The sequence below is a fragment of the Leptodactylus fuscus genome, chromosome 8 (genome assembly GCF_031893055.1).
Source record: "Leptodactylus fuscus isolate aLepFus1 chromosome 8, aLepFus1.hap2, whole genome shotgun sequence".
NCBI lineage: Eukaryota > Metazoa > Chordata > Amphibia > Anura > Leptodactylidae > Leptodactylus > Leptodactylus fuscus.
Genome location: NC_134272.1, coordinates 31,415,544 through 31,531,100, shown reverse-complemented (window position 1 = coordinate 31,531,100; position 115,557 = coordinate 31,415,544). Strand labels below are relative to the sequence as shown.

At 40.9% G+C, this 115,557-nt stretch overlaps 1 protein-coding gene across 28 annotated transcripts; it reads right to left on the bottom strand.

Moving 5' to 3' along the window:
• Positions 1-10,245: 10,245 nt before the first annotated feature.
• On the bottom strand, positions 10,246-88,317 carry ABI2 (abl interactor 2). Of its 28 annotated transcripts, none has more exons than XM_075284299.1 (13): positions 88,005-88,316; positions 64,260-64,427; positions 62,802-62,978; positions 59,710-59,727; positions 50,984-51,081; positions 47,426-47,575; positions 43,831-43,952; positions 41,006-41,188; positions 36,036-36,194; positions 27,728-27,832; positions 15,315-15,401; positions 13,601-13,774; positions 10,246-10,585 (listed from the first exon to the last, which is right to left on the bottom strand). In XM_075284299.1, the coding sequence occupies exons 1-13, from the start codon at positions 88,119-88,121 to the stop codon at positions 10,410-10,412; spliced, it is 1,734 nt and encodes a 577-aa protein (XP_075140400.1). In that variant the 5' UTR covers positions 88,122-88,316; the 3' UTR covers positions 10,246-10,409. The 28 variants fall into 28 exon arrangements, with proteins under 28 accessions (XP_075140400.1, XP_075140399.1, XP_075140408.1 ...); XM_075284298.1 differs by having other exon boundaries at positions 43,831-43,955; positions 88,005-88,314; XM_075284307.1 differs by lacking the exon at positions 47,426-47,575 and having other exon boundaries at positions 88,005-88,317.
• Positions 88,318-115,557: the final 27,240 nt, after the last annotated feature.

Below are 115,557 nucleotides of genomic sequence, written 5' to 3'. Positions count from 1 at the left end.
GTAGTGACCAGCCCAGGTACTGCAGATCAGCTCTTACATTATTGTAAGTTAAGCTTTAGTTACTTGGTTCAGCCACTACATTGCTTCCTGCTGCGTTCCCTGTGTATGAGCTCGTGAGGGTGAGGGGCTAGGCGTTGGGCCACCACTGATCTGATATTGATGACCTATCCTTTTGACAGGTCATTATTTTTAGCCCAGAAAACCAATTTAATGGCCAATCCTAAGGAAAAAAAAAACCCATTATTCTAACCTTACATTCTTGGCACATACCTTACAACATATTTTTCTGTTCTCGACATTTGGCTTGGTGTATTCTGATGGTTATAGAACTTCAATGACATGATTTCCTCTTTGAGTCATTCCAGGTTTTGCAGCTACACATACAGATCACAGGGTGTATTATGTGCTATACAAGGCACTGGCTTTCCATGCTTTATAGACTTGTTTAGGTCCCTTCTGCATATAACATGAGTATATAGTGAGCATGGTGGCTCAGTGGTTTCCTTGGTTGATTTCCAGTGCTGGGCTTCTGGATTGCAATGTGTGTGCTTAGGTTTCCTCCTGATACTAAGGATTCTAGCCACATGACACACAAAAACACATACAGATGGTGAACCCCAATGGTATAAGGTACCAATGCAATGATATTCTGCACTATTGTAACATAATTATGTATGTACTATTATGTAAAATAAGGAATAAAACAGACTTGGGTGCTTTACAATTAACCCCCCCAGATGCACAAAAACTGCAATGACATGCCTTCTGCACTATATTTACATAGGTAACCCACTTATCCATACAAGAAATCTGCATTGCCCTATATGTCACCAGTTATCCCCTACACACCAACCAATATTGTGCCAGTTATCAAAGCATACAGTGGATACATAACTGAGTGTAATGTATACAGCAATGGATGGGCTGTAGTGTATACACATGTGATATTTGCTCTTGAATACAGCACATCTTTTACTGAGCCCAAAGGATCTCTGTAAGAAGACATTACATCCTTAAAGGAGTATTCCCATTTGAAGTCTTTTACCTAATACATTGTGTTATTGATCTTGTTCTGTTTTCCAAATAGAGCTTAAAAAAAAAGTTTTGGTGTTTACAGCCGGTAGCCTAGGTTACAGGCCAATGACTTGCTCCCGGTCTTCTGTTCTCTGCACTTTGCTTTCAGATGCTGAGCCCTCTATGTAAATCCAGAGATAGCTGAGCAATCTCCAAGTAACTGGATTGAGAACCAGGAAGTAGAAGGGAGAGGAGGCCGGAGGATAGGCGAAATCCTGAGAAAGTTTAAGGGCGTTTTCCCATGTTGGAAAGCTATGTGGAGCAAACGTCTTACTATAAAGACCCCATCTGTATGAGGAGATGTACGCGTGTATGTGGTACTTCAGACAAAGTCTTTCAGCTGTTTGCTGAACGGGTGTTGGAAGCTGCTGATAGTGTATGGGAACTAGAGAAAGGAGTTGGTAATTGCACTGGTAATTGGATTTCCATGATAACACCGTACTTAGGTTTCCCTATTTCTGGATGTATATTTGGCATTCAATTCTGCATTTTCATTTTCTGAGACTTATTTTTTCACTACTGAATAAGGAACTCGGTAAGTGTTTTCAATTTACTTCATAACTACTCCATAACCTTTATTTATGTCTGCATTTACTGTAAGAAATTGCACATTTCCCTCCAGACACAGCCAGCAGGGGGCACTAGAGCTGAGTAGTAAGTTTTCTCTCTCTTATGTGCCAAAAAATATAAAAAAAACTTGCGAGTCTTCAGTAGGTGATACCATTTTTAATGGCTAACTCATAATGATGACAGAATATGACGTTTCAAAGCTCTTTTGGCTTCTTCTTCAGATATAACTAAGAACAATTTCTGAAGGCTGCATATTTATGTACAACAGGACACAGAGGGATAGGATTTCAGGAGGGAGGGGGGGGATGAGGAGAAGAGGCTTATTAGTATATACATGTAAACAATTCACAGGTCCCAGGTTCTTATCTTTATGGCTGCCTTAGTTCAGTGATTTCTATAGCATGACATGAACCCATGTGAGACATTCATTCCATTCTCCAGAGTGTTAAATAGGGTCATGCTCTTGTATTCAGCCATTGCCCCCCTAAAATGGTCAACACTCCCCAATTTTCTCTGGGCCCTTTACCGCCCCCTGTAAACCTCCAGCGCCAACAAGAGGGGGCATTATCGCCCACTTTGAGAAGCAGTGCTATAGTAAATGTAAATGCTGACCATGGTCATGTGATGGGCACACATGAGGAATTATATATCATTCTTATTATACAAAGTAACATCTGTGTCAATATTGATCTGAAAGTGGCCAACCCCTTTAGAGACATCCCAGGGAAACCTGGGAAGGGTATTTAAAAGTTACCTACCCCTGTTCCATTCTCATGCCAGGAGTGAAAGCACACAATTTCTGGCTTCAATGGGCACCGGTGGTAGCAGTGACATTACAGGTACCCAACATGTCACTGTTAAGGCTGCAGATGGCACCCAAGCCCCTTTAGTTTTAATTCCCACCCCCTTGCTTCTTTAATGACGCAGCTATTTCAAGCTGTAAAACCCAGGGCTGTGGAGTTGATAGACCAAACCATTGGCGCCTTCATAAATAGACAGAAGCAGTAAAAATCATCAGTGGTTCTCGTGGCACAGTCCGTGTACCTGAGCCACAGTGACAGCCTCGCCCTTGATGGTACTTCATGGGGTTTGTTACTCTCTTCAGACTATAATTAACAGATGCCCAGATGATCAAACTTAAAACTAGTGTTAACACCCCTGCTATATTACATATGGGGAACTGAAGTATAAGGCACATTATATAATTGTTTGCAGTTTTCATTAACAAAGCCTTATTTTATTAACATAAGTGAGTGCTACTATGGGGGTACTTACTTGGGTTGGGATGTTTTCTCACTTGAAATGGTTGAATTTTTTATTTTTTTTTAAATAGTTTTTTTTGTGTGGTTTGACAATATTTTGCACAGTAAATTTGTTATTGTAGGGGATCAAATTCCTGCTACACTGCGGTGTATTGTGCTGATCAGCACAGCGCCGACAAGTATCCTATACTCTGGGAAGAACTTAGATGGCATTTCCTGTGCAAAGATCATGGAAACTTGGGGAGCGGAGAAGGTGAGTGTTGTGTGTAGTGATGTAGTTTGTCGCATATTTACTTCCTTAGCAATTCAATTATACTACAATATAACTTACTGTATAGTTTATTTCGGAGCTGATTGACAACTTTCTTGTCTATGCTGTCCAAGCAGGGCCGCGGAGTCGAAAGAGTTAATTTTCCATCTAAGATCATATTCCTGAATACACACAAAACAGCAAACTGTGCTTTAATACTTGATTTATTTAGGACTTTTAACAGGAGCTCTTAATACACAGCAATATTCATTCAGAGTGAGGGGGAAACAATTCTCCATGTAACATTGGAGGTGATTTATTGGCACATAATAAACAGAAATTGTGGCAAATCAGCTGACCAAATCTTAGTAAGAAACCGCTCTCCTAACTGTTCTGTACATACTAGGAGAAGAAATAGCATGCCAGTCTTGTGAAGGAATATCAGGAAAAAGAAAATAGAATGAGAACCCAAGATCTAGCACCGCTCAGCATCGCATTATCTTGTCATGGCTTAGGCGCTGCAGTGTATTCTATTACAGTTATAAGCCACTTCCACCCTTATTGTTCCTGTGGAGTAATAACTACAATTAATATCCATTTACCTTGCCTTCTATATATAGCCCCTCGCCACCCCCAAAGCTCACAGCTGCCTCACATCATGTAATGCTTCACTACATACAGTAACATATCAGATAAAGAAATAAATAGCTTCTGACGCACAAACCACTTGATATTTATTTGCTTTGTGGTTGTTTTGGGACTTTATTATTACAAATATTTCCTTACAATCTGCACTAATGGTTAATAGAAGTCTGAACCACTAGGTGTCGCTAGCGCTCTGGAAAGCCCATCATAGCACAGATATGACAGCTCTATAGGTTGTGTCTTAGTCCTATCACTCAGGCACTTCGGCTCCATATTAAGGAAATTGGAATTAATATATCATAGTTATGCAGCTGCAATTCACACAAGGCTATAGCACTGACACTTTATCCTATACACCCAGATTATTGGAAACAAAACTGCAATGAGGTTGAATGATCCGTGTTACATACAGGAGTAATACAGATCAGGATGTGCGTAGATAGGAGACATGACTGCTCCGTCCAACTTCAGATATATACACTCACAACACAGTTCCCATAGAGGTCTATCAGCCTATAATATACTCCTATAAGCCTAGAATCTCAGAAAGGGTTGTCTTGTTTTTTATTCCTTTCCATTTTTCTCTAATTAAAATGGAATCCGACAAACTTGTGCTATGTCCATTATTAGCATTGACTCTAAGAATACCTGCTCCATAGGGTCTGCACACAGGACGCCCACAGCTATACGTACTGTCACAGGCTTTGAAGGAAACCTTTTAAGAAGGAACATGATTGAGTGCAAAAACTACAGACTGCATTTTCTAAAATCTCTCCCCCCCAAAAAAAAAAAAAAAAAATCACAATACTTGAATAAACATAAAAGTTATATAGCGTTTGTGTGGGGGGAGGGGGAAACTTGTAGCCACTTTGGTGTAACCAGGATCAGTGCCTAAAAGGAGAAGCATTTATTCCAGGTTTTAACTGGGGGCAAAACAAGGCTAAAAGGATCCTGTATGACCATAACCGAGCCCTGCATGTAGATGGATTATTCTTCATAGGGCTCTAAGGCTATGTTCACACTACTGTCAGTATCAATTGCTCTAAAGTATCATAGGATGGCAGCAACGGACATCCAACTATACAAGAGTACAGAAGTTGTTTTTTTTTTTTAAACTTCTGTCATGCTGAGGTGAATTCAGACACCAGATGTTGGGACTCAGTCTGCGTCTGTCATTTAATGTCCATTGCTGTCATTTGTCAGCAACTGACATTAAAGGAATTTTTTCTGGACACATTTTTGATTTTTTAATAGGTTTGTTGGTGCTTTTAATTGGTTAAAAGTACACTCATATACTTTTAGCAATGCTTTGAGTGATTTTTAGATGTCTGTGGGAGTTCCAGGTATGTTCTGCAATTGTTTCCATGGTGTTCACTTCCTACTATGTACCTTCCTGTGTCACTGTATGAAGGACAGGCTGTATCACTACCTATGACATCACAGGTCTCTTCTTGAGGCCAATCGGTAGCTTTTGCGGAAGGGATTCGTGACATCACAGACAGTGAGCAGTTTCACTTTAAGGGAGCATTCATACTACCGTCAGTGTCCGACAGGTAGTGTCCGCTGCTAATGTCCGTTCAAAATCTTGCATGGACATTAGCTGTGTCCGTAATGTTTTGCATTGATTTAAATGGAGATCGGGTGCGTTCTTTTACACTTCGTGCCTGTCCTTAACTGTCCGTTCACAAAGATGTCCGAATTTTCAAGTGGACAGCAAAACCCGACATGTAGGTTTTTTCCTGTCTGCTTGAAAAGTCAGACATCTTTGGGAACGGACAGTTAAGGACAGACACGGAGTGAAAAAGAACGCATCCGATGTCCATTTAAATCAATGCAAAACGTCACGGACACAGCTAGAACTAGTGTCCGCTGATAATGTCCGCACAAGATTTTGAATGGACATTAGCAGCGGACACTAGCTGTCAGACACAGACGGTAGTGTGAACGCTCCCTAAGAATAAACCGGAGCAGAAAGACCAGCTCCTGTGAGCTTTTTCTTGTTTAACCTCCCCTTAGTCTATTAAATAATTCTCTAGGCAACCTTTTTTTTTTTTTTCAGTCACTTATACAAGTTATTCTGTAGGAAATCCAAGGAAACCGCATGTTAATATTTCTCATAAATGTGCCCAAGCAATGACTGATCTATAGCAAAATGATTTAAGTTGCACTCTATAATGAAAGCATACGGGGGGGGAGGAACAGGAATCGTTCATGTAAAGACAAGCTAAGGAAACCTTTCCTATATAAAACCTTTCAGGAGGGGTCTTCCTGCTTTCTCTGGATTGTATTTGATCTTTAGCACTTAAACCGTTCCTGTACGGAGGAGCAGTATCGCAACTATGATCGCAGCGCTGTCATAAGCTAGGAGTTCTGTTAGGCACCTTTGGGATCCGCTGTAGCTTTCTTTATGAACATACCCTTACTCTTCATATAGTGTAGTGTTTGATTCAGTCCAGCAATCTAGCTATAAAGGCACCTACAGACTCATAGGAAATAAGCAAAACATGGAGGCCTCGGAAAAAAAGATTCAGGCACAATGGTTGGATGTGTCAAGACCTACAATTTGGAGAAAATCCATTATTTTAATATTCTGTAAACCTTTACCAAAAAATTACAGGTCACTTAAAAGATGAACTTAAGCCAGAAATGAAAGACACCATGACATAGGGTAATGACTTAGTTTACTGTATCCACTGTCACAGTAAGGTTTCTACACTGTAGCAGCTAGTGACTTCTCTATATAGAGAGTAATAAATAAAAACACCTTCCTACAAAGTCCTATTATACAGAGTAACCGTCCACTCACACGGAGGAAAATGGCGCTTTATTTTCCACGCTCAAAAAAAGGCCTCCCATTGACTTCAATGGGTGCGGCTAGCTTTTCTTTTTTTTTCCAATAGTGGAATTTTCTGCTAGTGGAAAAAAATCTAGCAGAATCCATTGATATCAATGGGAGGCCTTTTTTTGAGCTTGGAAAATTTTCTTCCGTGTGAATGGACTCTAAGAATTGCATACACGCAGCCATATAGAATCCCTAGAGCTGCTTACACTTTTCATAATCATCTGAATCCAGCAATGAAATGTGAAGAGTATACTCCCGATCATCCCCATGAAAGCAAATAATAGATAATGTTTTGGTGTTTTTCATTAGAATACGAGCCTGTATATAATGTAATATATCTATGAGTAACTCATTCAATAATAACTTCACAGTAAATGTTCCTCCTCTCTGGAGTACTGGCCTCCTCTCTGCTCCTCTGATGCTATAGAAGGTCAAACTGAAAATACAAGTCTATTAGAGCCTTGATCTGACTCTCATAGACCTGCATTGTGAGCTTGAGCAGGAAAGCACAAGAAACGCAGAAAGAAAGTCAGCGCAACAGAGGGGAGCACATAATTTTTTTTTATTATTTATTTGACTGGAGCGCTTCTTTCCTGCATACTTTCCCACCTGTGAGAGGAAAGCCGCTTACTCCACTCTCCCCATTGCATTAATGATGTATGCTTCAGTGTGCACAGGCCTACAGTATATCCAACAGCTATTGCACGTGTATTGCCATCTCTACTATCATCACTTTTAGCCAACCCTAGCTCATTAATAAAGAGACTAGCAATGGTCCTGCAGCTGGGACCCCCACTGAGGAGATCCCATGCCATTTGATTCATAGCAGTTTTGCAATATAATTGCAGCCCATCCCATTCATTTCTATGGGACAAGGCTGTAATTACATTGAAGGTTCACTTTGAACCAGAGGTAACAACGTTCCACAAGTGCTGCAGTTTTAATACAGCGAATTGTGAGTCCCATATGTCAGATCCTCACTGATCTCTTTTTTTATTGATCAGCTGTGAGGATAAATCATAAATGAGTTGGATAATCCCATTAAAGTGATCACCTTTTATCATGATTAAAGAGTTTTGCTATCCACAGGAGCGCTTGTACTTTAGCCATCTCCAGCAGCCTAATTGAAATGAATAGCTATATACCTAGAACATCGGTGGCTGCACAGTGTCACATCTTAAAGGGAGTATGTCCCCAAAACCCAGGCACTGCAGATAGGTTAGGATCACCTGAAGCTAAATACAATTTCCCTTTGTGAATCCAATGCTTCACTTGCCAAGATGGAAGCTTTTGTCAATATGCAATATGAGCTTGTTGGAGCAATTGAAGGTGATGCCACTTACCTCTTTGGAGCAATGCCAATGCTCTCATTGCTCCAAAGCGCTTATTTACATATTGAAAAACTCAGCAACAGAGGTACAGATTCACAAGAAGAAATCACAGTCGATTCAGGTGACTCTAACCTATCAGTGGGGCTGGGATGGTACGCAGGGATCTGGAGACCCATCTGTCATACAAGTCCTATGGCAGTCCTATCCTCCTGCAATACAAGGAGCAGAAAGAGCCTAAAACAGTACATTGTGGTGTAAAGCATGTCCAAAAAAAAAATTGGGGGGGACAGATTGCTCCAGAATACCGGCACATTATCAATAGCAAATCTGGTATTTTAGTATACATAGTTAACAACGTCCCCAATGGGTTTCTGCGGTCTATGTGATAATTTACTGTATTTTGTATTAGTCATAATCACCATTTCTACCTATGCATGCAAAATGTAATTCCCAGGCCTGTGCAAATGAGCAAATAAATATTGCTATAGCTGTAGGGTAACACTGCGGGCTATCCCCATAATGCATGTAAATATACATCTGTAATTGTAAATATTAGCAGTCAAGTGGCTCTCGTAGACCTGTTAGTGCTGCTAGGACTCACCCACGTCAGCATCTACATAGCCCTGGGAGTATTCGTCACGCTGCAGGGATGGCTGGCCTCTTTGCACTGCGCAGCAGACAATTTGTGCTCCTTTCTGTCTATCCAGTCACGGCTCAGCTGGATGACTCGAGTCTGTCGCCCTATGTCACCAGCATAACCTAGCTAAGCTGGAAGCAAAAGTGTCTGGATAGAAATACTGCAAGGGTATTAAAATCACACAAGCTTGATAACCTAGAAAGCAATTCTGAACATTACATATTATCTGCAGTTTACTAGCTTCTAGAATGGCTGATTCATTAATACTCCACAACATAGATCGGCGTCCACAGTCACCAACATCTGCAAATAATTCAGTCTGAAGAGAGAAAGACGAATGATTCCTGAGATCACTGCTAGACCGCAAACAACTGGCAAGATGGACAAGTGTAAAACCACTAGAAAGTACTGCCAGGGCCTTTGTTTGTTTTTCTTTTTTTTGCAAATCTTTACGATTGTCTCTAACACAATACCATGAGCGCCACAACAAAGGGCCAGAGGCACAATGAAAGAAGGCGGAACTAAGCTGGCCATACACATTAGATTGTGCCAGGGCTAGCTGACCCTGCAATGAGTATGGGGCCTCCTATCTGGTATTTGTTGAAGGGGAGAGAAGGGTTGGACTTCAATATGCCCATTCCTTTAGTTCTCTGAGACATAAGCTGCCGCCTGACGTCCAGCAGTCGTTTACCCCACACTAGCCATTTGGTACACATACATGTTTGGAAGAGATAGGATTGTTTGTCTGACACGTACCCAATATGTATGGCCAGCTTTATGTTCAAGCTCCCACACCGTCCAGTAAAATGTCTTTAATAGTTGTTACCTGAATTTGTAACCCTGCAAGAACGCAAGCAAAAAGCTGTAGAAATGGCCAACTGGAAAGCTCAACAGATTAAATCGCAAGGTAACAAGTCCGAGCTCCTCGGCTTCTGATCTTGATACTTTATAACCCAGCACAATAGCACGCTGGAGTACAAGAATATCACTGTTACTGTAGTTTTTGTTGCACTTTTAGACATGATAAAATATCAAAAGCTAAAAAGGTTTTGCTCAGGTTTGGCAGGTCATTGGTATACATGGCTATCACGAGACATCTTTGGGTTGCTCTCTCAAACAGCTACCAGTTTAAGGCTGGGGCTACATGGTGATCTTGTGTAGCAGCCAAAACCACTGTGTAGCCCCAGCCTCAAGATCGTGGTTTCCATAAACCAAGTCTACAATGTAACAAGACTGTTTTTCATTGTAAGATTCCTCAGAGGCAGAGCTCTGGGCCCTTGTCCTGGGCTTCCTGTTCTAAGAAGTTCTCTTTGGTGTTTCAAGGTAAACACAACTGACCTAAGGATCCAGCCCTGACAACTGAACGGATAGAATAGTCATAATCTTTTAAGGTAGTTTAGCTCCCATCTCTTTGTACAACCCTAAACATTTTAAGACTTCGTACACTATATACTTGACACTGGCAGAAATCAAATCTCTTTTCCCTAGATACATATACATGACCATAATATTGTGTAGAATAAGGGTGAAATTGAGCTCATAAATGTCATAGACCCATTCCTTCCTTTATAAAGACATCCTGAGGCCAACAAACCGCCCTGGAGCAGCAGGAAGATCACATCTGATCAAACAACTTGTATCACTATTTCTTTTAATGGTCAGAAACAAAATGTCAAACAAAATGAAGTGGCTCAAATGACAATGATCCTCTTCAGTTTATTAAGTGGCCCCCCAGGGGCTCATGGAAGTCTGGGAAGCCTCAATGGTTCTGTTCAGGGATGTGTTGGTTGTTGGCTCATCATTCAGAATAGTGCATGATTGACTCCACGTAGTTGCCTGGGAAAAGCCCCGTCACCCCATTCATGACTCCCTCATACCACCCATCGTCGTTCTTCTTAATGACATAGATGATGGCTCCTTCCTGAAATGAGAGCTCGTCTTCTTTATCTTTTGTATAATCGTAAATTGCCACAACTAGGAAAAAAGAAAAAAAAATTGAAAAGAATATTCTGTCAGTTACGGCTTTTAACCGAGACAATTTGATTTATGGATCACTAGAGATACTGTGAAGTATTTCATACATTAAATGGAACAAAACAAAAAGGAAGAGATGTGATCAGATTTAGATTTGCTGCCGTTTTCCAGGTATGGATACAGAACCACAAACCCAGGGCAGACTTACAATGTAATATATGTGGCTGGAGCCACCAAATCCTCAACCACACAATAGAAAAACAGAAGGTGAAAAGGATTGTGTGTTTGGAGTCAAATCTACATTTAAACACACACAAATTTTTTATTTCAATTCTGGATTTTGTGTCTATTCACACAAGCGTGCTGTGTACTTGACCATGAACGAAAGAGAGTCTACTTTTATAATAGACATATATCCGAGTGTAACCCATGTGAATGTGTCACATGGGACAAACCTGTGAAAACTGAACAGAATACACCAGGCTTTGCTTTTACTGGATCGGACACACGGACAGTTGCAAAATGGCTGTTTGCGTAGATCCATTGATATCAATGCCATCATGTGCTATCCGTGGGGGGGGGGGGGAAATGGATGGCATACAACTGTTAGCCTCAAGGTGTATTCACACAACAGGGCATAAGGTCTCATGCAATGAAGCACAGCAAAAAGTTTTTTTCATTGTGTTTTTACAGAGTTTCTCTGCAGACTTTCTACCCAGTTGTTCCTATAGGAAAAATGCAAGTGATTCACAGGTAGAAGTGACATGCAGGCATTTTTGGAAACACAGCTTTTCAGATGGAGATTTTTTTTCTGCATTGTGTGGATGGGATTAGCCAAAATCCCATTCACTTTGCAAGTACTTTGTGCAACATGGGACTTCAGCCTTAGATTTACATTTGCTCAAAAGTTAATCTTGTGGAGCGTGTGATCTACTGGGGATTAAAACTAGTGGATACCAAGAGAATTAAACTAGTGTACGCATGTGTATATTTAATGCAGGCTCAGAGAAAGATCCCACTGTCCATGTTAAATAGAAACATAAAATGGATGCCAATCAGTGCCACCCATGCCCTGTGGTTTGCTGCAGTATTATGTGCTGCAAAAGAAGAGGAACCACCATCAATACAACCTGAACAGCGACTCTTCTTAGCCTCCTATAAGGTGTGTACCAGGAATTTGTGTACATTCTACAGTGTGAACAATCTGACATCCACAAACATGCCATACCTCCGGGATCTAAAGACTTGTGACTTTAGAGAACCAGGATATGGGTCCTTATCAGACACCATTTGTGTTTGGCACTGGACACTGACTCTCTACTTTATACCTCCATAGCTGCTGTGCCTTAATGCCCAAATTCTATAATGTGATCACAGACACAGCAACTGTTATAAATGGTTAATTAAATAATAACTAAGCTACAATAACTTGAAGCACAAACTTCATAAAGCTATTGTTAGCTAAAGAATAGAACAATGATAACTGTTAGAAGGCAGTGAAGCAAGAAGACAGTTTGCCATTGCTTCCTCATTATTGGGGGTCAGACAGTACAACCCTCAGAATGAAGGCTTAGAGTATACCTCCAGGTATAAACAACTTTTCATAAATTAATAGTACAGGTGGATATATTACACTTTGTAATATATCTTATTCATGAAAGTTTTCTTCTCCACTTTTCAGGCAATGATACTTTTTACACATCAGTCTATTAAGAGGGGAGGGGAGATAGAAATGACAATCACATAATTGCTGTTTGTTCAATCTGCTATTCTGAACACTTGATACTGCTAGGTTTGTACATAAGAGGCTGATAGTACCCAGAATGAAGCAATAAATCAATTGACTGGTCATAGGAGAATACCCCCACTTTTCTCAAAGAGATGTGTTCAAGGCTGTAAACAAGCAGTAAGACTGAAGATAAGAAAAAGCAGGAGAACAGCTTCAGTGGAGAAGGAAACCGATCTCCTTAAGATAAATTTTTAAAATTCTTATATTTAAATGCACTATTCATATATGAAAAGTTGTGTATCAATGGAGTTACACTTTAACCACTATCGAAGCTTTTTGACTAAGGCTCACACTAGGGTTGAGCGATCGTGTTCGGAAAAGATCGGATTCCGATCGGCGATCGAGAAAATTTCACGATTGCGATCAGAATTCCGAACACGATCTTTTTAGGTGGGATTGAGATCAGTACTATTTCCCACAATCCTTTGCTTAGCCTTCACACTGAGTATACACTCCGCTCATTCTGAGCAGAGTGTATACTCAGTGTGAAGGCTCCGCTGCGGTTCCATAGGAATGAATGGAAGCAGCCGGCACACAGCCTTAACCCCCTGCGTGCCAGCTGCCTCCATTCATTCTAAAGGGAGACTAAACTAACATCTCTAGTAGCTACTTACCTGCAGAGATGGCTGGTCCGGTGCCCGGTGTTCTTTTTCGCCTCACTGCCGTTCCACGCTGCTCTTCTCGCCTCGCTGCCCCCACCGCCCAGGTTAGTGTTTAAAGAGCTAGGAAGGCAGGGCTTGCGGCTTAGGAGAGTGTGGGCGGGTACAGGGCGGGGAGATGTGACGTCTCCCCTCCCAGTAGCCGCCCACACTCTCCTAACCTGGGAGGCAGGGGGCAGCGGGGCGAGAAGAGCAGCAGCGAGGTGAAGAAGGGCACCGGAGCAGCCATCTCTGCAGGTAAGTGAACACCAGGGGGAACTAAGTAGCCAGAGGATAAAAAAAAAAAAAAAAATCCTCTGGCTACTTAGTGATTCACTACACAGCGTGGATTCTAACAATTAAAGCGTTCAATTGTTAGATTCCATGCTGTATAGTGAATAGGATTTCTTTTAAAATCCGATCTCCAATTAATAAAAAAAAAATCCCATTGACTTGCATTGGGATCAAGATCGGGTTTGAATGAAAAATGATCGGAAATCGGATTTTAAAAGCGATCCTGAAAAGTCAAGATCGGCTCAACCCTAGCTCACACTAAACTAAGTACTGGACATTAATCTTTTCACATACCCTTTTCTAAATAGGTCCTTGGTGCCCACGGTGGGTCTTCTTCAGCATATGGGTCACTGTACTCTACTACCGCTGCTTCCTCCTCTTCATAGTCTTCTGGAGGTGGAGGTGGTGGTGGAGATTCATCAAAAACAGGCTCTTCTGCAGGAGGTGGTGGAGGTGGAGTTTCAGAAACTTTAAAAAAAAATTAAATATCTTATGTATTATGCAAAAAATAAAGTATAAAAAGTACTCCCCACTGGGTGACACTTCTACAGGTTGCATTTATTTCAGAAAATTGAACTCAGGTAATAAATATAGCCAAATAGCATTTATTACTGTAAAATAAGTTGGGCAAAATATATTGGTAACAGTGGGTACAAAGTAGGTTGGGAAAAGAAAAGAAAAACACACACAAACACCTCACTACTCCATTGCCAAGTGGTCTCTATTTGGTCCCATCTAAACATATAGAAAATTCCTTTCACATTTCTTGGCATTTCCCTGTGTCAAGATGAGACTAATAGAGACCTGCAGGGATCCAGAAGTGATCAGGTATCATTTTTTTTTTCCTGTTGGGTTTTTTTTTTTTTGCAGTGGTAGGAGAGGGGATATTACACTTTGTGCCTATTATCACAGGCCTCTTGTTGTTGAAATGCAGCTTTTTTTTTCTTACAGATTTTGTAGTGTTTTTTTTGAGCCAAATCCAAGGCAGGCCATGGAAAGAAGGAATGAGAAATCTATAAAAAGTAATTGTACTTCTGCTCGAGCCACTCCTGGCTTTGGCTTTCACAAAAAAAAAGAAAAAACGCAACAAAATCTGTGTTTCCGCACCGTGGGGCCTCAGTTGAACAACATAACTAATAGTATAATACTTCAGCACACCAAAATTCAATGTATGAAAAACTTTATTCCATAATCTTCAAATAAAAAAAATTAAAGACAGCCAATCAAAAACAGAGCATCTGATATTTGGTGTCAAAGTCCAAATGTTTTGGTCTCAAGGACCTGCATGGCATCGGATGTGGCATCATATACAGAGCAAAAATGCTCTATTTTTGATTGGCTGGGTGGGGTTTTTTTTGTTTTTGTTTTTTTATATAAAGATTACAGAATAAAGTTTTGAATTTTGGTGTCCTGAAGTATTATACTACAATTTGTGACGGGCCTTCCCAAATACTTTCTGTCACCCATTTATGGGAATAATTTGTTCCCCTGTAAGAAGTGCATGTCTTTTGTATATATGAAAACCACAAGTAAGGCTAGGCTCACATCTGCTACTGATGACCATTCAGGGATTGCATTTCCCATTGCGCTTGAAAAATGCAAAGAGAAAAGTGGTAACCGCTTTTTAAGCGGATTGGGTTTCTGTTTTTCAGGTTACTAAGAGGACCCAAAGAACAGAAACCCCAACGCAGGTGTGAACCTGGCAAAGGTAAGAGATACGTTTGTTATTTAGTAAAAGGAAATCATTACATAGACAAAAGAAACAAACATTGGCTACTGTGCTAACTTTTTACTTACTGATATGGTCAATATTTAAGTTTTGGGTATAATTCTCTATAGAAGTCCAAAAACACAAAAAGCTCAAGTCTCAATATATAAGGTGATGGAATAACAGTTGTGTTTCAGTAGAGATCATTGTGTATAACAAAATAGAGAATTTTATCGGATGTAACGTAATACAAATACATAAAGAAAACAGGAGTTACTACTGAATGAACGGCTAACTTACTGTTTTCTTGAACTCTAGCCACAAATCCCATCAGAGGTAACTGTGGAGTTACCTGAAGTATAGAAGGGGGTGGAGGAGCATGCGATACTGTGAGGAAAGGAAATGCACTTAGTCAATACTATTCACAAACCAAGTCTTAATGCATACAGTATATAATGCAGATATGACTTGAGGCAGATGTATAAAAACTACCAAGGTTGTACTACAGAGGTTGTAAAAGAAGAGAAGAGATCTGTACTGCAATACCAGACAAAGCAAAGTGGAACAAAAGCAGGCAACTTTTTGTAATCCTTGACAATTCCTTCCACACGTGTATATAGTACTTTGCTGCTATTATATATTATTGAAATACATTACACATGCATTATCCTGGGGGGGGGGGGGGGGGGTGAAGGACTTTATTTTTTCTTAAGTTACCCTTACAGAATACATGAACAGTTGCACAATCTCATATCAGTCAGCATACTCCATTGTAATAAAAACATAAAAAGGACAAAAACACAAGTACAAATTACTACAATTGAGTTGATTGTAACATTTGTAAAGTGGATCATGAGGACAACAGAACACGTAATAATAAAATGAAGCAGTCATGATGACAGTGACACTGCTGCAATGGACTAGGACTACTATTTTGGTGAGCATAGGTCAGGGAAGTTGGTCTATATGGTGCAGTGTGCACTGAAATGTCCGCTCCAGGCTTTAGTACCAAAAGGACCTTTTACATTTCCAGAATCGTATGAGCACCAGTCAATGAAAATCAAAAAATGACTGTAGTGTGTAAACCACTTTGGAAAGATTACTTGACAGGCAACTCCTTTATAGGAGCAACAGAGGGTTTCTTAAAGGCCAACTAACACAAATTTCAATATTTCAATACAAGCTATAAGACTGATCTGACTGATCAGATTTCTGTATACAGTCCCGCATTTTGCCTAATATTCAGGATTTTCTCTCTGTATAATTATCTGGTCTTTGCTGTGCATTGGCCCTCCATGCACCGACCTTATGGTGAGCCTGTTACAGACTCATGTCTATACAAAAGGAGCCAACCTAAGGAGGCAGAGCCTGTGACACAAGATGAGTGTCCCAGACCACCTCAGACTCCCTGTAGGTCCTGTAGATAAACTGAAGTCACAGATCATAAGTCTAATAGAGGTAAGCTAGAAATGGAAATCTGCATTCTAAAGTACAACGTCCATATAGGTCAATGCAAAACTCTGCTTGATAAAAAGGAGAAATACGCGTCTTAGAAAAGATTTAGGAAATTTCTTATATTCACCTTTACTATTCATTTATGAACAGTTGCTGTATAATTGGAGGTATACTTTAACCACTTCCAGACCGCTCATTGGGTTTTTACATCCAGATAGTGGCTTCCATGTTCTGCAAGGATATACCGGTACGTCCTTGCAGTTTTCAGCAGCTGCACGATTTCCTAACTAGAGCCAGACCTCCAATGGAGAAGGCAGGGAAGGTTTATTACAATTACTCAATGAGCACTGTATACACAGCTATGGGCACTGCCATAATGTGGCTCCTCTTTGATCTGGCGGTCTCGTGATCTGCTGGGATCAGAGTGTTAGGCCAGGTTCACACAGGTTTTTGAGGCAGATTTTGACGCAGAATCCATGTCAGAAACAGGCTAAAAAAAACGCCTACCATTGAAATCATTGGGAGCTGGTCATTTTCACTCGCGGAAAAAAGAAGCGACTTACCCTTTCTTCAGGCTGATTCAGCCACAGACGTCCACCTCATGACACCTCCCTCCCAACTAAGCCCATTCACTAGGGCCTAATCCAGAGCAGAAGCTAGCCGTTTTTTGGACCGAAATCTGAGGCGGCCTCCGTGTCAAATTCTGGTCCAAAAATCTCATGTGTGCTGCTGGGTCCTAAAGGTAGTCTGTAGTTATGGGCAGGAGGCTGTATTCTTCCTGCACCTGTGGTTAAATATACCAGCCCCATTTACAGGGGAAATCAGCATCCCCTGTAAATGGGGACACTATGTAAAAATAAATAAATAAAATAACACACCGCTATTACACGTGCTAGCCCCATCCCTGACCATATAAAATAACAAATTACTGTAACAGAGAGAAAAAAAATAAACTTTTAAAAGAGGTTTGTTTTTTTTTGGTAGCACTTTGGGAAAGCGTCTGGTTTTCACTTTTCATTTTGGTTTTATTTAGTAGCACAGATAGAAAAAAAAAATTTAAAAAAAACATGCAAAAATAAAAAACGGAAAAATAAAGCCCTATGTGTTACCAAACAGATGCAGAAATTAGTTGAATAGTTACCCAAATAATAAAAAAAGATTATAGCCCTCAAAACAGAACATACAAAAACCCAAAAAGTGTCTAGTCCTGAACTAGACACTGACCTGGTACTGAAGTGGTTAAGTTATGATGAAATGATATTTGGAGTGTGTGTGTGTGTCTGTGTCAATAGTACCTACTATAACAGTAGGTCAAAAAGTGGTGTTGGTGCCCTTTTTAAATGTGCATTGCCTAGACTAGGGAAATCGAGTATTCAGTCCTACAACAAGGAAAGTGTAAAGAGACAGATTTCTAATGATATGATGAGAATTGGCTACCAAATCACATGAAAACACATTTCCCTAAACAAAATTGATATCTATGTTGTGCATTAGTTATATGCTATAAGCCAACCAGAATTTCTACAATCTAAAAAAAAAAACACCTCAGAACGCAGAAGGAAATAAATAATTCCCAAATTTCAACTGTATTTACAGCCTGTCATTTTTCTAACATTACATATGCAAGTATGAAAAAGGTTTACATATAACAAAAACGTACAATAAAGGTCAACTAAATGAGTTAGAGGCTGGTACATCAGGAAAGAGATGTTCCAGCAAGGATAAACCATATCACTATAGGCAGTGGTGTAACTAGGAATGGCGGGGCCCTGTGGCAAACTTTCAACATGCCTCCCACCCTCAGAGAACACAGTGTTACCCTAATGTCTCAGGTCCTATGGCAGCCGCTACCTCGGTAGCTACGCCCCTGATTATAGGGGGTCCTAATTCCAGCACCCCTACTGACTAGCTAATATTGTGAGCTCTGACCCCCAGAACTAAGCACAGGGTATCGAGCTGGAAATAAACATACATCGTGTAGTGGTCCAGTCTATTAACACAGCTCAATCTGAGTGAGTGACAAAGCTGCAGTAACCAGTAGGAGCCACTACAGTGTGTATGGAGCACTGTACCTCCAAGCTTAGTATACTGTGCTAGCTCCTATCAGCTGATCGGTAGTGGTGCCAGGTCATCAATATCTTAAAGAGGACCTGTCACCAGCTCTGAAAAGCCCAATGATGTACATTATCTAATAGGCGCCATCACCCTGAGCATTCTTGTGTTTTATTCAGATCCATTCAGCCATTTCAAAGATATAGGCCCTTTTAGTGTCGATGTAAATTAGGGTATAAAGACCAAGTGGGAGGTAACACTGTGTTCTCTGAGGGTGGCAGGTCTGTGTGCTGTATGTCACACAATGTTATTTCCTATTTTGCTAGTATACTCTGAGTTGGGTATCAAAGACTATGATATTGAGCTCCTCTTCTCAGACAGTGATATCACATATTTTGGTCACATGAATGAAGCTGAGCTGCAATACCAAGCACAGCCACTATACAATGTACAGCGCTGTGCTTAGCTAGTAGTGAAGAAGCCACAGAAATCAATATCAGTCTCTGGTAACTCCTTTGAGTGCGAACAAGTGCGTTCCAGTTTATAAGTGTAATGTGTCGGCATGAGAATCCTGACCAACCTCCTGTTCTTTGATTGACATCTCCATTTAGACTGCTGCGAGATCTCAGACACTAATAACTGGTTATATAATAAGCAATTGCTACATTCCTTAGAAGATACCAGAGCTTAATAAATCAAAGCAATGAGGGCATCTTAGCAGATTTCTAAACAAAAAAACTCAACAAAACTTCCTTGTGCCACTGCACTAACAACATAGAGACAGGGCCAGTTCATACAAAACAATGTACTTTCTATATAGATTTCCTAATGACTTTCGTGAGCGTTCACTAGACGTCACTACGGGTTAATCGTATTCAGGGCCCTGAATCGGCCATTACTACAAACACTGTACATTTCAGAATTCTGCTGTAATGTATGCCTAAGATTATACAAGGCATTTACCCCAGTTTTATATGTGGTTTGGAAAAAAAAAAAAAGGCATGACAAATTTTGGGCATAACATTTTGGCACAAACTAAGGCAACCAATGGGTGCTATAAAGTTAGGTCTTCCCAACATGTCCACACTTGTGCAAATCACTGACTGCATGTGGACACATTTAGTTGAATGGGCATATACAGACCTGTGGAAAAGGAGCGTAGATATGATGTATTTTTGGGTCTGTGAAAAACACAACCACCACCTGTGCGCTGTCCGATTTTCAGGCATCCTTGCATTCAAAAATGCCTGAACTATTAAAACGGAAAAATATTTAACCTATGTGGTGAACACCATAGAAAAAAAAAATGGCCAAATTACCATTATTTCAACACTTTACCTCCTAAAACAATTTTTTTGAAAAAAAAAAAAAAAAAAAAGCCAGATGGTCAGATTAATGAAAAGTACATCTTGTTCCACATAGAGATGCCCTGTCCATCATCATACGTGGAGATACAAAACAATATTTTATGTTTGCAAAAGGCATTAAAATGGAAAATACTATATAAATTTGCACTGACCAGCACAACACGTAACCACGTATCTATATATCCTCCCAGGGTGACACTTCTGTAACCGAGGACGTATCTAATATGCCCTTACTACTAATGCCGAGATCTCAGGATTGGTTGAGGCTATGAAAAGGATTTGGGATTTGTTATTTGGCATTGAGATCCCACTGCAGATCTCAGTTCCCATCAGCGATTTGCTCCGAGTCTGTAAGAGCTATCATAAAGATCTTGGTATCATTTTCAAATGAGCGCACCAATGTTTAACCACTTTCTTCATCTAAAGAGTTAAATCCTGCTCTCATTGTGTAGAGATTTCAGCTACATGGTCCAGCTTGCACAGTCTGCTTTTGTCTCTACTAAACAACTATAGCAGATGCTAAGACTCACAGAAAGATAAGTCTCTGAGAAGATGAATAAAAGTATGCTAGGGTTTTTTTTCGTACATCTCGTTAAATAGATCTTTTTAGTAGACAAAATACAATAAAAAAAGGACAGAAATTTATGAAAATGTGATGTGATAAATGTTCCAGTCTACTGTTTCTGTGGCAATGCATGAATGATCGAGCATTATACTCTATGTGGCAGAACAGATTTGCGTTAAGAGTTACTTAGCTTAGTAAAATTTAACATTTCATAAAATATCCCCTTAGGATTTCTTATGCAGAAAAGAGAACAACATTTCACAATAAACACGATGAAGAGCTGTGACCGGGACCACTTATGACTTACTGGTTGCTGTTTTTACTGCAGGAAAAAAAAAGCAGAACTATAACTTGTGACTTCTGCCATAGATGTGCAGTACACAGCAGAATAATTCATGTGGAACATGGAGGTGCACGGTCCGAACTCCCCCTCGCAGCAGCAAGTTGCCCAGACTTTCCAGGTATAAGATCTACATTTACATACATCTGATTTAGGCGATCTAGCAGTTATAGGGATTCTCCAAGACAACACATTCATAGCAATACCAGATTGTGTGGGATGGGGGAGGGGGGGCAGACACCCAGCACTCCCACTGATACTTGCACAGGGACAAAAGCCAGGATAGGTCATCAATATGTAGTTTTGGACAACCCCTGAAACGTGTTAGCATTATGAGAACATTTAGGATATTCCAGACATGCATATAAATGAGAAGACAAGAAACAGGAATAGGGACATATTATGTGAAGAGAAAGCCTTTGGACGTTTTTCTTATGCCATCCCCTTGCCCCTTTTGATTTCTCTAGATGCCCCTTGTGCTTCCATCATAAGTGCCAGAGTTTTTAAGCACCTGCTAAACATCCACACCTTCCACATACACAGCCACTCTGTTGCAAAGGTTTTCTAACATTTATACCTTTTGACCCAATTCAGAGATCACAATCCATTTGGCCACAGTTGAAATAAATTTAAAAAAAAACAAAAAAAAAAAAAACATTTCTTTCAAGAAACACTGTGAAATGAAAAATAACTACCAAAGAATGACATTGATGGCAATAGCCACAGGATAGGCAAGAAGGGCCCATGTATCTGTGAAAAACGCAAGAGAAAGTGGCAGGAGGGGGGGGGGGGGGACTTGACACCAGAAGAGCCAGTCAAATTTCTGTTTCAGTGTAATTCCTATTCTACTACAAAAATAAAAAAGAACACCGTGCAGGTACCTGCGTTATGACTGAAGTGGCTTAATAAAAGGATGGTCTACAAGCTAACCTCTGGTAAGTGCAGATATGGTCTTATTGAGATGGAAAAGCGTTCGGTCCATTATTGATCTTTTAATTCCTATTCTACTAGGAAGAGAGAAAAGGGCCCATTCACACATCAGAATTGGACACTGATTTAGAGGCGGTTTATGTCCTGTAAAAAAGGTGCATATTCCTCCCTAATTCTGAAAACAATGGGAGGCAGAGATAGTAGCAGAACACAAACAATAAGCCTTGTGGTCTGTGGATCTCAGGACTGATGCAGCCACAGATTTCTGGCACAAGAGTCCCCACTGATATGGCCCATTCATCCTGACCTAACCAGTGGCAGTCACAGGGAGCCAGAGGGCGGATAATGAAGAATTGAGGCAGATGTTAGCCAAAAATTAAGAGGATTTTGAGGTGATGTGAATGAGCCCTTAGAGTATAATAACTTTGTATGAAATAAACAGCCTAGTAGAAATCTGGCAAAAAAAACTAGAATGAAGGAGCACAGTGACCACAAGATTCCCCATATCAGTACAAGAAATGTACCTTCCTAGTTGTATGGAGTTTCCCGCACCGTTCTGAGTAACTGTATACTTTATTAAAGGGGCTCTATCACTAGGAAAAGTCATTTTTAACTAATCACACCTTTGCATAGCCTTTAGAAAGTCTATTTCAAACCTACCTTTAGTATGTAGATTGCCTCAGTGGTTTCTGAATAAGTCCGTTTTTATTCATATGCTAATTAGACTGGTGCACGATACATCATGCACACCTCTCCTATTGTTTTCTATGGGAGACTGATGATGACTCAGCTTCCTGTTTGCTTCACACACAGAAGATAATAGGAGAGAGGAGGCTGCTGGGAACTTCCTGAGCTGGCTGAAAGCTCATTAGCATATGAATAAAAACGGACTTATTCGGAGACCACTGAGGCAATCTACATACAAAAGGTAAGTGTGAAATAGACTTTCTAAAGCCTATGCAAGCATGTGTTTAGATAAAAATGACTTTTCCCAGTGATAGAGCCCCTTTAAATAATGAGACTGGTGCACGTGCTCTGAAAATCCATGTCAGGATGGCAGACTAATCCTTTTAGTTATCGAGTTTGATATTAAAAGGAGCATTTTATGCATTCGGAGACAAACGTCATGAGTCCAGTGTATTCACAAGCTAAACTGAGCAGCTCCTCCTCCACTAGTGCTGCTACCATCACACACTAGGCACGCTAGGCTGATGAAGATTAAGTCGCGCTCTTGAAAACGCTACTCATGAGTTTTCTCAATCTCCAGAAGGACTCATAAGAGGCTCATTTGTTAATATTCATTTTTTTAGTTCTATAGTTCTGAATTATTTTTCAGGGCAACAAAGATGTTTTCTCACTGTTTATATTGTGTAACGTCCCCTAAATTCTCCATGAAGCAATGGTGTGCATGTGTGGTTCACCTGAAAGGAAAAATGTGCAGGACACAACACAATCCCATCCCCTGACTACACTGCTAATCCCAAAGGAGTTCCACCACATGTATTCGAATACTTAGCAACCATTGCTAGCCTCCAAAATCTGCCCACGTACCCAGACAAAAGGTAAGATCAAAGACTGGAAAATACATTAAATGGACAAATGTATTGCAAAATCAATCACTGAATTCAGTTATTTAATTCAGTCCCAGTTGCCCATGTATATAAAATCCGGCACCTAGCGATGCGGTCTGCCTTTACAGACATCTGGGGAAGAATAAACTATTCTAAAGAGGTCACTGAATTCCAGCCTGGTCCTGTAGTACGAGGTCACAGCTGAAATTTCTTTCTACTAGATATTCCACTATCATCTATCTAGTATTACTGAAAAGTGGAGGTGTTTAGAAACCTAGCACCTCAGTCCAGTCACAAAGTGGCAGATCACATTAAGTGACAGACGTGGTCGCCAAGTGCCGGTGTGCACAATGACTCAAAGTCACCAATTCGCTGATGAGTCAATAAACTCACACTTTTAAGATTTCTCCATACCTTTTGCCCTAACATTTTTCCTCCTGCACCTGAATGATATTCCATTCAAAATATACAGACTCAATGGTTTAGATGAATTTGGTCAATTTCCACCACAATGGAGATGTCCTGATTCACCTTTGCCTAAATTATGGATCCAGAAAGTGGAAGGCATTTGTTATATGGAAGCCCTGACCTCCCAGCTGAACGGCAGAGGTTTTTTATAGAGCCTTGTTCCATTAGTTTAATTACCAAATCTCTTTACCATTATGTCCAATGAATGCTCTTATCCTTCCAAACTGATGATATTTCTGGGAACAACAGAGATATAAACATCAATCTTTGTGTCATATGAAAGCACTTTTCTATGTTTTATAATGGCGGAGATCTAGAGCCTGTGCACCTGTACTCCAGTGAGAGAGACAAGGAAACGAAAAGAATACTGAAGTGGTTTTCTGCACAGGATTGCACAACAAGAGCCCAAATCTATTAAAATAGATTACAATATTTAATGTTGCCATCACTGCCAGAAGATCAAACGTTTAGTTATGCTATTGTTACCTTGATACTTTTGCAGAGGTGTCCACATGTTTTATCTGATTTGATACTGTGGGGGAAATGTACCAATCCATCTACACCAATTTTTGGTTAGGTGTAATTGTGGTAATGGCCTTTTTTTTTTGCTTTCTTTTTTTGCACCAAAGACGAGCCCACGTCATTCATCCTGTGCCTTGTTCACCACTTTTTGCAAAAGTGGATAGAGTGGGAAGGAGAGCATGGCAGACTGGGTTGGGGGACACCTAATAGTTTGGCACAGGGGAGTGTGTCTGATTTATTAAGAGACCAAAGGTTAACCCATAGCCGTCGGCCATTTATGAGTCAGAGAAGGCGGTGAAAAAAAAAATAGAAGTGAGTTGGTGGTCTGGTCTAGCAACTTTAAGCCCTGGACAAGAGTAGTCTCTGAGCCAAAACAAAAATCCAATGAGGCTACCAGAGCTGGTCTATATACAACATGCAAGTTAGGGAAGCCGTACCAGTGATGATCTGCAGACTTCTATTTAAGAACTGGTTGTGTTCATGAGACATCCTCATAAGTAACATATACTTGCAATTTATAACAAGTATACCAAATGTGAATAGATTAACTATTAGCACTTAAAGGGGTTTTCCAGGCAAAATGTTTTTTTTTTGTTTTTATAAAGTGTATTGTCTAGTGTTATTAATGGGTTAATAAATGTAACCATATATTTTTTAGCGTGTTTTGAGTGATTTTTGGGTGTCGGGGGGTCTCCAGTGTTTCCTGCTGTTGCTTAGAGCCTTCTGCTTTCTGCTAAGTAACTTCCTTACTAACCCCTCTCACTTCTCTCCCCCCCATACACCCCGTTTTCTGATTCTCTAGCTACCCTGTCCTTCACTACCTACTCAGCCCAACTCTCAACCCATGTTACATACTTACCCTCCTCCTCCTGTACTGTTTCTGTGCACTCTTCTTCTCCAGCCATGAGTCACCTCTACTGCGCATGCGTGGACGCACAGTAGAGATGATTTACCGGCAGCAGTACGGTAAGTATGATGGAGTGGATTTTTTTTTTTTTTTTTGGGGGGGGGGGGGTATTGGAGCAGTAGTGACGACACACTTCCAGAAATGGGGAAACTGATAGTCACAGAATAATGAAAAAATGTGTGTGTGTGTATATATATATTTATTTATTAGTTATATTATATAGTTATTAGTTTTTTTTGCTAATTACTAATGTTATTTAGAAAGTAGGAGGGGGGAAGGAGTTTCAAATTATCCCAGACAAAATTATGCTGATAGAGCCCCACATATGCGTGAATAGCCTTTAAAAAGGCTATTCAGGCACCACTAATGTTATTCTAACCACTACATCCCCCCACCCCGTTTTAAAATAAAACCATAAAAACATATACTGTATGCAAATTATACTTGTGCACGGTGGGCAGTGATGCATGGTCCGACGTCGTCTTCTGGCACGCCTTCCTCTTCTTTCTTTCTTCTTTCGGCGACACCCTCCATTCCTGGCTCTTCCCCGGCTTCATCTTCCTCTTCTTCCTGCGAGATTGGTTCAAATCCGGCGCGTGCGCAGTATAGCTTACCTCTACGAGGCGAGCTTACTGCCTTTGAGAAAAATGGTGCTGGAGCATGCACAGTAGCGCTCCGGAAGGAGCGCTACTGTGCACGCACCCGATTTGAACCAATCCCGCCGTTAGAAGAGGACGATGAAGCAGGGGAAGAGTCAGGATCGGAGGGCGTCTCTGAAAGAAGAAAGAAAGAAGAGGAAGGTGTGCCAGAAGATGACGTCGGACCATGCATCACCACCCACGATAAGTATAGTTTGCATATATGTTTTTATGGATTAATTTTAAAACGGGGGAGGGGGGGGGGGGAGGGGGTAGAACAACATTAGCGGTGTCTTAATAGACTTTTTAAAGGCTGTTCACGCATATGTGGGGCTCATACAGCATGATTTTGCTGATAGAGCCCCTTTAAGCCAGAAAACACCCATCCCTCACGATGGACACAGAACAGAAACTTGGTCTAGAGCAGGGATAGGGAACCTTCGGCTCTCCAGCTGTTGCAAAACTACAACTCCCAGCATGCATACTTGCTCTGCTGTTCTTGGAACTCCCATGGAAGTGAATGGAGCATGTTGGGAGTTGTAGTTTCACAGCAGCTGTAGAGCCGAAGGTTCCCTACCCCTGGTCTAGAGGATCCATTTGCACATTGGTTGCTACTTCAAATTAGTATTTGAGGTAATTCATACATTCTTAAAAGGTCATTTCCACGTCAGCAAACTTTGCATTAATCAATAGAAGAAACTTTGTAATACATTGTGAGAGAAAAATACTTCTTTCTCCACTTATCAGGCTTGTTCACTGACACTGAATTTTCTGTTACATCAATGTTGATTGACAGATTAACAGCTCATGGAGGTATCAGATTATATTATATGCTGCACATAGAAATAAAAAGGATGAAAACAGGGAGGTGGAAGAGACAAGTAAGAGAAGCAGATACACACACACACACTTCTGGAGCTAAGTGTTTTGTTTCTTTTATATCTCACCAATTGCTTTATTTACATCAGTACTCTATAACGTCATCCATGCTGCTTCTAAGTGAGTGAGAAAAAAAACTTAGTCCATAAACAGTCTGCTCCCTGTCTATGGGAAACATCAGCATATAATGGCTAAAACTTCTATCTATCTATATGCCCAAGACCACTTACTCTGAACAATCACCTCAGAATTATGGCAGGTATAGATGAAGGTTAGGCTGTGTGTGTTTTAAGGTTCCAAACCTGCAGTGACTTGGGGGCCAGGTATCTAGCTAGGGTGAACAATTCGAGCATATTTAGGGCTGGGGGGGGGGGGGGGAGGGATCCAACAAGCCTCTTATGTATTTAGATACAGAGTTAGGCCATTAAAATGAACCTTTGCTCGGTTAAAGGAAATCCTGGTTACAACTCTGTAGGGTCCTTGCTCAATATATGGTCTAAGTGCTATGCAGACAGTAAAAAAAAAAATTCCTAAACTTGATTTTTAACATTTTTTTTTTTAGTATCGTGGCTTTACTCTATGTTAATTCCACTCATGCACGTATCATTTTCTTCAGGTACCCCAACATAATACTATTATGCTAGAATAAAAGCATACTCAATAGGTATTCTGAACCTTGACCAAAGTTAATAGAACAATCTCCAGGGCTGACGTCAACCGGTTTTATAGTATTGTTAGTTGTGGACTGAAGGCTCTTGAAAGCTGCATTTCCCGCATTCAGAGGCAGCTTTCTCTTCTTGCTTGGTTCAGCTTGTGTAGTGGAATCTCTACACAGGCTGATATAGTCACACACATCCAGCATCATGTGCTCATTTTGCCGCATAAGCATTTGGTCATTATTTTGTTTTTAGGGTTATGTTTTCACCAGCAAAGAAATCAGTGACATAAAACTTATCAAGCTTTAACTTAGTTTAGATCACACTGGTATTTCATATGACTGGTCAATAAATCGTACTGACCTAGCACTTTTTTCACCCTCACATTTCTTGCAATTGCTGGCTGCTTCATGTCCCTTTTGTTTACCAGTCTGACAAGCATTCCACAGAAAAGAACAGGTGGTCTATCTGTGAGCCAGAAAGTTAGAGTAATATTAGAGAATTCGGAGATCTAAAGAGGGGTTAACAATGGTGGAGCAAAGACTTAGAAGCCAGACAGAAAATGTAGAATGTAGTGGATGGATACCCTAAAATGAAGGAAAACAAGAAAGGGAATTGTTAAAAAGTGTACAGATCTATATATCAATGTGAGATTGATTCACTGACAAGTAGTACATGAAGGTGTCTGATGTCTTTACAATACACAAAGTAAGTTACTGAGATCAAAATAGCAACTTAACCAGTAATAGCTGCGTTGCTTCTAAATGTTATCCTGAACCCGGGGCTCTATACAGCGCATCAGTGAATCAAGCCCATCGTAACATTTAGTAGCAAAGTCTAGGAGAACATCAGCCACAATGAGATTAAGAGTGTAAGTGTGGACATACAGTTTTATTAAACCGCTCATGGAATAGGATTGTACAGATAAAAGGAAAGTTAAATATAGTATAAAGAAAAACAATAACATGAAAGCCTATGTAAGAGACTGTCCTAGACACTCTACATTTATCTATCTATATAAGTGGGGAGGACTTAATACTGAATCATATTATTACACTATGCTCATACACGTCAGATTTGTCTATGGAAAATCCAACACGTATTTACAAGCAGTTGCAGTGGATCGGTGCAAGGATTAGCCCCATTCTCATTCAATGTACATATTCATTCTTAGCAGTGATGACTTGATTCCTTGGGCACAGACAAAAATCAATGCAGAATTTTTTTTCCCCAGTGCACCAGGGTGTAGGTGCAGGATCAGCTCCTCTAAATCCTCATCAGCTCTTGAATGTGTGACCATCCCAGAGACACATTAGCCATTCCAATATGGTAAAGGCTAGGTTATAAATTAAGCTGTCAGTCCACTTATATATAGTGACAGACTGACAGGCGACTCGTATCATGATCACATGTCTGTGTGTGAATATATTCCCGTTTACTATACAGGTTACTCATTGCAGTTTGCTGTGAGACGATTGTAATGTAGTCATAAATGTAGCAGCCCTCGAATGCTTATCTGCCACTGATTGACAGACTTCTCCCCATGTAAAGTTATATGGGCGAAGCTGTCAATCAGCAGAAGGTATCAGACTTCTGTCTCACATCGCTGGGACTGCATTACTATAAGCAACATGCAAGTTATATAGAATAAAAAGATTATTACACGCAAGTGTCATTGCAGAAATCAGCCTGTCTTATTGTTTAAGCTTTCCCTGATGAGGGCAACACAAAGTAAGTAGCCATTTATGGGTCAAGAAACAATACTATGAGCCAGTGAGTTTATCATATATAAGACCATTTCTACTTTATTACTCTGAAAAAAAGAAAGGAGGCGGCAGAACAGCAAGAGAGCAAGGGGAGGTATGGGAAGATAAGGGAATAGAATAATACATTGTGCACTCTGCATGCAGGATTGTGTCAGAACATTCCTAAGGATTGGGGTTTGCAAGGGAAAATGTTCACATGGCACAGTGACATCAGAGACAGTGGTAAAATGGTGCTTTAGTCAAGGAGATCTAGTGAGGACACTTGAGGTTCTGACACTATACATAGGACATCATGATGGATTTAGGCAGTCTGTCAGCACTACATGGCTTATAAACCTAATCCCAGTACCTTGCAGAGGGGCTTCTACAATTTCCAAACATACCTGTGTTATTCAGCTTTGTTGCCCCATTTGAATGGGAAACGTTTTTTTGCCTTGAAATCTGAGAGCAGACCCAGCACTGTTCTCCTTATCTGTATATGAATAAATCCATTTATGTAAAAGCTAAATAACCGAGGCATATTTGGAAACTAGAATCCCCTTTACAAAGGTACTGGGGTTGGGTTTACAATAAACTTACTGCTGATACACTCCCTTTAATGTAATATGTACACAAAGGTAATATGTCTTACGGTCTATAAAAATGGATGGATTAAGATTGTATTATCGTAATGTCACAGATCACGTATGATATAAAGCACTTCGGATTCTCAAAAGTTCTCATTTATAACTTATATCCTAAATTGGGGCCTTTAATGGTCAGGTCTGGCAAAAGAAGTCAAAAGCAGCAAATAACCTAAATGCAGCTCCCAAAAAAGTATTCAGTCACAATACACTCCGTAAAGAAACTGCTGAGGTGCAGATAGCTACAATGGCGGAAGCCGAAAGAAACTCGGCTTATAGTCTAGAGCGGACATCTTCAGCTCTTCCATGTAAAACCAGAAAAATCTAACAGGTCACTGGAGAATGTGTGATGATATGTTTGATCCAGCAGTAGTATGGGATCACTTGCAGATTTTGTTGTCATTTTGTACATCAAATTGACCTCATGGAAATTCTGATGTGCCGTTTTTTATGCTACCCATGTACTGGAGAGTGTAGTTGTCCATTTTTTTTTATTTTTTTATTAAAATAAAATAAAGGGGGGAGGGGGGGATTTATAAACCATTTCCATTAGAAAAATATAGGCACGAGTGACTTTATATACGCCACCTAGTGTTTCTGTGGACAAAGACTCAACATTCGCAGAGGACCGTCTTGGAACCTTTAGTTTGTACCTTGTGCATAAATATTCATACTACATTCAGGCCTCCATGTAAGACACATCTGTAAGGTGTGTGTGTTTTATAAAAAGTTTGCTAGAAAAACTCAAAAGATTTATAGCACCGTAATTCATACCAAAGTACAGAGATCTAACAATACGAACTAATGAATCATACACAGAATACAGGAAGAGGTTCAACATAAGGGTTAAGAGGGTAGATTGTGTATTGAAAATTCAGTATAATCTACTGGCAGCATATTACAGACATGAGGGTATACGGAATGATATATAGTCTTGTTAGTGATGGACAACTATATCTATATTCACAGTCAAAGCAAAGGCTGTCAAACCACGAGTTAGGCTCCATGCACACAAATATGTGCTTTGTCCGTGTGCTAGCCATTGGCAACCGACCCATTATTTTTTGATACAGGTAGTCCTTGACTTATGACGTTGATCTGTTCTTACGCGGCGTCGCAAACCGAATTTTGACGTAAGTCTGAAACATACCATACAACGCGTAGGAACGGATCAACGTGATTTAGTGTGCAGTGGCTTGAAACCGAGGAAGACTGTACCATATACAATACAGTACAGTGTTCCTCGGTTCCAAGCCGCTGCACACTAAATCACGTACTGTACAGGGAGCGCTGGCAGCTTGCGTTTATGCGGGAGCTGACTTTTTCTCATAGGAATGAATTGACCAGCGTTGATGGGCCAGTGTACAGCATTCGGCCAGTCTAATATCGGACCACAATGGAGACTGCTGTGGTCCGATCTTAGACTCCGCCTCCTCACAGACGAGCCTCCGGCAGAACCAGCGTTGATTGGCCGAATGCTGTACACTGGCCAATCAACGCTGGTCAATTTATTCCTATGAGAAAAAGTCAGCTCCCTCGTAACAGCAAGCTGCCAGCTCTCCTGACTAGCAAGGACGAGCCTGCTGCAGAACCAGAACTCCTTACTAGTCAGGAGTTCTGGCAGCTTTCTGTTACGAGGGAGCTTTACTTTTTAGCTCATCTCTAGTCGTAACCACGAAACGTCGTAACTCGAGGACTACGTGTAGCCCCATACACACACCTGTGAAAAGTGATCCTGGGGTGAAATTCAGGATAGGTCTTATTGGTTTCAGTTTTGCGGTCCCTGGCTTATTAATGGGTTCGTGAGAGAGCATGGACAACACATAGATTATCATCCATATAACCTCTGCAGTTCTCACTGACCCATCGGCACACATTTGTGCACATATTACCCAATGCGGACCACCAGACTCCTAAACTCAGAATAACCAGAGATTTTAATGAATAAATGATAACTTACTCTGGAACTTTTTCTAACAAAACTATCAATCTACAACACGCTGCCTGCAGAGCGGACTGCATTTTCCACGGAACGGATTCACTTTTAGCCATGTCTAGAAATAGTATCCAATTTCTAGCCGCCTTAGGAGTGACGAAAATTGATTCTGACATGAGTGTGTGAGCATACGGTAGAATATATACTTTACACATATTCATACATACATATCCCAGTGCACATGCAGAACAAGCAAGGTGAGAAAAAAAAAATATAGCATTCATTAATGAGATAGCAAGCCCTCAAGAGCTTAACTCACTGTTGTCACCTGTGCACAGAGAGCATGCTACCTCTGTAGAGTTACACAAACACTTTAAGGAGCAGACTATTTCCCCTAAGACTGGTACATGTAGAAACATAATGGCAAAACTAAGTCAGAAAAGAGATAGGGTGATGCATATAGAATACATTTTACTAGAATATCTAATTTATCACATCTATAATTAAAACCCTCATGAATATATATATATATATATATATATATATATATATATATATACACACGCTAAATGAGGGAGATGTAAATGTAGAGAAACTCTGATACAGTCTGTCAGACAATAAAACAGTGACAAATAAGATAGCAGTACATGACATATCAGTGAACTATGGCACAACTGTACAAAGCTATTCTTATTGTTCTATACAGTCAGGTGTGGAGGACAGCTCCTGAACTGGTTAACTCAAGACAATGGAAAACACTAGATCAGTTCATGGCTGCCTGTAAAGAGCAATATCCAAGTATGGAGTTTACTGCTTAAGCAATTTAAGGCTTAAAGGGAGCCTGAACTACAAGCAGTATGAAGTAGAGACAGGTTTCTGCATTACAGACAGATGTGTTTTACTCGGAACAATGTGGTATTTTAGGGAGCGTTCACACTACCGTCAGTGTCCGACAGGTAGTGTCCGCTCCTAGTGTCCGTTCAAAATCTTGCACGGACATTAGCAGCGGACACTAGCTGTGTCCGTGACATTTTTCATTCATTTAAATGGCGATCGGGTGCGTTGTTTTACACTTCGTGCCTGTCCTTAAGTGTCCGTTCCTAAAGATGTCTGACTTTTCAAGCGGACAGAAAAAACCTACGTCGGGTTTTGCTGTCCGCTTGAAAAGTCGGACATTTTTAGAATGGACACTTAAGAACAGGCACGAAGTGTAAAACAACGCACCCGATCGCCATTTAAATGAATGAAAAATGTCACGGACACAGCTAGTGTCCGCTGCTAATGTCCGTGCAAGATTTTGAACGGACACTAGGAGCGGACACTACCTGTCGGACAATGACGGTAGTGTGAACGCTCCCTTAGAGAGAAATTAGCTCAGGGAGAAGTGTCCACTTTGAGGCTCCCCACCTGGATTGACAAGGTTCTCCCCATCTATGTACCATTCACATGAAAGAAAATGGTGAGGAATTTGGTGAGGAATGTCAGTGCTGAAAAAAAGCCTCCCATTGACTTCAATGGCTTTCTTTTCCTGCTAGCAATTGAACTCAATGGGAGGCTTTTTTTTTTCAGCGCTGAAATTCCACACCAAATTCCTCACCATTTTCCTCCGTGTGAATGGGCCCTTGAATCAAACAGTCAGGTAGGGAGACGCTCTTGTTGTCCAGAAGACACTCCTGCCCACTCCAGACTCATTTTTAACCTATACTTTCTCTGAAATGCCACAGTAGCATTACCTATAGAAAGATAGTTCTTTGCAATGAGGGAGCTTGTCCTTATTTCATGCTGCCCGCAGTTTGGTCAAAAAGAGTCTCCTGGCAGGCTCCCTTTAAAAGGAAATAAAGAGGAGAGAGGAAAACATACAAACCCACTGAAATGCAACATGCCATCACACCATGCTGCTTGAGGAAGTATATAGTCATGTTATCTGTTCGGACTTCACACTCCAACCTAAAGAGGTATTCCAGAACTTTTATACTGATGACCTATCCCATCAATGTCATATCAGTGCAGGTATCAGTGCTGGCATCCCCATCGATCAGCTGTGGCATTTAGATGAAATCTGCAGCCTTTACGGTTTTGTACATAACAGAGGAGCTGCCTGCTATTACAGTTCAGTTCCATTCACATGAATAGGGCAGAGTCGCAGAAGGAGCATGCAACTCGCCCGAGGGCTATGTCCCCTCCAAATCAGTTGATTGGAAGTTGGACCCCCACTGATCTGATATTAAAGACCTATTTTAAGGAAAGGTCATCAGTTTAGAAGTCATAGAAAACAATTTAAGGCTGAGGCCCCACGTTGCTGAAATGCAGGGGGTTTTTTTATTGCAGATTTTGTTGCTTTTTTTTTTTTTTAGAAAAAGCCAAAAATGGCTAAAAAAAAAAAAAAAAAAAAGAATGGAAAACGCATAAGAAGTTAGCAAAAATAAATAAATAAATAAATAAAATATACATAAAAGGAACAAAATGTACAACAACTAAAAAAACATTTCCGCTACATGGGGCCTCATCCTAGGAAGGCATTACCTGGGTAATTTAATCACCTGTTCACATATCTGGGTATTTTAATAATTTTTTTTTTTTTTTTTTAATTAATTAATCCTGCCTAGAGTGTCACCTTCAGCAAGTCAGGATTGGTAAAGTCTACGACATAAAAAATAAGTATATTACCCAGTATACACCGAACATAAGTCAAAACTACATATATTTAGAACCATTTTGAATAAGAACATCCAAAGATTAAAAATGGTAAAACTTTCAGAGAGCCAGAAATATAAGTAAAATGGTTCCTACAGTGGTCTACCCATCTGTTAGCTATATCGAAAGGGCATCAATGTGTGTTTTCAGCCTGTTTTTTCAGGGTTAACTACTGCGGCCACATGATGCCATTTTACTGTAGGAGTCTCCAGGTATGGTGGTTATTCCTAGAATGCTGCTCTATAGGTCGGTCAAATGCCAGGATGCATGTGCATAATTACACCAAATGAGAAATACCGCCTAAAACTAACTTTACAAGTATATATATTTATATAAAAAGTGTGTAACATGACTTTATCTAGTTCCTTCTGAAGGCAAAAAACTGGATTCTTAAATATAATTTCTTCCACTAATAAAGTGCTGCCCTATTATCCAATCTCCTTCAAGAGGTAGAAATGGGGACAACAATCCTGCAGGTTGTGTTGAAAGTTGGGATACCTAAGAGAGTACAGGTTGACTCCATGGTGGGTTACAATAATAATAGCTCACGAGTAGTAATACCACAAGGGAATGCAACTTTATACCCAATCTATTCCTTATCATTAAAAGGCTATGACTAATGTAAGGTGTCAACATAGATATTGCTCTATATCACCAATTACTATAATGTTAAAATGTTAAAATGTGAAAGCCATCAGAAGTGTCATATTTAACAAAGTGTTTTCTCCTAGTTCTTTACCACATCTGCCTCCCATGCACATCTGAAATAGTGACAATATGACAAAAATACCCTGCTATTAAAAATATTACTTACAGCCGACTTCTTTCCTGGTTTATACAGTATGTAGAATATTTTCTTGAGGAGAAAGTGAAGTATGCTGGCCAAACACATTAGACAGCTGTCGGCCAAACACACCTTCGGTGTTCAATGTGCATGTATTCTCTATAGAGAGTAGAGGCGGCTACTACCAGACTCCTCTCCACCCACAAGAATAAAAAGATCCAGCATGCTACAATTCACCATGCATGACTCTTCTCTCTTCTGACATTTGCGTTGCGAGGAGAATCTGAAGGACCTTACACACATTAGATGATAGGTCACCTTCCCTGATATAAAATCTACTGTGTATGGCCAGCTTTAGTTGCTATTGTGTGTGTTTTTATAATAATGGTAATACATTACCGAAGTCACCCATGTGTAAAATGGCTAATCCTGAGGGTAACCGGTAAAATTTACCATTAACTGCTATGTAGGATAATGTGAACATCTACCAGCATTGCAAAGCTGTACAGAATAATCAAACCTTAAAATATCCTTAGTCTCCCCTCTACTTACAGAATATATATATAGCTATAGGCACAAAACATCAAACTCAGACCACAGCAGAGGAACCAATAAAATGATAACAGAAAAGCTCAGCTGCTATAAATACTCTGCTCCAGTCACACTAGCTTCCATGACTACATATTGATAGAAAAGGCCTCAATGTATAGTATATAAAAAACAAAAAACGGACAACTATAAGTAATGTTCCATAAAAATATACACAGGCGACATATAAAATACATTAGCCTATAAACTTCGTATATTTATACAAATAAAATAAAAATATATCAGAATTAATTCAGGCGTTTAAGAAAAACCTTCGTACCTGGATTTTGGCTATAAAAAGGCCCTCCGTTAATCTGGTTCTGAAGGCTTGGCTGTGAGGTCATTGATGGAGGACGCCGATATGGAAGAGAACCTCCTATGGTTGGCGGAGTGTGCCGAGACACTGGTCTATTCATACTGTAGAATTGAGCAGGATGAGCTGAGGACAGAACAAAAACAATATAAAATTCACCACAAACAATAAAACTCTCTCATTGTCTCTTATGAGCTACTTCTGTATTGGTCTTTTTTTTTTAAATATGTACTAGGACTAGATTTTGACATATATTATTTTTCTCCCTAACATGTAGGAATAGCCTTAAGAAGGGCTATTCTTCTCCTAACTTTAGAAGTCTTCTCCGCGCCGCCGTTCCATAGATATCTTGATTTTCTTCGGTATGTAAATGAGTTTTCTCGTAGCACTGGGGGTGGTCCCCAATGCTCAAACAACACTGCGGGCGCCCCAATGCTGTGAGAAAACTCTCCAGCGCCGGCCTCTGACTTCTTCCGACACACCTCCCCGCAATGTCTTCTTCCATCGGCTTCTACTTTGTAAGCGGCCACAAGAAAACGATGGCAAAGCTGACTGCACACGCGTGAATTATAAATCCAAAAGAATCCGACAGAAGACGACATCGTGGGGAGCCGTGCCAGAAGAAGACAGAGGCCGGCGCTGGAGAGTTCTCTCGCAGCACTGGGGACGCCCTCAGTGCTGCGAGAAAGCTCATTTACATACCAAAGAAAACTAGGATATCAATGTAACAGCGGCACGGAGACGACTTCAAAATGTAGGAGAAAAATAGCCTCTCTTAATGCTATTCCTACGTGTTAGGGACAAAAAAATTGGATTCAAATGATAGAATCCCTTTAATTTTTCCTTTCCATTTTTATTTCTTTGATTGTATTTATTTTTTATTCTGTTCTATTCTCTGTACATGATTACGGAGGCTGCCATCTTGCCTGAACTCTTCATATACTCTATTAACAGCATTTAGTGAAATGCTTTACAGCATAGTTATGGCGATAGGCATAGTCTAGCACTGAAGTCTATGAGAGAGTTCTCTAGACATGCTCTGTGAAGGAGAAGGACAAGATAAGTTACAACATCTATTGTCAGTAGGGCAATAATGGGTGTTATGTGGTGCTAACATGAAAAATGATCTAAAAAATTTTAAAATATGTTCAACTTAAAGTGAGTTCTTTAAATTAAGCATTTAAACCTGAACCTGCAAAACCTTGTTGTTATGGATGAATTTCAAGTGAATCTGAATATTCTAAATAATTAACGGGAACCCATTACGGTTTCATGTCCAATCCTATCAGTAGGCAGCATATTATAACGCAGGAGGAGATGAGCAGATTGATATATAGTTTTGCGGGAGAAGATTCAGTATAAGGGAGCCTTCACACGGAGTTACGCTGCGCTCATTCTGATCGTAAAAACATGTTCAGAATGAGCGCGTAAAAAGCAGCTCCCATTGACTTGAATGGGTGCCGGCATACGTGCGCTCCCCATTCAAATCAATGGGAGGCTTTTTTCCCTATTGCTTTCAATGTATTACGCGCGTATCACATTGAAAGCAATAGGAAAAAAAAGCCTCCCATTGATTTCAATGGGTAGCACATGTATGCCGGCACCCATTCAAGTCAATGGGAGCTGCGTTTTACCGCTTATTCTGAATGAGTGGAGCGTATACTCCGTGTGAAGGCTCCCTTATTGTGGACAGGGTTATCAGGCAGGGTCACATGTAGCCTAGCCACAATAAGGACATCATGACTGGATCTCTAACAAGTTCCAGTCCATAGAGAGTTTCTGCATTGATGGTCATATCCTTTGTTGCCTTGACTGGTTACCAGACTGTCACCTCTAAAATAGAAAGAGAAAAATCTACAAGATTTGATATAACGTATAAAATAAAATATGTATATTTGCAAAATTGTTTACTACGAACTTAAACATGGTTATGTTCATGAGGAAACCCTTTAAATTCTTCAGATCCAACACCAAGGCGAAGTGTTCGAGAATAAATGAACAAAGTTCAGCTTGCCATAGCTCACAGCTCTATTTACAAGATTGAAAACACAACAAACTAAGCAAGTATCCTACGAAGGATTGATCACATAACCAATATATAAAAGATATGTCAAATTCCAATCCACAGAAATGGCATGATGTGAATAAGAAACATTTATCCACTCTACGTGACATACCCCATCTATACATGATGCTTGTGTGAGAACACAGTACTAACAAATAACATATGGTCTCATGTTAAGACATAAGTGCAAAGTGCTGGACTTCACACACTTCATTCATGGTTTAATAGTGGACAGGCCACAATATTGTAGGAAAAAAGAACTAAGAGCTAAAGACTATTACACTCAAAGCATATTGAATTATCTTTCCATAGACTTCACTAGAGTTTATAAAGGGGATTATTAAACTCGAAACATCAATGACTGCTAGCAAAGTGTAAGTAAGAGACACCGGGAGAGGGAACTAAAAAAAAAACTAAGAAAAAAAAAAAAAAAAACTGACAACAGAGTTCCTTAGGAATACTCTTATGAAGACTTAGGTCATCTAAATAACACTCTCAAAACATCAAAGTATGGGAACTAAGGTTAAGTTACATTGTGACCAAAGTATCTAATGGTGGAGAACTTTCCAAAATAGACTTACAGTATATACTCGAGTATAAGCCGACCCGAATATAAGCCGAGGCCCCTAATTTTAACACAGAAAACTGGGAAAACTTATTGACTGGAGTATACGCCGAGGGGGGAAATGCAGCAGCTACTGGAAAATTTCAAAAATTAAAACGGTCGGAGTTTTTGGGTGCAGTAGTTGCTGGGGAAGAGGAGGGGGTGTTTTGGTTGTCTGTCTGCCCCTTCCCTGAGCTTGAGGACTGGGTTTTTTCCCCCCACTTGAAATTCAGTCTGGCAGAATATAGTGCTCCTATTAACCCCTTCCCGACGGGACAGGAGCACTGCAGATCCCCTGTATTCAGTAGACCGGGCACTTTCAAACACAGGGATAGATAATGTGTTTGTGTTTCACAGTAATTTTCTACTTTTATATGTATTCTAGGGAAAGGAGGGATTTAGAACTTTTAATTTTTTTTTTAAAGATTCTTTTTTTTTCCCCACTATTTTATGGGAGATTCTATACATTAATATTGCAGCTGGTCATAGACCCCCCCCCCTTTTTTTTTTTTTTTTTTGCTGACTCGAGTATAAGCCGAGGGGGGCTGAAAAATTCGGCTTATGCTCAAGTATATACGGTAATAAGGATGGGGATATAGTGGCAGCCTATGACATACCATACAAGTGGAAAAGCAATACAACTTTTGTTCTCTGTCATGTTATATAGGTCTATGGGTATGTTTGACAGGCGATCACATACATTAAATGGGGACAACAAAACACAGAGTTAAGCGAGTCAAAAGGGCCTGTACAGCAAATTCTGATTCATATCAGCCCATATTGCAGAAACACAGCTTTTTTTGTTGGCTACGAAAGGAATGGAAAACATATAGGATTTTCTTATACTTCTACATTTTGCTTAATCCACTTCTGGTTTTGACTCAAAAAACCGCAACAAAATCTGCAACAAAAAAAAGCTGCATTTCCGCAATGTAAGGCCTCAGCCTTAGTCTGCCTCTCATTGGGAAGCAGGACGCTACAAATTAATTTATAGGGTAGTCCCTAGATGATCATTGACCCCAACACTAAAATTGTTGGGAATTAAGGTCTAATGAGTAAATACAGGAAAACTGATGATGAAAAGTAACTAAAAGACAGAAATACATAGATTGCCATGTTCTACTGCAAAATTTCCCCTATCTTTTCAGATTCAGGGCACCGTTGGTAAAACGTATTCGATAGGGGTGCCATGAGGAGATATTTGTCAAAAACAAAAAAAGTCCCAAACACACATTTGATGTTGCATGAAGGCATGCATTCATCCTTCCATCCAGAGTGCTGTGGGCCCTTGACAGGTTTCCAAGGCACCCTGAGGAGCCATGACACTGCTGTTAGGAATTACTGTACTGCTGTATGTGTAATATAGAACTTAATACTACTTACGGCTCGTTCACATCTGCGTTGTGCTCTCCGTACTGCAGGTTTCCGTTTCCTGCATAAAACAGAGCAGGAGACGGAAACCTGCAGGAGTCTCTCTCACCCATTCATTTGAATGGGTGAGAAAGATGTCCGGCCGTGAGCGGTGGTGAGCGTTTTATGCTCTCCGCCGCAAAACCGGGTTTTATAATCCGGACACAGAGTCAGACATGCAGTACTCTGAGTCCGGATTTAAAAAACCGGTTTCGCAACGGTTTCACCGCTGCTCACGGCCGGACCCGGTCTGTGCTTTCCGTCTTCTGGCATGCAGAAGATGGAAATCACAGAACGGAGACCCTGAACGCAGGTGTGAACCTAGCGTTAGGCACCTCGCCTCCTGTTGAAGTAATGTGGCTGCTTGCAAAGCACAGCTCAATATTACTCTCAAGGAGTATAGCTTCCAACCAGCTACACTACCTGTGTAATGTCTGTACCATAACTAAGCCATCTGTGATGACAGCCAGTAAAGCACATTCACAAAGAGTTTTTTTTGCGCTGATTGATGCTGAATCTGCGTCAGAATCCATGCGGAAAAAAAGCCTCCCATTGATTTTAATGGGTTCCTTTTTCCGCTAGCAATTAAGGATTGTTGCTATAGTTTTGTTCTATTGGTTTTCATTCTCATTGCATTAGATGCATCATCCTTCATTCTTCACTATTGGGAACCTATTTCTACAAAAAGAAAAGTTTAAGAGACAGAATAGTCGTGTATTCCTGAAGCTCAGGAAAGAGGTTACTGTGTAAAGACAGTCAGGCATGCAAATGTGCATTCTCGAAATGCTACAGCAAAGTGGACAGATTAGATGTGTGCTCCACTTCACGCCATACTGCTTAAGACATTCACACACTCACCTGTAGGAGGAGCAGAGGAAACAGCAGGGGGAGTTGGAGAGGTGAAACCATCAGCAGGGGGTTGGGCTCCTGCAGCAGCATCTGGGGTAGTTGAGGAGGGAGGGGCAGCAGCAGGAGTATGAGGGATAGGGGCAGGAGTGGGGGTAACAGGGATGGGAGGAGTGCCAGCTGAGCCAGCAGGGGCTACGTGGAGAAAGGAAGATGTGGAGTTAATACAGAAAGCATGTTAGGTGGGATTAGAAATGCTTTCATGAAGCTCAGTGTTAGGAATTTAGTAAAGAGAAATAGGTATTGCCATCATTCACAGCCAGTCGCAGATGAAGGTCATGCAGGGGGAGAAAAGTACACATTTTAAGGTTTGGCTTGCCATTTTGGTACTGGTTTCCTATTTAACCCAAGAATACATTTTATTAGGGGTAAATCTATACATTAGATGGCACATCATCTGTGTTACTGCAATCTACCTATCAGTTTTGGCAGAATGAATTTATTTACATTTTCTCATTTATTAATTCATCGCTTAAACACGTATAGGGAACGCTAAGAAGATGTACAAAGACATGGCCCAAACAATACCAGGACTAGAAATTAGAATATTAATAGAAAATGTATAAAGAGGGAACAGATTGTAAATGGTGACTATTGTGCACTAAAGAAGGGTAAAACACGCACTACAAAAATAGATTCTCTCAAACTAAAGAAAAATTAGCTGTTTTTTTTATTTTTTATTTTTAATGTTTTGGTTTTTTTTAAAATTCAATGACTAAAGCCACAACAGAGCTTACGCTGGGTTCACACCAGCATTCGGTCTCCGTTCTCAGGTAGACTGTGTCCAGCCGTGAGCGCCAATGAGCATTTTATGCACTCCGCAGCAAAACCGGTTTTTGTTGTTTTGGGGTTTTTTGGTTTTTTTTTTAAAATCGGACACACAGTCCTGCATGTCTGACTTTGTGTCCAGTTAAAAAAAAAAATGGTTTCGCCGCGGAGAGCACAAAACGCTCACTGCCAGACACTTTTCAAACCTATTCATTTGAATGGGATTGAAAAATGCCTGCAGGTTTCTGTCTCCTGTCCAGTTTTGGGCCAACTGGTAATTAAAACATTTTTTTTCTTTTTAAATCAGTGACATTTGAAGGCTAAAACTTTACAAAAAAATTTATTAATACACGGACATTTGAAGGGCAAAAGTTTACAACAGAACCTTATATATTTCCTTAATCGCCCGTTATTTTCCAGTCTAGAGCATTTTAAAAGGACACAACCCCTGCTCATAGATTCCATTAGGACCAGTGACTCCCACTCCATTAGACCAGTCCTACAGATACATTATACGATCAGCCATTTTTTTTTTTATTAGTTGCCATGTAATGTTAGACTTCCTCTACCAAATCCTACATATGATGCAAGGCTATAACCAACCAATAATCTTTACCCCTCTCTGAGTGCAATTTGCTTATACCCATGGGGCCATGACATGCACATTGTTGCAAGGCACAATCTTTAGCTTCTCCTGTGTCTCTTCTGCTGTTCCTTTATGCATCTGCTTCTTAGAATGTCAAGTGACGGATATAGCTGAAAGGCTAGAGATCTGAACACACTTAAAGGGGTATTCTCATAACTCTTGTTCTGCAGCCTGCAAGGCTCTGTTCACTTCCTGGATTTCTCGGCACATTGGTGGGTGAGGTTTCACTTGCTCTGCTATGTTTGCAGTTAGTAATGAGGGATTGGTTGTAAACGCATTACCACAGTATGAAGCTGATGTAGAGGCTGATGTAGCAGAGCTGGATTTGAGTCAGCTTGCATTACATACAGAGGTATCGGACTCCTTATCTCAGCCCTTATCAGCCAAATTCAGTTACGGTAAATCGGCTGATAAGTGGAAGAGCTGAAGATAGACAACACAGTAATCCCGGAGCTCTCACCTCCCCCCTCCCCTATCTGAGGAGTTCTGTTGCTTGTCAGCCCCTCCCTCTCCCCCTGAAAGCAGGAAGCTATGTCACTTGGAAACTGAGCAGATAAGCCCAGTGGCCATAGAAACTAAGTGTAAACAATGAAGTAAATAAATTAAGATAGCGGCCAGACAAAGCAGTTTTGATAAAGCAATGTATTTAGGAAAAATCTTAAATCCACATAAACTAGTAGTATAGATAGGATCCTTGTTATAGGACAACCCCTTTAAGTGATGCCTGGATATGGCACCGTGGGACATGTAGTTGCCAGAGCTACTGAAAGCAAAGAAACATGGTGGACATGGGGAAAAGTAAAATAAAAATTTCACGTCTGCTAGAGTCTTCAATGGCAAACCATACCTCAATGTTACGTATAGACTAGTTAAGTTGAAGCAAAACCATATATGATTAAAAATAAAACACGCACTTATAAAATTATGCAGTTGTAAAAATGGTAAAGCAGATAGCAAAAGCTGACAAGAAAGAAAGCAGCAATACTATTGCTTCTTCAGCATGTAGAACTGGAAAGGATAATTCCATTAAAAGATGAAAATTCCTTTTGGGCTGGTATAATAGGACACAAACCTGGTTTTAAAAGGTTTTCAACCATTAAAGCTGACCAAAGCACTATGTTGTGTCCAGTAGCATTCTACCTTACCTACGGGGTAAGCAATAGCAAAAAGAGGGCAACAAACATTGATACACAAGAGGAGACCCATTGGATAGTATGCACTGGAAACAAGTTAATAGGACGTCACTATCAGGCTGTGTTTAGCATACCCGACCAAGAGAGAAGAATTTTCACTTTTGGAATCCCATAAGATATCCAAAGCTGCAGAATAAAGCACAATATATTACACTTCACTGAAGACTTACCTGGAAAGACACTTGGAGGAGACGGAGTAGGGACAGCAATTGGAACACCCACACTACCACTTCCACTGTTCTCTCGACTACTGCTTCGACTACTAGGGTGGCTGCCACCACTACTGCCACTGCTGCTACAAGACGTAAAGGCAAGGTTAACACATGCATACTTTTCTAATAAGTTAGCATTATTCTATGAGAAAATCAGGTTTTGTTCTCTAGCTCCCACCATATTTAAGGTCTGTAATTTCAGAAGGGTGATGTCAGACAGGGAGGTGCGATTGTCAGGACTCAGAATCAGCCCCCTTGTCTGCTCCTGCCAGTACAGAGCCTAAATAGTATATCAGACACCAAAACAGCTTATTGCTCAGGAAAGGTGGGAGCTAGAGAAAAAACAACTGCACTGGAATTAGTAGAACGGAGCCTATCATGAATCAGTTAGCATTAAATAGCCTGGTGAAAAAAAAGAAAAAATGGAATGTGGACATACTTCCTAACAGTGGAGTCAGTCAGCAGCATTATAAGGGCTAGTTCACACTTAAAAGCCGCCTGGCTTATTTTGGTCACGAAAAAAACCGCTTCCTAATTAGCAAGCAGTTTTTTGACCTTGAGGTATTTCTTGGAGCAGTTTTTCTCCTCCCCTAAAGTGAATGAACTGTAGAGAAAAAAAAAAAAAAAAAAAAAAAAAGGCATTTTCGGTCACGTTTTTTTTTTTTTTTTGCAAAAAACACTCGGCGTTTTTTGCCTCCCATTCACTCCTATTGCTTTCCTCAGGCGGAATCCGCCTGAAGAAAGGTCATGTCGCTTCTTTTTTCTGCTAGCAGCAAAAAAAACTGCTAGCAGAAAAACGAAAGCTAGCGGTCTCCATAGACCACCGTTGTATGGAGGCAGATTTTGCGGAGAAATCCACTGTCAAAATCTGCCTCATTGCCCCCGTGTGAACTAGCCCTAAAAGAGCTCAGCTCATTTCAGCAGCACTGCCATAGGATGCCACCCTCTTAAGTGAGTTGTAAATTTCTACCCTCCAAGTAATAACATATGTAATGCATGCAAAAATGACCATTACTTTACTTGGTAGCTATGGATACCTAGAACTAAAAAAAAAAAAAAAATCTATAGGATAAATGACAGCACACAAGCAGTTTACCGGGAGCTTTTAAAAATACTGGCTTTGTTCAAGTAGCCAGAAAGTCAGATCACTAGCCAGAATGCCAAGAACACCAACCAGGGTGAAAACATGAATGAGAATGGCAAGCTTCTAAATTTGGATGGAACTTTTATTTTAACATATTTCGAGATTTGTATGGCATTATTTCTTTGGGAACGAGGTGTTTTACAGCCAAATACCTGTAGGTGCCCTCATACTCTTGACCATTTAATCTATAACAGTAAGTGTCTTTACAAGTATTGGCATTGATTGGCGGATATCTTCCTAAGAGGCTATGGACACAAATTCTTCAATTTTGTTATTAAATTGCATGTATTTTGTGTTAAAAATAAATAAGAATACATAAAGATATAATTGCAACTTTTGCTTTGGTTTCTGCAGCTGGCATCTTATACACTCTACATTGCAAGCTGATGAATGCCATCCTTTTTTTTTTTTTTTTTTTTTTTTTAAATGTAGATTGTGAGCCCCACATAGAGCTCACAACGTACATTTTTCCCTATCAGTATGTCTTTTTTGGAATATGGGATGGAAATCCATGCAAACACGGGGAGAACATACAGACTCCTTGCAGATGGTTTTTTGCCCTTGGCGGGATTTGAACACCAGGACTTCAGCGCTGCAAGGCTGCAGTGCTAACCACTGAGCCACCGTGTGGCCCCCTGATGAATGCCATCCTGTGCTAAAAATCAGTTATATGAGCTCCCTCTGCTCTCCTAAAGCTAAAAGGAATGAATAATTATTAAGTTTTCAGCTTCGTTTTAGCTCCAGAAGAGGTCAGGAAGGGGCTGCACTTATCGATTACAGAGCTTGTCTTGCTGATTTAGCACAGAATGAATCTGCAGCTTGCTATGTAGTGTACATACAGTACCAGTTAAATGTTTGGACACACCTTTTCATTCCTGTTTTACCTCCAGGCTATATAAGGACTATTTGACCAATAAGAGTGATGAACTGCATCGGCAGATGGCATGATCTCCGCAATCACCCGTCCTAAAACCAACTGAGATGGTTTGCGAAGAGTTAGACAACACAGTGAAGGAAAAGCAGCCAACAAGTGCTCAGCACCTCTGGGAACTCCTTCAAGACTGGTGAAAAACCATGCAAAGCTGTCAACGCTAATGCAGCTACTTCAAAGAGTCTAAAAAAAAATATTTATTTATTTAATTTTAACTACTACTTAATTCCATATTTTTTCCTTCAACGTTTTCAGGTCTTCAATCTACAATGCAAAAAAAAAAATAAAATAAATAAAAACACATGGAATGAAACTGTGTGTTCAAACTTTTGACTGGTACTGCACCGAAGACGCCAAATCAAGCAAAATGTTTCATTATACTCAGAAAAAAAAAAGGTTTTACAGCACAAAATACATTTAATTCAATAAATAAATTTTGAAAAAAATGTCTAAAACCTTTACAGGATTTATTCCACTGGTCAACAAGTAAGACTAGGTACACACTACCGTTATTTAATGCCCATTATTATTATTTGTCACAGGATGACAGCAATAGACATTAAATGACAGATGCAGATGGATACTCCTCCATTGGGACTCCATCTGAATTCACCCCAATGTAAAAAAAAACTGACAGAAGCTTTCTACTATGCATAAAAAACAAGCAAACATAAAGACTGTGTCTGTCACATTGCTTACATTAGAGTCAGCGGGATCGAACACACGACTTGTATCCGATACTCTTTTGCAGTTAACGTCCGTAGCTGTCATCTTATGACAGCAAAGGGCATTAACAACGGTAGTGTGAATATAGCCTGAGAGAGGATGAGTCCCAAAGCGGTTTTCAGATTTCGCCTTTACCTTTAGGGTTATTAAGTTACATCTAATCATTCTGACGCGCACAAGTATCTGTACAGAAGAATAAGCAAAACAATACACTGAAAAGGGCTGGAATTACATGCTTTAGGAACAAGACACAAAATGACCCCAAGGGAACAGACCTGCATGGCATTAGGTACTGAAAGTCCAACATAAAAACACACAAAAAAAATATGTGATAAAACATTAGCCACAAAACATTTTTTGAAGCACAGGCAGTGGCCAGAAAACTTCCTGATGCTCTGTAGTAGTGAAGGAGTTTATGATAAGGTGCAGATTTCATATTTGCATTTTTGCTCAAGTGAACTAGTAATATATAATAAGGCCATGATAGTGGGGCACAAATAAAAATGGATGGACCCAAGTATTTGAAACTTATTTCCCACTTTGTATTGAAGTGTGACTACTCTCAGAAACGGATTATGAAAATCTAGATCAAAGAAAAAAAGTTTAGCCCACCCAAAGTCTGCCATCTACATTGATATTCTATTTTAATTTACATTTTCCTACTATTTTAACTGAAAATCTCTCCAGTAACCTGTTAAATCTAATGAGTAGCTTTTATGAATAGGCCACCATCTAATATGGCTTACATATACCTGTACGTGCGGGTCCTCTGGTTGACTGAAGCTGTTCTAACAGGGCTCTGTTGCTGTGAGGGAGCCATGTTACGTGTGGGGCTGGGTACATAGTCATTTGGTACGACAGGGGGCCGCACAGGCTCCAATGTGCGATAGGGTGAGTGTCGCCTTCAAGAAAAACAAAAAAAATAAATAAAAAATAAACCTCCAAACCTCATCCCAAAGTGTTGGGACATTCGGATTAAAATCTTCTTTACCAGGAACCCCGCTCTTCTCCATGTGAGGGGTTAGTGTGTACTCCCAGTTATATACAATTTTGAAAAACCAATAAATCTCAAAGTGAAAAATATAGGCCCAATCTGAAGCTCACAATTGTTTTAACCCCTTCACTGCTACACAACTTGCAGAGCATTGGTTGAGACGGCAGGCAACATTCAGAATTGAGATTCCACATTAAGAAGGGAGGAAGGGGAAGCACTCCAAAGAAAGGACCTGCCACAGAAAGTAGTGGTGGGTAATGGTGACAATGATCTGATGAACTGACTGTCCACAAAGACTGCTGAAACTGTGCAAACACAATCCACAAATTAGATTTTAGGGTCTGCTGATGTCAAAAGGAAACAATGTAAAGAAACGTATTCAGCATTTATGTATATCACAGACGTGCACGGTTTATGCTCTGTTCACATTGGTATCATGGTTGCATTCTATCGGCTTTCCTTTCACTAATATAGTAGACTTATTTTAACTTTAAAATAATATAGACTACTATTCCATTATACAAAGTTAAAAGATGGAAACCTCAAGAAACTATTGCTTTTATTTGTTACACTTACTCCACTATAGAAAGCTAGACAGGCTAACCACTTCACTTTTGGGATTTGGAGGTAAAGTATTAAATGTTGCAAAACTTTGGGTAACTAACCTCAAAAAGTTGCAAAACTCTAGTCAGACGGTTTTATTCTGGGAACATTCAGGATCCATAACACAACAAATAATACTGATCTATCATGGCTGTTATGGCTCCTTTTAAAAGAGAACAGTGTAAACAGAGCCTTATGATTGTAAAGGAAAATCCTTCAAATACCAAAGAACTTGTATTAGTTAAAGAGGACCTTTCACCATTTGTGGCACATGCAGTTTAATACACCACTAGAAAGCAGACCTTGAATTCAGCGCATCAGCTTTCCCTTTCTGTGCCCCCAGTGAAGAGCTATCGGTACCAGTACCGTAGATCTTCACTGTCAGAAGGACATTCCTGATAGTGTGTCAGGAACGCCCTTCCTCACAGCAGCGTCTATAGCGCTGTACTGTGAGCAGTGAGGAACACCCCCCCCCCCCGTACTTTATTTTTTTATTTTTTTTTTTAAATGCAGATTATGAGCCCCACATAGGGATCACAATGTACTTTTTTTTCCCCCCTATCTGTAGGTCTTTGTAGAATCGGAGGAAATCCATACAAACAAGGGGAGGACATACAAACTCCTTGCAGATGATGTTCCTGCAAGGCTGCAGTGCTAACCACTGAGCCACCATGATGCCCCCAGGAATGCTCCCCCCAGTACTTGTCTATGGACGAGCACTGTTAGGAGAGGGAGGGAGATTCCTCACCGCTCTCACAGTACAGCGCAATAGACACTGCTGTGAGGAAGGGCGTTCCTGACTGACTGTCAGAAACGCCCTTCTAACTGTGAAGAGCTACGGTACCGGGACTGATATATAGCTCTTCACCTGGGGCCCAGAAAAGGAAAGCCGATAGTGCGTTGAATTCAGTGCACTGTCTACTTTCTAGCAGTGTATTAAATCACATGTACCCCAATCAGTGAAAGGTCCTCTTTCAGTAAAACCAGTGTCACAGTAGAGTGAGGGTATGTTCACACAGCGGAAATCTTTTCCGCTGTGTGGTTTTTTCGTGCGGCTAGCCGCAACGTAATGCCGATACAATGCAGCGGCATCCAACCCCTGATAAGGCCCGGATGAATGGGGCTAAGCAGGAGGGTGTCTCGAGCTGCGAAAACCATGGAAAGATAGGGCATGTCGAATTTTTTTTCCTCGAAATCTGGGGGGGGGGGGGGTCGCTACAGGAAACAAAAATGCGAGTGACTCCCCTTGAAATTAAGGGGAGGCATTTTTGACACAAAATCTGATGCCATTGTATCTCTACCTTTTTCAGGTATATTTCTAGAATTTCTGCCTAGTTTTCCACTAGTGCAGAGTTAAGGTGCCAAAATGTACAAGACATATATGCATCAGATATATTTAGTCTGCACAGGTACCAGAGACACAAGGCTACAAAGATTAAGCACATCACTCATTTGACATTAAAAAGCAGACAGAACAGAATTTAGGGAATACAGACAGGGCTTTTTTATAGTGTTGCTATATTCTGTTTATATAATATCTGGCACAGAGTAGTCTCTGGTCTCGGGGAAGGAAAGTGATGGACGCCGTACAGCTGCCATTCAGCACTTTTTCCATCACACAGCTGGAGTGATGACAAACTACATGCAGTCCTGGTCAGAAGAGGCTAGGTGTACAATGGGAAGCTATACACGGCATAGTTGGTCAGCACTTTGACTTTAAGACTTGGAATTCTCCTCAGTGAGTGACACCATACGTGAATATCTCTGTCGGCCAAGTCGAGAACCTGTTGCTTTGGAAGCCTCAGTGTTTTTGCTGTGTGCACAACAGAGACTAAAATTAAATTTCAAAGCAGAGAAAGGGCAGGAAATATCTTATTTTACTGCATAAGAGAAGCGATTCTATTTAAAGGGGCTCTACCATTGGGAAAAGTCATTTTTAACTAATCACATCATTGCATAGCCCTTAGAACGTCTATTCCACACATACCTTTAGTATGTAAATTGCCTCAGTGGTTTCTGAATAAGTCTTTTTTTATTCATATGCTAATTAGACCGGTGCACGATGCATCGTGCACCCCCTTTGCTATTGTTTCCGCTGCACAGGCTGCTGTTGACTTCCTGCTTCCTGCTTGCACACACACATAGGAGATAATAGCAGGGACGAGTGCTGCTGGGAACTTCCTGTACTGGCTGGAAGCTAATTAGCATATGAATAAAAACAGACTTATTCAGAAACCACTGAGGCAATCTACATACTAAAGGTAGGTGTGGAATAGCCTTTCTAAAGGCTATTCAAGGATGTGATTAGTTTAAAGTGAATTTTCCCAGTGATAGAGCCCCTTTAACTACATGTGGCAGAGAACCACCCCTACAACATTCATGTGTGCGCCATACCACTTAACTATCAAGCAGGTACTTCCTTTGTACTTGGGTTGGGATCGTGACTTGCAATAAAACGATGCCATGCATTTGCATTGTAACATTAGCAAGAGAAAAAGAATTAGTCATGAGAACAATTTCTGTAAAAGTAAAAATCAAAATGTTCAGGATGTAGAATAACAGAAAACCAAAACCAAAAAAACCAAAACAAAATAAGATTTGGCAATTATTTTGGTCAAATAAAAGTTAAAGTTAACTACCTTGGAACATGCTGGGCAAGGTTTAGCGCTGTGGACTTACTGCATCCCTCATTCTACAATAAGAAAATAATTACCCAAGAGTTCCTTTGCCAGTCATTGGTGGGCTAGGTGGTTTCTGAGTTGGTGGAGTAGTGCGCGGCAAACCTCCCATCTTCATGTTCTGTGTACTGACCTGTACAAAGCAAAAAGCAATTGGCAAAGGGAACATAATATTACAACAACATAAAGGTGAAAAATGAAAATGAAGTGAAGACGTTTGCTCTTAGACAGCAAGCCACAGGACAATTTAGAAACCAGCTGGGATGGGATCAATGAAATATGATGTTTTTTTTTCATGCACTTCACAGAGTTTCAAATAATAGTAAAAAAAAAAAAAAAAAAAAAAGAAAAAATAGAAGTCTACACTAAAAACACGCACTAAAATCACACCATAATAGTAAATCATTATTTTAGCATTGTCTTTCCTGAAAAGGAACTTTAAAAGCAATAAAAAATTAAAAGTATAAAAAATATTAAAAATTAAATAAAAAACTTATGCAAACACTTTCACTGGTGTACAGTAGTCCATGCAGGTCTCAAAATCTCATACAAATCAGTTAATCATTTATTCCCAACTTTCTAAATACCATTGTGTTCTGTGTACCAATCAGCTCTCCTCTAGAGGGAAGAAAACTGACTTCCGTCCATAGATGGTGTCGTTTCAGAGTATAAACTTCTCATCTCTAGTTTACTACAATGACCAGAGACTTGCATCCTCTGTTATCAGAGCATCGCCCTCCCGTCTCCAAGACTTTTCCCGAGCTGCACCAGTGCTCTGGAACACTTTCCCCCGGACAATCCAAATAGTCCCAACTACAGCAGCTTGAGAACGGTCCTAAAACAATATCTGTTTGGTCAGATTTGTCACATGACCTGATCCCCATGAAGTGTGTGGAGGGGTAGAATAATAACTTTTTATCCTTCCTCATCTGTTCCGTAGATCCTATCCTGCTTCCTTGCACTTAGTATCTGTTTATTCAGATACCGGCTGGTGACTGGTTCATACAGCTTCAATTACAAAACCTTTCCAATTAAGGGATGGCAGGACCATTGTAGCAAATAAGCCCTCTGACCTTAGAATGTAAGCTCTTGTGAGCAGGGCCCTCACTCCTATGGTTTGATATGTTTATTTCTTTGTCACATTGTAACGTCACATATCGTCTGTTCATGTGTCCTCTGGTTTGTAAAGTGCTGCGGAATACGTTGACGCTAAATAAAGATGATGATGATGATGATTGCTCAGGGTCCCAGGTGGCTAGGTAAGAGTTTAATTTTAAGCTTTCTGCAGCAGAGCTAGCTTGCATGGCGTTTATAAGCCCGCACTACTTGTGAGACTCCCTACACAAGAAGAAACCGTACCTTCCAAGAGTTACTAGCAGTTATATATTGTTGACCCATTCTTAGGAGAGATCATCAATATCAGACCTGAGTGTGCTGCATTTTGGGTATTTCCAGAACCCCATTGAAGCAAAATTTGGTGCATCTCTGCTCACCAAGAAACTTTGCACCCACTGTGAATGCAGCAGCAGTCAAACCCCCTGCTTTCAGGGTTGGTGGGAGTCTCAGCAGTCTGACGCCCACTGACCACAAATTCATCCTCTAGCCTATAGATAACCACTTTAATCTGACATGGCCACTGACAGAGCTGTATTGTTCCATATATAAATCCTGGGAAACACCTTAGACACAGATGTCCTAAACATTAAAACTAATGTGGAATATCTGACGACTTGCATAGGATACCCTATAAATAGCAGCTGGAACAAAATGTATAAAAAGTAGATTTGATTCCAGAATCTGAACTAGTATGTACATAAATATGGAACATTTGTTAAATTGTTTTTTTCATCATTTTAGCAAAATGTAACAGTGAATTTCCAGATAAGAGTGTTATCTGAGAGATTACTGCCCGTATAATCCAATAATGGTGATAATGGTGAATGTACTTTGGTCAGATCCAGTTAAAATGTAAAGAAGAATGTAACTGGAGGCTAAAGTATGCTTACATGAACCCATTCTACAAGAGTCTTTTAATATCCGCCCACTACTGTAAGACACTGGCATCTTTTCAATGTGTTATACTAGGCGGGTTTATATTTACAAGTGAAAAGAAGCTTTAGCCTCTTAGGGACCAGGCCTATTTTGGATTTGAGGAACAGAAAAATTTCTTAGAATTATTCTTAAGAAAGGCTACTCTTCTCCTACCTTTAGAAGTCTTCTCCACACCGTCATTCGGTAGAAATCCTGGTTTTCTTCAGTATGCAAAGGAGTTCTCTTGCAGCACTGGTGGCAGGCCCCAGCGCTCAAACAGCACTGGGGATGTCTCCAATGTTGCGAGAGAACTCTCCAGCACCACCTCCATCTTCTTCTGCAACGCCCTCTCCCTGTGTCGTCTTCTGTCCTGGGTTTCAATCTTCTAGGCATGAGCAGTCAGTTTTGCCATCGAACCTTGGGAAGAGCCGACTGCGCATGCCCATAGCCACAAAAAAATGGCCATTTTCTTGTGGCCGCTTTACACAGTAAGCTGGTGTAAGCAGCAATTTTATTGTGGCCGTGAGCATGCGCAGTCGGCTCTGCTTGAAGCTCGATGACAGAGCTGACTGCGCATGCCCGGTAGGAGAAAGACAGAGGGAGGGGGCGTTCCAGAAGACGACGGAGGCGTCGCTGGAGAGTTCTCTTGCAGTATTGGGGCCTGCCCCCAGTGCTGCGAGAGAACTGATTTGCATACCGAAGAAAACCCGTATTTCTACCAAACGATGGTGGGAAGAAGACATCTAAAAAGGTAGTAGAATAGCCCTTCTTAAGGCTATTCCTACGTGTTAGCCAGAAAAAAAGGGTATCCAATGATTGGATCCCTTTAAGGTCTTCCACCCTAAAAACAATTTTGGGTCATTCCATATCAAGTGATCCAAATAGGAATATTTTTTTTACCCGACGTCTTTGGATTTTTTTTATTTTTATTTTTTATGAAGTACAACTTAAGTTAATTACAAATAAAAAGTTTCAAATTTTTTTCTTCATCAGTTAATTTTTTATAGACTTCTAAAGTTTTGAAAAAGTGTGAATTTTGGCCTGGTATGGCTTTACATTTTTTAACATATCTTGGGCTAGAATTAAGATAAATAGGTGGGAGTGGCATCAGTTTTCTCAGAGCGATACAGGCTTTCATTTGATATGTCACAAGATGATGTTTCTTTATATTTTGTTTTGGAGAAATCAAATTCAAAATTTTGATGCGCAATTGTGAAAAAGACGTATGTTTTAAAATTGTGAAAAAATGCATTTGTGTTACTTGTGTTCTTTGTTATATTTGTACAGGTTTTCAACTTGGGACCAAATTGGGATCAATTTTTTTTTTTTTTAAGCCTTGAATCATCTGATTTTATGTTTTTGTGAGCTTCTTCCTTTTTTCTTTTCAAATTACAACTTGCTGAATTCAACATTTATATGCAACAATAAAAAAAACATAAAAAACAAATACTGTAAGTGCAAAGAACAAATACATCTTATCAGAACACAGCTTGTCCAGCATTTTCAACCTGAATGCATTGAACAAGCCGAAAGAAAAAAGCTGCTGTGATATCTAAAAATCATGGATTATTTGGTAATTATATGTTGCACACCTAATGAGTTGACACTGGTGTGGTTGGGGGGGGGTATATTCTTTATTAACATTCATCTGTAATAATAAGGCACATGCATCAAACATGGAGATTAGGACCTCCCTTCTCCTTGTTATCTGAGGTGCACTACAATAAGTGTCCTTCCATACTACCTAGTAATTGTACATTAGCATCAAGTCCTCAGTCATTCCTTACATCAGTGACTGCATCAACATATACTGAGCAATGCAATATGAGAACATAACATGACTTCTGTATGAATTACTCTACTCTACCTTTAATAATAAGGGACATGCATCAAACATGAAGAGTAGGACCTCCCTTCTTGTGGTTATCTGAGGTGAACTACAATAATTGTCCTACCAGAAACACACCTCTGAGAGAGATGAGATACAGGACCTGTATACTGCTAGTCTGACACTAGTTATCATTAAAATTTTGTGAGGTGGATCATTCTCTGTACATATCTCACATATAGACCCCACACTTTTAGACCACAGGCTGAACAGATCTGAATTCAAGATTTTCAGAATGACACTGTAATAGTTATATTTTAAAATATTATCCCATCGCGATCCCAACTTGAATTTTGCTACAGATGTGGCTCGGAGCATAGCAGGCCCATGTGCATTTTTTAAAAATTTTTAAATAAAACGTTTTTTTCGGAAATGCGTTTTAAAATTTTGTGTTTGCGTTCACATGGGTAAAATATTAATAAAGATACTCTTGTGACATATTTGGTGAAAGCCTGTATAGTTCTGAGTAGAATGGCGTTTATTTTGTTTCTCTATCTTTTTTCTAGCCTAAGTTATGAGGAGAAATGTAAAGGCAGGCAACACAGAAATTCGCACTTTCTGAACTTTGAAAATCAATTAAAAATCCAAAAAAATCCCTAGAATTTTTTTTTCTTCACATTTTGCATTCTCTGACACACTATTACCAAATAACAAAATCTCAAAAGAATTAAAAATATAGAGGGAAAAATCATTGGTTCACTTGACACGGAATGACCCTTTTGAAAGTCCTGCTGCTAGGAGGCTCCTATCTTTTAAGTCAGTCCACTATCTGTTATTTGAAAAAAATGCATCTACTCGCCGGTGTCTCTTCACTGGCTATAGTGAGGTTTGTTTTAGCAGTGCAGATATTTGTGTCTGTGATAGCCGATGAGCAGGGAAAACACATGCAAATACTTCTGCCTCAGCATGGGAATGAGAGGAGAGGGGTGCTTGTGAAAAGATCAGTTTGTGTAGGACCAGGAACTATTTAGTATATATACGTTCCATATACAAAACCTGTCCAGATAGTTATGGCACCAGCATGAAAATATACAATACATAGACAATTGGCTGAGGCTTTGTGTACATCATGTATGGCATGTTCTTGTAAACCTTCATTGTAAAGCGATATTGCCATAAAAAAAAAAAAAAATAAGAGAAAAGGAAATGAAGTGCAAAACAGATTGTCATACAGTTTACTTTACAGGCAATGTTCTCCTGTTACACCTAAGAGACAGCACTGCCATCTTTGCAGCCATATCTTTCTACTTTCTTACTGTCTAAGGCTGAATTCAGACTGGGTTTTTTGGTCCGGAATTTGACACGGAGGCCGCCTCAGATTCCGGACAAAAAAAAGGCTAGCCACGCCTGGATGCCGATGCAGTGCACCGGCATCCAGTTGCGACATTCCGCTCCAGATTAGGCCCAAATGAATGGACCTAGTTAGGAGGGAGGTGTCATAAGGTGGATATCTACAGTTGAAACGGCAGCGGAATCCACCTGAAGATAGGGCATGTCCCTTCTTTATTCCACAAGCGGGAACAAACCGCTCGCGGAAAAAAAGAAATGACTAGCTCCCATTGATTTCAATGGGAGGCGTTTTTTTTTTTTTTGGTCAGGATTTTGATGCGGATTCAGTGTCAAAATCCTGACCGAAGAACCATGTCTAAACTCAGCCTAAGGCTTAGACTGTAAGAAAGATATGGATTAAAAGACGTATACATTTTTTTAAAAAAGTGGTTTTCGGGAACTTAAAATTATAGACCATATATAGGATTAGAGATTTGACTTTAAAATAGCAACAGATCAGCTAATGGAAGGAGCTATTGTGGCTCTGCCTGGTACAGCAGCTCTGCTCCATTATATGAGTTGGACAGTGGGACCAGGTACAATGACTAGAAGCACAGAGCTGTGTATGGATAACTAAAGCACCTTTGTTCAGCCGATCTTAAGCTTGGCCCCCCGACTCTTAAAAAGAGGCCACCAATTCAATGTCACAGACACACTACTGCAAAATTCAAGGCACCACATAAGCCATTGCCTGAAGAAGGGCCTGTTACAGCTGGAAACACTGTTGTGATTAATCAATAACCTTTAAAACATGAGCTATAATAAATGCTCAAAATTTACAAAGGTCATGCAACCATAACTTAAAGGGGTATTCCCATTAATATAATCATATTTATATTTGTAGAGAATTAAAAATTTTAGTAAAAAATTCTGCAGCGTTTTAAAGATTTCTATAAATAAATTAGTGGTGACAGACTGTTGTCTTACTCTGTTGCCAATGTTTACAACCACGAATGCAGAAACTTTCTATGGTCTGGGACTTGTCAGGACCCCTAGCCATGATTTTCTTATAGTAGCTGGGTTATTAGGCAGAGACACTACCTGTATCAGAAGATATCCCGGCCACAACAAGGAAATCATAGCTGAGTTTCTGAGGCAAGGAAAGTACTGCATTGATGGTCATATCCACTGGCAACGGATCAAGACAACAACTTGTGACCACAGAATATTTAGAGAAAATTTTTTAATTACTTATATTGCAAAAATGTTTAACTTTTAATTATCTACAGACGGTTATGTACCCCTTTAAGGCTGTGGTCCACCCCCAGGTGTAACATATCAGTTCAATGTCTCCCAACAACCACTTGAAGCACAGCAGAAACCTTGAAGTGCATGAATACCAGGAGTTATTTTGGGCAGAGAAAAAGATTAAATAAAAAAAAGTCTTAAAGCATGAGGTCATACTAAGCTGTGTTAGGATAAAACCGAATACGATACCAACCACAACATAGTAAGTGATCCAGGAAGGAAATAAGCAGCTCCGTAACATTGAAAATCTAAACACCCCCTTCCCATTGTTAACACTTTTACAGGACAAAAAGAACTGACAAGCTTATTAGCATCCTGAATGATGTCAACACATCGCCTAATGCTTCCTTTTTAGCGTATTCATAAATGGACTCAGACGTAATCACATTGAGGGAGATTTTCTGCTAGTGAATGAAATACGACCAATAAAACCACAGCTGTGCAAATGAAGCCTAACTCTGGAGGAAAGTCATGCTGTCGTGTTCTAAGCAATACATCAGATCTTCTGAGCCTTGTAATAGTGTCAAAAAATTTTGTGCGCAATGTAAAACAGAATCTCATTGACTTCAATGGGTTTGATCTTACGCGCGCTACCCATTGAACTCAATGTGAGGCTTTTCATTAACTATTGCTTTCAATGTGATACGCGCGTGTTTACGTGTCAGAATGATCGGAGTGTTACTCCATGTGAAAGCAGCCTAAGGGTGAATTCACACTACGTAAACGGCAGCTTATTCTGAACGTAAAACAAGTTCAGAAACAGCGGCGTATAAAGCACATCCCAATCATTTCTATGGGAGCCGGCATACGAGCACTCCCCATAGAAATGAATGGGCTGCTTTTTTCAAAAAAGCAGCCCATTCATTTCTATGGTGAGCGCTCGTATGCCGGCTCCCATAGAAATGAATGGGAACTGCCTTATACACCGCTGATTCTGAATGTGTTTTACGTTCAGAATAAGCTGCCGTTTACGTAGTGTGAATTCACCCTTAGGGGGCGTTCACACTACCGTCGGTGTCCAACATGTAGTGTCCGCTCAAAATCTGTCACGGACACTAGGAGCGGACACTAGATGTGTCCGTGACACCTGTCATTCAAATGAATGGGCATCGGGTGCGTTCTTTTGCACTCCGTGCCCGTCCTTTCCTGTCCGCAAGAGAAGATGTCCGACTTCTCAAGCGGACAGAAAAGCCCTGCATGCAGGGTTCCTCTGTCCGCTTGAGAAGTCGGACATCTTCTCTTGCGGACAGGGAAGGATGGGCACGGAGTGCAAAAGAACGCACCCGATGCCCATTAAAGTGAATGACAGGTGTCACGGACACATCTAGTGTCCGCTCCTAGTGTCCGTGACAGATTTTGAGCGGACACTAGGAGCGGACACTACATGTCGGACACCGACGGTAGTGTGAACGCTCCCTAAGGCTTCCAAGCATTATTCAGGCAGAATTTCAGAATAAGAGTAAAATCCATCTACAGAGGATCATTGGTGAAGACGTATTAAACATCTACACCACTTTTGTGGGTTAAAAAAAAAATAAAAAAGTTGCAAGTCTTGGGTTTGCAACTTCTGAAATGCAAATTGAGAAAAAAAAAATGTTACAAATGCTGTTACACTGTCCTCAGCAACAGATTTATCATCATTATGCCAGAAAACTGACATAAATGAAGTAGGAAATCTACACCAGTTATGAGCTGATGCAGATTTCAGTGAAGACACATTGTCTGGTGGAGGTCGGACAACTCCTCAGATTGCTGGCAACCTCCACTAGCACAGGAGATATGAAAATCAGTGGCAAAAAGGTTTTTTTCTCAAATCTCTCGATGTCTTCCTATTTTAAGATTTGTTGTTCAAGGAATCGTCGGTCCTTCAGAAAATACTGAGGAATTTGAGCTGGACATCTGCTTCAGATTCCTCTTTACTTTCCATATCCCAGGTCCCTTCAGCAGAATGCCAAAGCATAGCGTGTTTTTTTTCCTATGTCCTGCACTGAAAACAATGGGAGGTATAATCGAAGCATAAATCTGATGCGGATATTGGGGTGAAAATCCAATCTAAATTCGGTGGACTATTCTGCCATGTGAGCAAGTCATAAGGGTTTTATGTACAGAGTAAATAAACGCTATATATTCAGCTAGTATGGCCACAAAGGAAGATATATTACTTTTTAAAAAGGTTTGTTAAGACATTTAAAAGCCATCCACACCCTTTCATTCACACTATACTAGCTGACCATGGAGTATACAAATTCACCTTAAAAGTCTTACCTTAAATCTGAGCAACCACTTAATGTACAAAGGAAGCAAACAAGAAAAGTAAAGGAAAAAAAGGCAACTGAGGTTTAATGTTGTCATAAAACATGAATAAAACAAAGCAAAACAAGCTATACCAACTGTTAATAAATATGCATTAAAACGTATAAAGCACAAAAATAAAATATTCTTTGGTCTAGGTTCGCTGGTTGAAACATACGTGGTTTAACCCACAAGATATCTAAAGCAAAAAAAAATTAAACATAAAATCTGTATACAACCTGTATGATAAATATATGTGTTCATTCACAGTATGTGTTCAAAGCAGATTTCAGATAAAAAACACAATTCCAGTGCAATGTATGAATAATCTATTAGCTGCAGATCTCCACCATTCTTAATGGATTGCCGTATATACCATACTTTAATATACTTTGTGTGGTAGAAAAAGCAACCTGTGAGATTACTTCTTGCCAGTAAATTGAAGTGTTCCTCCTTACAGCCAGGCTCTATCAACCAGCACAGATCCTAAAGAGGACGTCAGAGCAGGGCACTGGATGAGGGAGTGGATGAAACTGGCACAACATCCCTCAGTCTCATAGTGTATATATTGGTAATTCTTTCCCTGGTATATGTTGATTTCTAATCTGATCTTCTCATTTCTTTTGATTTGTTATCTATATTGTTAAGTGCAAACATAAAAACTTAATAAATAAAGAGGATGTCCGCTCTCCCCATGGGGCGTCCTGCAGCAAAAATGCATTGCAAGAAAAAATTGCGCCGGGACGCATAACGTTTCTTCCCGCAGCGCTTTAGACAAAGTTTGCAGAGGTTTCCTTTGCGGACTGTTACAATTATACCTATGGGGAAACCGCTGGTGTTTCTGTAGGTATAAATTACACGCTGCAATTTCCAAAACCGCACTGGTTTTGGAAATCGCCGCATGTCCACACAGCGGTTTTTACCACAAAGTGGGCATGGAAATCGCTAGAATCCCATTCACTTTACCCTGACTGTAAAATGCCTTGATTTTATGTCCCGTGGGGCCCCATCGCACGTTGTGGAAAAGCAGTCTTTTGTTGTTGCAGAGTTCTCAGGTTGTAGCACGTTATCAGGGACAGGAACAAACTGATGCTCAGAGGATTGCATAGGTTGGATAGAAATGTAGAAAAACTATCAGCTGTGAAGTGTTAGGCCTATAATGGTTTCTATTTAGACTCAGCTGTCTGTGAAAAGAAAGATTTTACATTCAGAGATCAGGCAGTATCCTGCCGACATGAAAGGACCATAAGCCTAATGTTTCTCACCCTGCATAACGTAATCTCAAAACATAATCCTACAAAGATATAATGCCTGTTTAGATTTAATATTCTGTGTACTTATCGTACACAACAAAAATAGTAAAACTGTAGATATATAGATAGATTATATATAGCACTTTGCAGTTCCTATTTACTGAGAACATTATCTGATTTTGAAAAAAGCCAACTCATCATGTTCAAGACGACTTTACCTGGACATTGAAAATTTTCTAAACTCCACAATAAATCCATTGTTCAGGTACATATAAAGTACATATAAAAGTACCAAAGTCCATCACTGACTGGGATTGGATATAAAAGGTAAACCTGTTCTCTCTTTTAAGTGTACCTCTAGTTATCAACAACTTCTCAGAAATTACTAATATAAGTGAAAAGTAAGAAACTTTGTAATATATATCATTGATCGCTTTCTTTCACCCCTTAAAATCTTTTCTTGCTCCTTATCTTCTATCTACAACATTAGATTCCACTGGCTACTTAATTGATTTGTTGCCTCTTATCTGCAAACCTAGTGGTGTTAAAAGAGCACAGAGCAGTAGAGTCTACCAGTAGCAATTATTTGAGTGTCTTTTCTAGCAACTTAACCCAACCGCCCTCCTCTCTTCATAGACCAATATGTAGAAACTAACTGAAAATAAAACTTTAATAAAATACTACAAACATTCCTTATATGAACGCATACTAGTCATTAATGTAAAGTTGTTTATAACGGCAGGTACACTTATAATAAGGCATGTGGTCACTATTAGGGATCTTTCACCCATGTTATCTAATTAAGGTGAATTTCACACAAGTGTAATAAGGGCGTATTTATGCCCCAGTATAAAGGCCCCAAACCTCAGTCTGACTGAGTCTTTATTACCCCACAACTAACAGTACAGTATCACAGATCCATAGAAGGCTGTTAGTTTGCGTGATAAGACTAAGTCAGGCCAGGGATAGCAGCCATAATATTATATACCTGCACAAATGTGCCTGGATTACATTCATGTGAAACTGACCTAATTATTATACACACTGGCTAAGATGTATTACTGTAGTTACAACTAGTCACTGGCATAATGTAGTGCATCTTTGGCAAAATGTGATATCTAGTCTGAGCTTTAAAAAAAAAAAAAAAATTTTGGCCTGTTACACACTTGGGTGTGGATTCTCAGAGAAAAAAAAAAAAAGTATAAAAGTATACTAAAGTGTCACTGTGATAAACTTAGCACATTCTCAAACTACTTGTCTAAGTTTACACTTTCTAACTATTAGCAAATCAGGGGCATTGTGTCATCATATTCTCACTAATGGAAAAACACAAAAATCAGTCAAGAAAAGAATCATTAATATTAAAAAAAAAAAAAAAATCACGTATTCTATTGTATACTGGTGGGGCAATCAATGTTAATAATACATAATATGAGCTCAGAAAATATCAAGAGAGGGGAGATTGAAGTAAATTGTAAGAAAAACTATAATTGTAAGCCACAAAGTCCATACACATCAACAGAAACATCTGTGAAATACAATGGTGCTCATATGTACAGTCATAGATCAGTTATTACTAAACATCTACATTCAGCTAAGGACTTCTGGAGAATGTATCGAAGTCTAACAATAAGGCATCACATCCCATGACAACTAAATTCTTGCAAAGTGTTAAAACCATTGGGCAAAAAGGAAAAATGCAAGTCATATTGAATAAGGAAGGAAGAAAAAAAAAAAAAAAAACATTTCATATTTAATAAAAAGCATATTTAATCACAATTAACTATAGTCTAGGCCAAATGTTGTACATACCTTCACTCCATGTCCAGTGTCATCCAGAATAGTATAGTCAATAGGCTTCCTGATGTAGCGAACAGGTCTCTCCAAATTTGCTGGAGCAATAATTTTGTGCGTTCTGGAAGTGTTTTTGTTAGTTGTTAAGATTCCAATCTCTCTTCTGGCAACTTTTTCCTTGTGGATATCCACTGTCTACAAATTGCAGCAAATTATTGAAACTTTGCATAAGTTTCTTTACGTTCAGAGAACAAAAATGTATCACACGGAAATTAATCCTTAGGATAGATCAAGTAAAGATCTGCAGGGATCCGACACCTGGATTTCCACATTCCCCCTTTAGATCCGCTGTCTGAAGCAGCAGCGCTCACTGACTGTGCAAGTCACATGACGTCACATTCATCTGTTGATTGGCCTGCTCACAGTTCTCATTCAAGGTAATGGGCTAAACTACAATACCAAATACGGGTACTTTGGTTGGTTTTATGTTAAGAGGCCATAGTCTCTTCAAACAGCTGATCATTGGGGGTCCAGGGTGTCAGACAGGAAGGCAGGGTGTAATTCTGTGCTCTCTGACACGGTCTACCGCTGACTGGAGAGCTCTGAATTATGACCCTCCAGCCAGATACCACCTACTTAACAATAGATTGTTTCTGATATGCTACTAGGTAAACAAACTGCACTGATTTCTCGTGAATGGCGGGGGCTACAAAACATATAATCCAACTGCACCAGAATCAGTGGATTGGTACTTAATAGTTACCACCATGTTACAGAGCACATTGCAGTGATGAACATCATCTCTCTTATGTATGCCACTTTTTTAGATTTGAAGAAAAACAATTTTGAAGTATTATGCAAATGAAGCAACTGGTGCACTGGGGGCGGGTCTCCATCTCTGGGAGCCAGGTGAAATTCCCATTCACTTCAAAAATCACCTAGAGGAAAATAAAATTGCGTCTGACTCCCATTGAAATCAATGAATACTGTTTTTAGGCAGAACCTGGAGCCAATTTTGAGGTTGAATTTATACACAGCTTAGCAGGAGAGGGTAGAACCCTGAGTGGCTGAAGGCCCACCCCCATTGCACCAAATGTTACATTTACATTACACTGTAAGGGCGGGTTCACACCTGTGCCCGGTCTCTGCTTTGTGGGTTTCCGTCTTCTGCCGACAGGAGACGGAAACCTGGCAGACAGTGTCCGTCCATGAGTGTTTTGTGGTCTCCGTGGCGAAACTGTTTTTTTTTTTTTAAACCGGACACAAAGTCCTGCATGTCTGAGACTTTGTACCCAGTTCAAAAAAAAAAAAAAAAAATGGTTTCGCCACAGAGACCAGAAAGCGCTCACGGATGGACACTTTGCAAATCCTTTCAAATGACTGGGTTTGAAAACGGATTACCTTGTTGATCAACATTATAATGAAAATTTCTCATTTATCATTTTAGGGGTAAAAAAAAAAAAAAAATGGTCTCACCTGTGATATATGATTGATCGAGGACTCCATCCTCCTGAGTTGAGAAGCCTGAATATCCAGCATCTGGAGGACATTGTTGGCTAAGGTGTTGATGAGATAAGCCACACTAGCTAAGGACTGTGTTGTATAGGCTTTGGTTTCTTCTAGAGCTCTTTGCTTATCTGCAGACTAAACATATACAAACAATAGAAAAGTTACTTGTCAGTTTAGGAAGCTGTTGAGTAACCGTAAATGTTATTGGGCCATATTCACACAAGGTGGTATTTGTATGTTAAACTATTATTCTAAAGAAAAGGTTTAACCCTTTCACACGACTGACATTTCTGGATTTTAGTTTTTGACTCCAGAAATTATTTTTCTCGCTACGGCATTCACTGTATAGAAAAAATATTTTTAGAGCAGGCGTTTTTGGACACAGGGATACTTCATGTGCTTATGTTCCACAGTAATTTTTTAATGTATTCTAGGGAAAGAGGGGTCTAATTTTAGCTTTTTTATTTTTTTATATTTCTTTAACTTTTTTAAAGGGATTCTACCACTAAAACACTTTTTTTTTCTAGTTACCACGTCGGAATAGCCTTTAAAAAGGCCATTCGTCTCTTACCTGTGGAAGTGCTCTCCGCCGCGCCGTTCGTTCAAAATACCGGTTTGTACCGGTATGCTAATGAGTTCTCTCGCAGCGATGGGGGCGTCCCCATCGCAGGAGCAGCGATGGGGGCGTCCCCATTGCAGCTCGAAAACTCACCGCAGCGCCGCCTCTCCGGTCTTCGGTGTCCTCCCCTTGCCTCTTCAGCGTCTGTCGGACGCCTGCGCAGTATGCTCTCTGTTCGGCAAAGATTGCCGAACGTACTGCGCATGCGCGAAAGTGCGGTGCCCGCACTATGGCTGGGACCGCTATTTCGCGCATGCGCAGTTCCTTCGGCAATCTTCGTCGAACAGAGCGTACTGCGCAGGCGTCCGACAGTACGCTGAAGAAGCAAGGGGAGGACACCGAAGACCGGAGAGGCGGCGCTGCGGTGAGTTTTCGAGCTGCAATGGGGACGCCCCCATCGCTGCTCCTACGAAGGGGGCGCCCCCATCGCTGCGAGAGAACTCATTAGCATACCGGTACAAACCGGTATTTTGAACGAACGGCGCGGCGGAGAGCACTTCCACAGGTAAGAGACGAATAGCCTTTTTAAAGGCTATTCCGACGTGGTAACTAGAAAAAAAAGTGTTTTAGTGGTAGAATCCCTTTAAATTAATTTTATTAGCCTCCCCCTAGTGGGCTTGAACCTACAATAGTTTGATTTCAAGTCCCATAGACTGCAATACAACTGTAGTGCATGGACTAATGCAAACAAAACAAAAGATGCCATCTTCATCGTTTGTTTACCTTTGTAAAGGAAGATAAATCGTGAATATCGCTTCCATCATGCGGTTTACATTCGTGTCAATGCAACAGTTTAATGTCCGTTGCTGTCATATTATGACGGAAGACAGCAACAGACATTAACAACGGTAGTGTGAACCCATCCTTAGTCTGATATCTATTGGATCCTTTCAATAACTGGTACTGGTGAAGAACAGAAGTTTCATAAAAGGTCAAAAATGTGATTATACTAGGACATTCAAGCAACAACAACAACAGCCTATACAAATTGCTCTAGTCTCAAAAATGCAGGATTTCCAAAAGCTAAATAAATCATAAAACATTATTAAGTTAAATTAAAAAAAAAAAAAAAAAAAAAAAAACTGAAAACCATACTTTTAATGTAGAGCACAATAAAGGATGTTAAATGAGGGCTTGATACTTTCTATCAAACATGGCGGAGTAAATGTAATGAGGAGCTGCTTCAATAAATTGGAAGATTTACGTAGAATGCAAGGAATAATGGAGCAGATTTATCTACATCAGCTTTCTAGGTGTAAAAACCCATAAAAACATGTTTAGACAAAACCATATTTATTAAGCCTGTATATAAATGTGTTCCCAAGTCCTTTATAACCCACCCAGGCATTGTTTGTAGCCTATGCCACTGCTGCGCATTGCAGTACTTTCTTTCCTCGTCCGTCTAGCAGCGTCACCACATATAAACTGTACTGAAAGATCAGACATATTCCCTAGAAGCCAGTCACACATCCCGAACAACTACAGAAGTTGGAGGATACTATTTCAACTGAATATCTTCAAAAACTGTCAAAAATTGTAACTTCTGCAAAAGGAGCAGGGTTTAGTTATGAATATAAAAATTATTATTATTATTATTATTATTAGAGAAGAGCAAGTAGTATTCGATCGAGTAGGTATGATATTCGAAATACTCGAACTCGGTTGAATACCATGCGATGAGCGCAGTAAAAATTGGATTCCCCTGCCACCTTCCCTGGCGCTTTTTTTTTACAACAATAACTATGCAGGGGAGGTGGGACAGGAACTAGGACAACGTAGGCATTTGAAAAAAAACGTATACAGTCATTGGCTGGCTAAATCAGCAATAGTAATAGTAATAATAATAATAAAAAATAATAATAATAATAATCACAATAATACAGGGATTCGGGCTTGTTAGATGCCCCCAGACATGCTTCCCCTGCTGTCCCAGTTGCATTCCAGAGGTGTCATTGTGGACTTGGTGACTACAATTCGTCAAATGTTGGTTTCTCTGAAACGAGCATGTTTTTCCCACAGACTATAATGGGATTTGATATTCGAATGAATAGTTGAATATTGAGGTCTACTCAAATTGAATTTTCAAATATTTCACTACTCGCTGATCTCTAATTAATTATTATTATTATTATGTTGGTACATTTCCAATATACTGACTGATTTTTGAAAGACTACGTTTTATGGTTCTTACAATCTTTTATGCAGGACTACTTGTAAGAGTTAGCAGGCCAAATTTTCAACTCTGACTCCACTATTTTGTCACATTTTAGTTCTAGCATAAATGGTTGATGTATAATAGTCATAGAAAATTTCCATAGTAAAACATCAACCTCGTGTAAAGAATCAGGATATTTAGAACATAAGATATATTTATTGGAGCACACGGTTTTGTTTTTAAAAATTTAGGTTGTGTTCTACTTTTGGATGTTTTGATGGATCCCTCCATACATTGCAATATATGAGGAATCATTTACATCTGTGTTTGGTAATCCGTTCGAGGAGTCCGCATGGAGACCCCCACCCAAACGGAATACCAAACGCATTGGCAAGCGGTGTGCAATGAAAGCACACGGACCCCATAGACTATAATGGGGTTCATGTGCTGCCCGCACGAATCATGCGGACATGAAAGTAGATCGCAAAGTACTTTCTCGTCTACATGTTCTGTGCAGACACCACATGGAGAGCACACGGACCTCATTATAGTCTATGGGGTCCGTGTGATTTCATTGCACACGGCTTGTCATGCGGACTCCCCAAACAGATTAACAAAACACAGTGAACGAGAGGGAACTCTGACTAGATTTTACCATTCTAAAGCCAGCCCTTCTAAACTGAATTGACATGTTAAGTCCAGTTCAGCTGTGCTGCAATCCATCCATCTGAAACACGGACAGATTTTACCTGCTCAATCTTGACCACTGAGAGAAGGTGACAGGCAGAATGCTGGAATCCAGATATATCAGCCCAAGGTTTCTGACCTATGTGTGGTCCAAGGTGGGTCTGGAGTAGGCCTCAGCCCAGTTGTGGGTCATAGGCTCATTACTGGCCCATAAAAGGCTGATGAGCCTGCACTTTAGGGCAGATCCAGGGCATCTGGGTCTGTCCTGATTCTCTGAATCCAGTGAGACTACATCGTGCTAATTTGTTTGGTCGTGTGGCTGATAGTAAGCCACACATATAGTTAGCTTATTATTACTGTTTAGATAGGGGACGTTCACACTACCGTTTGATTCCGATTGCAGTGTCTATGGCTATTGTGTATTACAAGATTTTAGCAACGGACACTAGCTGGTGCGTCTGAAATGTCCACTAATTTCAACAAGATGTGGGGAGACACTATTTCAGTCCATATATTGGAGGGCACAGACTTTGAAACAATCATCCATAAGTTGGCCAGTTCGTCTCCTCTGCAAACAAATGGACTAACTACATGGATGAAAAATCTTTCATTAGTTGCAGATTCAACATGTAAGATTTTTTATTAGTTCACATGATCATCGCCAAAGGACTCATTCACACGACAGGGTTCATAGGTCATATGCTATAAATCTAGCATTACCCGTGACTTCATCTGCAGCACCACCACCCCCTCCCTGCAGCGTGGCCTTGGGGCCCCCCATTGCCCTGCGGCAGCTGTGACCCCGTCTTCCCCTTTCCCTCCCACCCAGGACGGCCCCCGTTTCGGCGTGATTGTGGAACAAGCATCCAAACTTAAAGGATATCTTGCTATTTTGTGGGCAGAGTTCATGTATCCCTCAATAGACAAGTCTATGAGGGATCTGTGAAATCGGATTAGTCTTGGGTGTGTACTAGACCGTGAAAACAGTGAATGTAGCCTAAAGGAAAGAATTGAGGGATAACCATTTTCTTATTGTCATTCTTAATTTTAAGGGGTGTTCCATCAATACAAACAGAAATAAGTAAACTTTGCAAATAATTTTTTCTTTTATCATATATTTCTTTGCAGATTAAGTGGGTGTAATAGCATGCATGGTATTGAAAATGAATTTTAGTATGACCAAGTTGATCATACAGAAACGCAGATGCCCATGCTGGACTACCTCTAAGGGCTGGTTCACATCTGCGCCCGGTCTCCGTTCATGCAGGTTTCCGTTTCCTGCACAAAACAGAGCAGGAGACGGAAAGCTGCAGGACTCTTTCAAACCCATTCATTTGAATGGGTTTGAAAGGTGTCCAGCCGTGAGCGCCGGTGAGCGTTTTATGCGCTCCGCGGTGAAACAGGTTTTTTTTTTTTTAAAAAAACTGACACAGAGTCGGACATGCAGTACTCTGTGACCGGTTTTTTTTAAAAAAAAAACGGTTTTGCAGCGGAGAGCATAAAACGTTTACCGGCGCTCACAGCCGGACCCGGTCTGACAGCTTTCCGTCTTCTGCATGCAGAAGACTGAAAGCTCAGAACGGAGTCCGGGCGCTAGTGTGAACCGAGCGTAAGGGAAAGTTTATGTTGAGTTTTTTGGACCGGATTTTGATGCGGATTTTAACTTGAAAATGTATATTCAGTTTACTTTTTTTGCCATTTGTATTGATAGCACAACCAACTCCTTTAACATTTTAGGTATTTAGTACAAGAAAGAAAAAAAAAAATGAAGAGGGAGTGTAACTGGGTAGAGTGCCTGAAAAACTACCGTATATACTCGAGCATAAGCCGAGTTTTTCAGCACAATTTATGTGCTGAAAAAGCCCCCCTCGGCTTATACTCGAGTCAATAAGTTTTCCCAGTTTTTTGTGGTATAGTTAGGGGCCTCAGCTTATATTCAGGTTGGCTTATACTCGAGTATATATGGTAATACTACCAGGCTTTGATAATCCTCCCTATGATTAATAATATTTAAGATTTTATATGTTTACTTACTGTAATGAATACATTCCTATAAAGTTCTTACCTGCATTTCTCCAGGTCTGACATTTGAGCCCAGTTAGACACACTAATGAGTTTTTCTAAGTTATTTATGGGCAGCAGAAAGCTGACTGACTTCTAACCTACTATAATAACTGACTTTCACTTTTAGAAACCTGCTACCAATAACATCAAAATAACTCAAAATTAGATAAATCGTATAGAAAAGCTACAAAAGATACGGCGTTGGCGATTTGTCTCTCCAGGTCCTTTTGCCATCCCCATCTTTCATTATTGAAGCAGGTTAAACATCTGTTCCCTGTTGCTCAACCTTATACTGTACGGTTTAGTTGCAGAAAATATGAGATTGCTAAATCTCCAGAAAATGGACTGTATGATACAGGATGCACGAGTGACAGTGATCCTATTGATTCCAATCTATTGTCAGGAATAGCTTTCATTGAGCCACACACACTCATGAAGGCGATAGCAAGCAAGACAAGGTCAGTGATTCCCTTAGGGAGTGAAGAGACATTCACAGAACAATACTGTGAAACATTCATGTTTCCAATACCCTTTCAAATCATAGAAGCCCTAAATTCAGAGGCTAAAATCCTTAAAAGCTTTTCACCAAAATGGAATCATGGCACAAACATTGGCTCTCATTACTGCAGGTACTACTCCAGAGACCCAGATAAAGCCTGAACTGGCATCTGGTATTGCACCATCACTTTTCTGCATAGAATATAATGAAGTATACCAGCTGGAGTGTGACCACTACTTTTCTGAGCCAAGAGTCCAACTTGCCCAGGATCAGTAGGTCCACTCTGCTCCCCTTATCAGCAAACACTTACAGCCCCACAACCAGGGTATGCCAAACTGTATTCTGACTATTTTTTGATGGACCAACTCTGACTCGCTCACAAATTGTTGACCGCCGTGGTCATGGAGAAGTAGAAAGCCTCTCTAATTCATTAAATAAAAACTAGGATAGAATTCTGATTAAAATATATAAAACTATGAATTACATTATACAATATCAGTTATTGCATAGTAATTAAAAATCCTCATTTAATATTAAAGTCTCTTTACAGAGATCAGCAGTGATCGCACGGGTCACTGATATTAGGATATGTGAAAAACTGAATACCATACGATATGACAGTAGAGCAAGTCAGTAAGTTTTGGAATGGCTGACCATCTTCCTCTTATACAGCTAATGTGGGGTTAAGTGTTATCCATTTCGATATAGGAACAGGCTTAACTTCAGCCCTGTGGATTATACTTATTATGTCACATTTACTCTGGGAACGATTGCCATGTACCTTCCTGGATCTTATAATTATTGTCTCAGCAATTTCTGTTGGAATTACATGTATTACCATGCTCTGGTTAGCTTGGAGTTCTCAATAGATTTATACCTTTGATGCTAAATATAAGGTCATTGTTTTGCATCAGTGTTTGTAAGCTCAAACCAGGAGTGGACACCACACAGAAAACATCAAAGCAGTTATGTGTGAATAAGGCTTTATTCACAAGTAAGATGTTCCATCCATACTTTTTACGGACAGAATACAGACACAGTGATTCCAATGTAATCATTCACGAGTCCGTAAAAATAAAAAAACAGATGTGTTCTATGTTAGTCTCGTGTACTGATCAGGTATGGCCATTAAGGCCTCCTGCACACGACTGTGTACAGGTTAGTAAAAATGTCACGGGTGACACCCCGACCTGCGCATTATCTGTAGTTTTCACTGACCCACACATTTAAATGAATGGGCAGAGCCGCAAACACAGACAGATTTAGGACCTGCTCCATATTTTGTGGATCTTTACTATAGCCTGGAGACACAGCTGCAAAAACTACAGCTGTGTGTATGGGCCCAAAGAAGTTATTGGGTTCTGTACTTTATATGCAATTGTGAATAAAAACTACAGATGCGTGCATGTAGCCTTAAGTCTATGGGTCAATGGAAGAACAAAAAAATAATAATTACTTTTTTTTCTAAAATTGGTTGAACCACTGAAACAAGTCCAGAAAACCATTATGTCTGTGTGCTCCCATAGAAAAAGGATGCATTAATGGGGCTTTAGTTTTGGTGAACATGTTCAATGAAAAACTGTAAAAAATTGTAGAAAATTGTAAATTAAATCTTAATAACATGAATCTATAATGACTATAAACATTCGATCCCATGAGCTTGTAATATAAGTAACAGGTTGGTTATATTATGATAATATGGTCAGCTTTAAGAACTAAAAGCAGTGACTGGTGCACTCATGTAGCAGCTCATAGAGGCGGTGGTGTGACCGTCATCCGTGAGTCACTGCACTGCAGAGTTATAAGGCTTAGGTAAATTGGTAGTTTGGTTGATTCACAAAAGGTTTTAATAATTAAGACTCCAATTACAAAAAACACTTCTGTAATCTACTAACAGTAAAGACCTCGCCGCACGCTGCCGTGCATTTTTCACTCAAGCGCCCTCTTATTGGTCTGGAGCCTATTTCTCCATAGCCAGCCATGGGTTTATTTTATTGGAGAACACAGATTATGTACGTATCAGACACATTCACAGGTACCAAAAACACCAGCAGACTTCCCACCTGATATAGATACATTGTCTTCTCCAACTAGCACCTTCAAGCAGTCAGTATGATCCCAGTAGCAATTTCTGGTATTAGTTCCTAAATGATCACGGGTGGAGGGTGGCTCAGCATCATGTGAATAGAAGTCAGGGCACAATAGGGCTGCACAGGCAGACTGCTTCCTAACTCTGGGTATCAGACCCCCGGCCAGTCTCCTATTGAGGACCCATCTAAGATTAGGCCATCATTATGAAGCACTTCGCAACCCTTTAAGTTAGGTTCATCTCCTGCCCTCCATGTGCCAGAATGTCTTTTAGTTCTGCAGCATAGATGCTAGAAAGCTGCAAAAAAAATCTACCGTATTTTTCGGACTATAAGACGCACCTAGGTTTTAGAGGAGGAAAATAGGGGGAAAAAAATTTGAAGCAAAAACTGGTAAAATATTTAATATATGGGAGTTGTAGTTTTGCAACAGCTGCAAGGCCACATTGACAGGTGACCCTGCAGCTGTACGGGGATGCATAGAGTGTTTTTTTTTGCGGGTCCAGAAGTACTTTTTAGTTATACCATTTTGGGGAATATCTATTTCTTAGATCACCTTTTATTGAAAAAAAAACCGGTGGTTTATGATATATGATTTTCTACTTTTATATATATATATTCTAGGGACAGGAGGTGATTTAGAACTTTTATTTATTTCATATTTTTATTATATATTTTTTTTACTATTTTATTCCCCCCCCCCCCCCCCCCGGGGCTTGAACATGCGGTCACTTGATTGCAAGTCCCATAGACGGCAATACAACTGTATTGCCGTCTATGGGACATTCTGTCTATTAGTATTACGGCTGGTCATAGACCCAGCCGCAATACTAATATAGCAGTGACAGGCCTGGGAGCCTCATTAGGCTCCCGGCTGTCACCCGAACAGGTCGGCTCCTGCGATATCGTCGCGCAGGAGCCGGCCTGCAACTTTACAGGTACGGGGCCGGTGGGGACCGGCCCTGGGGGAGAAGGCCACCGATACTGACCCGGCATCCGCTGTACTAGAGAGGTGGATGCCGGGGAGGGATAGACGCCGGGGCCTGAGACATCGCTGCCCTGCCCTGCATGAAGCCAGCGGCGGGGGGACGGAGGAGTGGAATAGCAGCATCACTCCTCCCGCTGCTGGCTTCATGCAGGGCAGAGGAGCGCAGCGATGTCGCAGGCCCCGGGACCTGTAATGGCGTCTATCCCTTGCCGGCTTCCGCCTCTCTATTACAGCGGATGCCAGGCGCCACATTCAGACTATAAGACGCACCCTTCTTTTCCCCCCAAATTTGGGGGAAAAAAAGTGCGTCTTATAGTCTGAAAAATACGGTAAATTTTTTTTGGCACAGAAATGGGTTGGGACAAAAGTTTGGTTTGTGCAAGAAAACTGTCATGAAGTAGATAAATTCCCCTAAAAGGTATGAGAACGTTGCTCAACTTTCCATCATATAAAAAATAAATAAATTAAAAAAAAAAAAAAAAAGTTTATATGGAAGCCGTAATACCCCTTTAAATTATATTACATTTATGTATAAAAAAGAATTTCTGTTAAAACCTTACACTAACTATTCCCATTTGGCAACAATAAAGTCAGTGCAAACCAGCGTTTTGATTTCTATTGCTAAAGAATATTCCAGACAGGTAGCCCAAAATCAATGTTCAGCAAGTTCTATTACTAGAGAGACAAGAAGGCTTTTCTTTCTGTATTGCTCGCTGAAAGCCCCGCACAATAGACCTTTTCAGTGGCAGATTATTCACCAGCTGTCATTGGTACCATCCCTAAACTGTTTCCAACATCAGTGAGGCCTAAAATACAGAAAAAAAAGCAAGGTAGAAAGAAAAGGTAGGTTTGTTATCCCAATGTTTGTGCTGGTTCTACCAGGAACGTCCCCATACAACAATACAAACCGGATCATTAGAAGCGCAGATACATATCAGTCCTGCAAAGTGATAAAAGGACCCGGCACTTCTCCAGACATACCAATTTTAGTAGAAATCACATTTCCTATAAAATAGCAATTCTGAAGTTTTTTGTTTTTGTGTTTTTTTTTATTACTATTCTGTGTTTTGCTATTCCTTTGTTATTCGTAATAATAAATTGACATGTGGGTGTTACCAGGTTTAACCTGTGAACAACAGAAGATTACGGTACATCTATACCGCTGCCTATAAGGGCAACACTTCAATCTGACAAGTATATAGGGGTCATATGCAACCACTTAACACAGAGGAATATCTTCTGGATGGCTGCTGGGGAGAATATTTAGATAAAAAAGGTTAGATTTGCAGACCTGGGTGTATATGACTGCACACAGCTCCATTTACAAAACCCACGATGTACCAGATATCGCACCACTAGCCTTACTAGACCCTCAACTTAACCCCCTGAGGTTTCCAATCTAATAGGTCATTGCTGGCAGAGATAGCTGAAAGGTCCACCAGGATTCCTCAGTCTAAAAAGTAGTCACATCCATAATTGGAATTTACCACCAAATAGGTTAATGGCTAGAGCAAAATTTGTAGGTATCCACCAAATGGAAGGCGAATGATCCTCACTACTGTGCACCTGGTCCTTATTCACATTAGAAAGCAGGTCAATAATGTGGTCCCAGCAACTGGACCTCCAGACTGGACTAGCCTGCTATTGTAGTCGAGGGGAGAGCTTTAGGAAATGTGGATGGAAAAGTGAAGAACCTGTCTTTAACCAACAATGAGATCCCACCCTATATTTTGTTGATATTTACTCATATTTTATATAGGATCTTTACAAGATGAAAGGTATAATCTTACTAACTGACTTCAATAGTCTATCGCCCCAAATATATCAAAAGTCTTTGGTAGGAAACATCAAATAGGATTTCATGAGAATCAACGAAAAATTGGGGCCGGCCTGATACAATGATCGGCCTGAAGAACAGCGCTCACCCAGAAGATGGCAGAAATTTCTTTAATAACAAATGGAACAGCACAACGCGTTTCGGACATATGGTAGTCCTTCCTCAAGTGCAGTGTTACTGGCCTGGATGGCTCCAAACATGGGCAGCTGCTGCCCTCCACCTTATTCTACATACCCTGGACTTGCTTGCTCACAAGGTTATTTGGGTTGTTGTGACCTCCTCACAACCCACCCAGGTGAGCAAGCACTTGTCTTTACATTTAAACCACATTTTCTTCCAGTTGTAATACACGAGGATCGGCTCGGTGTTTGTTTTTTGCCTTCATGAGAATCAGACTGCTTAATAGTTGCATGTCAAAAAAAAAAAAAAAGGTCACGCAGCCCTGCACTTCCAGCCTGCTGCCTGTGTCTCTGCCGAGCTGTTCCATTACATTACATTAAGGCTCCGATATACATGGTAAGGTGTATAACAGCTCTGCTAGTGAATAGCTGTAAAACTCAGAAGATAATTTTTATGTGCTATTGGGGGCACCAGGACACTGAATTCAGCCCATGGCCAAGAGCAATGAGGATCATACATGGGATAATTGACCTTTCTTTATGTTAACATGCCCCCAAACAGACATTTCTAGATCTTGTTTCCTGGGGATGGAAACCCCTTAAAAAGTAAATAAATTAAAAAAAAAAAAAAAAAAATCACAGGGACCGTAGACTTCACCATTACCTATCCTTCCCTTGTATTGAATTTGCAGTACATTTCCCAGCTGATATACAGTGTACAGAGTTGTGCAATACAGGAGGTCAGACTCCTGCTAATATTTATGACCAGTACATGAGATGGCGTTATAACAGAAAATAAGCAGCGAGCCTCAACTACCAGATGAGATTAGGTATATGCCAGTCAGAAGACAGGTGAGGAGGGTGGCAGATCGCAATAGTAGGCTGACCTTCATTTGCCTATTGACAAAAGCAGAGATATCTTGGCAATGGAGACAGCAACTCACAAGGAGAAAACATTGTGATTCAGGTGTATGGGCAAATGCAATAGGACACCATTTTATTCTTAGTAGGACCCCTTTAAAGTGCTGTTTGATGTGAACTAATAAGGGTAAACAGCAGACAAACTAAAAGTTCTATAACTTTGGTAACATTGTAAGTCTGCATCTAGCTGGGTCCCATAGAGGAGTGATCCCCAACTTTTTATGCACCGAGGACAACTTTCATGTAAGCTAATTTTCCAGTGGCCCGGCAATTGGGTTTCGGTGCTTGGACAGCTCATAAGAAAACCCATTAAAGTGTATATTAATGACTACATTTATACATGTCCCCTTAGTAGCATGCAGAGGTCCCCAAGTAATCCATAGACTGCAACGGGTCCACGGCCCGGTCTCTTTCATAGAGGGAAGCACCAAACAACTGTTTACAGACTTCTCAGGTGGGCAGTACCAAAACAACAGGTTTATGCTTCAGGCGACAGACCTAGTCTTCTCAGTTCACTACAATGACTGCAATGGTTAATCTTTCAAGACACAGTTACACATCGACTACATGGGCAAGTTGAAAGTTCCCTCTTCCATATTTCCTCCTCATGAAAAATCTGTTTATAATCTCTTTCAAAGTGAAATGTTTCACCAACTTTTCTCCCCATCAGGGAAATGAAACTTTTGAAGGAAAAAAAAAAAACCTTGTAATTCTGCTTTAGCGGCAGTTTTCAGACAGATTCTGCGATGATGGATCCACTTTCAACTCTCTGTTCTAATTATAAATTCACTGATCTCGGCAATATTTCACAGTCAGATACACAGGCTTCTAAAAGCCAAAAGTGAGAAGAAACTGAGCATTTCTTACCTTCTCACAATTTATACCGGCAAGGGACTAAATCTTTAATAGAATCTCTTATATAGGAACATCTGACAAATACTTAAGTGGTTATCTCTGAAAATATCAGTAGTGTAACCTTTATTTATGTAAGGTCAATGTACAGATATGTATGGAAAGGACAGTAATAAAAATAAAATGTAATTCACAATTTACATTCTTGCATAATTATTGACAGCAGACAATAAAAGGGGTATTCCATTGTCTAACTGCTAGGACCCCCACAGAGCACGTGAACTGGAGTCCTGAGTGTTCCCATATAAATGGGGAGGTAGGTTAAGCATCTATGTAACCCCTCCATTCAAGTTTACACGATTGCAAGGGGCAGTCTATAACAGGGCATTCATATGCGACAAAACAGGTCACCCATTTTTGTCATTGTGGGGACCCCAGCTGTCACCCCTCAGATCAGGAAATAACCTGTATCTACAGAATTTACAAAACACTACTTTCTGTAGTCATTCTGATGATACACATACAGTGAAGGAAATTATTATTTGATCCCTTGCTGATTTTGTAGGTTTGCCCACTGACAAAGTCATGAACAGCCTATAAATTTAAGGGTAGGTTAATTTTAACAGTGAGAGATAGAATATCAAAAATAAAATACAGAAAAATCACATTATATAAACTTTGTAAATTTATTTACATTTTGCTTAGAGAAATAAGTATTTGATCCCTTTCTAACCAGTAATAGTTGTGGCTCCTACAGACTGGTTAGACGCTCCTGTCTTATATTGTCACCTGTATAAAAGACCCCTGTCCACAGACTCAATGAATCAGTCAGACTCTAACGCTGGGTTCACACCTGCGTCTGGGGTCTCCGTTCTGTGGTTTCTGTCTTCTGCATGCCAGAAGACGGAAACCACAGACCGGGTCCGGCCGTGCGCGGCGGTGAGCGTTTTGCGCTCTCCGCCGCGAAACCGGATTTTTTTATCCGGACACAGAGTACTGAATGTCCGACTCTGTGTCCGGATTATAAAACCCGGTTTCGCGGCGGAGAGCGCAAAACGCTCACTGCCGCGCACGGCCGGACAGCTTTCTCACCCATTCAAATGAATGGGTGAGAAAGTCTCCGGCAGGCTTCCGTCTCCTGCATCTGTTTTATGCAGGAAACGGAAACCTGCAATAAGGACCGACGACGCAGATGTGAACGAGCCCTAACCTCTACAACATGGGCAAGACCAAAGAGCTTTCTAAGGATGTCAGGGACAAGATCATAGACCTGCACAAAACCATAAGAAAGACACTGGGTGAGAAGGAGACAAGTGTTGATGCAATAGTAAGAATATGGGAGAAATACAAAAAGACTGCCAATCGACATCGATCTGCAGCTCCATGCTAAATCTCACCTCGTGGGGTATCCTTGATCATGAGGAAGGTGAAAGATCAGCCTAAAACTACACGGGGGAAACTTGTTAATGATCTCAAGGACGCTGGGACGACAGTCACCAAGAGAACCATTGGTAACACGTTACGCCATAATGGATTAAAATCCTGCAGTGCCCGCAATGTCCCCCTGCTCAAGAAGACACATGTGCAGGCCCGTCAGCGACTGGGAGAAGGTGCTGTGGTCAGATGAGACAAAAATTTAGCTCTTTGGCATTAACTCAACTCTCGATGTGTTTTGGGGGGGGGGGGGGCGGAAAGAGAAATGCTGCCTATGATCCAAAGAACACCATCCCTCTGTCAAGCTTAGGGGTGGAAATATTATGTTTTGGGGGAGTTTCTCTGCTAAGGGCACAGGATTACTTCACTGAATCCATGGGAGAATGGATGGAGCCATGTACCATGAAATCCTGAGTGATAACCTCCTTCCCTCCGCCAGGACATTAAAAATGGGTCGTGGGTCTTCCAGCAGAACAATGACCAAAAACATACAGCCAAGGCAACAAAGGAGCAGCTCAAAAACAAGCACATTAAGGTCATGCAGTGGCCTAACCAGTCTCCAGACCTTAATCCCATAGAAAAGTTATGGAGGGAGCTGAAGCTCCAGTTGTCAAGTGACAGCCTCAAAATCTTTATGATTTAGAGATGATCTGCAAAGAGGAGTGGACCAAAATTCCTCCTGACATGTGCGAAAACCTCATCATCAAGTACAAAACCGTCTGACTGCTGTGCGCGCCAACAAGGGTTTTGCCACCAAGTATTAAGTCTTGTTTGCCAGAGGGATCAAATACTTTATTTCTCTCTGCAAAATGCAAATACATTTATACAATGTGATTTTTCTGGATTTTATTTTTGATATTCTCTCACTGTTAAAATTAACCTACCCTTAAAATTATAGACTGTTCATGTCTTTGTCAGTGGGCAAACTTACAAAATCAGCAAGGGATCAAATACTTATTTCCTTCACTGTAGCAGAAGGTCACAAAATCTGAAACATCACTCATATCCAGAATACACAGGCCAGTGACAACCTTAATAGCACTGGTTAAGACTAGAGATGAGCGAACACTAAAATGTTCGAGGTTCGAAATTCGATTCGAACAGCCGCTCACTGTTCGAGTGTTCGAATGGGTTTCGAACCCCATTATAGTCTATGGGGAACATAAACTCGTTAAGGGGGAAACCCAAATTCGTGTCTGGAGGGTCACCAAGTCCACTATGACACCCCAGGAAATGATACCAACACCCTGGAATGACACTGGGACAGCAGCGGAAGCATGTCTGGGGGCATAAAAGTCACTTTATTTCATGGAAATCCCTGTCAGTTTGCGATTTTCGCAAGCTAACTTTTCCCCATAGAAATGCATTGGCCAGTGCTGATTGGCCAGAGTACGGAACTCGACCAATCAGCGCTGGCTCTGCTGGAGGAGGCGGAGTCTAAGATAGCTCCACACCAGTCTCCATTCAGGTCCGACCTTAGACTCCGCCTCCTCCGGCAGAGCCAGCGCTGATTGGCCGAAGGCTGGCCAATGCATTCCTATGCGAATGCAGACTTAGCAGTGCTGAGTCAGTTTTGCTCAACTACACATCTGATGCACACTCGGCACTGCTACATCAGATGTAGCAATCTGATGTAGCAGAGCCGAGGGTGCACTAGAACCCCTGTGCAAACTCAGTTCACGCTAATAGAATGCATTGGCCAGCGCTGATTGGCCAATGCATTCTATTAGCCCGATGAAGTAGAGCTGAATGTGTGTGCTAAGCACACACATTCAGCACTGCTTCATCAAGCCAATACAATGCATTAGCCAGTGCTGATTGGCCAGAGTACGGAATTCGGCCAATCAGCGCTGGCTCTGCTGGAGGAGGCGGAGTCTAAGATCGCTCCACACCAGTCTCCATTCAGGTCCGACCTTAGACTCCGCCTCCTCCGGCAGAGCCAGCGCTGATTGGCCGAAGGCTGGCCAATGCATTCCTATGCGAATGCAGACTTAGCAGTGCTGAGTCAGTTTTGCTCAACTACACATCTGATGCACACTCGGCACTGCTACATCAGATGTAGCAATCTGATGTAGCAGAGCCGAGGGTGCACTAGAACCCCTGTGCAAACTCAGTTCACGCTAATAGAATGCATTGGCCAGCGCTGATTGGCCAATGCATTCTATTAGCCCGATGAAGTAGAGCTGAATGTGTGTGCTAAGCACACACATTCAGCACTGCTTCATCAAGCCAATACAATGCATTAGCCAGTGCTGATTGGCCAGAGTACGGAATTCGGCCAATCAGCGCTGGCCAATGCATTCTATTAGCCCGATGAAGTAGAGCTGAATGTGTGTGCTAAGCACACACATTCAGCACTGCTTCATCAAGCCAATACAATGCATTAGCCAGTGCTGATTGGCCAGAGTACGGAATTCGGCCAATCAGCGCTGGCTCTGCCGGAGGAGGCGGAGTCTAAGGTCGGACCTGAATGGAGACTGGTGTGGAGCGATCTTAGACTCCGCCTCCTCCAGCAGAGCCAGCGCTGATTGGTCGAGTTCCGTACTCTGGCCAATCAGCGCTGGCCAATGCATTCTATTAGCCCGATGAAGTAGAGCTGAATGTGTGTGCTTAGCACACACATTCAGCTCTACTTCATCAGGCTAATAGAATACATTGGCCAATCAGCGCTGGCCAATGCATTCTATTAGCTTGATGAAGCAGAGTGTGCACAAGGGTTCAAGCGCACCCTCGGCTCTGATGTAGCAGAGCTGAGGGTGCACAAGGGTTCAAGTGCACCCTCGGCTCTCCTACATCAGAGCCGAGGGTGCGCTTGAACCCTTGTGCAGCCTCGGCTCTGCTACATCAGAGCCGAGGGTGCGCTTGAACCCTTGTGCACACTCTGCTTCATCAAGCTAATAGAATGCATTGGCCAGCACTGATTGGCCAGAGTACGGAATTCGGCCAATCAGCGCTGGCCAATGCATCCCTATGGGAAAAAGTTTATCTCACAAAAATCACAATTACACACCCGATAGAGCCCCAAAAAGTTATTTTTAATAACATTCCCCCCTAAATAAAGGTTATCCCTAGCTATCCCTGCCTGTACAGCTATCCCTGTCTCATAGTCACAAAGTTCACATTCTCATATGACCCGGATTTGAAATCCACTATTCGTCTAAAATGGAGGTCACCTGATTTCGGCAGCCAATGACTTTTTCCAATTTTTTTCAATGCCCCCAGTGTCGTAGTTCCTGTCCCACCTCCCCTGCGCTGTTATTGGTGCAAAAAAGGCGCCAGGGAAGGTGGGAGGGGAATCGAATTTTGGCGCACTTTACCACGTGGTGTTCGATTCGATTCGAACATGGCGAACACCCTGATATCCGATCGAACATGTGTTCGATAGAACACTGTTCGCTCATCTCTAGTTAAGACCCCAGGCTCAAAATATCAACCATCGAGAATTTTCTAATATTAGCTAGCTGAACTAATACGAATTTGCAAAAGTCAGGCTAACAAGCCAGAAAGACCAACATCAGTTTCAACAAGTACCATGAACATACAGGAAGGGGGTCCTCTGATGGTGAACCCCCTATAAGCCATAAGAGATGTCCTTACTGTAGGAATCTTGGCTGCTCACACATTACATGGTTACAGAGTCTCTTGGATAAAAGCCATGTAATGCTACATTAACATCAGCAGCCTATGTAACTTAGATATATGTCGGCCACAAGTTTACCTAACAGCAGGAAATGTGATAAAATAAAAAAAAACTATTCCATTACTATTGAAGCCACTCACTCGTTGGTTGATCAGTCAATCACTGTATTGCCAGTCAAAAAATATTACTTTTCTCCGTTGGCTTTGCTTTGAAAAAAGGAGCCATGAGAGTAATATTTCTATATAAAGAATCATAAATGCACATAAAACAATTCCACAATATAGTCAACAGGCGGGAAAAGTAGGGTTAATTTAATTTTTCCTTTATTTTTAATATAAACTGTGGATAACCATTTTTTATCCAGATTTTAAACTCTATAAAGCAATAATACTTGATAATTTGGCTTTGCACGCGTGTTTACTGATGCACCTGTATAATGTAATGTTATAAAGGAAGGGACGGGTTACCTGCATGAACGTGTTACCTAAGAACAGCGGCTGTCATTATCATGGCATATAAACCTCGCAGCATAAGACATAAGAGGCTCCTATTACTTTTATTTATGGATGACGTAACCAGGTTTTATGGAGCTCAGACTATATAATCACACAAAGTTGCTGAATGAAGAATAAGCTTTTGTAGCCCTGGTAAACAGGCGTCTAATAATATCCTTCAGTTCAAAGGCTTGACTACAAGACAATACCTGTAGGCTGAGAGTAAACTTTATTCATTCATCACAATTACATAGAATTTCCTGACTAAAGTAACAGGGCGGGCATTGAGCACAAAACATCCCGACCAACAGCACAATCTGAATGTCTCAGCAGGTCTCAGTGCATCAGTTTACATACAAGCTATGAATACATCACCAATAAACATCTTATGGTGAATACTTAAGGCCTATGTAAGGTTGAGGCTGACACAATATCCTAAACTGTGTTGCAGTAACTTAAAGGGGTTTTCTAAGAGTAAAATATAGATGATTTATCCTGAATATTGGTCATTAATATCGGACTGGGTGGGGGACTAACAACCAAGATTCCCATCTGTCTACTGTTTGAAGAGACTGCAGTATTCATGAGAGCGCCGCAGCCTCTTCACCGAATTACAAGCACAATGCTGTCCATTGCATAGCAGCTGTGCTTGGCATTGAGGCTCAGTCCCAATTGCTATGTATAACCAGTAAAGATTGTCATATAATATTATAGTATTCAGGGATCTCTGCTTACTTGTTGTACGCAGTTTCATTTTGCAGCTTGTATATGGCCTCAGTGATACCTGTATGCTCTTTATGCATATTCTAGCTGCGTCAATATAGCCCAGCCCACTTTATACACATTGGGAGAGAAGGGGTAAAAAAAAAAAAAAAAAAAAAAAAAAAAAGAACCCTGTCAACCAGTCAGGGAAAGGGACACAAAATACGCAAACATTTATTTTGAAAATACAATAAATAATCCTTATGCCAGGTATGATAGGAGCAAAATAAAATACAGCCTTAACTTAATGAGAATCCCTGCTCGTCTGAGCACTAACTAGACAATAAAATACTAACTGTACATGTGGCTTACTACCAGCCACATTAATTAATAAAGAGAGTGCAATACAGTCTCAGTGTTAGGACAGACCCAGGTACTTCCTTTCCTCCCAGGATCTGCCCTGAAGTGCAGGCTTTTGCGGGCCAGTAACAAGCCCAGGATCAATACCTGGGTTGACGCCTACTCAAGGCCTGCAATGGACCACACATAAGTCAGGAATCTGAGTGAGATATACCGTGATTTCAGCACCCTGCCTGTCTCCTTTGCACAACATATAAAATTTATAGAGAGTTAAAAGTTTTGGAATAATTTAAGTATAGCAAGATGTTAAATTGTCAGGCATATAAAGATTACTGTAGACTTTGTAACAGAGCCACTACTACAACTAGCTTTCTGTGGCAGCATGCTACACCACAAAACGATAGAAACCTTAAAGGAAACCCAACGGACCTCATTTTAGTCAACTAGGTTGTCATGCGACTTGATCTTTCAATGCATTTTAAGTTTTCTAGGGGTTTTTTGCTTTTCCATTCCTATAATGAATTAGGAAAGCAAAAAAGCATCAGTAATAAGAAAATGAACAGATGACTTCCTGACTGCCACATCCTTACTATGGACTGGTCTTGTGACCACACTTACAATATCTTTAATAAAACTGCCATATGTGGGACAAAAGACAAATTGGAACTATAAAAAGTTGACTATGGTCATTGATATAGGAGCGCTAGGAACATACACAAAACTGCTTATAAAACTATAATAAGACTTATCATTAACAACACATAAAACAAACTAAAGAAGCCTTAGTGAACACTGCACTGATGCTTCATACACATTACAGGTTTCATGTTTTTGTCTCAATATTACACTGATCCAGCACTACGCCATTGTGTTATTACAACGAACTGAAAACCAGCTCACTGCGCCCTCACTGAGAGGTCAATGACAGTAAATATGTGACAAGATTTCTATCTAATTATACAATCTTAATTGCAAAGTATAATTAAAATTAATTATTTTATTTTGAAGCCGCTAACTCTTTTCTGACTCTGGACCAAAATGTTACCCTGGCCTCCAATGACATGACATCCCCACACAGATACAGTATGTAGTGAGACCTTCACTTATATACAGTCCACCACTACGCCAGTCACATGTCCACATTAGGATGTCATCACTGGACGTTTAGACATAGCAACCAATGTGGGACTGGAAAGAGGTGGAAAAGAAGTGGCGGGCGGGGTTTATAAAAATATATATATTTCTCCTATTATTTTCTGAAATTAAATCATTTTAAGTTTGTTTTTTGTTTTTGTTTTGTTTTTTTCAGGGAAACAGAGCTACTTTAAGGCAAAAAAAGTGAATCTGTCCAGATCAGGCAATAAAGGTCACTGTATTGTAAGCAGCCATTTTCTTGTGGCCAGCGGGCATACGAAGTCGGCTTTTCCCCAGGCCTAGAAGTTTGAAACCAACCCCCAGAAGAAGACGCGTGAAGAGGATGTTCCTGAAGAAGATGGAGGCAGCGCTGGATAGTTCTCTGGCAGCATTGGGGACGCCCCCAGTGCTGTTTGAGCACTGGGGCCCACCCCCAGTGCTGTGAGAGAACTCATTTGCATACTGGTGAAAAACGGGATTTTAACCGAACGGCGGCATGGAGAAGACATCTAAAGGTAGGAGAATAGATTTCTTAAGGCTATTCCTATGCGTTAGGGACAAAAAATTGTGTTTCAATGATAGGATCCCTTTAAGAAGAAAGTCATGAGATCAGCATTCACATGCCAGTGACTTATATGGGGCTCATTGCAAGATACATGCAATTACAGCCCTCATAATTACACTTAAAAAAAAAAAAAAAAAAAAAAAAAAAAAAAGCCAATTTTAACGTACACTAACTGATGCTAATGTGTCCTCTTTTTCAACTGATACATTCAATAATGGGTCTCTGTTTTTACATCAGCCAGTTTTGTGTTTTTTATTTTTGTTCTGTGTTATGAGCATGCCCAAAAAAAAAAAAAGTGAACAGTAATAACGGACAGTATAACAGACAACTATCCATACCCATAGACAATCTTGAAAAAGTACCAGAAACTTAACATCCATCATAAATTCATTATTTTCAACAGACCGAAAAGTGTATTATGAGCTGTGACAGATTTGGTAAAAAAGCAAAACAGATCAAATCCCATTGAAACCAATGGAATTTTGAACAGATTTTTGACAAATCTGCTCGTGTCTGTTAACATTTTCTGATGGCTGATAGCAACGGACACCAACAAAAGTAATGTGACGCCCCCTTATCTGACAGATGTCACTGCATGCACTAGAATAGCTTCTGGGATTTGTCCAAATCAGATAATCTTATTATATTTACGATAGTTATTCATTTACTACTATAAAAGATATTAAGATGCTGGGATGCCACGTTATAATAGATGCTACCGCTGTGCTGCATCCAGAGCAGCCATACATTACATAGTTGCCAATAAATATCATTAATGCTACATTTACCTTGTAGTACCCGAAAAAAGCTCCCCCCTCAATAAAATCTGACTGGAGTTAGAGCACCTAGCTACCAAACCTGCATTAATACGTTGCCCTGTTTTACTATGATGCACAGATGTACATATTTCATTGGGATTCAATGCAGATTTTTACTCGCAACTTGTCAATGTACCTTTCAGCAGCCTTGTGAGGTGTCAAACATGGCAGAGCAATAACGGATGGTGTCAAATTTAACCCTAATGGCGCAAGAAGAACTTTAATTATTCAAAACAAATGGCACCTCATGATAGAGAGCCTGATAACGCAAAAATGCATAAGTGTGGGGTCAGATTGTTTTACAAGTAAGGCTGTGTTCACATGACACTTCTATCATTCACTTTGTGGATGCAAATGAGCCCTTTGGAGCAGTGGGGGTGTTGCCATTGCTCCAAAGAGGTCTGTGTGGATACCCTTGTTGCTCCAAAGGGGCTTATTTGCATATTGACAAAAAATGTCACTCTCTCCGTAATAGAGGCAGCAGCTGCAGGAGGAAACACTTTGATTCAATTAACCCTAACCTATCTGTGCGGTTGGGTTCTGATGATAGAATCTCTGTAATACTCAATTTAAAAAGGTATACAGCCAGATCAGCATTTGTTTTACATACATTTTATCAACAAAAAAATTAATTATACATAAATTTGTTGCCATTTATTTCTTTTTGCCAAACACAAAAATGTAGTTTACTATGCTTGTACGTGCGGCAAAGAAAAAGACAATAAAATAGATAGTGATACTTTTTTCTTAGGTTTTAATTTTTCAATATTGAAGTCTATGGATACCAGTCTGTGCATTTCTACATGAGTTTCGTACCTCTTCTAAACAGATGACAGAAGCGTGATGTGAACATAGCCCAACACTGCCGTTTACCTACAAAACCCCGAAGCCAACAACATAATTTTACAATTGAAACACTTTTAAGGAGAATCCACCTGGTTCTTGCCAACACCTCGGGCATTGGGCGTGAAACTACCCTAAAATTAGGATTTGGGAAAATCAGTGAAATAATTAAATAATGCAATACAAGTAAAATGATATATAAAGCCCATACAACATGAAGGAACACGGGCTGAGCATGACTGGGGTGAGAACTGGAGACCATGGCACAGGCACATGAATAATGGCATTCAGCTTACTGTGCCGTACAACAGGCAAGGCATGGGTCATGCCAAGTTTATAGCCACAGGTGAATGGACCGGAGATGGATTTACAGTATTCGGGTGTGCAGCGCCCACCCCTGCCTAATATAAGGGTGGCAAGAAAAAGCCCTGGCATAGAAGCTGATAAAACAGGTGGTGGCAATAAGTCAATGGACACCCTACACAGATTTATTAGTATATCCCATGCTGTATGTGTGTGTATTATATATATATATATATATATATATATATATATATATATATATATATATATATATATATATATATATACACACACACACACACACACACTATATCACCCCCCTCATTACCTATTCCTAGTACTAGAGGAATGATGAGGGTTGTAGTCACCTCCCCAATTGGGTGACAATGGGGTCAGCAGTGCAGGTATCACATGTGTAGTCGGAGCCTCAGCCTCCTCATCCCCCCGGACACCACCGCAATGACCATGTAATAACCGTGGGTATTGGCAGTCCCCTGGGTCGTCGTGTGTATTCCTCACACACCCCCACAGCGCTCTCCCTTCTCCATCCCTCCACCCCCTCCGCATCCATCCATCTTCCTTCATACAGACCTGGATGTAGTTGTTCTCGCAGTAGTCGGCCACCCGTTCCAAATTGGTATAGCTGTCCAAAAGGGCCCTCCGGCCGCCGGGTATCTCCTCCTCTAGCAGCATCTGCAGCTCCGCCATGTTTTTCCTCAGCACATTCTTCTCCTAGCAGCCCCGCTACACTGCGGAGGGATCAGCTAGGAAAGGCAAGAGCGGGCTCGCGCACAGTCCAAGCGAATGCAGGAGAGGCGCGCCCCCGCCACACACATACATACACACACACTCACTCACTCAGCAAGGGGGCGTGGCCAGAATCTGCGCAGCTCCGACCTCACGGGTGAGTAACCAGAGAGTGCGCCTGCGCAGACAAGCTGGGCAGGACTTGGAAACGCGCGCTCCCCGGGTTCTTGGTTCATCTTCCGTCGCTTCGTATACGGTCGCCTGGCAACAGAGGCACTGAGAAAGCTAGGCTAAGGGGGAGGCATCCAGTCATGTGACCAGCGCCTTCTCGCTGGTGGTGACGTCATTTCTATGATGATTTGGGGCTTGCAAAAAAATTAAAAAATTGCTAGCCGTGTCATAGTTCATGAGATGCTGCAGGAGGAATATTCACAAACCCCAGAGAACACAAGGAGGGCTGTAGACATGTGCTCATGGGTTTTGTTGTGGCCCCCCCCCCACCCCTAAATAAATAAATTGGCCCCCTTGTGTGAATTAGGGTCCGTTCACACATGGTGCGTTATCTGTGACTGCCAGTTCTATTCATATTAATGGAGATGTTTTGGCGGCAAGTACTTGGGTTTTCTACAGGTCCATTTCCAAACAGGGCCCCATTCACACAGAGTTTACGCTCCGCTCATTCAGACACGTATACACGAGTGCTTCAAAACACATCCCATTCACTTCAATGATTTTTTTTGTTGTTGTTTAAATAAGCATCTCCTACAAAAACAATGTTTAGATTTTTAATATGAGTGACTCTGACTCTGTCGTCTTGCTCATTGTAGTCTCTTACTGGTAAACTGACAGAAGCTCTAGCTCTTTAGACACTATGGCAGGGGTAGGCAACCTTTTTTGTTCGGCGTGCCGATTTAAATAAAAAAATCAAAGATGAGGTCCTCGGAGTGCCGGGCAATAATTGTAAAGCTGATGACACCTACACTAAAGTCATATAGCACAAACCACAACATAGGGGTGCTGTCATACTGTGCTCCCAGCCACATGCGCTTACTACTATTTGCCTGGATACACATGTTCTTTTCCATTAGAAGCAATGTAAGTACATGTGTAACCCACAATTAGTGGTAATGTATGTGACTGGGAGCAGAGTAAGGTCATACCTGTAAAGCGCTGACACACAATGTACCTGTATGCTCCATCCAGTCCCTTGGCCCTTCAGTTTTCTGTAAGTGAAACACAGATTAATTTCAGTCACTTTTAGTTCCTGGCGGTGCAGTAACCGCAAAACCCTAGCCAGGAATTAGTGGGTGTCACACTTACACCAAAGTGGCCGCACTGGTGCCCAAGAACTGGCTATAATTGCATCTAGTTACAGTGTCACCACCCAATAGAATCACACCAAGGCTGAGGCCCCACATTACAAAAATGCAGCTTTTTTTGTTGCAGATTTAGCTGCGTTTTTTTTCCGTCAAAGCCAAGAATGGCTAGAAAAGGAACGGGAAATATATAGAAAGCTTCTTATATGTCTCCCTCCTTCTCAATCTACTCCAGGCTTCGGCTCAAAAAACACAGCAAAATCTGCAACAACAAAAAAAAATGTTTCTGCAATGTGGGGCTTTAGCCTAAGGCTGAGGCCCCCACGTTGTGAGAAAACAGCTTTTTTGTTGAATATTTTGCTGCGTTTTTCTGAGCCTAAGGGCTCGTTCACATCTGCGCCCGGTCTCCGTTCTGCAGGTTTCCGTTTCCTGCACAAAACAGAGGCAGGAGACGGAAACCTGCAGGTCGTGAGCGTTTTATGCTCTCCGCCGCAAAACCGTTTTCTTTAAATCGGACACAGAGTCGGACATGCAGTACTCTGTGTCCGATTTTAAAAACCGGACATTTTGGCCCAGATACACAGCCACAAAAAATTGCTGTATATATGGGTCAATTGAAATGTATAGGTCTGTACTCTTATCCAAAGTTGTGGATAAAAAGTCTGGTCATGTATATTACAGCTTAGTAACTCATATTAATAGCAGTTAACCCCATCATGTCCCTCACATTAACCCCCTGTGTGCTTTACATAAGGGATACTGATATGTGAGACATATGGAGGTAATAAGTGAATATCTTCATTATATAGGTCCTTTATTAGTACCCCTATATGTCTCACACATCAGTAACCCTTATGTGAGCCACACAGGGATTAATATGAGGGATATGATGGGGTTAACTGTTATTAATGTGAGGCACATGGAGTTACTAACACTAAATTAATAACCCCAAATGCCTGACAGTAATAAGAATAGTCAGTAACACACATGTACCTGGTGTTTTTACTTTCACTTTGCTCCTCTCCTCCTCAGGCTGCAGACGGCAGGAGCTCCTCACATGTAGCAGCAGGTCCAGGGAGCCCTTATCCTGTGCAGTGAGAGGCTGAGAGGCTCATCTCTGATTGGTGGCAGGGAGGGAAGGGGGCGTGTCCTACACCTCGGCTTTAGCCGAGCTTCTGAAAGGACTCTCTCTCTCTCTCAATCTAGTGCATGAAGGTTGCAGGCTGGCTGCCGTGCCAGCAAAATATGCCTCGCGTGCCACTCTTGGCACGCGTGCCAGGGGTTGCCGACCCCTGCACTATGGCATATAGCCATGATAGATATTCCAATCTCACCAATTTAATGTCAATAATAAAACTTCACATCCAAATAGAATAGCGGTAATATCAATAAATCACTTTCAATTCATTTTATGGTGATGTACTGATATAATTGGTATTATGGATGTGAAGATTTATTATTGCCATTAAATTGCCATTAAATTGGTGTGATTGGCATATTTATTTATATTCCATGATGTCTAAAGAGCCAGAGTTCTTGTTAAACGGGTTGAAGTGGTTTTCCAGTACAAAAAAAAAAAAATTGGATGCAGTAACATAATAAAGCCGGGGCCCCACGTTGCCGGTTTTGCAAATCGCAGCATGTCAATTATAGCTACGGAAACACTGGTGGCTTTCCCGTAGATATAATGTTAAGAGAAAGTCCGCAGAGGAAAACTCTGTGAAGTTTCTCTTAAAAGCGCTGCGGAAAGAACCGCAGCAGTTCTTCCCGCAATGCTTTAGTGCTGCAGATACGGCCCGTGGGGCCTTAGCCGTAGAGAGTTAACTTATTTGGGTCAGTGTAATAGCTTAGCCTCCTTTTCTGTCTGTACATAAGGCATGATTAAAAGGGGGCTAGTTAAACTTATTAAGTTATTACACTACAAAATGGCATGGGCAGAAATAACAGAAATCAGTTAGTGCTTTCACCTAAATCTTATCTCCAGTTATATAAAATTAAAAAAAAAAGAAAGCAAATATCAGAAATTGTAGGAACTGACTGAAAACAGAGAGCAGTAGAACTAGCTGTTTAAACCTCACACAGTGCTGAAAGATATATCCTTCACACCCAAACACCTTCAATAGCATCAGCCGCAATGCCAGTTATACTTGTGCTGACTTTGGAGTCCAAGTTGTCACCACAGAACCAGGTAGGAGAAATAAACGCTCCACAATCTCAAGTCAAACCAGAATTCCTAATAAACTTACAAGGAAGGCAAAACCAGGAGGATGAATTAGAAGAGTGAATGTGTCCAAGCCAAAAATCAGTCCAAAAGGAAACATCAGAGCCAAAGCCAGAAAACAAGTGGATTACCAGTTACAAATCAAAGATCAATATAGAGCAGTCCAGCACAAATGATCAGTATATGGAAGCCATACTAGGTACAACCTAATAGCAGGTAGCTGGAAGTTCAGGAACTTGGTTTTAATATCCCTAATATATAACGGATTGGGATGAAAATTGGCAGATAGATGGTTTGTAACCCCGATTAAAACTAATTTTTATCCCAGTAAATGACATGGCTTCACGACTGTTATGAATTTATGTTCATATACTATATTAAACTACTCTTGCCAGCAGCAGTATCTCAGCTAATTGGAGTTTGCTGATAAAGCCTGGTCTGTTATATCTTGATGTAAACACACAGATAACACTGAGTCCATTGTGTGTGATCATTTGCATGTTACTTGATCTGGTCCAGTGCTGAGACACTGACATGGGGAAACCCCTTTAATCCAAATTACAGTTTGCCAATTTTAAACATGCCGGGAAAAAGAAAATCTAATTTGTTGCAAAATTATAAAACAACGAGAGCTATGAAGGTAGCCAGAAGGCAACAGAGCTCTCATCAAACGGAGCTGAGGAGGATTGAGCAAGCTAGGCATCAAGCTGCTCTTATAGCTGCCGAAATGCCGGAGCAGGCGGATCATCAATGCCAAAAACACGCTCATTATATGACGTCCCACCCAGCTGCTGAGAGGCCTGAACAATCACAGGCATGGTACAAGGAAAAAGTTCAGAAGCAGGACAGCTTGAGAGCTACTGGAAAGCCGGAGCAGGTGGATCATCGACGGCAACAATTTGCTGAATATAGGTGGATCATCGACATCAACAACACGCAGATGAAGTCACGGCAGAGGCTAGTGTGAATATAAGAAACTTTGTAATATATTTTATTTAAGAAATCTGTTTCTTTCTCCATTTATCAAGATGAGTTACCTTTTATTTATTAGTTTATGGATAAGGGGGAGGGGAGAGAAGGAGCCTCTGGAAATCACAATACACTCTGTTATTCTTTAAGCCAGATAGCTCTTTGATTACTGCTATGCTAGAGATAAGAGGCTACTAGTGCACAGAGGGAGGCATGAAATCAATTACCAGCCTCCTTATTCTCCATCCTCTCTCCATAGACTTCTGTGTGTCACCTGGATAAACATGCTGATAAGGAGATAAGGAAAAGAATAGCTGCTTAATAAGTACAGAAGGAAACAGATCTCATTAAGAATATATATTACAAAATTTCTTATATTCACATGCTTTATTCATTTATGAAAATTGTAGGTACTCAATAAGTGAAAGCATTAGTGGCCACAGCATTGACAGTGGGTGTACTATAGCTAATACACACTGAGTGCAGATATGACTGCATCTAGACCGCTATGCGGAAACACTCTTAGATTATGTGAGGACTTCTCAACTAGTAACACTCAGTAGTCAACTTGTTTATATATTCCTAGAACTAACAGGGGAACGGCTCAATGAACAAAGTAAAAAGTATTTACTAAAACAGTCATTTCAGAAGTGGTGACAGGTTCTTTTGAACATCTAATGTTTTTAATTCCTTGGTTAAAGGGGGTTCCCATGAACATAACCATATTTCAATTGTAGACAATTAAACATAAACATAATTTAAAAAATCACTTGAAAAGAACTGCCCCAAATGGTTTGATTCTTAAAGGGATCCCATCATTTAAACACATTTTTTTCTGGTTGACACGTAGGAATAGCCTTAAGAAAGGCTATTCTTCTCCTACCTTTGGATGTCTTCTCTGGGCCGCCGTTCGCTTGAAATCCCAGTTTTCGCCGGTATGCAAATGAGTTCTCTCGCAGCACTGGGGGTGGGCTCCAGCACTCAAACAGCACTGGGGCATCCCCAATGCTGCGAGAGAACTCTCCAGTGCCTCCTCCATCTTCTTCAGGAACTGGGTCTTGCCGCATCTTCTTCCGGGGTTGGCTTCAAATGGGCAAAGTCAACTGCGCATGCCCGCCGGCCACAAGAAAATGGCCGTTTACTGTGTAAATCCCTTTAAAAGGTACATATATGTACACATGTTTTACAATCAGATATCTCCTTTTTGCTATTATCCACATGATTATGTTATTACTACATTGATCTCTGCAATATTCAGTTCACATCTGTATTAATTCTGTTTCGTTTCCCCCTATCTTTATTTTTTCATTTCACAAACAAATGTCATTACACAAGTAGAAAGTTTAGCTTTGTATAGATTTCTTAGTTTTGATATTTTGGAGGCTGACAACTCATATTAAATATTAAGATGGTGACAAGCATATTTTTTCAACAATGGCTTCTATGATGTCCAATTACAGAGATTTACTGTACATTTTCGCAAATCAAGAAAGAATTATCTGCACCGTAAATAATCCCATAATTCTATGTGACCTAGTAAAGCTTTATAGAACTCGCAGAGATCAACATCATTTTTCTTTTTGTTCACTTTATTGTAGGCAAAATATTTTTATAATTTCCCAGGTAAGTCTCTGTCCAGACTGTGCATTAAAAAAGAGATATTAAGCAACCACCACCACCATGCTGCTGACATTGGTCTCGGATAGCTGAGTGCTGTACTTTAGCTATCTCCCATTGAATGGATTGGTGTGCTGACTGACTGTTCATCGCTCCATCCCAAACAATAGACAATAGTCCCCATTTCTCCTGATCAGTAAATGGAAAGGGGATAACTTGCTTTGATGGGAAATCCCTAAATAATCAGAAACCCGAATGCAGGTGTGAACCTAGCCTAAGTCTCTAAGATGATACCTTTGAATTTCTACATTTCATGTTTTAGTGGACATGCACAAATCATTTACAATGGCCACTCAACCATTCATTCACTGCAGTGGTGACCCACTTCAGCCAGTGATTGACTTTGTATTTTCTGTATACTGCGAGGGACAAGGTAGTAGAGACCAGCAGGGGGACCAGGGCAGGGTCAGTACTTTTCTCTCATGTGGACACGGCGCGGAAAACACATGGACCCCATTACAGTCTATGGGGTCTGTGTGGTTTCATTGCTCACCACTTTTTAATGCGTTCGGTATTCCATTCAGGGTGTCCCCAAGCAGCCTCCCCCAATGGAATTCCAAACGCAGATGTGAACCAGGCCTTAGATGGCAAATAGTTTTTTGTCTTATTAATTACTATCTTTACTTTACTAAATGGAAAGTCACTTTGCATGAATTTGGTCATGTATAATTAGATAGCAAAATGGTATTCACTTCTCCGTCTTTGATCCTCTGATCTGAAATTTTCTTTTAACCTTGAAAAGACTCAGCAGCTGTATGGACGGAGTTTTCATTTAATGATACTTAACCGATGGCTCTCAATCATTCCCGCAAAATAGTAAGTGGTTGGTATAATGTAGTGGGTGAGCGTGTAACATTAGTAAATCACATCAGCTCTTGTCACCATTTCAGATATCCATACTTATGAACGAAGTAAGGAAAATTATATTCATCAGTTTTTATCTCTGTGATAACCAGTTATTGCAAACGTGCACAAAATTACTACTCAGAAGTGCGAGACTATAGCGCAAATTCTCTGTCTGACAATGCCCACTAAAAGGTTAAAGGGGTATTCACATCTCAGTCATTTATGGCATGTACATAGGATGAGCCATAAGTTTCTGCTAGATGAAAGTCCTACCTCGACACCCATGTCAGGAACAGGTAAAGAATTCATTCTTTACTATCTATTCACTACTCATCTATTTCTGTTATCTATACTTTAAAGAATGAATAAAAGAATGAGAAGAGCTACACGCAAGTATATCTATGGATATACTCAGACCCCAGAGTATAATGGTCGTAGGCCCAGGGTAGGTGAGTGTACATAAAAACCATTATTACTCACATCTCCGTCCGCGACGCCATTGCAGAGGGCTGAGAACAGCAAGGAGTCAAGGCTGAGTTCAGGAGAGGTGATTACCACTATTTTTTATGTTTCTCACCTCCCCTGAGCCCTCAGTCAATATATAGTATAATAGTTATGATAATAGTTCATGGGTGGTTTACCCCAAAAATTTCAGGTTCTTCTAAACTCAAAATGTTTGCTATATTTGCAACGAACTCCGTTGGGGCCACGAGGGGACATAATACTGCATGGAGGGGCAACTATGAAACATAATACTGTGTGGAGGGGCCACTGTGGAACATTATACTGTTTGAAGGGGCCACTATGGGACATTATACTGTATGGAGGATCCAGTATGTGACATTATACTGTGCGCAGGGGCGGCTATGGAACATTATACTGTGTGCAGGGGCCGCAATGGGACATTATACAGTGTGGAGGCCTTTTTGGGACATTATAGTGTATGTAAATGCGGCATTATACTGTATAGGGGCCAGGAAAGGTGCTATGCCGTGGGGGGACCCAAGTGAAAAGTTTGCTATGAGGCCCAGTGTTTGCTAGTTACGCCCTGGTTAGGTTCACATTTGCGCTGGAGTCTCTGTCACCTAAACTGCCAAAAATCAGCAAAGAGAAAAGTCCTGCACGGAGGACTCTTCTCTCCACTGCCTTCAGTTTTGAAATAGCGCACAACCAGCAAACCTCATTATGGTCAATGGGGTCCACCAGTGTCCATGTGCAACAGCAGTTTTAGCGGTCGGCTCTCCATTGTTTGGGTCCCCTGACGGATCTGAATGACGAAGGCCATGACGCAGATCTGAATTTATACATAATACTACAGGTAAAGTACATTTATGAGGAAGAAAATCCCTGAAAGATTGTCTATTTGTATAATCTCTATAGAGTTATATGAAGCAGTATGATATATACTCATCCGCCAGCCCACACAACTCTTCCTCACTGCATGTATAAGACCTGCAATGCAATTCTATTTGTTAAAGCAGGAGATTGACCCCAGATACATTTATTTAATATGTATATTCTGTGCTGCTCTTGCGGATTATATTCTTGTTATCTATAGATTGCAACCTGCTTTTAAGCAGAACTAGAAAGGCGATGCATTAGAAAATGAATTTACTGCTCAAACTCTGAAATATCCTTTTTTTGAAGCCAGCTTAAAGGTATTATCGTGAGCTATATTATCTGCCTACAAGGATTGTCAGGTACAACATGCAGATACTGCCAAGCTGCTGCAATGGGGAGACTGATAAGCGAGTCATTCCTAGAGCATATGGAAAACGTATAGGAAATAGTGATCAAGATTGTAGGAGGTTGTAATACAGTCATATAGATGCCGTCAGCAATAATGGATAAAGTAATATCACTGTCAAGTATAGTATTTGGTGAAAGAAAGTGCACAGTTTGCAAAGAAATACACAGAAACTTATTTCGTGGCCGTACTTGAATGACACTCAATATATAGTAGGGAGGGACTTGTGAAAACTGACAAAAATAGTCACACGGCCATTGTATGTAAATATTTTTCACACTATTTTCAATACTACTTTTAATTTTTCTTTTTTCAAGGCAGTCATTTGTTTGATAACTAGTGGAATAGATACGAGATTATTGAGTTTTTGAAATTTAGGAAAACATGTGACTTCTTATTTTTATTTGAGTCCTATTTCTTGTGTGTCGTTGGTAGAAAATGCAGCTTAAGGCTAAGGCCACAAAGAGCGAAACGCAGCTGAAAAATGTAGATGGAGAAAAAAACAAACAGGGAAAATGTAGTGGAAAATGCAGTCTGAAAAAAATGTTCTCACTGCTTTGCCCTCCATTTGCATCGTCCAATGCAGGATTCCATTCCAATGTTTATAGAGCAGGTCCTATCCTGGAATCAGAGCAGGACCCCCCATTCAAGTCAATGGAAACAGATGGCACTTGGATGACCAATGGAGACAAATGGCACTCGGATGACCAATGGAGACAAATGGCACTTGGATGACCAATGGAGACAAATGGCACTCAGATGACCAATGGAGACAAATGGCTCTCGGATGACCAATGGAGACAGATGGCACTTGGATGACACTTGGATGTCATCCTGATGCTTTCCGGTACCAAATTGGTCACCGCCTTGGCGTGTACATTCAGTTATTGGCATGTAGCCTCATAGGTTGGCTTGAAAGTATACATTTTAGTACCAAATTAGGTTTTTATTTCAATTGTTGCCTACAATCTGTAACGTTATTGTGTCGTGACGGTGATTGTATTATTTATTTAGTTGTATCTTTATACATAGTAAAAGATGGAGATTTGGTAGCACAATATTTATTAGCTGTGTGCAGGATAAATTTTTAACACGTTTAAGTATTTTTACGAGGAAATTCTCTCACTGATATAGGCTCTTGTCATATATATATGAACTTTACACACCTGGATCTATTCTTTGTCAACTTCTCATCTAACTGGTCTATGATGAAGTCACTACACATCTCTACAGTATAAGAAGTGATAAGAGTGTAGAGACTACTTTACCCATGACTTTTGTAGCATGTGTCAAGTGCATATCCTGGAGGCATACTATATGAGGTCTATGGGCCCATCTTTGTTCTGCAAGAATAATCTCAGTTCTGACATGATGCAGATGGCACGCGATAAGTATAAGGATTTATTTTGCAGGAACTTTAAGTAACTCAAAGGCATGAAGCCAAAGTTCAGTCATTAGCCCTGTACAAATCCGTGACCAAGACATTAAAAGATAAACAACATTTGAGAACAGGTAACAAATGTCATGCTCTTCTATCATGAATGGAAGGCTAGAGTGGAGAAAACCTATTGAGTGATGCATACAAGATGTAAGTTATTGCCCAGTTGAATTGTAGTTGATCTTGCTGTAACTACTGTTGGCTCTTTGTGGATGAACAACTTCAGTGAAAGCGTTTAGTAAATTGTGACATTGAATCCTGAAGAAATTAACTATATTTCTATTTCTTTATCTCTACATAAAAAAAAAACCAAAAAATTTGTAAGTCTTCAGTAGGTGATACCTTTTTTAATGGCTAACTCATAATGATGACAGAATATGACGTTTCGAAGCTTCCTCTGGCTTCTTCTTCAGATATATCTAAAAACTCTTTCTGCAGGCTGCATATTTATGTATAACTGGACACAGGGATAGGATTTCAGGAGGGAGGGGGGAAGAGGCTTATTACTATATACATATAAAAACAAACAATCAATTCCTAGTTCCCAGGTTCTTTATCTTTATGGCTGTCTTAGTTCAGTGATTTGTATAGAAAGACATGAACCCATGTGAAAAGTTCATTCCACTATCCAGAGTTTTGAATAGGGTCATGCACAAGGACTGAAGTAGTAAAGATCTTACTTCACTGTCTTTGGGTAGGTCAAAGAGAGGGGCATATTTGGCCTCGTCCTATCTGGTGGCATAGTGGTTGCTTCCACATTTAACAGTGCCATGTGTGGTACATCGTGTTGCCACTCACACCCTATATGGTATACTGTCACACCATGTATAGATAACCATATTATACCATGGCTTATCTTAAGAAGTGTACAGTATGGTGCCCAAATAACAGTGCTATGCATTGGGCAGATATTGCCTCCATATAGTTACCATAATAAATGAAAACCTGCAAAAACTTCTCATTTTTCTTTTTGAGGTTTAAGCATCTATAAGTAGAACTTAACATTTACAAACTTACTTTTAGGTGTCTGTCCTTGTTTGATAAGGTAAAAACAGGCTCATCATAAGCAATCTTAAGGTTCATGAGCAGATGGAAATTAAAGGGAGAAAATGAATAATTAATGTCATGTTATTTTTAGAAAAAGCGAGACAAGCCAGCATGCTTCATGTAAAAATATCCCCACCCATTAGGTCTGATATAAACCTTTCATGAAGTTGTATGTGCGGAGTTGTAAGCGCTTGCTTGCTGGAGGGATGGAATTGAAGCACATTTGACAGTGTGTTGCTTTTCTTCACTTAAACATCTTTTTTAGAACGGCTTTCAGATTCCTGTGCAACAGACTCCCACATTGCATAAAGAGCATTTGGTATCACAGATTTTGATGTACACAGCCCAGCTGTCAGTCTCATGCAGAGTGATTCATCATTCTTAAAACCTCCAAAGCCAACAGCAAGGAAAAAAGCTTGACTTGGACACTGATAACATCACTGCTGGTGAATATACATGGAGAAAACAGCGTTACTTGTCAGTACCTACCAGTGTGAGGGTGTATGGTGAAGATGTTATATGTCATATCGGAATGGCAGCCTTCTGTTTATTATTCATATTTATACATGTATAACTATAAATGACACAAACCAGTCAAACAAAATACATAGCTGTCTCATCCTATATGCTCCCCATAAATATGCACCATGGGCAAAGGAATAAGACACTGATAGTTGCCTCTGGCAGCAGCATATCTCCCAAGGGAGTGACAAAATTTGTAATGGAAAAGCCAAATATTAGATGTTAATCTATAACCATCTTAGAGCACCATGTATACTGTTATCAATATTCATGATCATAAACCGTGGGAGATATTAGGTATTAACTGGTAAACCACTTTAGACCTCAACAAGTATCTAAACAGAAACTAAAAATATGTTTGTATAATTGGTGGAATTTGAGCCATCTTGGTCACTTGAAAACTCAATTTTTAGAGACATGCATTTAATCCCGGTTTATATTTTTGCATATTTGTCACACATACTTATGTGACACCACAGATATAAGGGATCTATGGTCACTTGTGATATGTCACCTTGTACAAAATGGTAGTTAGGTATGGTGCAGATTTACCTCTCTAAGGAAATGGAATGAGAACGCCCTAAAAATGGACACTTAAAGGGGTATTCCCACGTCGCATACTCACCACTCTTCCCTGCAGTAAATTCTTCTGTCTTCCGGCTTTGTTTTGTCATTGGTGGGCGGGGTTACATATGCAAAGCCAGCGGTGAGAAGTCATCGCTTCTATGCCGCTGGCCCTGCGTGTGCGCTGCCGATGCACTAGGCATCGGACTACAGCCTTCACAATGTAATACAGACCCGGCATCCGCTGTAGTAGAGAGGCGAATGCCAGGGAGTGTAGACGCCGGCACAGGTGAAGCCAGCAGCGGCAGGAGTGATGCTGCTATTCCGCTCCTCCGCCCTTCCCTCACCTCCGGAATATCAGCATCACTCCTGCCGCTGCTGGCTTCACCTGGCCGGCGTCTACACTCTCCGGCATCCGCCTCTCTATTACAGCGGATGCCAGGTCTGTATTGGTGGCCCCTTCCCCCCCCCCCAAAGTGTAAACTACCCCCCTCCAGGCTTGCTCCCGTGCACTTAGCCCCTCCTCCCCCCCCCCCTCAGAGCAGGCAGATACATCACTTGACTTATGACCAGATAAGTCAAGGGATGTGTAAAAAAAAAAATGAATAAAGTGATATAGTGGACAAATAAAGCAGTTTTGCTGAAGCAGTGTATTTAGGAAAAGTCTTACATTCACATTAACAAGCAGTATAGATAGGATCCTTGTGATGGGACAACCCCTTTAAGCATCTTTGTGTTTCACTAGCAAACATTAGTAAATGGCACTTCACTTAACCCCTTCCCGACATGCGCCGTAATAGTATGGCGCATGTCGGGTCTGTAACTATGGCGACCGCCCGGGAGCCGGGCGGCCGTCATAGCCGCCGGGTGTCTACTGCTTTAAGCAGTAGACAACCGGCTCTAATGCCTTGTACAGGCTCCCAGGCTTGTCTGCAAATCCTCTCTTTTGCAGGCTGGTCTATGCAGCCTGCAAAAGAAAGGATGCTTTTTTGCAATGCATTGCAATGCATTAGCATTGTAATGCATTGCATTAGTGATCAGACCCCCTGGGGTTCAACACCCCTAGGGGGTCTAATAAATGCAAAAAAAAAATAAAAAAAAAAAGTTAAAAAAAATATAAAAAAATATAAAAAGAATTAAAAGTTCAAATCACCCCCCTTTCCCTAGAACACATATAAAAGTAGTTAAAAACTGTGAAACATATACATGTTAGGTATCCCCGCGTCTGAAATCGCCCGCTCTACAAATCTATGAAAATATTTTTCCTGTTCGGTAAACGCCGTAGCAGGAAAAATAGTCGAAAGTGCCAAACCGCCGTTTTTTCACTGTTTTGATTCTGATAAAAATTTGAATAAAAAGTGATCAAAGCAATAACATTTCCTGAAAATGGTAGAACTAAAAAGTACACCCGACCCCGCAAAAAAAGACGCCCTATGCATCCCCGTACACTTACGTATAAAAAAGTTACGGCCGTCGGAATATGGCGACTTTTAGAAAAAAAATTTTTTAACACAGTTTTGGAATTTTTTTTAGGGGTTAAAATGTAAATAAAACCATATAAATTTGGTATCCCTGGAACCGTACCGAAACACAGAATATAGGGGACATGTCATTTTGACTGCACAGTGAACACCGTATAACCAAAGCCCGTAAGAAAGTCGCAGAAATGCATTTTTTCTTCAAATCCACCCCATTCTTAATTTTTTTCCTGATTCCCAGTACATTATATAGAATAATTAATGGTAGCATCATGAAGAAAAATTTGTCCCGCAAAAATTAAGACCTCATATGGCTCTGGGAGCGGAGAAATAAAAAAGTTATGGGGTTTAGAAGGAGGGGAGTCAAAAACGAAAAACGAAAATCAAAAAATGCCATCGGCGGGAAGGGGTTAAACTATACACAGTGCCTCTTGTATACAATTGTGTCAAAGAAGTACAGCCCATATATGAGCAGCCTCTGACCATACTATCTCTCTGGTGGCTTATCTACCTCAGGTGACATTATGCACTCAATGCAACTTTTCCTCTTTACGACATCTAACTCTAGCCATATCCTCTGCTCCCACTTCTAACTCCAGCCATACTCTCTGCTCACACTTCTAACTCCAGCCATATCCTCTGCTCCCACTTCTAACTCCAGCCATACGCTCTGCTCCAACTTCTAACTCCAGCCATATGCTCTGCTCACACTTCTAACTCCAGCCATACGCTCTACTCACACTTCTAACTCCAGCCATACGCTGTGCTCACACTTCTAACTTCAGCCATACCCTCTGCTCACACTTCTATCTCCAGCCATACACTTTGCTCCCACTTCTAACTCCAGCCATACACTCTGCTCCCACTTCTAACTCCAGCCATACCCTCTGCTCCCACTTCTAACTCCAGCCATATGCTCTGCTCACACTTCTAACTCCAGCCATACGCTCTACTCACACTTCTAACTCCAGCCATACACTCTGCTCCCACTTCTAACTCCAGCCATACCCTCTTCTCACACTTCTATCTCCAGCCATACACTCTGCTCCCACTTCTAACTCCAGCCATACCCTCTGCTCCCACTTCTAACTCCAGCCATACCCTCTGCTCCCACTTCTAACTCCAGCCATACACTCTGCTCCAAATTCTAACTCCAGCCATACACTCTGCTCCAAATTCTAACTCCAGCCATATCCTCTGCTCCCAATTCTAACTTCAGTAATACTCTCTGTTCCTACTCTAACTCGAGCTATACTCTCTGCTCCCACTGTTCACCACTACAAGGGACACAGAGCAGCTCTTACCCTTCTGACTTATTGCTATTAACTGTCCAGTTTTACTGTTGCTCCCTTCTGCATGAGAACTTTTTCAACTCCACACCAATATACACATAGATATACATTACCATTATGCTCCTGGACCCTTTCCTCTAATAGTCCCACAGTGGGGAAATTTGAGGTACCCGCCAGAGATTTGTCTTCACTCAGTTCTCAGGCTTGCCACTTTTCTATACCACACTAGTCACCTTGGGGCTTCACTTGTCCTTGATAAGGGGATAGTTCTTCACTCTTGTACACCCACAATAACTTATAATAGTCAAGTTTTTAATAAATAAACCATATCTATCTTACAAAAACAGTATAGACTAAGAGTGACCTACTTTTCTACCCATAAATTGAAAGCAGGGGAGGAAGTTAAGTTTACGAGAAGAACTGTACACCTTATAAGTGTTAAACTTTTAATGTGTAATGTATTGATACACGGCTTGAAAAGCATTGTTGATTTACAAGTAATAGAGAGAGAGAGCTTTTGAGCAATGCAGCAGTTCCAGATGGATGGCATTGTACTCTGCCTGCTGGTCCTCAGGAGAGGAATTAGAGAATTAATCTATTACCTTCAGGGTTTCTGGATTCTTTAGCTCTTCAATCTTCTAGTAATGATTTCCAGTCTGTAACTGCCTTAGTGATTTATACTTTGTAGTTTTCAGGTCCAATATTACACTATATGTTACAGTTTTTCATGAATAAAAGGGTTTCCCTGGAATACACATTCATGGCTTATCTTTGGTGGGTCTTAGCGACGTGGATCTTTTTGATTCCACATTGATAGGCTATACTATGTATTTTCAGAAAGCCCATGTAACATGCATGTTCTTGTAATAAATACATTAAATTAAAATGCTTGTTTTCAAACATGTCTAATAACTGTACACATTATATTTCTGTTACATTATGGCCCTGTCCATAATACGTTCATCGTTTTCTGAATTTAAAGGCTTCATTCTGTTATATTATAGGATTATTTGTACACATTGAGCACCAACTATGTGTGAATTGATACCTACATTATTTGCATCTGTTAACCAAATAAAGAACCCCATCATCATATTGACAATTTCTATTATTTTTATCAAGTCTATTGCACAAAAAAAGTCTGAGAACATAAACTTCAGCGAGCTAACAAAATCTCCACGTTGTAACCTTCCAATATACTCTTTTATAATAGGATTATTAACAGATGACTGCATGGGGGGCATTGTTGCAAGTCCTGAGCAATGGTCGACTATAATATGGGTGCGTTGGGCAGTTCCCAGGTAAACCATCCCATGTGGGCACCCAAACAACCCATCATCCTAAACCAGTGATAAACTGATGACAGTTAGTGTGTGCCATGACTGGCTGGTATATGACATGTATAAATAAAGAGGGGGGCATGTGTTTCTGGCAGCTCGGCATTGTTTTCATTCCACTGACACTTCTATCAGCTCTGCAGCCATCACAGTCCATAATTGGTTGCTAATAGGTGCAAACCTGGCCTCTTGTTGCTGTGGGAGATAGCTTATAGTTGCTGTCATGTCCTTCTCCTAGCTTGGCTATCAGATGGCGCAGATAGTCTTGTCTCTCTCTTGCCACTGGAGCTATATTTATTAGGTAGGTCCGTTCTCCTGTATGGCCTTAACCACTTGGCTGTACAAAATTAAATGCTATAGAAAGTATAATGTTTATATCAGAAATAAGGAATTATATCATGGGTCTGGTATAATAAGCAAAATAGTTCACAGATACTCACAAATGCTTTTTTTTTTTTTTTTTTTTTTTTTTTGGGGGGGGGTGATAGATATATTCAAACAGATACATTATTTTGTTTAAATACATTTGGTTTTAGTATGAGGAATTTATTTATATTTTTTTGCATGTAAGTAGAGAAAAATTTGTCATTGTTAGTTTACCTGGCAGTTGCCAGTAGAGGGCAGCATTGTTCTCCTGCGCAGTGGAAACATTTTCTCCCTGCACATGAAGGGAGGGGGGGGGGGGAGGTTAGTGGTGCAAGTATTGTGTAATTGGGGACTGTAGACACTATTTATTTGGGAAAAATATAACACTCTATGGACACTAGCAACACACTATGTGGGAACTTCATGATTGTGAGCAAAGTAAATATTGTGTTTAGGCAGCATATGGCTCTATGTATCGCATCAATGAAGGGAATTCATCAAGAATAGCGTTACACCAGGTTGATTATGGCTTCACTGAAGAACTGCGAGGAGAGAATAAAAATCGGGTGAATATTAATGTTGTTATTGTGGGCACAGATAATATTAAAATAGGGTTATTGCGGATCAGTGGCGTAACTAGGAATGGCGGGGCCCCGTGGTGTGCTTTTGACATGGGCCCCTACCGACACTGACGCCGAAGACCTCGACCGACCCCCTCCTCCGAATTCCTGTGCGCTCTATTATGTCCCTTAGTGGCCCTGCACACACTATTATGTCCCTTAGTGGCCCCTGCACACAGTATTATGTCCCTTAGTGGCCCCTGCACACACTATTATGTCCCTTAGTGGCCCCTGCACACAGTATTATGTCCCTTAGTGGCCCCTGCACATAGTATTATGTCCCTTAGTGGCCTCTGCACACAGTATTATGTCCTTTAGAGGCCCCTGCACACAGTATTATACCCTCTAGTGGCCCCTGCACACAGTATTATCTCCCATAGTGTCCCCTGCACACAGTATTATGCCCCATAGTGGTCCCTGCACACAGTATTATGCCCCATAGTGGCCCCTGCACACAGTATTATCTCCCATAGTGTCCCCTGCACACAGTATTATGCCCCATAGTGGTCCCTGCACACAGTATTATGTCCCTTAGTGGCCCCTGCACACAGTATTATGTCCCTTAGTGGCCCCTGCACACAGTATTATACCCCATAGTGGCCCCTGCACACAGTATTATGTCCCTCAGTGGTCCCTACACATAGTATTATGCTCCACTGTGGACACCCATAAACAATTATTATACTCTGGGGTCTTTTCACACCCAACAGTATAATATTTGGAGACTAGGAGGAATAAAAACATAAAAAACTACTGTTGTTTACCTGTCCCCCGGCTCCTACACTGTTGGCCTCCGCTGTTGGCCTTCTTCAATGATGTCGGATGTCACATGACCCGGGACGCAGGCCAGGTTCATGTGACGTCAGACACGTCAGTTAACTTAGGCCTGCCTGGATTGTAGAGAGGTAAGTAACAGTGTTTTTTTATGTTTCTTACCTCTCCCGGGCCTCCGATCATTGTACTCGGGGGTCTGCAAAGACCCCCGAGTATAATGGTAGTGTTTGTGGGGCCCGCGGTGTCACTTACCGATCCCAGCCCAGCCAGGATCGGTAAGTAAATAGGGCCCATAACGGCCTATTAACAAAAAAAAAAAAAACGCAGCAGTAGCGGCTGTCGCCAGGCCCCTAATGTCCTTGGCCCTGTGGCAGCCACTACCACTGTTACCACGGTAGTTATGCCACTGTTGCGGATGCTAAACCATTGATCCATAGGGACCTATGGGTGGTTTAGTGGACACTAAGAAGTAGAATGGAACCAAATGTCAGGACTGAAAAGACAGGCTGGATTCCCATAGGTTTCTAGGGTAAGCCTGGAAAGGGTGTTTAGTTCACACTATATATAGTGCTCTGGCACACTATAACTGGTAATCTGGTGCACAATGGTGGTATTATTTAAGCATTATGTGGCAGTGCGGCCAGTGTCATCTGGGTAATTGTATTTATTAGGCATTATATCATACTATGTGGGCACTATATAAAGCTAGGCACTATGTTAGATGTATTGATTAGAGATGAGCGAGTACTGTTCTGATCAGCCGATCCGAACAGCACGCTCGCATAGAAATGAATGGACGTAGCCGGCACGCGGGGGTTTAAGCGGCCGGCCGCCGTCAAAGCGGGAGTACCAGGTGCATCCATTCATTTCTATGGAGCGTGCGTACTCGTTCATCTCTAGTATTGATGTTATACAAGTAATGTCATTGATTGGTGTAATATATGTACTATAGTCATAAATATATGAGTAATATGACAGGTTAAGCTGGGTTTGTGTCTGCGCCAAGTGTCCTTTCATTGCTGATACATCAAAAATTGCCAAAGAAAGAAGTCCTTTAAGCCAAGTGATTTTGGTTAAAAAGATCAGACATCTAAAGGATACTTGATGAACCCATTGAAGTCAGTGGGGTCCTTCGTGTAGTCCATTTGATTGCTCTTCTGGTCCTCGAAGAGACCAGGAACGGAGACCTGGTATAGATGTTATATGCGTGGCACCATGGGTGGTATAATGATGGCACTGTAACTAACATTGTTGGACTGCATACCTGGTATGTCAACACTACAGATAATTTCATATATATACTGCAGGTGTAATTATTACATACCATATATACGTAGTGGATTAATGGGTGTAGTTTGAGTGGTTTGGCATGTATGATGGATGGGTTGGTGTAGGTGATTTATTCTAGGGGTGCGGGATAGAGCCCCTTCTTTATAATACAATAAATCTCGCCAATTTGAGGGATCATGGATAAAGTGTGTGTTTTTTCATGTCACAGCACAAATTAATTTACAAAGAATATCAGACTGTAATTAGTGGTGACAAATTGTAGTCCAACAGGCAGAGTAATGATCAGCATAAGCGCCTGGCTATGCACCTCATTGAGCAACATTTACAGAATGCAAACAGTAGGAGCCAAAGAACGCCTCCTCGCTCACCAGGCATAAGCTGAAGCCTTGATTTTTTTCCTACCAAATAACATGAACTGCTTTGAAATGCCCACACAAATTGCTTTGTGACTCACTTCTCTCTCCATGTGGAAGGAGTGAAAGCAAACACCAATATATGTGAATTAGCGATGTTTTTCTTTTTACTATACACCGTTTATAAACAACATTAAAGTGGGCCATTCTTTTCGGCTTAAAAAAGGTTTTGCTTGAGGGTTTTCCCGATGGAAGTCAATGGAGAGAAGCACAGCAAACCAAACACAAAAAGCGCATAAAAAAAAACAATTACCGGTATATATTGAGTAAATGCATTTTTAAAATCAGGTGTACAGGTGAATGGACAGAGGCCCTGGCATTGCTTAGTTAGAGTCTGTTTCCTACTAAAATTAATTTTGATGGATTATTATGTTAATCGAGGTTACAAACTATCTATGTGCCAAATTTCATCCAAATCCGTTCAGCCGTTTTCACGTGATTGAGTAACAATGGGAGGGAGGGGGTTTAGTCAAAGTCAGGAATGGATTTAACAAAAAGGAAACATCTAAGAGCTTCCTTAATATTTTCCATTCCTTTTCAAGTCACTCCTGACTTTGGCTCAAAAAAACTGCAGAAAAATCTGCAATGAAAAAAAAACCGCTGCAATTCCGCAACATGGGGCCTTAGCCTAACCAGTCCTATTGTGTGCGGATCCTACATAGAGCAACCCAAATCTCTGCTACCTTGAGAATATGACTTCATGGATAAGCAGAATTTAAAGTTTTCTTTAAGGAAAGTTATGCTTTATTATTGTTTCATTCATCCCCGTTGTGCAAGCGGACATTTTCTTGTGGCTTGTGGGCATGTGCAGTCTGCTCTGCCCAAGGCCCGAGGCCTTAGAAGTTACAAGCCACCGCCGGAAGAAGAGGCTGAAGATGAAGCTGCTGAAGAAGAGGAGACGGTGCTGGAGAAGGTTCTCTCACAGCATTGGGGATGCCGCTAGTCCTGTTTGAGCGCTGGGGCCCGTCCCCAGTGCTGCAAGAGAGCTAATTTACATACCAAGAGAAACCGGGATTGTAGCTGAACGGCGGCGTGGAGAAGACCAGGAAAGGTAGGAGACGAATAGCCTTTCTTAAGGCTATTCCGACATGGTACCTACAAAAAATTTTGTGTGAGTGATTGGATCCCTTTAATAACACCTACAAGCAATCCTTCACGAAACACAATGCTAGGCATCAGAGGACCCAGGAGTGATGAATCATATGTTTTTTTATCTGCCAGTCTGATGGACGAGTCTGGGTTTGGTGAAGATAGCAAAGCGGTTAGAACTTGCAGCATTGTAGTCTTGGGTTCACATCCCGCCAAGAACAACATATTTATGGAATTTGTATATTCTTCCTGTGTTTGTGCAGGATTCTGCAGGGTACTCTTATTTCTTCCGACTCTCCCAAGACATACTGATAGGGATTTTAAGTTATAAGTCCTACTTGGGACAGTGAATGGTGACCATATCTGTAAAACCCTGTGGAATATGTTGGTGTTGCCTGTCTGCATTATGAAAACTATCGGCATTTACGTGCGCTTCCCATTGAAATCAATGGGCTCTGTTTTGAAGCGCCGCGCTTGGACACGTGTATACGTGTCTAAATGAGTGGCGCGCTTACGCCATGTGAAGGGGCCCTATCGGTATGGTTGGGTGAGCTTGGTGTGGTAGAACTTGATACAGAGCCTTGACCTCAATCCCATCTAATACCTTTGGGATATACTTGAACAGAGATTTCAAGCCTTCTCACTCAAAATTTTGGGTAAATGGGCAAAAATTCATTCCCACACAGACCAAAATATTAAAAAATGAGGTTCTGCAGCAGTTGCAATATTATACATGGCAAAGGATGAAGGTGTTTCCAGTCATGCTCAGCTGTTTTTGGAGCTCCCATAGAAGTGAATGGAGGTAGCAGGGTATGCGCAGCCTTGCTAGTTGGAATGGGGGTTGGTGGAAACATAGAATGGTGCGGTGTAGTAAACTGCACGCCGCCATCACATCAAGTATATTCTGAAAATGATCCACTTCATTTATAATACTAGCCTCGTAGTCTAAATTATACAGTAGGTACACTTTAACAGTCTCTTGGTTACTTATTATAAAACTCGCTCTCTGTACTATTACAGGGTACGTGGACCGTTTTCTGTTAAGTATTTACGTGGGCTCCAGCTGGTCCTTTTGTACAGTAATGGTATCATAGGAATATATAGACAAAATGTAGGATTTTTTTTTTTACATTTTGTTTTTCCTTTCTGCTATATTATAAACTATCCATTTGTTGAGAGGTAATAAAATGTCTATAGAACAGCGGGAGGGGGTTTAGCGTCCCTGATATCTTCTAGCTGTATTTTATCCTAGTAAAACAGTGAAATAAAATGAACAGCCTTGCTGTACTGGAGAAGCACTTGTGAAGGAGAATAGATCGCTCTGGAAAATAAAGCTTCCATTCTCATCCTCCTTATGACCTCCTAGACAGCGGCTTCCAAGATATATTAATAGACTGATTCCCAACATGACACAGAGGCCTGCGCTTGCACAGACTGCTGCTATATATTCTGCAGGCACTCGCTGAAAGCCGCCAAGGCGCAGCAGCTTGTACATTGTCATAGCACATAGAACTGCAACGAATATCACAAGATACAACAGATATGTAGCAATGTAGAACGCGCAATTCGGAAAATGCCCCTTGCTCAGTCATTTACGCACACCACAGACAAAAGCGAGGAAAAAAAAAAACTTGTCGTCATAGCAACCTGCCTTGAAGTATCTGAAAATCTGTGCAAGTTTTAACATTCAGAACACATTTGCATTTCCCTGGAAGCCTTCAGACGCGTAACAACTAGTCCCCACCCCTGTGTATTCTTGGGAAGGAGAAGGGGATTGCCTATCTAGAAGGAAGCTTGCTATAGATTCTCCTGCCATGCTACCCTGACACTTTTTGGATAGCAGTGTGCATTTAAGAAAATACAAGGTAGACAAATGGTTAATGGATGGGATGTATTAGCCGCGTGGGGATGCGTAGCCAATCTTTGGCTGGGGACACACAGCAAACACATGCCTGAATGGCACCATGGTAATAACCATTTTGTCGCTGCCGCTCACCTGCAGGATTCTCTGTGGGTCTCCCACATTGCTAAAGTTCACAGCTACAGGTAGAACTCGCAGCAATAACTGACATGCTGTGTGCTTTAGCCTTAGCATGTGGATGAGATTTATTCAATCTGATCCACTACGGGGCTACATAGCTGCCAGTCACATGGTTAACCCACTGCGATTAAGCCTATGCTGGTGCATAGATTGTGCCCATCTATAATTTATATGGTTTACGCACCTGTATGATACCAATTTCCATATATAAAGAGCACAGTTATTGGGGAGCCCAGCAATATGTAACAATTATGCTTACAATACAGTTTCATGTTGTACACCATACAATTGTGAATTGTACAATCTCAGTTGAGATATAGGATCTGTATATATTGTAAGTACAATAGAGTTAAAAAAAAATAGCATATATCATAACTTTTATTGGCATAAATGCACTGAAAATCCTACACATTCAATTCTACATCAAAACAATAAGATGTATCCAGATTGTGCTAATTCTTTAAAAAATGTAAAGAAAAAAAAATATTAGGCCGTTCAAAAAATATCACTTTATTTTGAAATACTGAATATTTAGTGGCATAACCATTGTATCGGTTAATCTCTTGATATCTGTGTTGCGTGGAGTCAGTGCCGCACCTCCCATGAGGCGACCTGAAGCGACCGCTTCAGGCGGCGCTATGCCAGGGCCTCGGGAGGCTGGCATTTTTGCTGACCTAAGCCAGTCCAGGACAAGCTGTCCTGGACTGGCTTAGCATCACCGTGTCTGCAGCCCGACACGGGAAGCGAGCGGTGTATTGGGGCGGCCCTGCTGGACGCAGCGCTGCTTCAGCGACCGCCCCTCATATTCAGGCAGAGAGCAGGTCCTCACCCTGCCTGCGAACGCCGCTAGCTCCGCTCGGCCACGCCCCTTTCTGCTCGGTCACGCCCCCTTCCGCTCGGCCCGGCCCCTTTCTTGCGACCCCCGCCCCCTCAGCGCCGACCCTCCTCCGGGGGGAGGGCGGCTTTCTGACGCCGCTTCAGGCGGCAGAAAGCCCAGATTCACCCCTGCGTGGAGTCGACCCACTACTGGTACCTCCGAACAGGTATTACAGTCCAGTAGGATTGGACGATATTCCACAGTTCTTCTGCATCTTTGAATGGGTTGAGGTGAGGGAATTGGGCTGGTCAATCCATTAACCCAATCTAGATGTGGGGTTAACAACATGATCTCTTCCAGTATTTTGATATAGTCAAAGTGATTCATGATCCCTCATTTGCGATAAATAGGCTCAACCCCATAATATGTGCTACATCCCCCTATCATGATTTTTGCATCGCCGTGCTCTGCTGTCTTCACAGTGTACTATGGCTTGAATTTGGGGGGGGGGGGTCATCTTACTGATCTCCATGTTGTGGGTTTCCGTCTTCTGCCCGAGAAACCCTGACAGGAGACACAAACCCGGAAGTCAGTGTCCGCCTGTAAACATCTTCTGGTATCCACGGCAAAACCATTTTCTTTTACCGGACACAAAGTCCTGCATGTCCAACTTTGTGTCCGGTTAAAAAAACCCCAAAAAAAAACGATTTCACCACGGAGACCAGAAGAAGCTCATGGGCGGACACTTTGCAAATCCTTTCAAATGAATGGGTTTGAAAACTGACTGCCGGTTGCCGTCTCCTGTCCAGTTTCTCGGGCAGAAGACTGAAATCTGCAAAGTGGAGACCGGGGCGCAGATGTGAACCCACCCTAAGTTGTAGCCAGTACAAGTTTAGACTAGTCAATCCTAAACCGTGCCAGATTTATCAAAGCGTCTGAAAAATCTGCATATTGATAGACTGAGTAGGCCAACTTTACATCACTTTTTAGTTGGCTTCAATATTTTTGGTGGACAGAGTTGTAACTTAGACGCCATTTTTTTACACAAAATGGTAAAGTGTCTGAAACACTTGATAAATCTGACACGCACGATTTTAATTTTATATATTTAAACTAATCCAGCCTCATGGCACATTTTTTTTTAATACAGCAAGAACAACTAGACCCAAAAAGACCAATTTTGCTTCAATCGGGCCATAAAATGGTGTACCGTTTCTCATTGGACCGGTCAATGTGCGATTTGGCAAATTTTAACCTATTCAGGACATTATTTATTTATACAACAGGATTTTGCTGATAGTTCTTGCTAGTAACTTGGCTTCACTTAATGGTCTTCTTATTGTAGCTTCAGATCTTCTTTGATCTTTCTGGAGCTGATCAATGACTGAGCTTTTGCCTTTTGGCTGTTCTTCAATCCGTTCAAATAACAGTTCTTGACTTTAAGGTCTGGGTTGCCACTTCAAGGCATTCGAGCCCATTGTAACTGAGCACCTTATAATTTGTTGCACTTCTCCAGATTTTTCCTCTCTAACCAACTTTTTAACCAAAGTACTTATTAAAAAAAAAAAAAAAAAAAAAAAAAAAGAATGTTTGGAACGACCACTTTCCTGCGTATTTCAGAAGCAAATGCTCTATATCCTACATTTTCCACCCTCCTACCTTAAAAAACCTGTTATTTCATAGAATGAATTACTAGGGCTGTATGCATGTCACCCACCAGTACAGGTGGTGGGTGACAGAAGGATACTATCCATGGTGAGCTCCATGCTGGAGAACAACTCCCATCCTATGTATGAGACCGTGATAGTACTGGGCAGTACTGTCAGTGAGCGACTGCTTCACCCCAAGTGTGAGAAGGAGCGCCATCAGAGGTCCTTCCTCCCAACCGCAGTCAGGCTGTATAATCAGCATCGGGCTAAGTGAAGATCAATCCGCACAGAGAACTAAATGATCCTGAAGTCTTTCTTTTTAGTTGCTATGACTCCTAGTATCTTTTTCTGCTATTCTGAGCTTATATGTGTTCTTTACTGTATTATCCATGCTGCTGTAACACAATTTCCCATGGTGGAACTATTAAAGGATTATCTTATATCTCAACATTACTGCTCCGTTTTGTATGAAGCATTGACATGGCTTTCATGAGCAGCAAGTGATATCTATCTATTATACCTCTGTAGGTCTCCAATTTCGTACAGAATCCAAAAGATTTTAAATTTTTTTTTTAAAAAACCAAAACAACCCAAAACATATGTTGTTCTACAAAGCTATTTTCCCTAGAAACTTTGCAGCCTATGTGTACTGCTATACACTCACCGGCCACTTTATTAGGTACACCTGTCCAACTGCTCGTTAACACTTAATTTCTAATCAGCCAATCACATGGCGGCAACTCAGTGCATTTAGGCATGTAGACATGGTCAAGACAATCTCCTGCAGTTCAAATCGAGCATCAGTATGGGGAAGAAAGGTGATTTGAGTGCCTTTGAACGTGGCATGGTTGTTGGTGCCAGAAGGGCTGGTCTGAGTATTTCAGAAACTGCTGATCTACTGGCATTTTCACACACAACCATCTCTAGGGTTTACAGAGAATGGTCCGAAAAAGAAAAAACATCCAGTGAGCGGCAGTTCTGTGGGCGGAAATGCGTTGTTGATGCCAGAGATCAGAGGAGAATGGCCAGACTGGTTCGAGCTGATAGAAAGGCAACAGTGACTCAAATAGCCACCCGTTACATCCAAGGTAGCCAGAAGAGCATCTCTGAACGCACAGTACGTCGAACTTTGAGGCAGATGGGCTACAGCAGCAGAAGACCACACCGGGTGCCACTCCTTTCAGCTAAGAACAGGAAACTGAGGCTACAATTTGCACAAGCTCATCGAAATTGGACAATTGAAGTTTGGAAAAACGTTGCCTGGTCTGATGAGTCTCGATTTCTGCTGCGACATTCAGATGGTAGGGTCAGAATTTGGCGTCAACAACATGAAAGCATGGATCCATCCTGCCTTGTATCAACGGTTCAGGCTGGTGGTGGTGGTGTCATGGTGTGGGGAATATTTTCTTGGCACTCTTTGGGCCCCTTGGTACCAATTGAGCATCGTTGCAACGCCAAAGCCTACCTGAGTATTGTTGCTGACCATGTCCATCCCTTTATGACCACAATGTACCCAACATCTGATGGCTACTTTCAGCAGGATAATGCGCCATGTCATAAAGCTGGAATCATCTCAGACTGGTTTCTTGAACATGACAATGAGTTCACTGTACTCCAATGGCCTCCACAGTCACCAGATCTCAATCCAATAGAGCATCTTTGGGATGTGGTGGAACGGGAGATTCGCATCATGGATGTGCAGCCGACAAATCTGCGGCAACTGTGTGATGCCATCATGTCAATATGGACCAAAATCTCTGAGGAATGCTTCCAGCACCTTGTTGAATCTATGCCACGAAGAATTGAGGCAGTTCTGAAGGCAAAAGGGGGTCCAACCCGTTACTAGCATGGTGTACCTAATAAAGTGGCCGGTGAGTGTATAAG

Bases quoted from the DNA above. Each gene is read 5' to 3' on its own strand.
- ABI2 (XM_075284298.1), bottom strand. From the start codon at position 88,121: ATGGCGGAGCTGCAGATGCTGCTAGAGGAGGAGATACCCGGCGGCCGG. The intron at 41,189-43,830 runs GTAAGTCTTCAG...TTCTCCACGTAG, and splicing joins TCCTCCAAGTGTCTTTCCAG to CCCCTGCTGGCTCAGCTGGC. The intron at 10,586-13,600 runs GTATGTGAAAAG...CTTTTTTCCTAG, and splicing joins AAGGACCTATTTAGAAAAGG to TTGTGGCAATTTACGATTAT.